The 144,179-nt window shown below is 38.7% G+C and overlaps 1 protein-coding gene and 1 pseudogene across 1 annotated transcript; both read right to left on the bottom strand.

The window, feature by feature from the left end:
- Positions 1–54,811: 54,811 nt before the first annotated feature.
- Positions 54,812–108,546, bottom strand: LOC149254666 (triacylglycerol lipase OBL1-like; annotated as a pseudogene).
- An 18,391-nt stretch (positions 108,547–126,937) lies between these two features.
- LOC149254665 (triacylglycerol lipase OBL1-like) lies at positions 126,938–129,264 on the bottom strand. The gene is made up of 5 exons (XM_089457058.1): positions 128,961–129,264; positions 128,631–128,869; positions 128,478–128,511; positions 127,678–128,360; positions 126,938–127,589 (listed from the first exon to the last, which is right to left on the bottom strand). The coding sequence occupies exons 1-5, from the start codon at positions 129,232–129,234 to the stop codon at positions 127,239–127,241; spliced, it is 1,581 nt and encodes a 526-aa protein (XP_089313184.1). The 5' UTR covers positions 129,235–129,264; the 3' UTR covers positions 126,938–127,238.
- Between the last annotated feature and the right edge of the window lie 14,915 nt (positions 129,265–144,179).

The following is a 144,179-nucleotide window of genomic DNA, read 5'->3' as shown; positions in this document are numbered from 1 at the left end:
ACTGTTTTCACACTGATGTTCCTTCAATTAAATCTTCATCTAGATCATGGTTGCTGCTTCATTACTGAGATATTCACCTTATCGTATTCAAAATCATGATTATCATCATTGTCACTGACTGTATCTGCAAGTATGTTGAGAATATATCTCACAACGACTACGTTTATATCCCGAGAATATATTAGCATTTGTATGCCAAGAATATATGACTGTGTTTGTATCTAAGAATATATTTGGGTTTGTATGAATGCGTTTGTATGCCAAGAATATATGACTATGTTTGTATCCGAGAATATATCTGCGTTAAGAAAGGAATGCAAATATAGTGTTGGCATGGAGACGGTAATGCCAAGTCAGTTACTTCAATTTGTATGATGAGAGCATCCATCGAGCACCGAAACAAAGCTTTTCACCGAGATCATATATCAAGGTCCTGTCATTGTTTTGTATCACCGAGATCATGTATTGAGTATGTTACTGTTTGTATTACTGAGATACTATCATTCCTGTATCTTATGAAGTTTCAAAGTGATCCGAAGTTGTATATATTCGTTGATTATTCTAGCTACATATATATAGTTACTTCACCATATATGCAAGCCGACATGAGCCAATAAACTGTTGCATCCTTTTGTTGAGCCTATGTGCCATCTTTATATACTTTGAATCTGACTTATCTTTCTCATCATTTTTTCAAGAATACTTCTTCTTTGGAGGATGGTGCTTGTCTTGGAGGGCTACTTGACACTAGGTTGATCCATGTACATTACATAAATTCTCAAGAAGAGATATTTAACATGATTTTGACTCTTTGACTTTCCTAGACCTATGGAATGAGCAAGAAACCAATTCATATAATTTACAAAAATAGTCTTTCTTTTTCTTGACAAGTACAAAGATCAAAATTACATTGACAAATATCGAACCTAGTTACAATTTTCTTCAATGCATCCTTCTCAGAGATAAGCTACCATCATCTGAGCTAGTTCTATTTCCTTTTTGTTTGTAAGCATATTTCAGTATTTGACCTTAATCAAATGAAGTGTTATTTTTGTTGCATCTCTATATTTATGGTTATATATGTAACTTGTTGTGTTCCTGTTTATGTTCAAATTAGTGGGATCAAAGCGGTCTGATCTTTCTCTACTTTTCATTGCATGCCCCCAACGAGGTCCGGATATAAGGAGTTAGGGCTCGAATTGGTCGAACCTTTGCAAGACTAGCCTCGCAAATCCCAACGACCTCCCATGGAGGAAAAGAACAAAGACGAGGGGGTAGGAGATCCTTTCAAAATCTTGAAGAAGCCCTCGAGCGACAAAATTAATGTGATGATGGACAACCTTTCCTAGATCCTTTAGCAACTACCCAAAGGTGACACATCTCCTTCTAGTAGCTACTCTAGAAGCACCACACCTTTAAGGTACAAGTTAACTTTGGCATCCCCATATTTGAAGGTCAGATAGATGCAGACATTGTAGATAAATGGTCAAATCTGATAGAAGGATATTTTTCTGTTCATGATTTTTCCAGTCGGGAAAAGATTACTTTTTCGCTTCTCAATGACACCCCCCGACATCAAGGATTGGTCGGAAACCTACTGTGAGAAGAAGGATGAAATTACACCCTCACTATTTTCAACCGCACCCACTTGGAATTCATTCCGGGATGCCATCAAGGAGAAATACTACCCTATCAGGAGCTATGAGGATAAATACATAAAGTGGACCATGTTGCAGTAGGAAAGGGACCAAGACGTATTAGATATTACCAATGTTTTTCATACCCTTGACACGAAGTTGGGTATCAAGGATTCTAAGCGACATTTGGTACTCAAGTACCATGATTGCCTACACATGCACATCAAGTATGAGATGGAGTTCATGGACATCTCCTCGCTCAGCTCGATGTACCAATACACTGTCAAGATTGAGTAGAAGTTTAAAAAGAAGAAGTGATACTTTTGATCTACAAATCCAAAGTAAGGAACAGGTGCCCCCAAACCATAAAGCAAAGGATAAATCCAAGGCAGGGCGACCCAGGACAACCTATCGAAGCCACAAGCAAAGAACAACACCACGAAGACAAAGAAGGACACAGGAAAATGATGTGAGTTCCATAAGATCTCCACTCAAAACATGAGTGAGTGTTGAGCCAAGCAGTCACTGGTGACCGAGATGAAGGCTTTCAAATCAAATGCATGTTCTAACTCTGATTCAGAACTCGATAAGGGGAATGAAAAAGGGAATAATATCATTGACGTGGAGCCCAGTGCCACCATGACCACCACTAAGATCCAAAATAATGAGCCTCAAGACCCAGAGGAGGGGGAACACATCTTCCATTCACAGATGTGGCTGAAGGGTTCTCTGTTGCAGTTCATTGTCAACAATAGGAGCCAAAAGATTCTCATTTCAAAAGAGATCGTGAAGTGGATGGGCCTACCAACTACAACACATCCACAACCATACACTATCTGGTGGCTTCACCAAGGATGAGATCTCCGCGTCAACCAACAATGTCGCCTTCCCTACAACATCAAGCCCTTCATGGATGAGGTACTGTGTGATGTTGCCCCTATTTACATTTGTGATGTATTATTAGGAAAACCATACTTGTGTAAGTGACATGATGTATATGAGTATAGAGCTCTCTATGTGAATATTACTTTGGGAAATAAGTTGTATAGGATACCAGAGGTAGCCCTGCTTACTGCCATATCTTTGATCACTACAAATAAATGCAGTAAGATCATTTCACATACTAGGAAATTTGTTTTCCTTATCATTCGCCCTCAGGGCAAGAAGAAGATTATGGCCACAGCTTCTAGACAACACTCCTCCGCATAGAAGTAGCAGATGGAAAAGGTCATGGAGGAGTACAGGGACATTTTCTCCTCACCAATGGGGGTGCCTCTACACTGTCAGGTCAAGAACTCCCTCGATCTGACCCCAGGTGTGCCACTACCTAATGGACTGATCTATCAATGCTATATTCTAGAGAACGATGAGATCAAGAAGCAGATCCAGGAGTTGTTGTCGAAAGGGCAAATTAGGCCAAGCTCATCACCCTGTGGGAGCCCGATTGTATTGGAACAAAAAAAGGATGGGACCTAGAGACTCTATATTGACTATCGAGTGCTAAAAAAGATCATTGTACGGAATAGGTACCTAATCCCATGGATTGATGGCCTTCTGGACCAGCTCAAGGGATCCAAATATTTTAGCAAGATTGATTTTAAGTCCAGTTATCATGAGGTGCCTATTGACCCCTCCAATGTGTGGAAGACTACATTCAAATCCAAGGAGGTCCTTTTCGAATGGTTGGTCATGCCTTTCGGGTTGAAGAATGCCCCCAAAACCTTCATGAGATTGATGGATGACATCTTGCGACCCTTCATCAATGCATTTGTGGTGGTGTATCTAGATGACATATTGATTTTCAGCCACAGTTGGGAAGATCACCTCCACCATATTCGACAGGTCCTCCAAACCTTGCGACATCACAAGTTGTGTGCCAATTTGGAGAAATTCACTTTTTGCATAACCTAGGTTCAATATCTGGGGTACATCATTGATGAGAAGGGTGTGCATGTGGACCCAACCAAGATACAAGCCATTCAGGATTGGCCAACCCCAACCACTCTAACAGAGCTCCATAGCTTTCTGGGTCTTGCCAATTTCTACCGCAGGTTTGTGTTGGGGTTCTCTCATATCACTTGGCCTTTAAGTCAAGTCACCAAGGGTAGAGAGAAAGTAAAGTTATTTTTGTTTGAAACCAAACATAAGGCATTTTCCAAGTTGAAGCATCGCCTCTGCTTTGCACCAGTGCTCACATTACCAGACCTACATCAACCATTTGAGATTGAGATAGATGCCTCCGACTATACTATTGGTGTAGTTCTTACATAATGAGGGAATCTTGTGGCTTACCACAATGAGACAGTTTCAAACACAGTCCAAAATAATATCACCTATGAGAAAGAAATTTATTCCATTATGCATGCTTTCCCTCAATGGAAGCATTACATTATGGGGAAGGAAATGGTCATCCACATAGACCACCGACCCATTCAGTTCATATAGGAACAAGGGAAGTTGCAGAACAATTGCCATCCAAAATGGTCCATATACCTACAACAGTTTCATTTGAACATTAAGTACAAGAAGGGCATCACCAATAATGTTGTAGACTGCCTCAGCCGACCACCAGTGATGGCATTGATCAATGTGCTTGACTCATGTGGGCACGAGACTTTCGGGTGGTTACATCTTTACAAGAGCGATCCAGAATTCAACAACACATACCAGACACTCCTCGAAGGCAAGCAAATTCCAAATTTTCACATATAGGATGCACTATTATGCCACCTGGGACACATCTATGTTCATTCAAGCGAGCGTGCCAAGATGATTTGGGAGACGCACTACAGTCGAGTCGTTGGACATTTTAGAGTAGAGAAAATAGTGGTAATACTACAAAAGTATTTTTATTGGCCGAACCTTCATCAGGATGTTGGGAACTACATTCAATCCTCCACTTCCTGCGTTATTACCAAACCAACCATCAAGAAGCAAGGCCTATATACTCCTTTGCCTACTCGTAGTCAACCTTGGGAATCCATCTCCATGGATTACATGTCAGGACTTCCTTCTCCTAAGCATGGCAACGATTGCATTTTCGTGGTCGTCGAAAGATTCTTTAAGATGGCCATTATGGTGGCCTACAAGAAGAGTATCACAGTAGAAGCCACCACAAATCTCTTCTTTGAGTGAGTGTGGGTACACTTTTGGATCCCACAGTCCATTGTCTCAAATCAGGATAACATATTCCTAAGTGCATTTTGGTAAAGTCTCTAGTCAATGTTGGATACCAGACTTACTAAATCCACGACTTTCCACCCCCAAACTGATGGCCAAACAGAGGTCATCAACATGATGATTTTATGCATTATGTGCATGTACAAATTGAAGCATCCACGCATATGGGATGAATGCCTCCCCTATGTCTAGCACAGATACAACACAGCTCTCCATAGTTCAATAGACCACGGTCCCTTTCAGGTAGGGTTTGGATTTCAGCCATTATGTCCCATTGATGTGGTCATACCATTTGTAGCCACTCAGGAAGATTTATCTCACGTCCAGTCTAAAGCCGACAGGGCTAATAGCTTCATTGAATGCATTAAACACATTTGCCAATAGGTCAATGATATATTGGAAAAAGCCAATTTTAAGTACAGACAATGCCATGGTCAACATGAATGTTGCACAAATTCTAGGTGGGCAACAAAGTTTGGCTACATTTGCAGAAGGAGCACTTTGCTGGACCCCACCGCAAGCTTCATGCGCTCTGATATGGGCCATACACCATCACCAAGGTGGTAGGGAACAACACCTTCGAGCTCAACATTCCACATTTCCTTGGTTTGCACCCAATTTTCATTATAGATCGTCTTCGGCTATACTTTCCACCATTGTTGGACACATCCAACATTGCAGAACAACTCACACCAACAAAGCTAAACCCAGACTGCATGGAACAAGCCACAACTGATCGAATCGTGGACACATATATCGAGAACACCCTCCAGCAGAAGATCTAGCTATAGTAGGTTGTCAAAGCTGGCCAACTCCTGCACCAAGGCAAGTGGCTAACTAGGGACCAAGTTCAACATAAGTTTCCCCTTCTCATGGAGGCACTCAATGCAATGGGGACCATTACTTCCTAGGGGGCGGGTGGTGGGGTGTGGTGGGGGGGGAGGGCTGATCTAGGAATGCTTCCTAAGGGGTGGGGGGGAGACGCACTATATCTTTCAGTTTTTCAGTTTCCTTAATTGTAGCACAATTTACTATTTTTGGAAAAATTTTGGGTCCTAAACTTTCAGAGCCGTTTTGAGGCCCTAAACGGAAATTTTAGGGAAAACTAGGCAAACATGATACATTGGCAAATATTTACATTTGAAAGTTCTAGTCCTCAGATAGATCTTTCTAACAAGGTATTTTGCACATCAAACAAAGCTTGTATGTCAAAGTTACGACCCTGGGAAGTTGATGTACCAATTTTCCCAAATAGGGCCCATAGTTTTGGCGCTTCATCTCCTAGGGTTAGATTTTTTGATGTTTAGGGTTTTCCATTGTTTCTCAATAATAAATAGGCCTTCAAGCCTCAATGTAACACATTTCATATGCATGTAGCCGCTGCATCTCTCCTCAAATATAAGCTACCATCGCCAAGCTAGTTTGATTTCCTTTTTGTTTGTAAGCATATTTCAGTATTTTCCATTAATGAAATGAAGTGCTATTTCTGCTACATCTCTATATTTATGGTTATATCTGTAATTTGTTGCATTCCTGTTTAATTTCAAATCAGAAGGCCTATGAGGATTGTGCATTCCTATTGATGAATTTCCCTAATTAATAAGGGGCTAATTCCTAAGGAAATGACACAAGAAAATAGGGACTTGGGCAAGCAGAAATTTGGTTAAGTATTGGCGTTGCCTTGTCTAGGAAGTTGTCAGACATATAGAGATAGTGCATAGGTTTCTCGGGCTTAAGAAAAGCATTGTAATCTTCTCATCTTTTCTAACTAATGTAATATACAGATAACAATGGTTTTTAGTTGTGGCTTTCTAGGAAATCATTGTGTAATGTGTTGGTTGAATTCTTTCTCTTATATGCTTCATGATTTCGTGAACATTTAATTGTTTCCGCTGATGAGTAGAGTAGATTCAAGTTTATTGTTTTAGTAAATTACAATTAGAATGTTGAATCTATAAGGAATTTCTAGATGGTATCATAGCATAAATCACTCTAGAAGAGGAGAATACGGCTTTGTCTTTTGTAGGTGAAATCAAATTTGTAGTATCATTCTTTAGAGTCAACAAGATGGTGTTCTACAGATTGAGACTCGAATATGCCCTTGAGGGTAGTTCGAACTATATTTCTTGGAATGACAGGATAAAGGCAGTGTTGAAATACAACAGGCTGAAGGAATTCATAAACATTGATATTCATAAACCTCCAACAAAAAATGCTCAAGATCTGGTAGAGTGGAAGAAATGTGTTGCAAAGGCGAGAAGGATCATACTAGAAGGAGTTAGAGATCATATTGTCTTGAGCCTCCATGGGAAGGAGACTCCATATGTAATGTGGAAGGCCTTGAAAAACCTATTTTAGAACAACAGAGACCATAGGAAGTTAGCACTGAAGGAAAAGCTCAGGAAAATCAAGATGGAGAAGGCGACATAATACCAAAGAACTTGACCAAGTTCACCCAATGTTGGGATGAGCTTGGAAGTGTTGGTGTTATAGTTGTTGAAGATGATATGGTCAACCTAGCACTTCTAGGCCTTCTAAAGAGTTGGCACAACTACCAAGATTCGTTAAATGGGAGGGAGAAGCTACCAGAGTGGGAGCGCTTTTTGTCTGACTTGGTGTAAGAAGAGATTCAACAGAACACCATAGATGGATCCTCATCCAAGCATGATGATGAGGATAATTATGCCTTAGCTGGAAAGGTGAAGAAATGGAAAGGGAAGTCATCCCATTCCAAATTTGACTCTAATTAGGGTGGCAAGAAGAAGGACTTGTCGAAGATTAAATGTTTTCACTGTCATGAGCTAGGAAACTATGCCATGAAGTGTCCACACAAGAAGGCCAGCAAGAAGCCCTCAGGAGGAGCGATAGGTGAAGCTCTTACTTCACAATTTGAGTTGGATTTCACCCTCATTTCTTGCATGGTGGCATTGGTGATGAGTAGTGTGTGGTATCTGGATAGTGGAGCCTCATTCCATATGACCGACAACAAAAAATTCTTCAGTGACTTGGAGGGGAAGGTGTTGGCTTATTGGGGCCTGACCTAGGTTTAGAGTTGATTTAGCCAAACAAATCCCGGTACTACTAGCCCTTTCGGCAATAGTCCGCGAAGCGTGGATTGAGGTCTCACCCGAAGTAGTATGGGAGGGTGATAGAACCAGGTTTTCGCACCCTGCAGATGTCTGATGAGTTCAAGTGGTCTGCGGTTCGACCCTGTACGCAAGTTGCTTTGCGCACTTTTCCGTACCTCGCAGCCTGAGATACTGCCTTCGCGTAGACCTACTCAGAGGCCGAATGCTACACTTCTGCATTATTACCCAAGACCTCAATGGTATTCCAATGTTAGTTAATTAAATTTTCCTACTTGAGTGCTTTAAGTATACTTAACAATATAAACCATTCCTACAGGTGCGCGCAGTAAATAAATAGTATATTTTCAAGTCATATCAAACATGCATTAACAAAAGAATAGATACACAGAATTATGATAAAACTTCTCTTTATTAATTTCTTCCTTGGTTATAGACTCGACTTCGCCCTGTGCACTCAGCTGTAGGGGTCCGCACACTCAGCTGTGGACTACTAGGCCTCTGCGCACTCAGCTGCAGAGCCTTCTCCTACTCTACAACCTAAAGACACACTTTACACTTACGACTCAATCACTTAGACTCATTATTCTTCTCTACCATTGTCTCCCCTTTAACTACTTAGACCCTTTTTCTATTTATACAATCCATGGTCTGCGGACCATGGGTAGGTCTATCCAGCCAAAATTACATTACAAAACTAGGGCAAACAACCCTGTGACTCTATTATACTTTCGCGCCCCACACCCACAATTCGCGGAGCTTTACAACAAAATTGGGTCAAAACTTGGGTTTTGAGCCCCAAAACATGTCTTGGGGGGATTCCATGCCCAATAGGCCCCCAACACAAACATCATGACTCGCCCTTGAGTCCTTCCAATTGTTCCCAAATTGTGCGGAGGTCAGTAGCGCACTGAGCTGCTGCTTGTTGGATCTATTGCATACTTTGTTCTGAGACCTCTGTGTCTAGGGTGCTTCTCTACATCAATGTGTGCATCCCTTGTATGTTTGCAAGCTTGCCTTCAATGTCTATTGTGATGGTGAAGGCCTCGTCGATCCAAGGCTAGGTGCGCTCTTTGAGAACTGCCTCCTTATGTCATTCCGCGTCCACCTGCTCCTTTAGTGCTTTATCTTGCTGCATCCTCGCAAGCCGCTGGGTGAGGACCACTATCTGCGTAGTTCCTCGAACATTGTCATACTATTGTTGGAGTTCTTCGCACCTCTGTCTCTAAGCGTTGGATGTTGGGGTCCTCCTGTAGAGTTGTGAGGACCTCAAGTGATTCTTCCAACATGTTGGTGTAGTCTCGCACTGCACCTCCGATTTCCTCCAATCCCACTGTGATAACGCTAGCGCGCTATTCTTTGACTTTCAGGGGAGTGGATGGTTGCACCTTTAATCACAGCTTGGCGATCTGAAGATTCAGCTCCAACTGAACGTTTATCGTTTCTTCCCTGGCCTCATGGACTTCTGTTGCTAACTTGTAGATCTACACCTCTGCTGGTAGATCTACTGGGATGGCCAACTCTGGGACACTTCGGCAAGTGTCGCCTATCACATGCACCAGCTGTTGATTTTGCAACACCAATTTGTCATGCTGCAAGTTGAGTTGTTCCATGTTTATCTTCTGCTCACTGAGAACTTGGAGCGCGCGGCTCTCCCTAGCGCGTAGCTCTACCGTTATCCCATCCTATAATAAATATAATGTCTCGCACGAAAGGGCAGCTAGATTAACCCTGAGACCTTTAATCGTGCTAACCGAAAGCCTATCATCCTCATTTGATGTCACTAGAGCCCCTTCTGATAGCACGATTGTGTTCGTCATCCACACGTGCAACATCTGCTCTGCTTCCATGGATTTGACTACGAGGTTGGTTGAAAGGGTACCAACCCGAGGGGGCCGTGCCTATAAGTCCTATAACTGCGCTCTGAGGACCCCCAACACAGTCTGGTGCTCCTGCATGAAATGCTGAAGAGTCTCACTTGTGACCTCGCGCACTGTCTCACCAATGTCATGCAGATCGCCCTCAGTTAGGGTGATCGGGTCAATGGACAATTTCGAGGCCTTGACCTTCTTCCTCGATCCTGCTCACTCTGCTGGGTGTTGGCGCTTCAACTGTGTGGACACGGTTCGTGGGTCCACACCTCCTTCTTCTGTTTCTGCTTCCTTTGCCTCCTATTCCTACAAAGGCGTTGTTTGGCCCTCGCCCACCTTCGCGGTTGTTGCCTGTGCTGTTGCTGCTACTGTGGCCTTTTCCTGCTCAGCTGCTTTCTGTGCCGCTTCTCGTGCTACCTGCACTTCTATTGCTGTTGTTTCCTTCTGTCATTTTTCGACCAACTGTGCGATGCGCAGCTTGGCATCATCTTTCTTGTTTTGCGCTACCGACCTCTCGAGTTCAGCAATGTCTGGGGCATGCCATTCTGGAGGCCTTGCCTCCAAGACAGTGAAAATGGCATCGTCAGTGGCTACAAAGGGTAGCTTTGTCCCCTACTTTGTCAGATCCTTGCGCGCCCTGATGTATATGTTGTGCATGTCCACCTTAAATTCTGCAAAACTCTGCAAACTGTTGTACAACATGAGCAACAAGCACAGTTTACGGTTGATCCACATTCGGATGTTCATCTCCATGAGCACCCAGAATATATTTCTGTCATGTATCCTTGTAGCATCCTTCGTGGCCCAGAGAAAAGCGTACTTCGCAGCCTCCGGTAATTCTCTGTCAATTATGGGGAATTGATTGGCCTCCGACAATTCCCCTGCTACGAGCACTATGGACAACAACAACCATGCATAGTGGAAGGTTTTACCCTACTCCTAGGCTTCGCAACAATTCTCTAAGAATTCCATGCAGAGGAATTTGAACCAGTTAAACTGGACCCCCTCGTCGCACTACTCGGCCAGTGCGACCACCAGCGCAGGTACCTCGTCAGTACGACACTTGTGCATAACTTTGCCTACGAGGATTTGGGTTGCTACGCGGACTGCTTTGTCCTTGATGCTAGAGATGGCGTAGCCTCTCTTCTTTTCCAGCCTGTACTTCGTCTTCATGGCTTCCAAGAGGGCCAAATCACTTCCCTTTCCTTTTGATATGGTCGCAAGGTCCTTTCCTTTGTATGGAAGCTGGGAAATGCAATGAATCATTTCTATTGTGATGGGTATGGGCTCCTCCAGTGATAAGTACCCATCATGCACCAGGCAGAGCAGGTGCCTGATGATGAAAATGGTTATTCGGGGGTGGTGGAAATGCAGCACCCAAAGTAGGTTCAGCAACCCGGCCTTTTCTACACTGTTCAACCACTTCCACGGCTCTAATGTTGGCACCTCCCCGTGGTGTTCTGCTTCATGAGGTTGCCAGTCTCCAGGTGAGGGAACTTCTCGCAGTCATCGAGTCCCCAATATTCAAATTTCATGGTAGGCACGTGGCCCAAGTGCGTGCCTTCAAACATAATGCCATTTGGGAGGAGCGGGGTCTGGAGCGAACTCTTGGTCTCGTCTAGGTCCTTGGGCACTTTGGCCTTCTCTTTTCACAGGGGGACATAGCCGAGTAGTTTTGTCGCAGATGGCAAAGGTTGAGTATCCACCTCCATGACTTTGTCTTCTTCCTCTGCGATAATAAGGGCCTGCAGATCTTCATCTTCTTCATTTGTTTCTATAGTGACAGTTTCCCTTTCTCCTCCATTGACAATTTGTTGCGTAGCAGGTTCCGCAGGGACACGCGTATGGGATCTCTGCCACAATCCTGGCACCTTCTGGAACATCCTCCACAGCTAGGGCCTGCGTGGCCTCGCCAGTGGTTACCTATTCTATCCCCATACCATCCTTAGTTGTTATCATTATAGTTGTGCAGCAATCTATCACTCACGAATTCAGGGGCTTAATCAACACTCGGCTCACAATACTCAAGGCTCTGCTCAATCACTCAATTTGCAAAGGACCAAGTGTTCTTTGTTGCGCAACCCTTTGTATTTTATAGTGCTTTTTGAATTTGAATTCAACCATTCCCCCCAATTCCGGTTCATTAATGCTTTCTTGGTGGTAGATTTTACCAAATCTTGCCCATAAATCGCGTCTTAAATGCCTACCGCCCGCTCCATTCGGCCTCAAGTCGAGCATCCCATCTCTAATACCGCGTAGCTCCTAGGTAGAATAGTTTATAGTCCCACACTCCCTTCCAACTACCGGGAGCGCTAAGATTGTCCTTCCCCTAGCTATTCAGGGGGTCGCACCACCCGTGTGGAGTTCCATCCTGTCCTCCATCATGGTCATGGAGAATACCCACCTTTTTGTAGGTTTTAACCCTGTACAAAAATTACCTGCATACGAATTCTAAAACATAGAAAATAAACAATGCGAGAGCATAACACATAAAACACATATACACAGAGATTTTCCCCTGGATCCCAAAACCGGGACTACCAGCTTGATTTTTCATTATATTCCTTTCATTGTTACAATACATATTTATACATGCTAGAGCATCCAATACCATGGACCGAAAACCATCGCGTCCAAAACCATGGATCAAAAAACCATAGGTAGGTTCGCCCAACCTAATATAGGGTCCAAAAAAAATTTCTCCGAGGCGCTGCCCCGGACCCCGTAGAGGGGCGCTACCTGCCTCCCTCAAACCCCGTGGACAAGGCGGGCTGCCACCACCCTGCTGTGCAATCAGCGCAACGAAGGGGGGGCCCCGATTCACTACGTAGGTTAGTCATGGAAAGAATATAACGCAACCCAACATTCTCCCACATGTTGTTTTCTTTCCACAGGGGGCCACAGGAGAGTTTAGTCATTTTTCCAGCCCTGAAACGCCCATTGTTTCTCTACACTAGGAGAACTTCACAGAGCTCACAAATTTTGTCAATGCATCTGTAGTATTCTTCAAAGTGTCCACCTTTACCAGCAACACCTTTTTTTCTTCTATCATATCCCTCACAAAGTGATACTAAACATCAATGTGCTTTGTCTTTGAATGGTAAGCAGGGTGCTTTACCAAGAAAATTGCACTTTGGCTGTCACAGTCTATCCTTATAGCTCCCTGTACTAACCCCATATTTGAACACAATCTCTGCAACCAAACTACTTCCTTGCTTGCATGAGTGGTTGCCATGTATTCTGCCTCTATAGTTGATAGTGCCACTACAGATTGTTTCTTACTCATCCAACGGACTACACTTCCAAAGAGGTTAAACACATACCCACTTGTAGATATTCTCTGATCCATATCTCCAACCCAGTCTGCATTAACAAAGCCATGGATATCCAAAACTTTGTCCAATCCTGGTCTTCCCTGGTAGCACAAACCATAATCACTAGTGCCACGCAAATACCTGAAAGCTTGCTTCACTGCTGTCTAATGCTCCTTCCCTAGTTTTGACATAAACCTGCTCAATACTCCCACTACATGTGCAATTTTTGGTCTAGTACAAACCATTGCATACATCAGGCTACTGACTACACTTGCATAAGGAACACGGGACATATCCTCTTCCTCTTCTTGTGTCTTGGGACACTGTTCATTAGATAACTTTACACCTACAAGAATAGGAATCTTCACCAGTTTACTATCCTGCATATTAAACCTCTGCAGTATTGTCTTGACATACTTCCTCTAGTTTAACCAGAGCTTCCTCTTTGCCCGATCTCTTTTAATTTCCATTCCCAAAATATAGTTTACAGCACCAAGATCTTTCATGTCAAATTTGGAGGACAATTGGGTCTTCAAATCCTAGATAATTTCTTTGTCATTTCCAACCAGCAACATATCATCCACATACAAGACCAGATAAATAACACGGTCACCAATTAATTTAAAATACACACAGTGATCTGCTTTGCTTCTGGTGAAGCCAAGTCCCCGTATAAATGTATCAAATTTCTGATACCACATCCTTGGTGACTGTTTTAACCCATACAGAGACTTCTTTAACTTGCATACCAGTTTTTTCTTACCCTTCACCGCAAAGCCTTCAGGTTGCTTCATGTAGATCTCCTCTTCCAGATCCCCATGAAGAAATGTTGTCTTCACATCCATCTGTTCTACCTCAAAATCAAAAGCAGCAGCAACAAATAAAAGTAATGTAATAGAAGTTACCTTGGCAACAGCAGAAAAAGTATCACCAAAATCAATTCCTGGCACCTGGGAATAACCTTTTGCTACCAACTGAGCTTTGTATTTCTCCACCTTTCCTTCTGCATTTGTCTTCTTCTTGAACACCCATTTGCTGCCAATGGGTTTCCTTCCAGCCAGCAACTCCACCAGATCCCAAGCCTCATTTTTGTGCAAAGATGCCATTTCATCAACCATGGCCTCTTTCCAGAGTTTTCCATCCTTTGAATCTACTGCTTCCTTTACAGTTCTGGGATCATCATCAGTAATAGATAAAGAAAAATTTGAACAGAAAGCAGATGGACTATACCTTTCTGGCTGCCTTCTTTCTCGAACTGATCTTCTTACACCTGGAGATTGTGGCTCTTCATCTTCTGATTCCTCTTCTGCTATAGAGTCTGATTCTTCCTCCTTTAGCTCAAACTCTATCTTCTCAAGTTCCTTTGGTTGGACTTCATGTTTAATAACATCTTTCACCTCTCTGAACACCACATCTCGGTTGTACACAACCTTCCTTGTTGCTGGGTTCCAAAGCTTATAACCCTTTAAACCATCCTTATACCCAATAAAGATGCACTTTTCAGATTTACTATCCAACTTGGTTCATTTCTCCTTTGGAACATGTACATATGCATCACATCTAAATACCCTCAGATGTGAAAGAGATGGTTTCTTACCAGTCCATACCTCTTATGAAGTTTTATCCTCCAATGCTGATGAAGGTGATCTGTTGACCAGGTAACATGTTGTCTCCACCGCCTCTGCCCAGAATTCATGTCCTAACCAGCACCACTGAGCATGCTTCTTGCCCTTTCCATCAACTTCTTGTTCATTCTTTCTGCAACTCCATTTTGTTGAGGTGTATATGGAGTAGTCTTATGCCGTGCTATACCACACTTCTTAGAGAATTCTTCAAATTCCTTACTGCAAAACTCTCCATCGTTATCTGTCCTCAACACCTTTATCTTCTTCTCTGTCTAGTTTTCCACCAGAGCCTTAAATTCTTTAAACTTGTCAAAGACTTCAGAATTCTTCTTAAGGAAATATACCCATGTATTCCTTGAGAAGTCATCTATAAATGATACATAGTACACAGACTTACCTAGTGATGGAACCTTCACAGGTCCAAACACATCACTGTGCACAAGCTCTAATATCTGTTTCACCCTCTTACCACCAGAGGGGAAACTGACCCTATTCTACTTCCCGTATACACAATTTTCACAGAAATCAAAATCCAGAGAGCTATTACTCATACCTTCTACTATACCTTTACCATGAAGTATTCAAAGGCCCTTCTCTCCAATATATCCAAGCCTTTGATGCCACAACATGGTCTTCTCTCTAGAGACCACTAGATTTTCAGCACCACTTTCAGGAACCACAAAAACTGTTGCACCCATCAACAATAGTGCTACCTTGCAGCTTGTACAAAGTTCCAATCCGAACTCCCCGCATTAATGCCAGTGCTCCCCGAACCATCTTGCAGGTATCCTTCTCGAACACTGTTCTAACACCTGCATCATCTAGCTTGCTTATAGAAATTAGATTTCTCGCTAATGCAGGAATATGCAGAACACCCGGAAGTGTTCTAACCCTTCCACCTTGCAACTTCAACTTTACTTTTTCGTGACCAACAATTCTAGCCTTCCTATCATCCCCTAAGAAGACATCACCACCATCGTATTTCTCATACTCGCAAAACCACTCTCTATGGGGAGTGAAGTGAAAGGATGCACCTGAGTCAATCAACCATGCCTCATGATCTACATGTGTACTTGAAGCAGCCAAGTACACATCTCCACCTTCATCTGAGGTGGTTTTCGCCTCTGCAGAAGGAGCATCATCAGATCCCTTTCCTTTGTCAGGAGCTTTAGATTTACAGTCCCTTTTGAAGTGGCCTTTCTTTCCACATTTCTAGCACACCACCTTTATAGGTTTTCTTCGAGATTTAGATCTCCCTCTAGATTTAGATCTCCCACTCGATGACTTATTTTTGTTTCTGTTCTGGGACTATCCTCGTACAGACAAGGCATCACCATTCTGGCTCTCCATATTTTTCGGTCTCATCTCCGTCAGCAAGGATGAGACTATTTCATCAAACTGCAAGGTAGTTGCATTGCTACCTATTGCAATAACCAGACTATCCCATGAATTTGGTAGAGAACACAACAAACTGATGCACTTATCTTCATCTGAAATTTTAATATCAACAGATGCTAACTGAATTACCATAGTATTAAATGCGTTCAAATGCTTTATCACTGAGTCTCCATCTTTCATCCTCAGGTTATACAGCTTTTTCCGCAGGAACAGTTTATTCACCAGAGACTTAGATTGGTACAAAGTCCCTAACTTGTCCCACAAAGCCTTCGCCGTAGCTTCCCCTGATACATTCAGAAATACTGAATCTGAGACACACAATCGTATTGTGCTCTTTGCCTTCTGATCCAACTTCTTCCATTCTTCATCGGACACTCCTGTTGGTTTAGTACCCGGATCTACCATGATCCACTGATCTTTATCCACCAACAGATCCTCCATCTTGAGTTTCCACAACTCAAAACTCTGACCATTAAATTTCTCGATCTCTATCTTTCCACTGCTCACCATCTTCTTTCACCACCAGAATCGATCTCACAGATCTCCACTGAACAGGGTCTACCACAAGGCCGAGCGAAACCCCTCAGCAACAAAGGCATCCCCTTGAAGCCAAAAACTGCTCTGATACCAAATGTAGCTTTTAACCCTGTACAAAAATTACCTACATACGAATTCTAAAACACAGAAAATAAACAATGCGAGAGCATAACACATATACACAGAGATTTTCCCCTAGATCCCAAAACCGGGACTACCAGCTTGATTTTTCATTATATTCCTTTCAATGTTACAATACATATTTATACATGCCGAAGCATCCAATACCATGGACCGAAAACCATCGCGTCCAAAACCATGGACCGAAAAACCATAGGTAGGTTCACCCAACTTAATATAGGGTCCAAAAAAAAATTTCCTGGGGCGCTACCCCAGACCTCGTAGGGGGGGGGCTACCCCCCTGCTGTGCAATTGCCACAACGAAGAGGGGGCTCCACCCCCCTCTAACCCCCCGGTTCACTACGTAGGTTATTCATGGAAAGAATATAACACAACCCAACACTTTTATTGTTAGGGTCGGCATCACGTGCTTCATCATTTGCAACGTGATACCCTGGTCACTATGTTTAGCAATACGCTATCCAAGCCAAGGCATCAAACTAATCAATTCACATAGATAGTTCTCAAACTTGTCAGCATGATCGTACACACCTTGCCTTACCATCCTAGTCTTTTTGGCGAGAAAATCTTCCTTGATCTCATCCTCCAACTTCTTGACTTTCACGTCCATCAAAGCACTTTTCTTCCTTAACCATACCCTTTCTTCTTCAAGTTCGTGGAGTCTACGATTTCCCTGTTGGATTTCTTCCTCAAGTCCCATGTGTTTTATTTCTTGCAGCTATGTGATCCCTCCCTTCCGAGCTTTGCGAACCATCGTATCTATGGGTGCTACTGTGCATAGACTAGGCTTCGCATGCTCCATAGGGATTACAGCATCTGCTTCATATTTTCAACTTCAGAAGTGCCTGTGCGGTCAGGGTTTCTCACATGGTCCTATAAGCCCATAGAACTACTAGTATGCGCAGGTCCCAGTCAGTTCGCTTCACATGGTGGACAACATTTAGTGCTTCATATACTTTTTCAAAGGCTTCTATGTGGATAAACTTCTACACGCTCAGTCTTATCATACTTCCTGCTCGTCATTCGTGCCCTCGTCGTGCCCATTCATGCTTATCGGTCGTGTTTCCTATTGCGAGGATGGTGTGCGCTCGTGCAGGTTGCGCACCATACGTTTGTACCCATCTGGAAAGGTGGGCACGTAGGTTGTTTTGTCTGTCATGCTCGGTCTTTATCCGCATCTGAGGCTTCCCAAATCGTATGCGCATCATCCTTCTGCATTCACGCCAGTCCTCAATATTCTTCTGGTGCATACCCCACCACCTTGTGGGCGTATCACATAGTACCCATTTCAGAGCATCAAACCGCTATTGTTCTGGCACTTCTCTTTCAAATTTGTTCAGGAAATCATCCACCTCTATCAACCCGTCATACATAGGCAGATCTCTTATTTCCATTGGTACGCAGCACAACGACCTTATCATCATGTTGTAGTTGAGCGTGGTTACCTCGTGTAACCAGTTCTGCCTTCGTTCTATTTCCTTGTCTGAATTCGAGGTGTAGGAGCTTTCACACTCCCACGAAATCCTACCATCCGCTATTGGATTCACCCATTCCTGTTCCTGTGCGGTTATCTTGTAGATAAAATGTAGATCCTTGTCGCTCTCGTAGTCACGCACTGGCTCTTTGTAGCATGATCCTTCCGCAGGGTCTAAAGGTACCACTACGCACAGTGACTTTTTCTCAAAAATCATCTTGTGCTTCTTTAGATTCATCGCTCCATTCATGTCAGTGGCTCAATCTATTCCTAGTAACGTAGGATAGGGATTTTTATTATCAAAAATATCTATCACTTTGAAATCTGCAAGCGCACTCGCACCTTTGATATCTACCATTACTCCCTGCAATATTCCCATAGGTAGGATCTTTTGCTTATTCGCCATTCGCAATTGAATAGGGGACCATTGCAACGCAGGCCTGCCCATGCGCTCCCATGTCTGCTTTGGCAGGACGTTTGTGGTGAGCCCCAGTATTGCAGCAATAATGCTGCAACTCCTGAGACTCCCTTCTTTAATTTTATCAACCCCGTATTTCGTAACAAACTTGGAAGCGACGGTGCTGTATGCACAAGTACTAGCTCTTGCCGCAGTTGTCACTTGATCAGCTGGCACAAGTCCACTAGGAGCTTAAGCCAACTTCTATGAGCTCTTAGAAGAAGCTTTTTAACTGATGGACGAAAGCTAACTCAAAGGAGGCTAATCTACTTACAGAAAGAAACTGAAAAGCTGCAAGGAAAAGTAAACCCTAGCAAACCCAATTTTACCAGCTAACCCTACTGGTGCAAGAAAAATGATGAAAGCTACAGAAAGGAATGCCATTGACTCTTAGAAAGGTAAAATGCATGGGACTAAGCTATTTCGGAAGTGAAATCTGAAAAGAAATATCTTTTTGTATTTTTGAGTAAGTTGGCAGAATTATTGTGCATGTGCTTTAACTGTTTTTTACTGTGCAGAGGTGGATTGGCGAGAGGAAATGCTTGGAGGAGGTCGGGAAGGTTCAGAGAGGGCCTAAGGGGTCCCTAGCACCCTTCCAGAGAGTTTCATAGAGTTTCGCTATCAAGAAACCTCATTCGTGAGCTTCTACAGGAAGTCTGCAGGGGTTCTACAGGATGTTCTGGAATTTCTACAGGATGTTCTGTAATTTTCTACAGGATGTTCTGAAAAGTGGATTTTGGAGGGTTGATGGAGGAAAAATGGTGGGAAAGCGGAAATGGAGGTTGGATAATGATGTTAAGGGGTTTAGGACCTGGCGCATGAGGCTAAGGAGCGATTGGATTTGGTTCAAGGATGGAGGAAGCGATGATGCACAAGAATGTAGAAATTAGGGCAAGGTGGGAAAAGTATGGAAAATGAAGGGTAGGAATCATGGATTAAGGGTCGGAGCAGATTATCTAATGGAGGAAAGGTAGATAGAGAGGTAATACAGGTGATCTTCACACAATTTTCTAAAACTGACCAAACAAAGACTATGCAAACCTAAGATCTAGCTATCTTGACCTAATTTGACCTAAATAAAAGCAAGGAAAATGAACAGCAGTTTATTTGCAACAAAATAATGTGAAATGCTATGCAAACTAAGCAATCAAGACTCTGAACATGTAACCAACTTCTGCAAATAAAAATTGAACACTAATGATTGCATGGCGAAGCAAAGACTGTGTTTTTGTTGGCAGCAAGGCCACCTTGATCCCAGCTCATGATCCCACTGAGGGAGAGGTGAAATCAGAGGTGCTTGATGGCCTTTTTCTGAAGCTCTTCCCTGTTAATAACCTATCAACTCAATCTGAACATAAAAATCCTTTTTAATCATCAAAAGCAATCTAAATAACAAAGCAAGATTTAAATCTAAATAGCAGATTTTATTCTAAGAATGCAGCAAAAACACATGAAAGTAAACAAAGGAGGTATTGGGCACTTGATATGGGCCCAACCCCAAGAGCTACAGCCTCCTAAGAGAGATTTAGAGCTGGTGCAAAGCTGGATTCATCTTTATTGATCAAAAGAATAGTTACATTCCAAAAACTGTCCACAAGGAAAACTTGAAAATGTGCTGAAATGCAGAGCTAACCTACTGCCTAAAAAATGACTAAAATCGAACTACAAACTAGCTAACTTCTGCCTACAAAGTGACTAACTGAAATGAGTCCCTAAGCCCTCTTATTCATACAAATTGAGGACCCCAACAGCCCTCCTAAACTTTAGGAACTCGACTGCCAAAACTTGTAGTTAACAGCACTTTTACTAGCACTTGCTCGGCTGTCCTTGTGATAATTGATTTGGTGGCCCTTGAACTCCGAGCTGATGGTGGAGAATTCGAGGTAAGGGCCCATAAATGAAGGGGACACCTTCCTACAAATCCTCTCCCTTGTTCTTCCACGAATTTGGCTGCCAAGTGCTCATTAAAACCTTTGATTTCGTCTCAAAATTGACTAAAAATCTGCACAAAGCACCCATTAGACTTGTTGGCATAATGACTAACCCAATTCACTCTATTAGCATAAATATAATCAAAAGCATGCAATAAACTAATGAGAATGGTGGATTAAGTCGAATTAGAAGGTTGAATGAGCCCATATAATTGTTAGGATATTCCGACACATAGGATATAGTTAAGTTCAACTTGGTCTAGTATAGAGTTAGGTATAGAGTTAGGTAAAGTGTCTTTCTTTACCGTTGTACATTTTGTAACTTACAATCCGACGGTCACGATATGTAGTGATCCGACGGTTCACTCTCACCTCGGTATTACCAACACTTGATCCGTGGCTTGACACCCGATTGGTCCATGAGTTCTATTTAAAGCGCATGGAGGGTCATTGTTCGGGTAATCCGTGCATGAGAGAAGCTTATGTAAATTTTCATTCTTTGATTAATAAATTGCCTGTAGTACCCACGTTGGGACAGGCCGTGGACTGTTTCCCTCCTTGCACTTTGAGGGTTTTAACCACGTCAAAAATACTGGTGTATTGATTTGAGATCTGGTTGTGAGCGGTGTCCTTTTGGTGTTCTTTCTGAGGAACTTACCCTGTAAATTCCTACATGGTATCGGAGCTATTTGAGGGCCGCGTCCGTTGGTGATCCAAATCTGAAGCCGGTAGAACTGCATGCGGCTGTCGTTTCCTAGATCTGCTGTTTCTGACTGCTTTCGGGCCGAGAGGACTGCTCTGTTGCGTTTGGAGCATCTGTTCCAGTGAGGAACCCCTTTCGTTTCACGCGAAAAGGTTTCCGGTAGCCCTAGCTGCGTCATTTTTCAGATCGGGAGGTATACAGTGTTTTTTGCAGTTTACTGTTATTTTCTCTCTGCTTATTTCAGTTTCGGTTTATTTAGCCTTTTTTTTTTTAACCGGATCTATACCTTTCATTTCTGCGTATGCTCTTTGCCCTGCGACTCTGTGCGATCTGGGCAAATCAGAAACAGAAAGGAAGGATTTTTCTCATGCATATGCTCTTTTCCCTGCACCTTAGTGTGATCTCGGAAAATCAGAAACATTGAGAAAAATATTTAGTTTTTCGGCTAAAGCTAACTTTGAGATTTTTTTTTTTAAATTTCTAGTTTTTTGGCTAAAGCTAACTTCGAGCCGCAAGGTTCGTTTTTCTTTGCATATTCGTGTTGGGTTTTGTGTTTTGTGTTTTGTAGGGAAAAAGAGCTTTCTCAAGGCAAGCACGCAAACCAAGGCCCCCCCCCCTCCCTCTCTCTCTCTCTCTCTCTCTCTCTCTCTCATTTTTTGTATAGATCAATTGGTTCAAAGCTATTTTTAGAGAGTAGAGGTCTTGGGTTCAAGTCTCCATTTTGTGGGGGCGGATTTTTTCATTCCCGCACATTCGCACACTTTGTCGGCAACATCAACAATTTTTTTTCAAAAAGCCATAACTTCTTCATCCGGAAGCCTTTTTCAAAGCCGTTTTTTTTAAAACCGCCTATTTTTTCGAGATCTATCCATTGGAACACTTACTTTCAGCATCTTCAGCTTCAGTTTTTTTTTAAAAATGGAAAGTCCATGCCAAGTCATTCTTGACAGCACTAACTACTTCCAATGGGTAGCCTACATGGAAGATTTACTTAGAAGTAAAGGTCTCTTCAGAATAGCCACAGACCAAGAGAAGAAACCAAAAGATGAAGACAAGGCTACAAAATGGGAAAATAGACAAGATCAAGCACGTGGTTTGATAGGGATGTCTATTTCTCCTGATCTTAGATTCCACATTGCAGAACTTGAGACTCCTCATGAAGCATTAGAAAAACTCGCTAAAGTTTTTGGGATTAAAAATGAAATTAGAGCCCATCAACTTGAAAATGAGTTGCTTACTTTGGATCCTAATAATTTTTCTTGCATTGAAGATTTCTTGTCCAAATTCAAGACCCTTAGATATCTCTTGGAAGGTGTTAAAGTTAAGAAAGAAGATGGTAACCTTATTTATTCCATCCTTACTAAGTTGGGACCAGCCTACTCTGTATTTGTTTCCACTTTCCATTCTACAAGGGAAGCTTTCATTTGTCAAGGAAAAGACTACAAGGCCCCTTCCTTTGACTCCTTTTGTGATTCCTTAATAAGAGAACAAGAAAAACTCTTACACCTTGGTCTTCTTAATCTTGGAAACTCTTCCACGAAAGCGTTAGCCGCCCAGCAGCAACCAAATTCAAAGAATCCTAAGAAGTCATATCCTCAAAAGAATGGTCCTAAACCAACTCAGCCTCAAAATGAAAGATCATTTCAGCAAAATGATAAGACCAATAAAAACAAATGGAAGAAGACTGATAGACATTGTAACTTTTGTAATCGAGATGGCCACTTAGAATCTAAATGCTTTAAGAAGATGGAAGCCTTGGAAGCCGCAATGAAGAAACATAACATCCATGTGGAGCCTACTTCAACTTCAACTTCCGGAATGGCACTGTCTGCATGTCGTTGTCAATCATCTCAGTCTGGTTATGCATTAAATGTATCTTCTTCTTCTTCTCATTCTCATGAGTGGCTCATTGATTCTGGAGCCTCTTATCACATGGCCAAAAACCAAGCCATGTTTTCTTCTTTAAATGATTGTAACACCAAAAATATATATGTTGGTGATGATAGATCTCTTAATGTTGTAGGGACTGGAACTGTTCATCTAGACAATGGTCAGTTTAATGATGTATTATGTGTTCCAACCTTATCCTGCAACCTTCTATCTGTCTATCAGATAACTCATTCAGGTGAAGGTAAAATTGTTGAATTTTCACCTCATGATGTTGTAATCAAGGATCTAAAAGATCCTAAACAGATTCTAGCTACTGGTCTTGCTGATGATTCCACAAGGTTGTATAAGTTTCACAACTTTGGGTCATCAAATCTTCCCTCAGTATTTGTTGCTCATAATGATGAAGTGAGCAAACTTTGGCATGAGCGATTTGGTCACTTAAACTATCGCTCCCTTCAGCATCTATGTAAAGAAAATATGGTGACAGGTCTTCCTATGGTATCTTGCAGAGATGGTGTTTGTTCCGGATGTGTACTCGGAAAACATCATCGGGACAGTTTTGACAAACGTGCCTCTTGGCACGCCTCAGCCCCTTTACAGCTTGTGCACAGTGATTTATGTGGTCCTCTTCCTGTTGCTTCATTCTCTGGCTGCAAGTACTTCTTAACTTTCATTGATGATTTCTCCAGACACACTTGGGTATACTTCTTAAAACTCAAGAGCGAAGTATTTAACACATTTTTGGCCTTCAAAGCCTTTGTTGAAAAACAATCTGGACATCAAATTCTTAAGCTAAGAACTGATAATGGTGGAGAATATGTTAAAAACACATTCATCAACTTTTGCACCGAAAATGGAATTCAAATGCAACATACTGTTCCATACACTCCACAACAAAATGGTGTAGCTGAAAGGAAAAATCGCACCTTAAAGGAAATGGCTAATTGTATGCTGCAATCTAAAGGACTCAGTCTTAGTTTTTGGGCCGAAGCAATTAATTGTGCAAATTATATAATCAATCGCACTCCTACTAAGGTTCTAGAGAATATCACTCCAGAAGAAGCTTGGAGTTCCATTAAACCAGATGTAAGTCACTTTCGTGTGTTTGGAAGTGAAGCATGGGCCCATATTCCAGATGAAAAGCATAAAGCTTTAGAACCTAAGAGTGAGAAATGTACTTTTGTTGGATATTCTGAAGATGTAAAAGGTTATAGACTTATTCCATTTAAGTCCAAAAATGTTATCATTAGAAGAGATGTAAAATTTGATGAAAATAAATCGGCCTGCGAGCCTAGTCCGGCGGATGTGCCACCTCTTCCTATCTCTTCTACTTTTGACAACATTTCTTCTTCAGATGATGAAAGTGAGGATGATAATCCTCCCCCACCTTCTCAGGATCCTCAACTTCCAAGATGGGTCCGTGCTACTCGGGATGCAGCAGGTGATCTTGCCGGTGATCCTACAGATCAGCGACGTACACGTTCTCAGTTTGAAAGAGCCTCTTCTTTACTGGCTCAAGCTCCAGTAAATCATGATCCTGACACTTTTGCAGAAGCTTCAGGCCATCCACATTGGGAAGCAGCTATGAATGAAGAATATCATTCATTGTTGACAAATGATACATGGGATCTTGTTCCTCTACCAAAGGGACGCAAACTTGTAAGATGTAAATGGGTTTACAGAACCAAGTATGGACCAGATGGGAAAATTGATAAACATAAAGCTCGTCTTGTTGCTAAGGGCTTTTCACAGGTTGAAGGCATTGACTACACTGAAACCTTCTCCCCTGTTGCCAAAATGAACTCTATCCGCCTTGTTCTTTCCCTTGCTGCCTCTTTAAAATGGGAAGTCCATCAGATGGATGTTAAATCTGCCTTCTTGCATGGGGACTTGCAGGAAGAAATCTATATGGAACAACCCATTGGCTTCATACAAACAGACTCCAGCCTTGTTTGTCGACTCAAGAAATCCCTTTATGGTCTCAAGCAAGCTCCTCGGGCTTGGTATGCCAAAATGGATAGCTTTCTTTTAGAATCTGGCTTTTCTAGGTGTCATTCTGACAATACTGTCTACACCAAGAAAGTGGGCAACTCTCTTATCATCCTTGTTCTTTATGTTGATGATCTTATCCTTACTGGTAGTGATCCCAACCTTATAAACCATGTGAAGTCCAGCCTTAAAAAGAAATTTGAAATGACAGACTTAGGACACTTACACTATTTTCTCGGTCTTCAAGTCTTGCAATCCAAGGAGGGTATTTCCCTTTCCCAGTCCAAGTATGCTTGTGATATTCTTCGTCATTTTCACATGGAAGACTGTAAGCCAGCCCCTTCTCCCTTTCAGTCTGGCGTCAAACTTTCAGTCTCTTGTACTTCTCCTGAAGTTGATGCTACCTTATACCGTCAACTTGTAGGAAAACTCTTGTACTTAACCCATACTCGTCCTGATCTTTCCTTTGCTGTTGGCCTTGTTGCTCGTTTTATGCAAAACCCCCGTGAAAGTCATTGGAAAGCAGCTAAAAGAATACTTCGTTATGTTCGAGGTACAGTACAGTTTGGGATTCATTACAGTGCCAAAGCAGCTCCTCTATTAGTTGGTTTCACTGATTCTGATTGGGCTGGTGACCCTGATGATCGGAAGTCTACTGCCGGTTATGTCTTCACTCTTGGTTCAGGACCTATTACATGGGCTTGTAAGAAACAGGCTGCCATTTCTCTTTCGTCAGCAGAAGCAGAGTATCGTGGTGCCGTGGAAGCTAGTAAGGAAGCCTTGTGGCTTCGTCAGATCCTATCAGAGTTTGGCTTTGAGCAGCAGCATCCTACCACACTTTGGTGTGATAATCAAAGTGCCATTCAGCTATGCAAAGATCCAGTCCAGCATCAGCGCAGCAAACACATTGAACTACACATGCACTTCATCAGAAAGCTCATTCATGACCATGTTCTTGAAATGCAATATTGTTCAACAGATGATCAGGTTGCAGACATCTTCACAAAGGCTCTCACAGAGGCGAAGTTCACTAAACTTCGATATATGCTTGGAGTTCAGGAAGTTGTCACTAAGGGGGGATAGGCTCTAGTGCCTCCTTCCTTCTCCTATTGTGTCATATTTGTAAATCCTTCAATCCTATCCCAAGTTGTTCTTAAGGGGGGATGTTAGGATATTCCGACACATAGGATATAGTTAAGTTCAACTTGGTCTAGTATAGAGTTAGGTATAGAGTTAGGTAAAGTGTCTTTCTTTACCGTTGTACATTTTGTAACTTACAATCCGACAGTCACGATATGTAGTGATCCGACGGTTCACTCTCACCTCGGTATTACCGACACTTGATCCGTGGCTTGACACCCGATTGGTCCATGAGTTCTATTTAAAGCGCATGGAGGGTCATTGTTCGGGTAATCCGTGCATGAGAGAAGCTTATGTAAATTTTCATTCTTTGATTAATAAATTGCCTGTAGTACCCACGTTGGGACAGGCCGTGGACTGTTGCCCTCCTTGCACTTTGAGGGTTTTAACCACGTCAAAAATACGGGTGTATTGATTTGAGATCTGGTTGTGAGCGGTGTCCTTTTGGTGTTCTTTCTGAGGAACTTACCCTGTAAATTCCTACAATAATTATCCATTTTTGGGGCTCATCATCACCCCCCTACTGAAAGTGTTGCTCATCCTCTGAGCAACTAATCTATCTCCTCATCTTTGATGGCCCTGGTGGCTTCCCTGTCATGCCAAGCTTCTGAAGTGATGTCCTCTTCTCGGTCATGAAACCATGCTTTTCTCTCTGCTTCTTCCCACTGCCTGTGCTCCTTTTTCTACAGAATTCTCAGCTTCCTGGAGAACTGTCTCAGCATCCTATAGAGAGGTCTTTGTGTCCAACATTTTCATTATTTCTCTCCAGGTGGATGTCTTCGGGCTTCCCCGTTCCTAGGTGATGGATGCCTTTGAGGGAGACCTCTCATTTTTGTGTAGCTGGGGTGTCTACCATTGTAATTGGCTCTTTTGACTTAGGCTGGGGTCTGCCAGTCTTAATCCTCACACTCCTTCTTGCCTTAAAATATAGGGGAGGCTCCCTCTGTCACTTTTTCTTCTACTTGGGAGATGTGCTTAGGGTGGCCAGCACAGCTGCTGCCTCCCTAGCTAAAATTTTCGGTGATTTTTCCCTCTGTTGCTCTGTCTTCAGACTTCCTGTAGAAAGTCCTGTGCTGACTGTTTTCTGTCTTCCTGTAGAAGCAGTTTTCAGGCTTCTTGTAGAAACAGTTTTCACTGTTTTGGCTTGCTTGGCTGGGGGTGTCTTCTTCTTCAATTTTACTGTGGTTTCCTTGGATGTGCCCTCACTTGCTTAGACCTTTTTAGTCCTTTCTGCCCTGATTTGCAATATGGAGGGCATCTTCTACTAGAAGCTTGATAAGCCCATGATGGGCCAGCTGGTTTGGTGTCCCTTCCTTCAGTTTTGTGCCACACTCAATCAATGACTGTAGGAGGAAGTAGGGGATGCTTAGCTTTTGTTCTGTGGGTAAATCCATCTTATGCCTGAGTTTAGTGAGCAACCGGAAGTGATAACCATATACAATACTGAATCGCCCCTCACAGGTAATGTATTTCATAATCTGAAGGCTGACCTCACTCCAAAATGGATGTAGGCTAGCTCTCCGGACCCCATTTTTATCCTCTGAAAACTGTTCTTCTGGTAGGAAGAATTCCTTTTTGGCCTTCTGGCCCAATTTCCTTTCCTCTTTATCCCAGGGTATCCCCAATGGCAAGTCAGTGACCCGACTAATGAGTTGTGGGGTGAGTTTTAAGGTCAATTTTCGAAAATTTACAGTGGCCAGTGTCTTTGATTTAGGCTGCAGGGACCTTAGGAACTCCTCTGTTATCTCATCATCGCGACCTTGAATTCTGTCACAGAAGGTCATCCAATTTGCATGGGTAAATAGGTCTACCACCTCAAGAGTTTCTCGCAACTTCTTGGAATCTGAGGGTTCCTTTCTGATAAACCCTCCTGGCATGGTGAAAAATACTCTGTTTTGGCTTGTGTATTGATCAGAAGGGGAATTTTGTGTATGGTTTCCTCCTTTGATTCTCAGGACAGGGTTTCTCAGATGTTTGTATCTCCCTTTTCACCAATTCCCTGGTTATAATGCTACTGCTACCCCAAAACTTAATTGTCAAAATGAAATTAGGCTCTCACAGACAGAGTGCAGAGCTTAATTTTCACACCAACCATGTAACAGTCATAACAAATTTTATATGTGCACAGGTGAGCCTTTCAGCGATTTTATTGTTATAATGGGGAGAGTTTGTTAATAGGAACCATGGAGGTGAATATGACGCAGCACCATTTAAAAGAAATTATGTGTATTCTATAAGCAAACCACCATTCTTGACCCATAGGCAGATAGGTTTTAATTCTCCCCACTTCAAACAAGCTCGTTCACCACCTTTTGAAATTTCCTTCACGGGTATGGCGTTTTTTGAGCCTACCTCTCTTGGGACTCCCAATTTGTTGAAGAAAAATCCAGGCTTTTCTGCTCTGGAAGGCTTTGCTCTACTTTCCTTTAGAACGTCTTCCTATGGAACGCTAGCCGGCTTCTGTAGGATGTCTTTGCACCTCTGAACGGTCTTAGTATGCGGGATAATTTTGAACAGGCCGAAAAACTTGGCGAAGGATGTCGGTTTAACAGAATTCAGAGGCAGAGGACGCGTACTTCGGCCGAAGAGGTTTGCAAGTGTAAATGAACAACAGTTAACGTGAATCTTCAACCGAGCATTTTGAATTACGACACAATTTGTGGCGAGGGGATGAGGTGGAAAAATGTGTGTTCTTTTTATTCGAACTACAGTGATGTTATGAACTGTATTTTCTCTTCTATCTGTTAATCATTTGATGTCCTGTGCGCTGGAGTTCAACACGTCTACCACTACCCGTGTTTTTCAAATTTCATGTGAATGACTATACACGTATGCTGCGTGGTTCCTGGATGAGTGCAATAAAAACTGGCTAGCTTTCTGGCTGAATCCCACCATCTCATTCGTTCATGCAACATTCAAATTACATTCGTGTAATCAGAGGAATGAGTTTTAGTCACATACCTGGAAGTCGAATGTGGCTGCTGTGAGGTGCTTTTTTATGCTGCATGCATTTGTTTCGATGGTTGCATGATGGCTTGGCTGCTAATTCATGGCTATTTTTTCTTGTGCAGGTATCCTCTGGCCGGATCCATGCTGTAGGAGCTAGCTTCACGTTCAGATCAGCACCCTCAAGCTGCTGATGTCGAATTTTCACAGGACCTAAACTTGTTTTCGCCATTTCTCCCAAACGATAGATCGAATCGATCTGAAACTTGCTGAGCATGTTCCTATCATCATTATCCACCTCCCATAGCAAAATTGCGATCAACGGATGCACAAATTTCAAGAAAAACGGAAAATGGCTGAATATTACAGAGACCAATTTCTCGGAAACTGTGCATCGGAATCGGCTGAAACTGCTTGGGTAGGCTACTATCACCCATGTGCATCTCCCCATGAAACAGGTTTTGAAATGGATGCATGGATATGGAGAAAATGCAAAAATGGCTAAAGGTGATGGAGGCTGATTTCTTGGAAACTGTGCATCGAAATTGGCTGAAACTGCTCAGGCATGTTGCCATCATACCTATACAACTCCCTGTGAAATGGTTTTGCAAATGGATGCACGGTTTTAAAGCTAGGGGAAAAACAAATTTCAGCACTAGGTATTTTTGCTTCAAGGCATTCTACAGTTTTGTTTCATGGTAAGAAAAATGAGCTCGGGCTATAATGCAGACTTGGAATTCATTGATGCAGAGTCTAGATGGAGCTTGGACAGGTAGAGCGTGCGAGACTTCGTTGCTTTACTTGTCACTTAATAATTCTTGTTGTCAATCTGAGGCAAACAGGGTTTCTTGTATGACTGTGTAGGAACACATAACCAGGTGGGTGCAATGGAGGTGGAAAGAGATGGAACAGGGTGCCACATGGTGTTGGATTGCATAAAGGTGTGGCTGTATGCCTAACAAACTGATCCCAACCATCAGATTCCCTTTCAAAATTGAATTTGGCTCGTCCGAAGGTTCTACAGGATGTTTCCTGTAGAAATCCAAAACTTCCTGTAGAAACGCCTGGAACTTCCTGTAGAAAGCCCAGAGCTTCCTGTAGAAAGCCTAATCTTGACCTGAATGTGACCAAATCCTAGGAGAGGTAAGTGGCCATGGACGGAGTGTCTGAAGGGATGTCCTGGAGCCTAGTACGGACTTCCTTCCTCGTTTCAAACGCCCCTCTTTTCCTGCAAAGTATTCACTGCAACCTGCAATTTTCCACAGAGATTAGTCCTGCTTTCTTTTTTCTCTTTTTTTTTTTTTTTTTTTTTTGAAAACAACTAGGGTGCCTCATGGAAGTTTTCACCCTAATTGCCTGCCCTGGGCGCCTCCAAGGGAGGTTTTCACCCAGGGATCTTATTCTCTTTTTATTTCCTCTTCTTTCCAACCCATTGACTGCCTCATGGAGGTTTTCGATCAGTAAGCCAATTTGAGGTGCCTCCGAGGAGGTTTTCACCTAAGATTTTTATTTTTCTCTTATTTTGATTTTTTCTTTTTTCCTTTTTTTCTTTTTTCTCTTTTTTCTACCCTACCCTACTTGAAAAACAAAATCATTTTCAAGTGTAAGAATACTTCCAATGGAGCCATGTGCACATCGAGATTAGAGACAAAATGATGTGGAGGCTTGAAATGCATGCTTTGACAGCTATCTGGATTTCAGAGACCAAATGATCTAACTTTGAAGGGATCAAACATAGCTGAGGAAGAGAGTACCGCTGCAACTTAGTGACCGTCTGAAACCATATCTCAATATAGCTCTGATATCCTTGGTCCTTTTGCTGATCTGGATCATGTTTCATGTCACCTTCTACCATGACTTTCTCATCTTCCTCTTTTTGCTGATCTTTCTTTTGAATACATGGAAGATTTGATGGTAACCATGAGAGAGCTTTCAAGATCTCTGATTTTGATCTCTTCTCTTCATCAAGTGTAGCCCATGGTTCTTTGATCTTTTCTTTTGAATCTTCTTTTGCCTTTGGTCCTTCAATGTTGTCAGTATAATCTCGGTTTTTCTATACTCTTCCTGAGCTATGGTGAAGATCATCGAGCTCAAGAGGAGTCATTTGGACATGTTGTGCCTCAACATTGTAATTGGATTGAGCTACTCCATTGTATGGTTTTGGGAATGGTGGTACGGGTAGCTGAGTGGGGATGTATATTTGAGATGGATGTGGATGGGGTTGTGGTTGGGCAGGTGGTGGAGGGAAATGAGCGGGAGGAGAGTTGTACTGGGGCCTCCACCCCTGATGAGGTGCATTCCACTGAGGTTGTGGCTGAGCATAAGAGTGAAACGAATGAGAAACTGGAGAAGCATGGTATTGAGGAGGATACGACCAAGGAGGGGGTGTGGACTAGGAAGGATGAGCAAGGGGACCCCAAGAGGGCATGGAAGTGGCTTGATAGGGGTCGTAATAGGTCTGGGATGTCCCTTGCATTCCCTGCTGGTAAGGTATGGGTCCATGTGGCCTCCTTTGGTTCATATAATAGAGTGATTCAGTGGTTCCCTTGGCTCTCTGATATGCAGCTTTAAGTCCAGGCAAGGAAAGGCACTGATTCATTGGATGGCCTTCTTCACAGACAAAACACACTTCTATGGAGTGCAATGGACATTCGTTCCTAGGATGCTTTCTAGTGCACCTAGGACAAAATATGGCCAAAGCCCTCTTGGCTTCCTCTTGCTTCCTTTGGATTTGCAAGGTATCCAGTTGCATGGCAAGAAACTGCCTCATATCGCTCTTGAAATCTTCCATCTGATTTGCAAATTCATTTTTGGATAAGGTACTACTCCCAACATTTCTATTTGTAGCCATTTGCTCCAAAGGAATGTTTTCTTCTTCTTCTTCCCTTGAGGTTCTTCAAATATGTCTTGATGTCCACCTAAGGGTTCTTTAATCACAACCATCGAAGAAGAGAGAAGGTTGGTTGTGTGAAGCAGTGGGGGTGTTGTGCAATCATTTTTCCTAATTATCTCTACTCCTACAAGGCATGAAAGGAAATCTTTTTGGTTGATTTTTGCTTTTTTCTGCTTGTACCTACAAAACTAAAATAGATTGAACTGTAACTAACTATCTTGCTGAAATGAAAATGTGGAATTGAAATGAAAGCAGGAAATGACTAATCTATTTTGCTCAAATGAAATTGCAGGAATGAAATGCTAATCTGTGCTTGTAGAATTGAAATTGCGGAATTGAAATGCTAATCTACGCTTGCAGAATTGAAATGCTAGTCTACGCTTGTAGAATTGAAATTGCGGAATTGAAATGCTAATCTATGAAAGTAGGAAATGTCTACTCTACTTTTGCGGAAATGAAATTACAGAATGGAAATGAAATAAACTACTTAGCAGAAGGTTGTAGTAGAAAATAGAAGAATAGCAGCAATCACCAATACTCTGACGCTTCCCCGGCAACGGCGCCAAAAAGAGTGGTGAGCCCCAGTATTGCAGCAATAATGCTGCAACTCCTGAGACTCCCTTCTTTAATTTTATGAACCCGGTAGTTCGTAACAAACTTGGAAGCGACGGTGCTGTATGCACAAGTACTAGCTCTTGCCGCAGCTGTCACTTGATTAGCTAGCACAAGTCCGCTAGGAGCTTAATCCAACTTCTATGAGCTCTTAGAAGAATCTTTTTAACTGATGGACGAAATCTAACTCGAAGGAGGCTAATCTACTTGCAGAAATAAACTGAAAAGCTGCAAGGAAAAGTAAACCCTAGCAAACCCTAATTTTACCAGCTAACCCTACTGGTGCAAGAAAAATGATGAAAGTTACAGAAAGGAATGCCATTGACTCTTAGAAAGGTAAAATGCATGGGACTAAGCTACTTCGGAAGTGAAATCTGAAAAGAAACATCTTTTTGTCTTTTTGAGTAAGTTGGCAGAATTATTGTGCATGTGCTTTAACTGTTTTTGACTGTGCAGAGGTGGATTGGCAAGAGGAAATGCTTGGAGGAGGTCGGGAAGGTTCAGAGAGGGCCTAAGGGGTCCCTAGCACCCTTCCAGAGAGCTTCACAGAGTTTGGCTATCAAGAAACCTCATTCGTGAGCTTCTACAGGAAGTCTGCAGGGGTTCTACAGGATGTTCTGGAATTTCTACAGGATATTCTGTAATTTTCTACAGGATGTTCCAAAAAGTGGATTTTGGAGGGTTGATGGAGGAAAAATGGTGGGAAAGTGGAAATGGAGGTTGGATAATGATGTTAAGGGGTTTAGGACCTGGCGCATGAGGCTAAGGAGCGATTGGATTTGGTTTAAGGATGGAAGAAGCGATGATGCACAAGAATGTAGAAATTAGGGCAAGGTGGGAAAAGTATGGCAAATGAAGGGTAGGAATCATGGATTAAGGGTTGGAGCAGATTATTTGATGGAGGAAAGGTAGATAGAGAGGTAATACAGGTGATCTGCACACAATTTTCTAAAACTGACCAAACAAAGACTATGCAAACCCAAGATCTAGCTATCTTGACCTAATTTGACCTAAATAACAGCAAGGAAAATGAACATCAGTTTATTTGCAACGAAATAATGCGAAATGCTATGCAAACTAAGTAACCAGGACTCTGAACATGTAACCAACTTCTGCAAATAAAAATCGAACACTAATGATTGCATGGCGAAGTAAAGACTGTGTTTTTGTTGGCAGCAAGGCCACCTTGACCCCAGCTCCTGATCCCACTGAGGGAGAGGTGAAATCAGAGGTGCTTGATGGCCTTTTTCTGAAGCTCTTCCCTGTTAATAACCTATCAACCCAATCTGAACATAAAAATCCTTTTTAATCATCAAAAGCAATCTAAATAACAAAGCAAGATTTAAATCTAAATAGCAGATTTTATTCTAAGAATGCAGCAAAAACAGATGAAAGTAAACAAAGGAGGTATTGGGCACTTGAGATGGGCCCAACCCCAAGAGCTACAGCCTCCTAAGTGAGATTTAGAGCTGGTGCAAAGCTGGATTCATCTTTATTGATCAAAAGAATAGTTACATTCCAAAAACTGTCCACAAGGAAAACTTGAAAATGTGCTGAAATGCAGAGCTAACCTACTGCCTAAAAAATGACTAAAATTGAACTACAAACTAGCTAACTTCTGCCTACAAAGTGACTAACTGAAATGAGGCCCTAAGCCCTCTTATTTATACAAATTGAGGACCCCAACAGCCCTCCTAAACTTTAGGAACTCGGCTGCCAAAACTTGTAGTTAGCAACACTTTTACTAGCACTTGCTCGACTGCCCTTGTGATAATTGATTTGGTGGCCCTTGAACTCTGAGCTGATGGTGGAGAATTTGAGGTAAGGGCCCATAAATGAAGGGGACACCTTCCTACAAATCCTCTCCCTTATTCTTCCACGAATTTGGCTGCCAAGTGCTCATTAAAACCTTTGATTTTGTCTCAAAATTGACTAAAAATCTGCACAAAGCACCAATTAGACTTGTTGGCATAATGACTAACCCAATTCACTCTATTAGCATAAATATAATCAAAAACATGTAATAAACTAATGAGAATGGTGGATTAAGTCAAATTAGGAGGTTGAATAAGCCCATATAATTATCCATTTTTGGGGCTCATCAGTTTGCGTCCGATCCTAGATCCAAAATCACTTGATCCATTTCATATTCCCCTATCTACATGGTCAATCTCATCTCTCTTCTTGTTCGCGTTGTGTGCTTCCTGAGCTTCTGGACTATGTGCGGTTCTCATGGCATGGTCCGAACACATCTAGTTATGAGTTCTTGCAGCCCCTTCACAGCCTTGTTGTCGTGTAGCAGCTTCATTCATGTCTCCAAAAAGGTAGTGAGCATTGATGGGTCCATTTCCGGTTCCAGCTTGTCTTTACTACCTGAAGTGGAGGCCTTCGCGAAGCTCTTCTTTACTTCCATGAATCTCTCCTTAGCGCGCTCTAAATCAAATTTTGGTTCCTTTGTTGGAGCCTTGTGAACCCAGACACTCTCTTCAGGGTGCTTGCCTTTGTCATCTCCTATCGTGATACCACTTCAGAGCATGATATTTACATTCGGGTCTTCCTCGCGCGGCTCAGACCTCATCATTTGCAGGTTCTAAGTTGGGGGAGGTTGGAGTGTTCCTTTATCGTGTAACCTTGCTATTAGCGTGGGACAGTCCTCTATCTCATGATCAAAATGGGTACAATATAAGCATGATGTTGTCGTCAGATTTGTACAATCGTGGGCATAATGCCCCGGTCGTCCGCAATTTTAACATATCAGTTATCCGCGACCTCTCCTTGATCCCATTCCACCTCGACCTCATCCGTGCCCCTGAAATCCAGTGCGTGACATCCCTGCATTTTGATTGAGGGCCCGTGTTTCGGTCTGAACTCTGTAGGTAGGAGTCTGATCCATCATCAATTCATAACTTCTACAGGTGCGCTCATCGTGGCCTAATGACCTGTAGAAATTACAGAACAACTGTTGGGAACTCTGCGTATACTTCTGCAATAGATGGCAGTTATTTGTAGCATGCTTCCCTCCTATTTGACAAATCGCACACCATAATGTAGGTGTCGTGCTTGGTCCTGCTTGTGCCTCTAGTCTCAATGGCATTGGTCCTCCTCCCGCTAGGTAGTTCGCGAAGACTGGACAATGGTCCTTGTCATGTCCTTGGCCCTTACACTTTATGTACCATACCTCCTCACGCACTTCTGGGCAAGCTATCATGTCTTGTTTCAAACTCTACATCTCAAGACACAAGTTTTTCAACTACGCATGGATCTGTGAAACTCCCAGGTTAGGATCTTGTATTGGGGTCTCGTGCAGTCTCATTAAGATCTCCAAGGCCTCGGCCTGAGTGGATAGCTTTTGTTGTGACAACACGTTCCTTAGATGTGGCGTTAGTGATTCTAGAAACCATGTGCAATGTTGCCCATCTGTCAAGGTCATGTTGGATTCACGAATCATACCCTTTAGTCTCTGATCTAGCTCCCAGGGGGTCTCTCTTGGAAGTATCGCGATTTCCTTAAATCCAATAATCGACTGTGTCTCTAATTTTAGCCTACTAAATTCCCTATTTAGCGCAGCTTGGATATCCATGATCCTTCTGTTTGGGTTGTCATTGGAATGCTTAATGTACCACGTTAGTGCGCAATCTTACAAAGCATTGACCAGTGTTGCTTTCATTATATTGTCATCCGTGACTCCTTGCGCTTCCCATACAGCCTTTACCACAAACCAAAATTGCTTTGGGTCTTCATTCCCTACTCCTTTGAACACCGATAACTTTATCACGCTTGCCATATTGAACTGTGGTGGTGGCAGAGGTGGTGTCGGCAAAGGTGGGGGTAAAGATGGTGAAGCTGATGGTGGTGTAGGTGGAAGTGGTATGCATGGAATTCGCTGCCTTATCAAACTGATCGCACTCCTTGGTGAGACCTTCGCGAACTCTTCCTCGCTTTCCCACGGAGGTGAAATCAACGGGTTAGTTTCTAGTTCTGCGCTACCTTCGTTTCTGTAGATCCTCCCACTTCACGTAGCCCCAAACATCAATTTATTCGTATAACCCTCTTTTCACACAGTAGCATCTTAATCCAAGTGTTCAAAGATTTAACGTACTTACCTCGTGGTCCTTTGAGGAAGTGTCATTCTACCTCGCTATAGCTGACCGAAGTATCTACCGCGAACTTGGTGATAAATCCTCCTATGATTTGATCGAGCCAATGATCCACAACACGCACTATCTTATCTTCTGATTCTTCCAGTTTGTGCACCAACTCTGGAGTCCACACCATAGGTTTTTTGAGCTTACACCTTCCTTGACTGTCTGCTAGCTTCGTGATCCACTTGTACAACTCAAAGGGGAAGGATGCAAAGAAAATTTCGTGGATTTTCATATATAAGTAACAATCTAACCACTCTTCCTTCGATAATTGTGAAATCATGTTTTCCTGCGCCACGAACTCGTGAGTCTTCCTATCCAACTGCTCTTCAATTCCTTTCTTTTTCAGATTCCAGTGATACGACATCAAACATCTCTTATGCAGAACCTGGTCCCGACAATGGAACCATTTGTTGGCTTATTGGGTCCTGACGCAGGTTTAGAGTTGATTTAACCAAACAAATCTCGGTACTACTGGCCCTTTCGGCAATAGTCTGCAAAGCACTGACTGAGGTCTCACTCGAAGTAGTATGGGAGGGTGCTAGAACCAGGTTTCCGCACCCTAGAGATGTCTGATGAGTTCAAGTGGTCTGCGGTTCGACCCTGTGCGCAAGTTGCTTCACGCACTTTCCCGTACCTCGCAACCTGAGAGACTGCCTTCACGTAGACCTACTCAGGGGCTGAACGTTGCACTTCCATGTTATTACCCAAGACCTCAATGGTATTCCAACGTTAATTAATTGACTTTTCCTATTTGAGTGCTTTAAGTATACTTAACAACATAAACCATTCATACAGGTGCACGCAGTAAATAAACAATATATTTGCAAATCATATCAAACATGCATTAACCCAAGAACAGATACACAGAATTATCATAAAACTTCTCTTTATTAATTTCTTCCTTAGATACAGACTTGACTCCGCCTTGCGCACTCAGCTACAAGGATCTGTGCACTCAGCTGCGGACTACTAGGCCTCTACGCACTCAGCTACAGAGCCTTCTCCTACTCTATGACCCAAAGACACACTTTGCACTTATGACTCAATCACTTAGATTCATTATTCTTCTCTACCATTGTCTCTCCTTATCTACTTAGAGCCTCGCTCTATTTATACAATCCCATGGTCCACGGACCATGGGTAGGTATATTCATCCGACATTACATTACAAAACTAGGGCGGACAACCATGTGACTCTATTATACTTTCATGCCCCGTGCCCGCAATTCGCGGAGCTTTACAACAAAACTGGGTCAAAACTTGGGTTTTGAGCCCAAAAACATGCCTTGGGGGGATTCCATGCACAATAGAAGGACCTCCAGATGCAAATCGAAATGGGAGATGATGGAAGATATAGCGCAACTAACATCGGTACTATTACTTTTAAGAGGGAATCTGGTTCTCCTATCACATTAAAATATGTCATGTATGTTACGGGTTTGAAGAAGAATTTGGTTTTTGCTATGTTGGAGGACCCTATCTATGATGTGATATTTAGCAAAGGAAAGGAATTCCTTCATCACATAGGCTCAGGACAAGTAAAGCAGATCGGGGTTTGGGTGAAGAACCTCTACAAATTGGATGTAGAAGATTGTGTTTCCTTGACCACAACAGTAGAGAAGGTGCAAAGCTGAGACATCGGTGAGTTGTGCCATAGAAGATTGGGTCACTTGCACCACGAAGCCTTGAAGATCATGCAACATATTTCTACAGGACTTCCCAAGGGTACACTAGAGCATAGAGATACTTGGAAAGGGTGTACATTAGGGAATTACACCAAATCCACCTTTCATGAGAAAGATAGTCGAGCGCAAGAGATCCTTGAAAGAGTTCACTCAGATGTGTGTGGACCATTCTCAGCAGCATCCATGGCCAAGCACATGTATTATGTAATATTTGTAGATGATTTCTCTCGTAAGTGATGGATTTTATTCATGTAGAAGAAAGATTACACATTCTCTAAATTTTGTGAATTTAAAGCACTTGTTGAGAAAGACACTAGCAGGAAATTGAAGCCTCTTAGGAGAGATAATGGTGGAGAATATATGTCGAATGAATTCAATAGCTTATTTTTATCAAAAGGCATTCGATGGGAGTTAATAGCACCCACAACAGAATGGGGTGGCTGAAAGGAAGAATAAAACTATTTTGGGAGCTTCATGAACGATGTTACATGATCAGGGCCTACCATTGCACTTGTGGGTTGAAGCATGCAACACAGTTGTATATGTGCAAAACAGAAGTCCTCATCGGATTCTTGGGATGAGTACACTAGAAGAAGATTTTTTAGGTAAGAAACTAGATGTGGCACACTTCAAGATCTTTGGTTCATCAGTTTATTGTCATGTTACCAAGGATGCAAGGAAAAAGCTAGAGCCAACAACTGAGTTGGGCATATTTTTGGGGTACACTGATACACCTCACAACTATCGGGTGTACCTACCATCTCACAGGATGACAATGGTTCGTAGAGATGTGAAGTTCGATGAAGAGAAGGCCATGAGATGTTCCCTTGAGAGGGATCTTTAATTTCATGCAGACGAGGAGCTTTTAGCTCCAAAGGAAGAACCCCATGATGATGTGGAGTAGCCACATGTAGAGTAGAGAGTGGAAGCATCCACTCATACATATATTTACAGAGATGGAAGGAAGCGCACCAGAGAGGATGACAGATTGATACATGATGCTAGAGAGAATGTGGGAACACCCACATCACAGTGCATGCGGAGGAGGTCACTAGATCAGTATACTAGCTACATGGCTAGGATGAGCGAGAGTGTAGAGATTGAGCCATTCTCATTCAAGGAAGCAATGCAACAACCAGTATGGATTGATGCCATGGTAGAGGAGTATGACTCCATTATCAGAAATAGTGTTTGGGAGGTGGTCCCAAGACCAGTATATAAGTCCTTGGTGAGTTCCAAATGGCTTTACAAGGTAAAGCAAGCAGCAGATGGGAGTTTGGAGAAACACAAGTCAATATTTGTGGCTAGAGGGTTCTCTTAGGTGGAGGGAATTGCTTAAGAGGAGAAATTTTATTTAGTATCAAGGTACTCTTCAATTAGATCTATTCTAGCACTTTCAGTAAAGATGGGATGGAGGATACATCAGATGGATGTGAAGACAACATTCCTCAACGAAGTGATTGAGGAAGAGGTGTACATTGAGCAGTCATAAGGATTTGAGACCTTTAATAGAGAGTCGCATGTGTGCAGTCTCAAGCAAGCGTTGTATGGATTGAAACAAGAACCTCATGCTTGGTACACGAGGATTAACAACTATTTCACTAGGTTAGGCCTCACTAAAAGTGAAGCAGATGCGAACCTTTACCATATTGTGGTTCAAGGTAAATTGTTGATTATGTAGGTTTTAACCCCGTACAAAAATTACCTGCATACGAATTCTAAAACACAGAAAATAAATAATGCGAGAGCAGAACACATAAAACACATATACACAGAGATTTTTCCCTGGATCCCAAAACCGGGACTACCAGCTTAATTTTTCATTATGTTCCTTTCAATGTTATAATACATATTTATACATGCTGAAGCATCCAATACCATGGATCGAAAACCATCGCGTCCAATACCATGGACCGAAAACGATTACGTCCAATACCATGGAACGAAAAACATCGCGTCAAAAAAGCATGTGCAAAAATCATGCACAAAACCATAGGTGGGTCCGCCCAACCTAACATAGGGTCCAAAACCAAAATTTTCTGGGGTGCTGCCCCGGACTCCATAAAGTGGGGTTATGGGTGCCCCTCAAACCCCCTGTTAACTACGTGGAAAGAATATAACACAACCTAACATTCTCCCACTTGTTTTTTTCTTTCCACAGGTGGCCACAAGAGAGTTGAGTCTTTTTTCCAGCCCTGAAATGCCCATTGAATCTCTACACCAAGAGAACTTCTCAAAGCGCACAAATTTTTTCAATGCATCTGCAGTATTCTTCAAAGTGTCCAACTTTACCAGCAACACCTTTTTTTCTTCTATCATATCCCTCACAAAGTGATACTGAACATCAATGTGCTTTGTCTTTGAATTATATGAGGGGTTCTTTGCTAAGAAAATTGCACTTTGGCTGTCACAGTCTATCCTTATAGCTTCCTGTGCTAACCCCATACTTGAACACAATCTCTGCAACCAAACTACTTCCTTGCTTGCATGAGTGGTTGCCATGTATTCTGCCTCTGTAGTTGATAGTGCCACTACAGATTGTTTCTTACTCATCCAACTGACTGCACCTCCAAGTAGGTTAAACACATACCCACTTGTAGATCTTCTCTGATTCAGATCTTCAGCCCAGTCTGCATCAACAAAGCCATGAATATCCAACACTCTGTCCAATCCTGGTCTTCCTTGGTAGCACAAACCATAATCACTAGTGCCATGCAAATACCTGAAAACCCGCTTCACTGCTGTCCAGTGCTCCTTCCCTGGTTTTGACATAAACCTGCTCAATACTCCCACTACATGTGCAATTTCTGGTCTAGTACAAACCATTGCATACATCAAGCTACCGACTACACTTGCATATGGAACACGGGACATGTCCTCTTCCTCTTCTTGTGTCTTGGGACACTGTTCAACAAATAACCTCACACCTACAGGAATATGAACCTTCACTGGTTTACTATTCTGCATATTAAACCTCTACAATATTGTCTCGACATACTTCCTCTGGTTTAACCAGAGCTTCCTCTTTGCCCGATCTCTTTTAATTTCCATGCCCAAAATATAGTTTGCAGCACCAAGATCTTTCATGTCAAATTTGGAGGACAATTGGGTCTTCAAATCCTGGATAAATTCTTTGTCATTTCCAACCAACAACATATCATCCACATATAAGACCAGATAAATAACATGGTCACCAATTAATTTAAAATACACACAGTGATCTGCTTTGCTTTTGGTGAAGCCAAGTCCCCGTATAAATGTATCAAATTTCTGATACCACATCCTTGGTGACTGTTTTAACCCATATAGAGACTTCTTTAACTTACATACCAATTCTTTCTTACCCTTCACCGCAAAGCCTTCAGGTTGCTTCATGTAGATCTCCTCTTCCAGATCCTCATGAAGAAATGTTGTCTTCACATCCATCTGTTCTACCTCAAAATCAAAAGCAGCAACAATAGATAAAAGTAATCTAATAGAAGTTACCTTGGCAATAGGAGAAAAAATATCACCAAAGTCAATTCTCGGCACCTGGGAGTAACCTTTTTCTACCAACCAAGCTTTGCATTTCTCCACTTTTCCTTCTGCATTTATCTTCTTTTTGAACACCCATTTGCTGCCAATGGGTTTCCTTCCAGCTGGCAACTCCACCAGATCCCAAGCCTCATTTTTGTACAAAGATGCCATTTCATTAACCATGGCCTCTTTCTAGAGTTTTCCATCCTTTGAATTTATTGCTTCATTCACAGTTTTGGGATCATCATCAGTAACAAACGAAGCAAAATTTGAACAGAAAGCAGATGGACTATACCTTTCTAGCTGCCTTCTTTCTCAAACTGATCTTCTCACAACCAGAGTTTGTAGCTCTTCATCTTCTGATTCCTCCTCTATTGTAGAGTCTGCTTCTTCTTCCTTTAGCTCAAACTCTATCTTCTCAGGTTCCTTTGGTTGGACTTCATGTTTAATAACATCTTTCACCTCTCTGAACACCACATCTCGGTTGTACACAACCTTCCTTGTTACTGGGTTCCAAAGCTTATAACCCTTTAAACCATCCTTATACCCAATAAGATGCACTTTTCAGATTTACTACCCAACTTTGTTCTTTTCTCCTTTGGAACATATACATATGCATCACATCCAAATACCCTCAGATGTGAAAGAGAGGGTTTCTTACCAATCCATACCTCTTGTGGAGTCTTATCCTCCAATGCTAATGAAGGTGACCTGTTGACCAGGTAACATGCAGTATCCATCGCCTCTGCCCAGAATTCCTGTCCTAACCCGGCACCACTGAGCATGCTTCTTGCCCTTTCCATGAATGTCTTATTCATTCTTTCTGCAACTCCATTTTGTTGAGGTGTATATGGAGTATCCTTCTGTTGTGCTATACCACACTTCTTGCAGAATTCTTCAAATTCCTTACTGCAAAACTCTCCACCATTATCTGTCCTCAGCACCTTTATCTTCTTCTCTGTCTGGTTTTCCACTAGAGCCTTAAATTCTTCAAATCTATCAAAGACTTCAGATTTCTTCTTAAGGAAATATATCCATGTATTCCTTGAGAAGTCATCTATAAATGATACATAGTACACAGACTTACCTAGTGATGGAACCTTCACAGGTCCAAACACATCACTGTGCACAAGCTCTAATATATGTTTCGCCCTCTTACCACCAGAGGGGAAACTCATCCGATTCTGCTTCCCGTATACACAATTTTCACAGAAATCAAAATCCAGAGAGCTATTACTCATACCTTCTACTATACCTTTACCATGAAGTATTCAAAGGCCCTTCTCTCCAATATGTCCAAGCCTTTGATGCCACATCATGGTCTTTTCTCCAGAGACCACTAGATTTTCTGCTCCACTTTCAAGAACCATGGAACTGTTGCACCCATCAACAATAGTGCTACCTTGCAGCTTGTACAGAGTTTCAATCCGAACTCCCCGTATCAATACCAGTGCTCCCTGAACCATCTTGCAGGTATCCTTCTTGAACACTGTTTTTACACATGCATCATCCAGCTTACTAATAGAAATCAGATTTCTGGCTAATGCAAGAATATGTAGAACACCCGGAAGTGTTCTAACCGTTCCACCTTGCAGCTTCAACTTTACTTTTCCACGACCAATGATTCTAGCCTTCTTGTCATCCCCCAAGAAAACATCACCACCATCATATTTCTCATACTCATAGAACCACTCTCTATGGGGACTGAAGTGAAAGGATCCACCTGAGTCAATCAACCATGCCTCATGATCTACATGTGTACTTGAAGAAGCCAAGTACACATCCCCACCTTCATCTGAGGTGGTTTTCGCCTCTACAGAAGGAGCCTCATCAGATCCCTTTCCTTTTTCAGGAGCTTTAGATTTACAGTCCCTTTTGAAGTGGCCTTCCTTTCCGCATTTCTAGCACACCACCTTTACAGGTTTTCCTGGAGATTTAGATCTCCCTCTAGATTTAGATCTCCCACTCGATGACTTATTTTTGTTTCTGTTCTGGGACCGTCCTCGTACAGACAAGGCATCACCATTTTGGCTCTCCATATTTTTCCGTCTCATCTCTTCCATCAGCAAGGCTGAGACTATTTCATCAAACTGTAAGGCAGTTGCATTGCTACCTATTGCAATAACCAGACTATCCCACGAATTTGGTAGACAACACAACAAACTGATTCACTTATCTTCATCTGAAATTTTAATATCAATAGATGCTAACTAACTTACCACAATATTAAATGCGTTCAGATGCTCTATCATCTTTCATCCTCAGGTTATACAGCTTTTTTCGCAGGAACAGTTTATTCACCAGAGACTTAGATTGGTACAAAGTCCCTAAATTGTCCCACAAAGCCTTTGCTATAGCTTCCCCTGATACATTTAGCAATACTGAATCTGAGACACACAATCGTATTGTGCTCTTTGCCTTCCGATCCAACTTCTTCCATTCTTCATCAGACACTCCCATTGGTTTAGTACCCAGATCTACCACGATCCACTAATCTTTATCCACCAACAAATCCTCCATCTTGAGTTTCCACAACTCAAAACTCTGACCATTAAATTTATCGATCTCTATCTTTCCACTGCTCGCCATCTTCTTTCATCACTAGAATCGATCTCGTAGATCTCCCACTGAACAGGGTCTACCACAGGCCCGAGCGAAACCCCTCAGCAACAAAGGCATCCCCTTGAAGCCAAATATGCTCTGATACCAAATGTAGGTTTTAACCCTGTACAGAAATTACCTGCATACGAATTATAAAACACAGAAAATAAATAATGTGAGAGCAGAACACATAAAACACATATACACAGAGATTTTCCCCTGGATCCCAAAACCGGGACTACCAGCTTGATTTTTCATTATGTTCCTTTCAATGTTATAATACATATTTATACATGCCGAAGCATCCAATAACATGGACCGAAAACCATCGCATCCAATACCATGGACCAAAAACCATTGCGTCCAATACCATGGATCGAAAACCATCGCATCCAAAAAACATGTGCGAAAATCATGCACAAAACCATAGGTGGGTCCGCCCAACCTAACATAGGGTCCAAAACCAAAATTTTCTGGGGCGCTACCCCAGACCCTATAAAGTGGGGTTACAAGTGCCCCTCAAATCCCCTGTTAACTACGTGGAAAGAATATAACACAACCCAACAGATTATAGTAATATATGTTGATGATTTAATTCTAACAAGTAATGAGAAGTTGTTAAAATATTGCAAAGAGGATATTGTAAGAGAATTTGAGATGAATGACCTGGGGCTCATGCATTGTTTCCTTGGTATGGAAGTATGGCAAGGAGTTGAGGTATTGTTTGTCTCTCAAGGCAAGTATGCCACCATGACACTGAAGAAGTTCCACATGGATGGCAGGAAACCCGGGGAGACTCCTCTAGCAAGAAATTGGAGGAAGGAAGATGTTACTTTAGGTGAAGTAGTGGAGGCTACTATTTACAGGAAACTTGTGGGTTCACTTATATATTTGGTGAAAACATGACTGGACATATGTTTTGTAGTTAACCAACTTAGTCAAGCAATGGTTAATCCAACCAAACTTTATTGGAAGGAAGCTAAACATGTGTTGAGATACCTTAGAGGCACCACCCAGTTTGGTCTTTGGTACAAATAGACAGAGGGAGTGAAGCTGCAAGGCTTCACAAATGCATATTGGGTAGGGAGTCCATCCGACAAGAAGAGCACATAAGGGGGAATCTTCAGTATTTGATCAACAAAAATTTCATGGTACAACATGAAGCATAGATCGGTTGCACTCAGTACTGAAGAAGCAGAGTACATGGTTGCTAGTCAAGCATCTTGTGAGGCTGTCTCAATGAGGAAAATCCTTATTGGTTTATTTAGTCAGTAGATGGATCCTACAGTAATATACTGTGACAATCAGAGTTGTATCAAACTCTCTGAGAATCTAGTTTTTCATGATGGGTCCAAGCATATCGACATATTGTATCACCATATACGAGATTGTATGCAGAAGAGAACCATGTTGCAAGAGTACATTCCTACAGAGGAACAAGATGTAGACATCTTGACTTAGGCACTGTCAAGAGGAAAATTTGAGTTCCATAGAGGCATGATTGGGGTATCTGATAATCCCTTTCTTGTTGAGAGGAAGTGTTGGAAATGAAACAAGAAAATCCTAATTTAATTTTGTCCTTGAATTAAATTAGGAATAAAATTGTACTTCCATATCAAAAGACAACTTGTACGAGTTAAATAAGTTAATTTGACTTATTTGGATCAGTAAATTCAAGTTGAGGGTCTAACTTGATTCATGTATAGTGTCTCCTACTTTATAGGAGCCCTGGTTGAGTTTATTTTGAGTTGTAATTAATTAATTCGGTTTAACTAAGTTAGTTAAACTAGTTCTAACTAATGGAGGAACTATTAGGAGGCCAGACAGTGGGGTGTTGCTTCATGTTTTTAACTAGTTAACTGATAATTTAGCCATAAATAACTCATGCATGTCAGACCTGAGAGTTAGCCAATTGAGATTGGATTTTAGGGACCATGTACTATCAGTTGTATAATCATCTGAACTGTACAAGTGGTGCATGTAGTTAGAGGAAGGCCTATAAGTATTGCACTATTCCAATTGAGGAATTTCCTAATTAATAGGGGGTTAATTCCCAAGGAAACATTGCAAGGAATTAGGGACTTGAGAAAGCATAAATTTGGTTAAGTATTGGCATGGGATAGTCTAGGAAGCTGTGAGACAGATAGAAATAGTGTAGAGGTTGCTCGGGACTGAGAAAAGAATTGTAATATTCTCATATTTTTTTACTAACGCAATATATAGGTAGCAAGGGTTTTTAGCTCTCACTTTCCCAGGAAATCATTGTGTAATGTGTTGATTGAATTCTTTGTCTTGTATGCTTGGTGGTTTCACAATCATTTAATTATTTCTTCTCATGAGTAGAGTAGTGTTGAAATATGGCAACAAGAATATTCCAATTTAATTTGTCCTTGAATTAAATTGTGAATTAAAATCGAATTTAGCCTTAACAGCTACTTGGAAATAATTAATTAATTTATTTTAAATTAATTAGTTGGAGAAATTCAAGTTAGAAGTCTTTATGAAATCATGCAATAGTTATCCTTTAAATTAAGGAGATAAGATTGAGCTATATTTGAGTTGTAATTAGTTAACTCAGTTTACTGAGTTAAGTCCAGTTCAATTAGTTCCAAATTGTTTGAGGAACTAATAGTGAATTAACAGTCAGTTGACAGATTAATGCACTCAACTAGTGATACTCCAGTTAACTGAAGATTCCCTCATCAGAAACTCATGCATGTCTATTATGAGGAAGACCCAGTTGAGATAATTGTTCAAGGACAGTGTACTATCAGTTTCATGTGTTTTCTCATCAAGAAAACTCATGCATGCAGTCAAGGATTCATCCTTGAGGATTGTGAAATTTTGAAGGCTTGGTTTTCCACTTGGTAATATGCTAATCATCCACAAGGAACAACACAAGGAAATAGGAGCTTGGAGGGTAGAGAAGAAGGTTGGAGAGAAGCCAAGATTGCCTGTGAGTATCTGTGAGGATTGTGCTGAGAGCTGGCTAGCTGTGAGAGCTAAGGCTTTGTATAATTCCTATGTATTTCCACCATGTATGATAATACAGTAGTGTGGGGTTGTTAGCTGAGGCTTTCCCCAAAGTATTTTCATGTGTCTTGTGCCATTGATTCTTCTTCTTTTGGTTATATTGTTCAGCTCGATCTTTAAGCTTCTGCAAATTGATAGTAAAAGTAGGTTATAGTATTCTGCTTTGATTTATATTGCATTATCAGGTTAACCTATCACAGATTTTCTACATGGTATCGGAGCTATGAACAATATACTGAGAAGAGAATTCGAAGTTTGAAGTTTAGGGTTGCAGGTGCAAATCAAATTCATATCATATTCAAGGTTGGCCAATGGCGTTCTATGGCTTGAGACTCGAGTATGCCTTGGAAGGTAGCTCAAATTACATAGCATGGAAAGGTAGAATAGAGGTTGTATTAGAAGACAATGGCTTGAAGGAATTCATTGATGAAGAAATCCCAAAGCCAGCTTCAACTAATGCACAAGAGTTCACTGAGTGGAAGAAGTGTGTGGCAAAGGTAAGACAGATCATCCTTGAGGGAGTTCAAGACCATATTGTCTCAAATGTCCATGGGAAGGATACTCCATTTTCAATGTGGAAGACATTGAAGGACCTCTACGAGAATAGTAGCGACCAGAGGAAATTGGCACTCAAGGATAAGCTTCGAAGAATCAAGATGGAGAAGGGCGATACTATTTCCACATATCTGAACAAGCTCATGACCTACAAGGATGAGCTTGGCAATGTGGGAATAACTACTACCGATGATGATATGGTGAGCCTCACTCTCCTTGGCCTTCCAAAGAGTTGTAATAGCTACCAGGACTCTGTGAATGGAAGGGAGAAACTATCAGATTGGGAACGACTATGGTCGGATATTATGCATGAGGAGATTAGGAGGAGCACACGAGATGGTTCTTCATCCAAGAATGATGATGAAGAAAATCTAGCCTTAGCAAGTAAGGCAAGGAAAGGGAAGGGGAATGCTTTCCATTTCAAATCGAATTCTTCTCATGGAAGGAAGAAGAGTGACATGTCTAAAGTAAGATGCTTTAATTGTCACAAGATGGGACATTATGCAACTAATTTCCATTGAAGAAGTCTAAGAAGGGATCCTCAGAAGGATCGGAAGTTGAGGCATTAGCATCTCAGTTCGAAATGGACTTTACCCTCATTGCATGCATGGTGTCATCAATGATGGGTTGTGTCTGGTATCTTGACAGTGGAGCCTCATTCCACATGACCGGTGATAATAAAAAAAATTAGTGCCTTGGAGGAGAAAGACCTCAAGATGTGCATAGAGATGGGTGAAGACAGAAGGTATAGTGTTTCAAGAGTCGGCACGGTTGCTTTTCAGAGGGAGCATGGAGCTCTTCTCACCTTGACAGATGTGATGTATGTGCCTGGACTGAAGAAGAACTTGGTATCGGTCGCAATGTTGGAGGACAAAGGCTACAATGTTGTCTTTAGTAAAGGAAAGGCGTTCCTAAAACACAAAGCCACGGGTCATACCAAGAGGATAGAGATTCGAGTGAAGAATCTCTATAAACTAGAGGTAGATGGTTGTGCAACATTGAGTACGAAAGAAGAATTGGTGCAAAGCCAAGACATTGGCAAGTTGTGACACAGGTAGTTGGGCCATTTGCATCACGAGGCTTTGAAGATAATGCAGCAGATATCTACATGACTTCCCAAAGGTAAACTTGAGCAAGTTGACACATGCAAAGGTTGTACCTTGGGAAAGTACACCAAGTCTTCCTTTCATGATCAAGACAGTCAAGTAGAGGCTATCTTAGAGCAAGTTCATACTGATTTGTGTGGACCATTCTCGACGACATCCACAATGAAGCAAAGGTATTATTTGATTTTCATTGATGACTGTTCTCGTAAATGTTGGATTTATTTCATGCAAAAGAAGGACCAAACCTTCACAAAGTTTTGTGAGTTCAAATCTTGGTTGAGCAAGCGTTAGGGAAGAAGATCAAGGCCTTGAGAAGTGACAACGGTGGAGAATATGTCTCTCAAGAGTTTAATGACTACTATGCAGCGAAAGGAATTAAACGAGAGTTGACAGCACCTCATAACCCATGGAAAAATGGGGTGGCCGAGAAGAAGAACAGAACTATTGTAGGGGTAGCATGGGCAATGCTGCATGACCAAGGCCTACCACTTCACTTGTGGGCAGAGGCATGCAACACAATGGTCTATTTGCAAAATAGAAGCCCGCATCGCATACTTGGGATGAAGACACCAGAGGAAGCTTTCTCCGGTAAGAGACCAAATGTGGGTCACTTCAAGATCTTTGGCTCATTGGTATATTGCCATGTGACAAAGGATGCACAAAATAAGCTTGAGCCAACAGCAAAGTTGGGTATATTTGTGGGGTACACTGATACACCTCACAACTATCAGGTGTACTTTCCTACCAGTCGGAGGACAGTGATTCACAGATATCTTAAGTTTGATGAGCAGAAGGCCATGCAAATTTCCCTTGAGAGGGAGCTCCAACTATAGGCTATGGAGGAACTGTTGGTTCCTAAGGAGGAGGAGCCTCAAACTGATGTAGAGCAGCCACATGCAGAGGTTCCAGGAGTGGAGATATCCACTCAAGCAGAGTCTTCCAGAGATGGACAAAAGCGCACAAGAGAAGCTGACAGACTGTTGAAGGATGCGAGAGAGAATGTGGGAGCACCATCTTCTCAACGCAGACAGAGGAGGTCACCTGAGAGTTACACTGGATACATGGCCCTTGCTGGGGAATGTGTTGAGACCAAGCCATCTTCCTTTGAGGAAGCAGTGCAGCAACCGATTTGGGTTGATGCTATGGTGGAGGAGTATGACTCCATAGTTCATAACAGTGTTTGGGATGTAGTTTAGAGACCGGAGAACAAGTCAGTTGTGAGTTCCCATTGGCTTTACAAGGTAAAGCAAGCTACTGATAGTAGTGTGGAGAAGCATAAGGCAAGATTTGTTGCCCGTGGCTTTTCACAGGTCGAGAGGATCATGTTGTTGCAGTATATTTCGACAGAGGAGCAAGATGCTGAAATTTTGACAAAGGCATTGTCAAAGTGTAAATTCGAGTTCAATAGAGACAGGATCGGGGTGGCAGATAATCCATTTCTTATTAAGAGGGAGTGTTGAGATATGGCAACAAGAATATTCCAATTTAATTTGTCCTTGAATTAAATTGTGAATTAAAATTGAATTTAGTCTTAACAACTACTTGGAAATAATTAATTTATTTATTTTAAATTAATTAGTTGGAGAAATTCACGTTAAAAGTCTTTCTTAAGTCATGCAAGAGTTATCCCTTAAATTAAGGAGATAAGATTTAGTTATATTTGAGTTGTAATTAGTTAACTCGGTTTACTAAGTTAAGTCCAGTTAAATTAGTTCCAAACTGTTTGAGGAAGTAATAGTGAGTTAACATTCAGTTGAAGCATTAATGCACTCAACTAGTGCTACTCTAATTAACAGAGGATTCCCTCATCAAAAACTCATGCATGTCTATTCTGAGAAAGACCCAGTTGAGATAAATGTTCAAGGACAGTGTACTATCAGTTGCATGTGTTTTCTCATGGAGAAAACTCATGCATGCAGTCAAGGATTCATCCTTGAGGATTGCACAGTTTTGAAGGCTTGGTTTTCCACTTGGTAATAGGCTAATCATCCACAAGGAACAATGCAAGGAAATAGGAGCTTGGAGGGTAGAGAGGAAGGCTAGAGAGAATCCAAGATTTCCTGTGAGCATCTTTGGGGATTGTACTGAGAGCTAGCTAGCTGTGAGAGCTAAGGCATTGTATAATTCCTATGTATTTCCACCATGTATGATAATACAATAGTGTGGGGTTTTTAGCTGAGGCTTTCCCAAAGTATTTTCATGTGTATTGTGCCATTGACTCTTCTTCTTTTGGTTATATTGTTTAACTCGATCTTTAAGCTTCCACAAATTGATAGTAGAAGTAGGTTATAATATTCGGCTTTGATTTATATTGCATTATCGGGTTAACCTATCACAAATTTTTCTACAAGTAGATTCAAGTCTATTGTTTTAGTAAATTACAATTAGCAGTTTGAATCTACAGGGAATTTCTACAGGCCTCACATAAAGAATTTAACTTGGGATGGGTTAAGTAGAAAAAGGTCTTGAGTGCCCTTCTATATGTTTCTTATGTAAATATAATCAAGAAGATTTTAAGCACCTCTTCAATTCCTACAATTCTCCAAACTCATTATGGGAGCAAGCTTCATCTATTTTTAATTAATCAGAAAAATATCTGAACAAGATTATGCTCACAATTTATTCTTGGAAGAATATAAATTTTAAGAACCTAGTTTTAAATAGAGCCTATTGTCTACTATTAAGTTTTCTCTTTTGGCAGACATGGAAGGAATGCAACACGTTTATCTTCAAAAACCTATCCTCTTCTCCAGACTAGGTATGGGATAAATTAATACAAGGTAGTAGATAAATAGTTCTCATCTAATCCTAGTCCTTAGATGATTGGAAAGAAACTATAGAGGAAACTTCTATACTCTGTCTCCTATAACTCTCTCCTAACTCTTTGACCTCCTTGGCTCTTCTTCTTTACGAATTTTTTCACCACTTAGTTTCAGGTCTCCCCTGAGTCAAGGATTCCTAAAATTGAATTCTCATGGAGCCTCTAAAGGAAGGAAGCATTTTTTTTCATATACAATAATGCAATAAAAATTGTATGCTCTTGAGTAAGGCCTTCTATTTACTAGGAAAAACAACTTCTCTAAGCTCTTCATTCAAAGGTATCCATAGTCGGTAATTTCATCCTTCAAAAGATCATTATGGGTTAGCTCTAGAAAAAATGACATGTAGTTGGAGGCTCAAAATTCTTCTTTCTAGAATAACTAATATAATTCCCTCCATCGCAGTTCTCCTTTCCCCACATGTTTGTCGAGAGGGAAATAAGCTTGCTATAAATTTGGACAATCAAGGATTCCTAACTCCATATTTACATATGCGTCACCATTGGACTTATGTGCCTTCCTTTGAATCTTAAAAATGATTGTCTTTCTTTGGAATCTCGATCCATTACACCTAGATCAAATGAGGTGGGAGGCTATAAGGCAACTATCACCCCACACAATAGATGAGGGTGACATGTTGTTTTCCCTCACATCACTCTACAACATGGAATCAAACATGGTTTCAATGAATTCGGTGGAGAGTGCAGGATATGAGTTTAGACAGTTAGGAGATTATGTAGCTGGCATGGTGAAAAATCTTACAAGTGGTGGATTTGGGGTATGTGTCATCATCATGGAAAATTTTAGGGGCTAATATTCGTAAGTGGGCTGATTTTCCATGATTTTTCCAAAAAAAAGATTTGCCAATTTCCAATTTTTGTAAAAATGATTCGCCCAAATTTTACAATATAAAATTATTTTACCTTAAAAATCGCCAACATTATATAGAGAGTATATATAAAATCATTATTATTTTGAATAATTTTACAAACACATCAATAAATTTTTTATAGTTTACATATTAGGGACTAGTGAGATTTGCTAATGTTTTTAAACTTCAAGATGATTTTCCATCCTTAAAAATCTTCCCTGGTCATCATTTTCGATGCTAGTTCTGCTTAGGGTATTCATTGTGCACAACCTTGCTTGGAATTCAAAACCTTTGTGGCATTCCACAATGTGGATTGAATGGTTCTTTCCTCCAATGTTGTTGTTTCTCTATAATCCCCCTCTGTTATCGCCATCTATGAGCGAGCAATATCAACCTTGTCATCTGCATTGCATGTGTTGAACGATTTTTAGCACTCTAATCTTCATCATATTTACAGGTTTTTGGAACATAACTTAGTTTGGTTCATTGGTTTTGAATAAGGTTGGAACAATGGTTACAAAGTGCACAATGGTTCAATGTGATGGTGGTAGTCACAGTGAGATGGGAGGTGCTCAAGATTGATCCAAGGAAAATTTCTCTACACAATTATTCGGAGAATAGGTGCATGTAGAGGTTTGAGAGGAACTTAGAGAATTTGATGCCAATGTTCTTGTGGATAGGGGTAATCTTTCAAATTCTAAAGTTCTAATGGACATCGTAGAGTGGGCGACTAACCCTAGACACACTAGGAGTAGGAAAAATCAGCGCTTTCTCATAATTGACAGGTATTGGATGATCAAAATGTTGCTTGGAAGGGCTATTATGGAGAGAAATGAAGAAAAAGGAAGATATCTTGCTAATGCTATAAAATGTGGTGTTTCACCAACAAGATATGAGGCTCATCTCAGGTGCATTGAAACTCAAATCACTCCTGCTCTAAGCCAGGGAGGTTGTAGTCAGGGGCACACCAACCCCATTAAGGTGGATGTCTCAACATCTTCTTAATTTTCTAATGAATATTGGTCTATGGTTTCTCTGATTAGTTGGACTTGTTAAGATATGTTTGACTAGTCTTTTTAGTTGTGTTTACATGTCCTCTAAAACTTTGTCTATACAACCTTCATGAAACACTTTGAACTCTTTCAATTTTTTATTTGTTAGATCTATCTCACAATATATTTTTAAACTAATAACCTATTGTTTTACCAGTTATCTGATTTACCTATTGTATAATAAGTAGCATATCTTTCTGAATTAGTAAAATTTTAGATTAAAAAATAATAACAATAAGTTAATAACAACAAAATAAACATTTCCTCACATATAGCTTAAATATAATTTATTTAAGATGTGTCAATAACGACAAATAAAGGCATGCCACAGAGAGAACGCCACATAAACACATTCAACGTAGGGAGAATGCCAGGAAGAAGAATCTTATAGAGAGTGTACACATAAAAAGCAAAGGAATAAAGAAGTCACAAATCTTTGAATTGGAAGGAATCACGTGCAACAAGTTTTTCCACGATCAAGTTGTGTTTTGTTGCATCCTTTGGCTTTTACAGTACATATTTTCCAAGAAATCAATCATCTCCTTAATCCCACCCAATTAATAGGTGATTTACAGTTTCTCATCCTCCATGTGACCACCTATGTCTAAATTTCGCCTATAATAGTTAAATCTCTGAGAATCAAAGTTGGACCCAGTCTTATTGCATTCACATAGTTTAGTGGATTGTGTGTAGAGATGTCCGGAAAGAAAATTCCCATAAATTTGAATAACAATGCAAACCAACCTTCTCTGAAATCTTTTCCTTTCATGTATCACATGATCAGATTGTGCACAACCTCCCATATTGTAGTTATCATACTCAGTATGTAGTATAAGATGAAGAAATTCTTGTTTGGTACTTCCTCCACTATCTGCAATGCAATTGGGCCATAGAAAAAGTAAAACATTACTTCTTTTCAAAGGGAAGAAAAAAAAAAGATGTTATGAAATTAATGCCTTTTCTTTGCAACTATTGTAGTAGAGGCACACTCCACAATGCTTGAACAAAAGCACTTCATCATCATATGGAATCTTGGGAATCATGTTGTTGCAATACATTGTTCTAAAAAAGGGTGTATGGGGTTGCTTGACAAGAAAGAAGCATGGTTCCTAGTGGAGGTGAACCTTGGAGGTGGATTATCAGTGGAAATTGACATCTATCCTCCAATAAGTTTATTACATAGGAATACCCTTTAGATGTTTGGAATTCCATCAAATTGGTCACTTCTTGGCAAATTGCCCAATCAGATTTAGAGGTAAGAGGGGAATAACCAAGAAACTCAATACTAAACAGAGGCTTCCTACAGGACGTCACAACATCAAGATACAAGAAAGTATACCTCAAATATCTACAAATATTGCTTCTAATGGTTCCCCAATTGCAGAAATAAATCTGGAGAACGAGACAGGGGTGGCACATAGGGTATATTTAGAGCCAAATGTTGACAAAGGAATAAATCAAGTGAAAAATCCAAGCATATCGCCACTCGAACTCCAACAAAGAGGAAAGGCATTTCTAGTGACAAATCGGCCAAGAAATCCAGCATGCACTCATTACTATCTCTAATATGCAACAGAATGGAGCTAGAAAATTCCTCATCACCAATATTGACTGATATGGAATTATTATCCCTCGCAGAAGATCCAAGACTTGAGTTGGAACCTATAATAGTAAGGAAAAATATGTTCCATAACATGGAGATGGTAGATGACAGGGGAAGGGACAGAGCTGAACCTAGCAATACAAGGAAAAGGATAACAAAACACTGGAAGATTACACCAAGAAGAGAGTTGGAGCCAGAATTAAATTCTTGATTCTGGGAAGTGTTGGAACAGGTACTACAGTCGACCATTGATATTGGCCCTTCAAATGCATCTTATGACTCCCATGTATTCACTACCCTCCAGGACCTTTGAGCACCATTTCTCATGAAAAACTCTTCCCAATGAGAATTATGTCACTGAACATTAGAGGGTTGGGATCTGCCCAAACAATAAGAACCCTAAAACACAACATCAAGTAAAAAAACCCATCTATTGTTCTTCTTCAAGAAACAATGATATCGAAAGAGAAAGCTTTAGATATTCTCCTCAGAATTTTCCCTTCATGGTGTGCATGTGCCATAGGTGAGAATGGAAACTCAGGGGGACTAACATCTTTATGGGATCCCTCTATAGTTTCTTTCCAAGCCTATCAGTCATGTGCTTGGATTTTATTGTCAAGATATGGTATGGGTATCACCCACAGATTCTGTATATTGAATATATATGCACCATAAAATAATCGTAAGGCCTTTTGGGAGCGGGTAGATTCAACTAGCATACTAGATATTCATCCAATTATTATTACCAGGGATTTAAACTTCACTATTGGTGAGAAGAAAGTCTAGGGACAGAAAGCAATCATGGATCCTTTGGCCAATTATTTCAAGGAGATCTTTGACCATAAAGCTCTTATCGACATTGTCCCCTTTCCTCTTTGCCCGAATTAGCACAATCAACACATTGGAGAGGAAGCCATATAAAAAAGAATTGATATATTTTTTGTGGATTCATTATGGTGCCAGAGGATGAAGAAATTACAATCATGGAACTTCTTCTCAGAGGTATCGAACCATGAAGAAATAACACTAGAATGGAAAGATGATCAGGAACCAACCAAGTATCCATTTAAATTTAACCATGTTTGGTTAAATGAACCTGATTTCCAACAATTGGTCAACATAAACTAGTCCCAACCGATGCTATTACTTATTCCTGATCCTATGCAGCGGATTCATTTCATGCTTAAGAGAATGAAAACAGTGGTACGAGAATGGTTGAGGAAACACAAAAGGCAGTATAATCTGGAACTATTGGATATTGATAAGGAAATTGATAGCTTAATGGACCCAATAGCGCTTGGCTATTTCTCCGAATATCAACAAAAATCTATTTTAAACCTGGTAATGAGAAAATAGAAAATTCTCAAACTACAAAAGGAGGAATGGCGTCAAAGAAGTAGGCTGGTATGGATAAAAATTGGAGACATGAATACCAAATTTCTCCATTGGGTGGCATATAAAAGGAAACAAAAGAATACTATATGTACAATAAAAAATGGTGAAGGGATCATTCTCTCCATAGTTGAAGGAATAAAAAAAGAAGCATTGAAACATTTCAACAATCATTTCAAGGAAGCAAAAGGTGATCACATGGAAGAAAAAATGGAGTTGGTCAATTTATTCCCATAGATGGTAAGTGAGGAGAATGCAACTATGATGGATGATCCAATATTGAGTGTGGAAACTGAATTATCGTGTAGTTCTCGTCATCCTGAATCTGACGCAACTCGTTTTTCACAAAATGGACACCGTATGCTCCGAGAAACGCAATCTGTTTGTTTTCCCAAACAGACAAATTTGGTGCAAGAGCTGACAGGGATGCTGACTAGGCATCTATACAACCCAGTTAGCAAAAAGAATATTCCTTGGAATATTCCATGGAATATTCTCACAATATTCCATGGAATATTCTCACAATATTCCTTGGAATATCCTCAGAATATTCCTTGCAAGTGGCATCACCATACAGTGACAAGTGTCAGAATTTCATTGGTTTAATGGTTTATAAGTGGACCAATAGGGAGGAGACATGTGGCTAAGCCTGGGGCTGCCACATGTCCTCCCCAGGGTCAATCCAAATTTTGGTTGGGAAAAGGTTGGGCTCGAACCCGCAACCTTGCTCGAAATAGCACAACGGTTTACCAACATGCCCAAACGGTGGTTCTTAACAAACAACAGAGGTATGTTTGTTTTGCTATGTACTAACCACCGAGATTGGGGGGAGACTACCAGTGTAAACGATGATGACCCTCCCATGTGAACACACAAAACCGCCACTGTAGTAGTTCAATAACTGCCTCCGACGACCATGACCGCCGAACCAAGTAGTCCCATGTGACCACTTTACCTCCTGGCTGCAACATTTGTTGTGACATCCACCTCCTAACCACCGCATGTGACCAAGTCACTTGGAATTTTTTATGACTGTGCGAGCGTTATGGGTGGAATTAACCGTCCTACAATTTCGCCTGACGATGCGTGAAATTGCAAGATCAGTGCTGAGTTTTGAGCAATTTGTGGAGCAAATAGTGGCCTAACTAGGAGAGGTCATAACTTCTCCAGTTTTCGACCAAATTGGATGCAAAAAAAGGCTAGATAGATATTTTTTCATATTCTGGACTCATTGGAGTAGGTTTTAGAATCAAAGGAGCACTTCTGGATAGGATTTTTGCAAATTTAAGCCTATGGGTGCCATGGTCAACCAAATTGTTGATTCAGTTTATGGAGGAGTATGAAGATGGAGATGACCTTGCAGGGGTCTTATAGCCTCCATGTTCTTTCTGTAACAACCATTACATCAATGTTGTAGCTTTATTTCCTCTTTTCTCTATATGTGTTTTGAGAAGAGACTTGTTTATGTACTTCAAGTGGATTGTGGTATTGTTTATGTTCTTTGAAGATGGGGTATGGGGTCTTGGTGTAAGATGTCTATGTTTGCTAAAGGTTTACATGTTTGACTGTAGGTTAACATGTGTATGGAGTGAGAACTCTTGCAGAAGTTGTTTCTTTGAAGGAGAAACTAACCATTCCATTTCAGCAGTTTATGTACTCTTCTTTTTCTAGACATTGAGGATAATGAGAAGGGTTCATTCCTTTAGAGTTGATCCAAGGAGATGTAGCCCAAGAGAGGTCAACTCCTTTAAAAATGGCTGGTGTATTACTGATTGATGCATGCTTCCATTCAGTGTTTTGATTTCATGTTTAAAGTTTTTCATGAAATTAACTTAAGAAAACACACATAAAAACTCATGTTTTTACTTGCTATTTTGGAGTACAAACCTCAAGCACATTTTTATATTCTGATGAGGATCTTAGCATAGAAATCTAATATTCTAAATTCAGATCACCAAGGCCTAATGGATGGCTTATGGACATATTGCTGCACTTTTTCAAGTTGATGGGTCTTGAGCTGGTCAAAATGGCAAAAGTTGTTAGAATTTCTGGGCAAATTCCAGGTGCATTCAATTCTACTTTTTTAACATTAATCCCCCAAAAATCTAAATCTCTTTCATTTGATGAATTCAGACCCATTTCATTATGTAACTCTGTATATAAGATGATATCCAAACTGCTAGCCAATAGAATAAAAAAAATCTTGTCCCCTCATATCTCTTTGGAGAAATTTGGCTTTTTGTCTAACAAAAGAATCCAGGACGTTGTCGCTATTGCTCAGGAGTGCATGCACTCGATAAAATCCAGAAAATTAAAAGCATGTCTATTGAAAATTGACCTCATTTGGGCATATGATTGCGTGGATTGGGAATTTCTGATCATGATATTATATAAAATCGGCTTTGCACATAGGCATGTTCAATGGATTAAGGCATGCTTCTCCACTGCTTCAATGGTTGTCCTTATCAACGGTGAACCCACTTCATTCTTCAAGATACATAGGGGGCTTCTTCAAGGTTGTGCGTTGTCTCCCTTACTCTTCATACTTGTAATGGATGCATTCAGTAGAGGTATAAAAGCCAAGATGGAGTCTGGTCTTATTGTGGGTTGTAAGGCTGCCAACAATTGCACAATGTCCCATATATTATTCGTGGATGATGTCCTCTGTGCGGGGATGGAAAACATAGAGGAATGGACATCATTCCACAAAGTATTTGATCAATTTGGAAAAGCCTTTGGTCTTCACATAAACAACAACAAATCAAAGATAATTACAGATGAGGTTGACTCAGAACAGATCCAAAATATTGCAGCATTATTTGGAGTGAGAATCTGCCCCCTATACATTGGCTTTAAGTATTTGGGATGCTATTTAAAAGAAGATAAGCACAAAAATCAGGATTGGGATTGGTTGCTTTCAAAATTTGAAAAGAAACTTCACTGCTGGGAACATAAGTGGCTTTCCCTTGGAGGTCGGGTCATAATGATTAAGGTTGTTCTACAAGGCATTCTTGTATATTGGATGCACCTCTTTCACATCCCACAGGCAATCATACACAAGATCGACGCCCTCATCTCAAAATTTCTTTGGTCTGGTTCTAGGAACTCTAGCAAGATACATCTTATGAGGCTATCTGAGATATCTAAGCTGACACATTTGGGTGGATGGGGCATATTGGATACCAGAAGGTTCAATCTGGCTCTTTTGGAAACAAACTTATGGAGGGTTTTCAAGGAAGATGGTCTATGGCAGAAAATTTGTTTTGGTAAATACATCTCTCAGAATAGCATGGAGGAATGGGTTAGAGTAGGGGCTCCCTCGAAAGCCCGTTCCTCTATCATATGGCAGAGTCTCAAGAAGGCAATCCCATGGTTAAGTTGTAACCTTCGTTGGCTAGTGGGGAATGGACAAAATATTTTTATTGGAAGGGATGCCATTAAGGGTGTATCTAGATGCCATATTCTCTCAGCTCCATTGATTCTCTTCCTAAAATAGCAGGGGATTGATACTCTGGCCAGCATGTGGATGGGGGACTATACCCCACTGTCCGCCCCGGTATGGTCCCATGCATGGCATCTTGGTATTCCCCATCTCTTTGAAGAGGAGTGGGAATGCTACTGGAACCTACTCTGCCAAGCAGGCATCACTCTGTCACAACGTAGGGATCAGCTTGTTTGGAATGGTCACATAGTGAAGGGGAGGATTTGTGCCAAGGAATTATATACACTCATCTCTTCATTCATCACGCCCCTTCCATATGCTGACTGGATTGAACATATGTGGTGTTGGCAAGTCCCTTTAAAATTAAAATGCTTTGTCTGGTTAACCATCCACAACCGCATTTTGACTTGGGATAGGTTGATCAAATTGGGATTTATCGGTCCTGGAAGATGCATTCTTTGCAAATCGAATGGGGAAGACTGCTACCATATTTTTGTGAAATGTCCTTTTGTCGGTGTTGTTTGGGAGGAGGTTTCCCATCTCCTAGGAGTAAATGTCACTTGTGAAGTATTTTCTATTACAGATTGTCTCATATCATGGGCCCAACATGCCAGGCCTTACAGGGCTGTCCCATTTTATACATTTTGGGGGATTTGGCGAGCTCGGAACAACCTCATTTTCGAGGGTAAAGTCCCAGATAGCAAGATGGTGGCCCTCAAGATTGTTGCATTCTTCAATGAAATTGGTCCATGGCATCCCAAGGCTCCTTCTCGATCAGTCACATTGGTTGATTTGGATGGTATATTCCCCATATGTTTCTTTGACGGTGCATCTGCAGGGGGAAGATGTGGTTGTGGTGTATATCTTCATATTGAGCCCTCTTCTCTATATCGTGGGTTTGGAGACAATTGCAGGGCAGAGATGATTGCTTTATGGGGTGCTCTTCAATGTGTCTCTTGGATAGGCATTGAGAAGGTTGTGATCATTGGCGACTCCCTCTCTATAATTCAGTGGATACAGGGCAGGTGTGATCTGGATGTTGTAGAAATTCCCACTGTAGATCAATAGATTATGCAATAGACTAAAGCAAAATACAAGATCTACTTCTACAAAAAACTTTGCGGAAGCTTAATTGAATTGAGCAAGATCAATGAGAACACATATAACTGAGAATGAGAAATCAATCACACATAACCCAGAAAAAATAACCCTAGGAAAACCTTAGCCTAAAACCCCAATCTTTGTATTATCATACAAGTGGAAATCTTGTTCAAGTTACAAAAAGAATTAGCTCTCAAGCTATCCTGATCTCTCTGCAATCAAATAATACATCTCACAGATTGAATAGACACAGTATATGTCCTCCTCAAGCCCTCCAAGCCTCCTATTTCCTTGCGCAGTTTTTCTTGGGGTCCAGTGATGCCATATATGTGAATTGGCCTCATCACACTCATAAAAAATGAAGAAGTAACTGCCCAATCCTTAAGGAAAGCTTTCCTTCTGCATGCAATGGATATTTACAATGGAATATTCTAACAACTGATAGTACATTGCCCCTCCATCTGATCTCAACTAGGTCTCTGTCTAAACTGACATGCATGAGTTATTTATGAGATAATATTCAGTTATCTGAAGTGTAGCAGTTACATACATGCACGCATTAACTAACTGAACTCACAATTAATTCAACAAACTGTTTGAATTAATCTAACTGGACTTGACTCAGTTAACTGAGCCAATTAATTATAACTCAATATTACAACTCATCCTTATCTCTTTAACTGATGGATAAATTCCTCAATTAATGGAGAAACTGTTACATGTCCCCACATAGACTTCATGTTTGATTTTCTACAACTAATTAACTTCATGGTGAATTAATTAATTATTTTACAAACAGCTGCTAAGATAAAAGTCAAATTTTTACTTCTCTATTTTAGTTTAGGGACTAACTAAAATAGGAAGGTATCCCGAAATGCTATTTATATTAACTAAATTTAGCACTTCTATATTTAGCATTTCTTGTTCCTATTTTCAACACTCCCTCTCAACAAGAAAGGGATTATCAGTAACCCCAATCCTGTCTCTGTGGAACTCGAACTTGCATTTTGACAATGCCTTCGTCAAAATATCTGCATCCTATTCCTCGGTCGAAACATACAGCAACAACATGATCCTCTTGACCACACAGTCTTGAAGATGGTGATACCGGATATCTATGTGCTTGGACCTGTCATGAAAAACTAGATTCTCAGAGAGTTTGATACAACTCTGATTATTGCAGTAGATCATGGTTGGATCCATTCTCTTACCAAACAATCCCAATAGAATCTTCCGCACCCAAAAGGCCTCACATGCAGCCTGATTAGCAGCCATGTATTCAGCATCTGCTGAGCTAAGTGCAACTGATCTCTATTTCCTGTTGTACCAAGAAACTGTAGTTGAACCAAGGTTGAAGATTCCTCCACAAGTGCTCTTACGGTCTAATGGACTCCCTCCCCAATCCGCATATGTGAAACCCTGAAGCTTCACTCCCTTTGTCCATCTTTACCACAATCTGTACTGAGATGTGTCTCTGAGGTATCTCAGCACATGCTTCGTTGCCTTCCAAAATAGCTTGGTAGGCTGAACCATAGCTTGACTCAGCTGGTTCACCGCAAAGCATAAGTTGGGTCGTGTGTTCACCAGATACATAACTGAACCCACCAGCTGTCGATAGACAGTAGCAGCTACTACCTCACCTGAAGTAGCATCCTCCTTCCTCCAGTTCCCAACTAGAGGAGTCTACATGGGCTTGCACTTCTCCATGTGAAAGCATTTGAGTATCTCATTGACATACTTGCCTTGAGACACAAATACTTCACCATCTTTCTGCCACACCTCCATGCCTAGAAAGTAGTGCATAAGACCCATGTCTTTCATTTTGAACTCTCTTGCAAGGTCCTCCTTGCAAGACTATATCAGCTGATCATCACCTATCAAAATCAGATCGTCGACATAAAGAGCAATGATCAATGGTTTACCTTCTACCATGATGTGGTAAAGGTTCACATCTGCTTCACTCTTGGTGAAGCCCAACCTGGTGCAATAGTTGTCGACCTAGTGTACCAAGCACGGGGTGCTAGCTTCAACCCATATAAAGCCCTCTTGAGTCAGCACACATGCGACTCACAATCAAAGGTATCAAAACCCTCTAGCTGCTCAATGTACACCTCCTCCTCAATCTTCCCATTAAGGAATTCTGTCTTCACATCCATCTAGTGGATCTTCCACCCCATCTGAGCTGATAGTGCCAACATCGATCTAATCGATGAGTACCTTGCTACGAGAGCAAAAGTCTCATCGTAGTTGATCCCCTCGACCTGTGAGAAACCCCGAGCAACAAACCTTGCCTTATGTTTCTCAAAACTACCATCAGTTGCCTACTTTACCTTGTAAAGCCATCTAGAACTCACCACTGACTTGCCCTGAGGTCTTGGGACAACATCACACACACTGTTCTGAATTATAGAGTCGTACTCCTCTACCATTGCATCAAACCAGACTAGTTGCTACATTGCCTCCTTGAATGAAGAAGGTTTGGTATCTACACACTCCTCAACCAGGGCCATGTACCCAGTGTACCGCTCAAGCGACCTCCTTTGTCTGCAATGAGAAGATGGTTGTCCCACATTCTCCTGTGCATCTAGCATCAACCTGTCAACTTCCCTTGAGCATTTCCGCCCATCTTTGGAAGTATCAGCATGAGTGTATGTCTTCACTCTCGGATCCTATGCATGTGGCTGCTTCACATCAATCTGAGGCTCCTCCTCCTTAGGAACTAAAAGTTCCTCCTTTGCATGCAACTTGAGCTCCCTCTCAAGTGGTAATCGCATGGCTTTCTTCTCGTTGAACTTCAAATCCCTGCGTACCACAGTCCTTTGAGTGGAAGGAAAGTAAACCCGCTAGTTGTTGGGTGTATCTGTGTACCCCACAAGTATTCCCAACTCAGTTGTTGGGTATCTTCTTCCTGACATCTTTGGTCACATGACAGTAAACTGATGATCCAAATATTCATAAGTGACTTACATCAGGTCGCTTCTCGAAAAAGGCCTCCATAGGTGTCTTCATCCCCAGTATACGGTGCGGGCTTCTGTTCTACAAGTATATTGTTGTATTGCATGCCTCAGCCCACAAATGCAGTGGCAGGCTTTGGTCATGCAACATCACTCGGGCTACTCCCACAATCGATCTGTTCTACCTTTTGGCCACCCCATTCTGCTGTTGGTTATGGGGTGTCGTCAATTCCCGTTTAATTCCTTTTGCAGCACAAAAATATTTAAACTATTGGGAAACATACTCTCCACCATTGTCGCTACGCAAGGCTTTTATTTTCTTTCCAGATTATTTCTCTGCCAAGGCTTTAAACTCACAAAACCTCAAGAAGGTCTAATCCTTCTTTTGCATAAAGTAGATCCAGCATCTATGAGAAATATCATCAATAAAAATAACATAGTACCTTTGTTTAGCAGTGGAGGCTGTAGAGAAAGGCCCACAAACATCTGAGTGAACTCGCTCCAGGATTTATCCAGCTCTACTGTCTCGATCTGGAAAGGAAGATTTCGCATACTTACCTAAGGTACAACCTTTGCATGTAGTCATCTGCTCAATTTTTCCCTTGGGTCATTCAGTAGAAATCTACTGCATGATCTTAAGGGCTCCATGGTGCAAGTGTCCCAGTCTTTTATGCCATAGCTTGCCAACATCTTGGCTCTGCACCATCTCAGCTTTGGAACTCAAAGCAGCACGGTTGTCTACCTCTAGCTTGTGGATATTCTTAACTCGAATCCCTATTCGCTTTGTCTGTCCAGTACTGATATGCCTCAGGAATACTTTTCCTTTACTAAAGACTACATCATAGCCTTTATCTTCTAGCATAGTGACAGACACAAGATTCTTCTTCAGACCTGGTACATACTTTACATCAGTCAGGGTGAGGGGAGCTCCATGCTTCCTTTGAAACACAACCGTACCTTCACCTGAAACATGGTACTTTCCATCATTTCCCATCTCGATCCGCATCTGGAGATCCTTCTCCTCCAAGGTACTGAAAATATTCTTATCCCCTAACATGTGGAATGAAGCTCCACTGTCTAGGTACCACACACATCCCACCATGGATGAAACCATGCATGTGATAAGTGACAAATCCAGCTCAAACTATGAGGCCAGTGCCTCACCATAAGATCCCTTCGAGGAACCCTTCTTGGATTTCTTTTGTGGACAATTTTTAGCATAATGGCCTACTTCATGACAATGAAAGCATTGCACTTTCGATTTGTCAATCTTCTTCCCACCATGGGAAGAAACGAATTTGGGATGGGACGCCTTCCCTTTCCCTTTCCTCACCTTACTCGCTAAGGCTATATTTTCCTCATCATCTTGCTTCGATGAGGATCCATCTCTCGTGATTCTTCTTATTCCTCCTGCATCAAATCCGACCAAAGTCGTTCCCAATCTGGCAGTTTTCCTCTTCCATTAACGAGTCTTGGTAGCTATGCCAGCTCTTAGGAAGACCGAGTGCAAGACTCACCATGTCATCATCAGTGGTCATGATCCCTACACTTCCAAGCTCATACCTCCAGGTGGTGAGCCTGTTTAGATATGTAGAGATCGTGTTGCCCTTTTCACACTTGATCTTACGAAGCTTGTCTTTCAGCGCCAACATCCTCTGATCACTGCTATTCTGATATAGATCTTTCAATGTTTGCCACATCGAAAACAATATCTCCTTCCAATGGAGGCTCGAGACATATGGTCTCGAACTCCCTCCAGGAGGATTCTCCTTGCTCTAGCCACACATTTCTTCCATTCTTCCAGTTGAGTAGCATCAGTCGGCTTGGGGACTTCTTGATCAATGAAGTCCTTTAGATCATTATCCTCTAATATTGCTTCCATGCGATCCTTACAGGTTGTATAATTCGAGCTGCCATCAAGGGTGTACTCGAGTCTTAAACCACTGAACGCCATTGGTGAAATTGAGATGTGATAAGAACTCGATTTCTATATTTAGGAACCACAAACTTCAAACCTCTCCTTCTTGTATATTGTTCTTCGCCTTGATCACCTTGGCTCCGATACCATGTAGAAATTCTCACTATAGATCAACAGATTATGCAATAGACTAAAGAAAAATACAAGATCTACTTCTACAACAAACTTTGCGGAAGCTTAATCGAATTGAGCAAGATCAATGAGAACACATATAACTGAGAATGAGAAATCAATCACACATAACACAGAAGAAATAACCTGGGGAAAGCCTCAGCCTAGAACCCCAAGCTCTATATTATCATACAAGTGGAAATCTTGTTCAAGTTACAAAAAGAATCAGCTCTCAAGCTATCTTTCTCTCTCTGCAATCAAACAATACAGCTCACAGATTGAATAGACACAATATATGTCCTTCTCAAGTCCTCCAAGCCTCCTATTTCTTTGCATAGTTTTTCCTGGGGTCCAGTGATGCCACATGTGTGAATTGGCCTCATCACACTCACAAAAACTGAAGAAGTAAATGTGCAATCCTCAAGGAAAAAATTCCTTCTGCATGCAAGGGATACTCACAATGGAATATTCTAACTACTGATAGTACACTACCCCTCCATCTGATTTCAACTGGGTCTCTGTCTGAATTGACATGCATGAGTTATTTATGAGAGAATATTCAGTTATCTGAAGTGCAGCAGTTACATGCATGCATGTATTAACTAATTGAACTCACAATTAATTCAACAAACTGTTTGAATTAATCTAACTGGGCTTGACTCAGTTAATTGAGCCAAATAATTACAACTCATCCTTATCTCTTTAACTGATGGATAAATTCCTCAAATAATGGAGAAATTGTTGCATGTCCCCACATAGACTTCATGTTTGATTTTCTACAACTAATTAACTCATGGTGAATTAATTAATTATTTTACAAACAACAGGCTAAGATCAAATTCGAATTTTTACTTCTCTATTTTAGTTCAGGGACAAACTAAAATAGGAAGGTATCCCAAAATGCTATTTATAGCAGTACTAAATTTAGCACTTCTATATTTAACATTTCTTGTTGCTATTTTCAACAAATGCAACAAATCTGAGACCTGAAGTCTACCATACCTGATGTGTCATTTCAGCATGTATACTGGGAACAAAACCTGGAGGCGGACACTCTTTCCAAGCGCGGTGTGGCTCTCTCAGATGGGCATATGGTTTATGAATATGTGGTCGATGGTATCATTTGTGGCCAAGGTTATTTTGAGATCTGATGGAGAGACGTTTCATTCTCTTACCCAGAAATTTTGTACTCTCTTTATCTATCCCTGTTTTGTTATGGTTTTTGCTCTCAGTATGAGTATTTATTTGATAGTCTTATTGTAATGTTCTAATGACATATCAGTGGTCAATTTTTTGGTTATATGTATGGAGTTTACAATCTAGCTTGGGCAAGGCCTGTAATAGACGTATGCTGATGTAAAACAATCTTCAATTCTAATGAAGACATGTTTCTGTTTTTTTCTTCAAAAAAAAATTGCATTCAGATTCATATTCATGAAATCTTTGAATTCTTTGTCTCCAACTCTGGGCTGTCCAAATGTATAAACCACTAGCAATTTCTCCATGAACTCTATCTTTTTATGTAGGAGAAGTATTGCAGGAAACAAAATGGCCAGAGCACCACCCAAACTGTGCCCTGTCAAAATGAACTTGACATCCTTGTGCTCTTCTAGCAATGTGCTCAGCCTTCTGCGTATGGCATAGTAAGATAGTGGCTTTCCCTCATCTTCATGATCATGATATACATCTTCCCTTTTGAGCTCCAAATGGGTTTTAAAGATTTGTTGATCGCAACGATCGGCCAAACCCATTGCTTCAAGGAACCCCACATGAATTTTTCTGATAGAACCCATTTTGCACTAGGAGAAATCGAAGTCTGTGATCTAGTCCTCTGCATCAAATGGCTTCGTTCCTCTGAAAGCAACTACCACCAACTTAGCATCTACTAGTTTATCACAGAATATGAATGCTTGGGTACTTTTTCTGCGCAACAAATCTATGCATACGTAGGAAAACATAAATTAAGACATTTATAAAATCAGAAAGTGACAACTTCCAACTTGAAATTTTCATGGAAATTAACACATTTGGGGTGATTAACAGCTTACAACTCTAGCAATTGAAGAACTCCACAAAATGCATCTACAAGAAAGAAAATAGTTACCAACAAAATATGTGCAATGACCTATATATTGGTCTAGCTAGTGAAATTCCAGTGATGTGTGATTACTGAAAACCAAATTACCCTTAACATTCATTAACTTCCAACGTTTAGTGACCACATTCCTAATAAATAGTTCATTTTCATAGGCCAGTTTGGAAGCCATTATGCAAACATCTGCACAATATTTGCTTCCTACTTGAATTAAACTTGTCCCACTATTACAAGCTCCACTGAGTACATTTACTTCTGTTTTGTCCAAATCCAGGTGAGGATCCAAATGCCCAATGGCGCTTCTAAACGTTTCACTATCCCTATGGTATGATTATGTGTCCTCCTGATCAGAACAAGGATCCAGTCAACAATAATTAACTAAGCCTCAAAAGGTTTTGATTATTAGTTGAAATGATAAACAAATAGGCTGATACAATATTTGTACTTGTCAGAACTTTGAAGATTATTCGAAGGAGCCCTCCATTATGTAAGAGCAGATTTAAGAAGAATTCGATACAAAATCCAACCCGAGACATGGGTTTTGATATCAAGTGGAAAAATTTTATGAGGAGGATCGCAACCGTGATGATCCAGTGGCTATATAATGTCTCAGCTACGTGGGTGGCATGCATAGAGTATTCAATGAAGCGATGTGCTCCACCGTGGGGAAGGACATCAAAAAATCTAAATCTCATGGTGGAGTATAAGATAATCATTAACCATCTCTCTGTGATATTAATTCGCTCTGCAATTGCAATTTCTGTTGCTCTTCCTGCATTGCAATACACAAAATATATGATTAGGGTGTAGTGTTGTTAATCAACTTTATGTGTTGATGACCTATTTTTTTAACGCCATTTCACATTTTCATCACATCAAGGATTAAGGAAAGTCTCTTTCTTTAAAATTGTAAAAAGGATATAATTTAATTTCAATGATATAGAATTTATTAATTAAATTAAAATCGTAAAAAGATATGATTTAAATGAAATGATATAAAATATATTTACATTAATTTATTATTTATTTTATATAATTAAATTGTTTAATGAGGTATAATAGATTGTGATGAGGTGTACTATTAATTCATTCTGTGATGTGAAGGTTAGTTCAAAAATTTTTGGGCAAAATTTTTGTCAAGTTAAGCACTAGTGTGGCCCACACCGAGTGCGAAGGACGTAGATGGTTTAGGTGCCTCTGGGCTGGTTTCAGAGGTCATAAGTCAACCATGATGTCATCTTTCATGAACTACCACTTTACAAACAAAAAAAAAATATACAACTAAATTAAAATAAATAAAAAATAAAGTACATTAATGTTTTCACTAATTAATGTCGATATTGTTCATAAAAGTTAATTTAATAAGTGATGATTAGAATTATTAGTTTAATACAAGTTTGTTATGTAAAAAGTAATTGATAACTACTTTAAATGAATTTAAATATTTATAGAGTTAAAAACCTTTAAAACCATGTATATATAAAATATGTTACATAATGCATAAACCCCAAATTAAGATAGCCTTACATATAATATCATATTTATATCTCTTAAAATTAAATTATTGTTATTATTATGTAAAGAATTGTATTAAAGATTAAAATATATAAATTTTGAAATGCAATATCAATATTTTTCATACAAAGAAAAAAAATTAATTAATTTAAAATTGTCTAAATATATTAATTATAAATAAATTATATTTAAAAACTAATCTAAATAATTCATGCAAATAAATTAATTTACATGAATATTGTAATGAAAATAATATGTTGTTATTTATTTTATATTGATTTTATTATCCAATTATTAATTAAAAAAATAAACGTTGTCCAATTAAAACTAACATAATATAATATATGAATGACTATATTTATTGTCTTGTATATTTTTATTAGTAAAATTATATAGTAAAAATAAATATTAAAATAGATTTGATAGATGTACTTTTTATTAAATGTTATGACACTTCGTTTGGTATTTTATATGATGATAATTCATTTTCATGAATATTTTGATTTGATAATTCATTTTCATAAATATTTAGATTTGATAAGACTACTCTTTATTTATTAAATGTTATTATTCTTGATTGCAAATATTTTTTTTTTTTTTTTTTTTTTTTAATATTTTAATTTTTATTTATAAACACCAGTTCAAATAAATAAACCAATAAAATTCCAAATTTCAAAAATTTCAAAATTTATTTTTACACATGCAGAAATTTAACTAAAACCAATATAACGCAGTAGATGTAATAAAATTCTGTACCGAAGTATCACGCTGTCAGATGCGCACTCAATCCATGAACGTCTTTCTATTTATACCATATTCTCTTTTGCCAATAACATAAACATTTATCTACTTGCTATCTTCCTAAACTTTTTATTTGTGGAAATGTAGAAGGCATTTTTTTTTTTACTTAATAATATGGAGTATGGAGGAGTGCGGTGAAGTATAGATTCATTTTAACTATGATCATAATAAGCATCAAGAGGGAAAATGTCAAATAAAATTATTTGTATGTGAATAAATTTGAATTTATATAATTTGTGGTTATATATATATATATAAATTGTTCAAGACGATTTCTTTGTCTTAATAATTTAAGGTGATGTATTTACGATCTATCTGCGGTAATAATTTACGATCAGGGTGATGTATATACGATCTCTTTGCGGTAATAATTTATGATCTTTCCAATTTTCGCGATCTCTCTACAGTAAGAGAAAAACAATCTGGGGCATGTGCGTCTGAGGTCTGACTTGCTGAGGTGCACACATTCTTTATATTTTTCTAATACATATCTTCTCATATATTTTCAAGTATGAATAATTCACCACAATTACCAAACATTACCAAAGGTAGACCTAGCACAGTTACTCTATAGAACCTCTATGAGTATATATAGTCTTTAGAGAAACATAGAGAAGAAAGAGAATCCAAGCTACAAACAAAGTTAGCAGCCATGCTGGAAAATAAATTCACATCTCTTGAAGACAAGATCCAAAAACAAATAGAAAATAAAATAGAACTATTGGAGAATAAGATGGAGGCAATGGAGACTAGGTTGCAGGTTATAGAAAAACAAAACCAAGATATGGACCAAACATCCCAGCAAGTAGATGTTGATACTTTAGAGAGTCTTAAAATGAAGGACATGATTAAAGAGCAAGAAGAAAAAAATAATAGCCACCTCACCCTAAATAGTGTGGCAGGTAAATTAGATATCAAACCAATCAAAGATGAAATGAAAAAATTGATAGAATTAGACCATGAGCGTAACAAAAGGGCCTTGAACCTTATAATATTCAGTTTGAAAGAGGAGGTAGATGAGGATACTTTAGCCATAGCCCAGACAGAATTACATAACAGATTACAAATTGAAACAACGTGTCTCACAAAAGCAACAAGGTTGGGGAAACTAACTGAGAATAAAGGAAGGTTGATCTGAATAGAGGTGAGCTCTACTGACCATAAGTATGACATACTTAGTAAAACCTCAAGTCTAAAAGGAAAAAGAATATTTACAAATGAAGATATCATTCCATAAGATCAAGCAAAATTGAAAAATGAGGTTCAAAAGGTCAAGGAAGCTAGGAAGGAAGGAAAATGGGCAATAATTAGAAATAGAAAAGCCATTATTCAAGACAGAAACCAAAAAGATAATAATAAATAGCAATTCAACATGCTCTGGATTCTTTCTTGGAACTGTTGGGGCTTTCCATGGAACAGAGGCTCAAGCTAAGTTGGATCTCGAATGATGTTGATATTATTTTTCTTGTTGAAACTTGGGAGCACGAAGAATCTAAGGTCCCTAACATAGATGGCTTTACATTATGGTCTACCTGGAATAAGCGATCCTCCCGTAGAGGCATTGGGGGTATAGCTTGTTACATTAAGAAGAACATCTCTCCCCATGCTAGGATTTATAAAAACAACCCTTACAACCAATATAGTTGGATAGAAATTATTGACATTTATGATAAAAAGACCTACATAGCAATCTGTTATTTCCCCCCCATCAATTCTAACTTCTATAAGAAAAAGAGTATAGATAAAAATAGTCCTTACAATGGTTTAGAGAATGATATTTCTAGCCTAAGGAATGAAAGCAATATCCTTTTAATGGGTGACTTTAATGCTCGAACTTCAAGCAACCAAGCTATTCTTCTAAGCAATCATTCCAACCCTAATCCTATTTGGTTAGACGAATACCTTCCTCTGGCTAGCCGGTACAAAAGGAGCTTTGAAGACCTTAGGGAGAATTTGTTTGGGTCGGAGCTAGTCAAGCTCTGTAGTGTTCAGGATCTCATAATTTGCAACAGTCTAAAGAAGTGGCCCAATTCTAGCCAGATGACCTGCATCCATGGGCTTGGTAGCAGTGTGGTAGACTATGTTATCTCCGATCTCCCTCTATACAACGAAATAACAAATTTTGACATCTTAAATGGCCACGAGCCTAACTCTGATCATAGGCCTTTACTTATAACTCTCAATTTTGTCATGCATAGAGATCCCATAGAAGATAATCCTTATAGAAAAAATAATTTAATCTTTGATAGAAATAAAAAAGATCTCTTTCTAAATGAATTAAAAACTAATTTTCTTCCTTTATCTAGTATAGACAATATAGAAGATCTCTATCATAATTTTACTACAACCCTCTCATATTCTATTAACATGTTCTCAATTGAAGTTTCAAGTAGAAATAGCAAAACCAACCCATGGTATGACAAGATTGTAAAAGTGCGAGGAGCGAAATTAAGGAAGTTGTTGATAAATCTCTTAAAATTGGCAAGATAAAAATATACAAAGCCCTAACTAAAAGGAAAAAAATGCAGTATATTCGTAAAAGACAAGAGAATCTCTTACACCTCTCTAAGGTAGCTCCTAAGAAATTCTGGAGGCAAATTCTAACTAGGAAAACTAAAGATAATAATAAAATTGCTTTACACCACTGGAATTCCTATCTTAAAAAGCTTTATGAATCTCCAAATGTCACTGATAACTTTGAAACCCTACTCACAATGAAAGAATTTTTCTCATTAGAAGACATTGATTTTGGGGTTAATCGCTTGGCTAATGGGAAAGCTAAGGACATTGAAGGTTACCGGGCAGAATTCTTAAAAATTGGAGGTCCTATCCTCATCCCCCACATTCACAAGCTTTTCAATCAAGTGGTCAAGCAAGGGTTCCCTAAACCATGGAATCAAAGCCTCATTATCCCTATTTTTAAAGGTGGGTATACAAATAACCCCTCTAATTATCAGATAATTATGATCAGCCCTCTCCTAGCCAAGTTATATGGTATTATTTTGGAAAGGAAGGTGAGCATATGGCTTGAAAGTGAAGGTAAGCGGGCTAAAGGCCAAGTGGGTTTTAGAAATTAGCACTCAACAATAGACCACCTCGTTACGCTTAAGATCATTGTGGAGGAATGCCACAATTATAAATCCAATCTCTTTTGTTGCTTTGTGGACTTTAGAAAGACTTTCGATATGATTCCTAGAAACAACCTTTGGAAAATATTGGAAGAGCTAAAGGTTAATTTTGAGGTGAGAGTTGCCGCTATAAGGTTATACGAGAATGTAATTGCCAAATTAAAGAGAAATGAGGGGTGGTCAAAAGATATTAAGTGTAATATCGGAGTTAAACAAGGTTGCCCCCTCTCCCCTACCCTATTTGGAATTTACATCAACAAGCTAGAAGGTTGTTTAGAGGAAGAAGGATGTGCTGGCATGATCTTTAGCTGGGATAGTAATCATCCTTCTTCTCTACGCTGATGATATTGTTCTTCTCGCAAGGTGCCCATCTGATCTTGATAAGCAACTTATACTTCTTAAGGATTTATGCTCTAACATGGGTATGATTGTTAACATTGACAAAACAAAAGTTATGATTATCAAATCCAAGAAGGACACTTACACTAATTTTATGTACGACAATAATAACTTGGAAGAATTGTCTTCCTACAAGTACCTAGGAATTGATATTCATCACAAGCTCAACTGGAACTATAGCATTGAGAAAAGGATTAATGGGGGATGGAAAGCTTATTTTGGTCTTGAAAATAATTGTAAAACGACAAACCTCGTAATGTGGGATAGAAAGAAGTTCCTCTTTGAAACTTTAGTCACTCTGGTTATCTTATATGGATGTGAGGTTTGGGGTCATAACATCTCTAGAGAATCCTGGAGAAAGATTGAGCAAATCCAGAAGCATTTTATAACGTATAACCTCAAAATTAAAAGCAACACACCCTATCCTATTCTCCTTATAGAAGTGGGTCTTTCCCCTATCGAGAGCCTAGCTATGACTAGGCTTCTGTTGTACAAGCACAAACTCAATAACATAGGAGACCATAGACTTCCTAAGCTAGCTTTAAATTCCAGCCAAAACCACCTAAGGCTCAAACGAGGTTGATATAAAGACACCAGGACCTGGTTAAACCATTGGGAGATCGACGAGAATGTTGCATTGCAAAACATTAATAACATTAAAAATATTGTTACTTCTAAGTTCAAAGAAAAAATGTGGTGTGAGAAATATTTAGCAGCTAGAAGAAAATTAATATAGCCCAGATTACAACGAACTCTCATGAGCTCCATAGTGAAACGGGTCATTGGGTAGTTCCTAAAACACCATGGATGGAAATTTTTTGCCATCTCTGTGAGAATACAAACATCAAAGATGAAAACCACTTCCTCTTAGAGTGCCCCGCATACAACCACAATTAGATCTCAGTTTCAAAATCTTTGTTGCAATACTGACCTTCCTAGCTTTTTACGTTGTCAAAATTACAGTGAGCTTGGGAGGTTTCTCTCCAAGCTTTTTGAGCATAGGAATAAAATCTTAAATCAAACTAAATAATTCATTTCTTTAAGTCTGATAGACCAAAGTTTGGTCTCAGTGGACATTAACCATCATCATCATCATCATCATCATTTAATTGTATTTTTCAATATATAAATAGATTCAACGTTGTAAATTTGTTTATATTTTTGTACTTTTTAGATATTTTTTTGGACGTTTGGATTTTGTAGATTATTACATTTAAAATTATAATTTCAACAAATATTTTTTAGATTTCTGACAAAATTTTAACTATAAAAAATGTTTTAACTATAAAAAATTATTTTTTCAATTACTTTATATAATACTTACATTGTTTTTTTAACCATATATATATAATATGTTTAGTTCACATTCAATTATTTTATTTGAGATAAATATTGAAATATTTTATATATAAATTATATTATTTTTTATTATTATCAATAATATTTTTTATAGGTCAGATATTAATTTTATATTGAAAATCAAATTAATGACACATCCCTTTATTACTCTTATTATGAAATAATTAAATTTTATACTTTTAATTATTTATTTTCTTTAAACATTAAAATATATGATTAATATTAAAATTATTTTTTTAAGATTTTTCTCTTTATATATACATAGTTAATACTAGTTGATATTGAAATAATTAGTCGACATGATAATCAAATAGTTTATTTAAATTATGTAGTGAAACACTTTAAAAAATAAGACTTATACATTTTCAAGTAAAGTTATATGATCTCTTATTTTTAATTATTCTATCTTTGTATAGATTGAGATATTTTATTTATGCTTGAGAGCGAAAGTGAGATATTTTTCCCAGATCCCGTGCATCCTAAATTGTAATACCAATCAAAAATAAGATTATTAGTGCATCAAGAAGTGTCTTAAGAGAGCATCTGATCACCATCTTTCCAAGACCCTATATTTTGTAAATTTGGTGGGACTACATTTTTATCATGTCCAATATATCACCGTGATCACACAGAGATCACCATCTATCCAAGACCCTATGAACAATGCTTATAATATTTTTAATTAAAACTAACCAAAAATTATATATTGATTTTGTTTTTAATTATAATTAACATTGTTATTTTTATTTTTTTATTATAGCTTATATTGTTTTTTTTGTTTTCTTTTTTAAATAAATATCTCATATAAACACAAAATAATTATACATCTTTTTATATAAATTACACATTTTTTAATATTAAGTTATAAAATGTACATCTTAACATAAAATAAATTCTTTTCAAAAATCTAAATTACCTTTAAAATTTTAAATAAATTAATTTGAAATTTTAATTAATCTTTATTCATGTTAAATTTAGTTTAAAATTTTAATTAATTTTTATTCATATTAAATATATATTAAAAAGTTATAAAACTATACTCTCTTTAGAAATAAATTAAAAATACATTAATTTATTAATTAATAATGATTAGTTTTGATATGATTATATTATTATTTTATTAAAGGAAGTTTTACAATTTTCAAAGTCCTTTGGGCATTTACAAAATTATAGACTCCCCATAAATCAATGCTATACAAATTCATCTTTAGTCTTTGCTTTATGGATATATTTTAGGATGTTTATATATCACTGGTATATTTTATGAGGTTTACGAAGAATAAATTAATATTTTGAAAATTATATATATATATATATATATATATATAATTTTTACTAAAAAAAAATTAATATATAAAATTAAATCGAAATTAAATATGCCAAATCGAATGATAACAAAAATGATGAGGGATTCTTGGAGCTCTGCAACCCTAATGACCTCGCGGCCATGAGGTAGGCAGCGTGGAAAACCTCGAAAACAAGCAGACAGGCACGGAAAACAAAGCGGACAGGAGACACAGAAATGACAGAGGAGACCAGGAGGGGAGAGATCCCCTCCTACAGAGATGCAACAACGGGCGAGGGAACAAGCAATAGCAAACTGGAGGACGAGAAAAGGACACTGGGACCAGTCCTTGGAGCAAGATGGCAGGCAGGGAGCAAAGGTAAATGCCTACCATGCACAACAGAAAGACTGAGATTTGTTATCCCTATGAACAAACTCGAGCGTTACCGAAGTTACATGAAAGACCATGCATTGATATGCAAGTTTATTGGTGTCTGGCCGTCTGAGAAAGACCTGACAAGATGGATCTAGCAGAAATGGCAGCCACACGGCCACATTGAGTTGAAGCTAGGCACACGCGGTTTCTTTACGGTAATCTTCTCTAACCTGCAAGACAAAGAAAAAGTATTTGAAAATGGTCCATATTTCCATAACAATGTAGGTTTATTTATGAGGTATTGGGAGGAATGCTACAACCCAGATAAAGAGAAATTCCTAGCAGCGCCCATATGGGTCAGACTGTTTGGATTACCCATGGATTTTTGGGACCCAGAAATCTTGGAAGGAATAGGGAACACCATAGGCAGCTTTGTTAAAATAGCGGAATCAACTAAGAAAGGAAGATATACCTCCTATGCAAGAATCTGCGTATACATGAACATTGTGAACCCCATACCAGGAGCAGTAGAACTAGAATACCACGAAGAGGTATGGCAGTAGGCTCTGGATTACGAACACATACCTTTTAGATGCAGAAAATGCCACGAATATGGGCACCTCTATAAGGAATGCCCCTTAAATGCTGAGGAGGAAGAAAGAAAGACTAAGCAATAGAGGAAAAACACAAAAGATAATGAAGGGTTTCAAGAGATCAAAACCAGGAAAAGACCTGCAAAGGAAACCCCTAAGGAAGGAAGAAAAGAACAGCCAGCTAGAGAAAATGAGGTGAACAGGTTTGAAATCCTGTAGGTAGAAGAAGAAGACGAAGAAACCTGAGTCATGGACTACCAAGAGGAAAAAGAACAGGAAGGCAAAATAAATCAAGACACAAACAACACCAAACAAAAAGCCCAAAGAGAAACAGGGGAAAAGGGGAGAAAAGAAAAGGAGGATAAACAGGAAAATGAAGTAATGGAAATAGATATGAGTAAAGGGGAAGACCCAACAACAGAAGAAGAAATTCTGAGGAAACTACTGGACAAGTGGAGGAATCTGGATGAGAGGTTTATCCCAAAAGAGGATAAAAAATTATACAATGAGATCTTCCAAAAATATAAAGGAAAAGAGGAGCAAGGAACCAAATGCATGAATGAGCAGTTAGGGATACAACCTGACAACAACCAAGAACAACAAAGTAAAGGAAGAGGAGGGAAAAAACGAGGAAGAAAGAATCTCCAGGAGTCAATACAGGTAATTGGAGAAATGTTAGTTAATACCGGAAGAGTACTACCACTCTCAGTGGTCTTCCACCAAACCACCCTACCTTCTCAATGATAATTACATCATGGAATATCAGGGGGCTTAACAACAAGGGTAAGCAAAGGTACCTGGCAGAAAGGATTAAAAAAGAAAAACCCCAAATCATGATGCTCCAAGAAACAAAAATAACGAGGGAAAAAATGGAGGAGATTCTTAAAAAAATCAAGCCCACCTATGAATGCATGACGCTAGATGCAAAAAGGAGTGCAGGGGGTATTGCAATGTTGTGGAACCCTGCAGAATTCATTGTAGACCATTGGATAGGAATGAAGAGGATCCTCTCAGGGAGATTCAGAATGATAGGACAAAGAGAGTGGTTCTTAGTATCGGCGGTTTATGGGCCTCATATACTGGTGGAAAGAGAGGCCTTCCTAACACAGTTGCAACGGTTGGGAAACCTGCACATAGAAAAACTGTGGGTGATAGCGGGAGATTTTAATATGATCACCTCTACCGAGGAAAACAAGGGCGGATTTCAACGGGAGGATGCAGACATGGAAAGATTCAGGGAAACCCAGGCAACCCTAAAAATGATTGATATAAACACCATTAATGGAAAATATACCTGGAATAACAGAAGAGGAGGCAACAGGAAGATAGACTCTAGACTAGATAGGTTCCTAGCAATGGAACACTTTCTTGGGAAAGACATATTCTATGAAGCAACTATCCTACCATGCCAAGGATCAGACCACTGGCCGATAAAACTTGAAATTGCCATGAATAATCAAAACCAACACAAACCGTTCAGGTTTGAAGCCTTTTGGCTGCGAGACCCAACCCTCATAAAAAAAATGGAAAACTGGTGGCAGAACAGTGAAGAGGAAATAAAAGGAAAAAACAAGATGCACACACTCCAATTAAGATTAAAGGAGTTAAAAGGAAAAATCAAGTACTAGAACAGAGAAGAATTTGGCAACATTCAACAGGACCAAGAAAAGCTCCAAACATAAATGAAAAGGATACAGTAGAAAATAATAGAAGAAGGGAGAACAAAGGAGCTAGCGCAGGAAGAAGGAGGGGTGCTAACCAGATTGGAGGAAAGAAGAAAACAGGAGGAAATTCTATGGAGGCAAAAGTCAAGAGTACAATGGCTGAAAGAGGGGGAAAGGAATACAAAATTCTTCCACAGAGCCATGCAGCAACACAGGCAGCAAAATGGAATTTTCTCCCTAAAAAATACCCAAGGCAACATGGTAACTCAGAAAGAGGAAATGGAAAATTTATTGATACAGCACTTCAAAGGCATATTGACGAAGACGCAAAGCAATAGAGAATAGGAGATAGCAAAAATAAGCCAATACATTCCTAAAAAGGTAAACAGGGAGCAAAACATGGCCCTCCTAAGGGTAATCACTAAGAAAGAGGTAGAGGATATAGTGAAGACAATGGCCAAGAACAAAGCCCCAAGCCCGGATGGATTTACAGCAGAGTTCTTCCAAGCAACATGGAGCTTTATGAAACAAGACATTGTAAACACAGTGGAAGAATCACGATGTAATAAAATAATGCATCCAACATGGAATGAAACTTTTCTACATTAATACCAAAGGTAGAAAAGGCTGATGAACCTCATGGCTTTAGACCAACAACCCTATGCAATGTAATCTATAAAATTATAGCCACCATAATGGTAAAAATATTACAACCAATACCTCCAGAACTGATAGCAAAAGAACAAACCAGGTTTGTGAAAGGAAGATAGATAGTGGATGGGATCATAGTCGCTCAAGAGGTGATACATTCATTAAAGAAGTTGAGAAATAAAGGAATGATGATCAAACTTGACTTAGAAAAAGCCTACGACAAACTCAGTTGGGAATACCTCCAAAGAATCCTAAAAGCATATGGGTTTTATTACAGATGGACAACATGGATAATGTCAATGATATCCACTCCAAGCATGTCCATACTGCTGAATGGCACACCAATAAAAACCTTCAAGCCATCCCGCGGACTCAAACAGGGAGACCCACTGTCATCGTTCCTGTTTATAATAGTAGTAGATGGTTTAGGAAGATTAATAAAAGCAAGAGTAAGTAGTGGGGAACTTAAAGGTCTCAGATTATGGGGGGAAGAATTAACCATTACACATCAACAATTTGTAGATGATGTAATGATGTATAGTCAAGCAAATCTTAAGGAAGCAAAGAAACTAGTGGAAATCCTTGCAGAATTCACAAACGCATCAGGAACAGAGGTAAATAAGGATAAAACAGAAATATTTTTCTTTAACACCCCAATGGTGGCTCAAGCATTCTTAGCCAGAACAATGGGGTTCAGAATTGGAAAGCTCCCAACTAAATACCTGGGAGTACAGCTGAGTGACAAGCAGAACATAATAGTGAATTGGAAAGGCTTGATAGGGAAAATTCAAAAAATAATGGACAATTGGACGTTTAGAATGCTAAATATATCGAGTCGACTCATCCTCCTAAAGTCAGTACTCCAAGCTATGCCAATTTATCAAATGGCTAGTCAAGCGATTCCTAAAACCATATGTCAGAAAATGGTGGAAATTTTCAAAAAAAAATTATGGCAAGGTACAAGAAAAACAAAAAATTGGGCTTTGCTCTCATGGACATGGCTAAGAAAATTTGTCACAGAAGGGGGCTTAGGCCTGAGAGATCCCTACATATTAAACCAAGTCATGGGTGCAAAATTATGGTGGAGGTGGATTCAAGGAGGGGAAGATCTATGGAAATCATTATGGGAAAAGAAATACGAGATGGCAAGGTCACCTGAAGGCAAACTCCGAAACCAATTAGAAAAGAAAGGTTCAACCATCTGGAACCTTGCAAGTCTTAACAGGGACATGATAAGAGAACACAGTTTTTGGGAAATTAGAGAGGGGGACAAAGCAAACTTTTGGCAGGAGGTGTGGCAGCAGCGAGGAACCCTTAATCAGGAACCTCAGCTCCAAGACATCCAACAGTACACCACCCAAATGGCAGAAGATGCAGTTAGAAATTATTGGTTACCGGAATAGGACAGTTACTGGAGAAAATGGAAAATGAAGAGCGACTGGCCCGAAGCACCAGAAACAGAACAATGGATAAATTACCAAAATGAAATGGAAACCAGGAAAATTACAATCAAATAAGGACAAGATATAATAAGATGGGGTAAAATCATAAAAGGCATGTTTACTATCTCAGAAGGATATCATATAAAGGCAGGAAGAATCAGAAACCCAGACATTAAAAAATGGGATAGAATATGGCAGTTAAAAACTTGGCCAAAAGTGGTGTTTTTTACCTGGACAGTACTACATGGGCGCGCCTTAACCTGGGACTAGCTGAGAAGGAAGGGGATGTATGGACCTTTGCGCTGTGCCCTATGCCAAAACCAAGAAGAAACCATGGAGCACGTTGTAAATTACTATAGCGTCAGCAACAACCTGTGGCAAAATCACCATCAGCTCTTTGAGATCACTGACAAGAACATAGGTAGCATAATAACAACAATAGCGAAATGGAGCAGCAAGCCGTACTGCAACACAATATTGAACTGCACTTGGAATCTCTCCATCAGTTTCCTCCTATGGAACCTATGGAAGCCAAGAAACCGGGTGATATTCAGAGAAGATGGAAAAGCCAAAGAGGAAATATGGAGCCAAACCATGAAAAACATAAGAGAAACAGTAATCCTCAAAAATTGGAACGAGGAAGACTAGAAGACGGAGGCAACAGAGACCCGCATTATGAACCGCCTACAAATCAAAGTAAAAAACACAAACAGGACAGGGAAGGAACATAAGGCAGGTAATGCAAGAGCCAAAGAAAGCTATAGGAACCTGCCATAGGGTTTCACTAAGCTAAACTTTGATGGCACAGCAAAAGGCAACCCAGGGGAGGCTGGAATAGGAGGGATATTCAGAGACGACGAAGGGGAGATTAGAAGGGCCTATGCAATGAACTGTGGAATCGCCACCAACAATGAGGCAGAATTCCACGCGCTAAACAGGGGATTAGCAATAGCGGTTAGGGAAGGATACCAAAGCCTGCAGATCGAAGGCGACTCGATGCTAGTGGTAGAAACAATTAAACAACTCCAGCAGGGTGCACCAGCTGAAAAACTGAGTAAAAGTTGGTGGACGGCATGGGTAATAACCGAAATAAGCCAACAATTAAGGAAGGTCACATACACCATACCGTCCCATGTGAAGTGGAAAGGAAACGCTCCGGCAGACCTCCTTGCGAACTGGGGATGCCAGAACAGAGAGCAGCAGCTGGACGTGAGTGCGGAAGAGCTTCATCAGAAAGAGGAAATGAGACAACTGATTCAGGCAGCAGAAGAAGACAGGTGCCAAAGTGAGCATCTAGAGAATTTGCTCGGAGTTGACGGGAGGGACAAAGGACAAGGGCAGATGCAAGTGGGACAGAACAGGTCAGACATGGAACAACAAAGGACAGACACAAGGATGGAGCTGAGTCGAATGACGGAGGGGGGCAGAGGAAGGACAGGCCCGGAGAGATCAGGGGCAGAGATGGAAAGGAATGGAAAAACAGAGGGTAGGACAGCAAGTCCAAGGATGGGTAGCAAACCAACACCAAGTGATAGAGCAAAGTCAGCAAACGGACGGCAAGAGCAGGCGGGAGAGGAAAGTAATAAATGAAGGACGGTGGACAGGACAGGTGGGTAGCATTCCAAGGCAGGTGGGAAGGGAGGTGTGCCAAAGAAGGAGGGAAGGGAGGACAACTGGCGGTAAAATTACGAAGGAAAAATGACAAAGGAATAAAGCCTAAGGAAAAGGAAAAACATGCACTTTGCATGCGGTCGAGCAAGGAGAAAGGTGGTGAGATCGAAAGAACAAACAGCAAGTGAGAGCCGAATGAGACAGCGAAGCAAAGGAAGGTAAAAGGGTATGTGAAACTTCCTCCCCCGTCCTATGAAGAAATAACCAGTCTGAAATATAGAGTAGGTATGAAAAATGTTATGCAGCTTTGGGTTGAGAATAGAAATTACGGTAGAAATTGTAGAGATGAGAAAGAATTTCACAGTGAAGAATCCTTGGGGGCCAAGGCCAGAAAGAAGGATAAAAGTAAGGGTAAGGCGAGGGAGAGAGAGGGCTTGTATGGTCCAAATTTGCAGGACCCCCACAGTAGAATTGACGTCTTGGTAAATAATAGTCCAGGAAGTTTGCATGTCGTGTTCAACAACGACAGAGGGGATGGGAAAACCCAAAAACCAGGGAGGAATGAGTGGCACCTCATGGTGAGGGGCGAAACTGTAATCAACCATGATATGGCTAACAGTACTGAGAAAGCCAAAACTGGGAAAGGGGCATGCAACCCAGGTAGAGTGAGGCGCGATCACTTGGGAAAGACTGAGCACTTGACTCAGGAAAAGAATTTTAGCGTGCATAGCACAAGTCAGGGTAAACAAGGGTACCCCAGAACCAAAAGAACCAGAGAGGCCATAGTATTGCCTAATTGGGAAGGAAACCAGAGAGCAGAAATTCAGAGGGAAGGAAATTGTAGGAGCGAAACCAAGAAGGGGGGGGGGAATACCTTGGGTAAAAATGAAAACATAATTGATAACACTGACATCTGTGCTCATTCTGTGATAGGTCTAGCCTAAGAAAGGGCGCAACTGCAAACCAGAATGAACAGCTACAGGCAAAGAGAGCTAAGGAGTAGACGAAAAGAAGAATGGCTCCCAGGTGTAGCAAGAGGATAGTTAAAAAAGAAGAAGGCACCAACAACGCAGGGAAGAAAAGGGGCAGGCAGTTGGACGGAGAGAAAATGAAGAAAATCATCGACTCCTACATGGAGGGCAACCCGAAGGAGGTTAGAGAACAAATCTGGAGCTGGGAGAGAGATTTGAGAAATAACCTCAGGTGCAGAGACTTACCCATGGATGAATGGGAAGGAATGTTGCAGGATCCGGGAACTTCAAATGGCAGGCAATCGCTTTTCAAAAAGACTCTGCAACAATATTGGATCATGAAACACGTCGTAGCTCGAGCCATGACTCTTCATCAGGAACACATGGAAGGGGAAGTTCTAGATAAGCAGGAAAGGAGTAAGGAGCCAGACCCTGTCTGGGCGGAAATTCTAAAAGACCTTGTGACAATACAGATCCAAACCTACAGGAATAATCTTGCATTGGGTCAGATTGAGCAGACTCTGTCAGAGATAAAGTGGAAACTGTCACAGGGATGTGAGCTTCCAAGCCCTGGGGTGAAGGCGCCAAGTTTCGGTGCGAAGGCTTTAGTACAGATAGCATCCTCTGATGAGGATTAGTCTATTTTGTCTTTTTTGTCTTTGAATGTTTTTAAAATGCAGAAAATAAGCAATCTTGTTATGTTTTGTAAAGACAATAGGGATAAGCTCTCGAGAAGCAGGTGGTTTTTTATGAACTTATTCAAATTTTGGAGTGGGTATAATGCTGACCGGTGGTCACCTGGTTTCCTTCGGGTAGGTGACTAGTTGGGGGACATGTTTGTAAAATTTTCCCAAAAAGTAAATACAGAGAGCTCTACAATGTTTAAAAAAAAAAATCAAAGTTAAATATAAAAATAATTGGCAATCAATTTTATAATTATATAATTTCAATTATTCTAATTTTAATGAATTGTTATTATTATTGATTAAAGTGAAAATATATTTAAAGAAAAAGCTTAAGGAAGATATATATATATATATATATATATAAGAGTAGTAGTATAAAAATCATGTTAAATATAATTTTATAATTTTTTTTTATAAATGTTTATAGTAATCAAATTATTTTTTAAAGTGAAAATTTTAAAGGAAATTTTAGTTAATTTATAATTATATAATTTCAATTATAATATTCATATCTTTTTATTAAAAAAAAAAAGTATATTTATTATTTCATCAAAATAATATATATGGGTAAGTTTTTGAGTTCCAAAATGAGTTCACTACTTAATTATATCACTATTCAAATAATTTCTTACAAGAAAGAAAACAAGAGACCCTTAGATTGCTATGATAAGAAATAGGTCGTTACAAAAGTCAGAATTAATTGTTAAGTGTTAAGGTTTCTTTGATGATACATCAACCTTAACATTGTGTTCTTTGTAAAAGTGTTTTGAGATGACAGATTGGAATTTAGATTTAGCTTCAAAAAACTTATTAAAGCAAAGGAGTCAATAATGATTAATAATGATTAATAATGATTTGTAATGATTAATAATGATTTGTAATGATACAATAATTATTGCATCAATTTATGAAAAGTTTTGAGTCACCAAAGATTTGTAAATCAATGATACATTTATCTAAATAAAACTTCAAAGACTTGTAAATCAATGATACCTTTATCTAAATAAAACTTCAAGAGAATCCATAGAGAAACAACTATTTGTCTAAATAGAACTTCAAAGATTTGTCATGAGGTAGTTATAAAACAAGATATTCTATTGTAAAGGGATTAGAGGTGTCGCACGGAAAGTGTCGATCTTGCGGACAAGATAGACCTTCCTAGAATCTAAAGAAGACCTAACGACAAGCAAACCAACCAGACTCTATCTTTCTCTAAATATGCTTTAATAAACAATAGCAAACAAGTGTTTTTAAGGCCTACCTTTGGTCCAACACAAGCTTGTGGATGCCCTAGCTCCTTTGATCCAAATGAGCTCCTTTTCGCGAATATGCAAACACAAACAAGGCAAACAAATTAAATAGCACCTGAAAAGCCAATTGCATAAAACATATTTAACATGAAAGTCAAGGAGTCCATGAAACAAATAACATAAGATACTTGTTGAGAAAAATGAGTTTGATGGTATTAATTCAAAAGAAGAAGAACCTTACAACCTTTGCCTTGACACTGTACAAGCTCCTCCCAGGGTCCAACAAGATGTCTTCTCTACTTTGACAAGTTTCACTCACTCTCCAATGGAACCAAGAGGTATGTGATCTCTCCTCTCAAGCTCAACCAAAGAGTCTCAATTTCACCAGCATTTACCCTCAAAATGTTCAGCTTCTAACCTCCCTAGTCCTCACCCCAATGCCTGTATTTATAGTGCAATGGAGGGAAGTTACTAGGTCCTCCTTCAAAGGGATAAATCCCTCCTTCAAAGGGATAGCTCCTTTAGTCAAGGGATTAGCTCCTTCTCTTTTGGGATGCATGAACCACCTCAGAGCGAACAATCCACGTCAAAATTCCTTCTAGAAAACTCTAGAATTAACCCAAAGTGAGTTTTTTAAGATAAAACTTGCGCCTTTTGACTTTCACAGGGGTCCGCACCTACACCGTTAGGAACAGAGCGGGTAGGTACGCAGCTTTTGTACACAGAAGGTGCGGGACCGCAGGTGACCATGAGAGAAAGTGCGAAACCAGAGTTACATTGATATTTAATGTCTTTCTTCCACTTCTAAAGCTTGATTTGAAGAGCTGAGGTCTTAGACTTGCTTAGGAGGACAGTACAAGTGATGATAGACCCATACTGACTGCAAATAATCATGGTGACGATATTTTTGTGTAACAGATTGCCCCCTAAAGTGCGAAGTCTGTAGTAGATGAGGATTTCATTTATCATATAGGAAGAGTGAAGTACTTTATCATTTCGAGGATCATCTTGTGGAGAGCCCAGTCGGAACCTGTAAAAACATTCAATGCAAGATATATATATGAGATCATATCATCGCTGAGGTAGGCATTCCCATACTCAGATCAAAACTAACTAGAAAACTATCTACTGCTCTGATATAGGAATGATCTTGTAACATCATAAGTATAGACTCGTGTGAACACAGTATGGACGCAGCCATCTGTTTATGAATAGTCCACAACATAATGAATACAAAATTCCTCGCAGCCTGGATAGTGGAAACTAGATCCAGGGTCTTCATTTCTACTTCCCGAAAAAGTACCATTCTATCCATGCGAATAAATGTGTTGATGTCGAACATGGTAGAAACCACTTGATTACCAGTCAATGATGTAAATTGTTAACAAGTGTGAGAGAAACCACCAGTGATGTCAATGGCTCTCAAAGTACCCAGTACAATCCATGAGATGTGAGTAAATGTGTTGATGTCGAACATATCACGGAATCCTTCGATCGAAAGTCAATGATGTAAACTGTCGTCAAAGGCGAGAAACCTGCCATTGAGGCATGCAGATCTCAAGGTACTGACAATTTCTAGATCATCTTTCTAGATAATGAGCTGATATCGATAGAAAGCGATCCGTCGTAGGCAAGCCCACAACACGAAATCATAGATCAAGTTGAAGAAATTTAGTTGCGAGAACTGACTCAGGGATGGTCAAGATGGATGACAGATATTTTGCAGATGAATGGCTTATTGGCAGTGACCTCTTGAACACATAACGACACGACAAATGGCTTGGTGACAATTGACCCAAAGTTAATACCCAGAAACTGGCTGAAGACTTTCAATGTGGTTTGATCAACTGTTAGGCAAAGGATTTCCCAACCCAGGTGAATAAAAGTGTCGTGTTCAAGAGTGGTTACAAGGTATGACAAACAGACTCATTTTCCTCTCTTTTCCCCCACCATTTCTGGCAAGTACCTCTTTATTTTTGACAAGCTTGAGGAGGATAACATTTGCTTGATTATAAGCTCATCCTTCGGATGAGTCCAACTTAGTTTAGATTCGAACCCTAAGAAGGAGTGGTTCGTTCCTGTTTGTAATTGAACAGGTCCTTTACTGTGAAATTTTAACAAGTCCAGTATAGGAGAAACTCGGCGTTTTTCAATTTTAGAGAGTCTGAAAAAACTTAAGAAGACTCCAGGGTTGACCTTTTTCGTAAATTTGTGTCTCCCAAGTCCGAAAAAGTATAAAATAATACTTGAGAGAACCGCTTGATCTTTTACGACCAAGGAGTACTTTTCGTTATTAGTGTCACTGATCCGAAAAAGTAAAAAAGCGATCAACGACACGTTGTTTTATAACCAATATCGAATTCGAAACGACAAAAATCCGGCAATCTTTTCGTATTTTTACGGTCGGAAAAGAGCTATAAGTAGACAGTCTTTTAATTCCGTTTTAACGAGTGTAAAAGAAACGCTCGGCAATCTTTTCATATTTTAGGAGTCAGAAAAGGGCTTAAAGATGACTCTACTTGTTTTTTCGTTGAAAATGATAGATTTCGCCTGAATAATCCTTTATTCTGCACAGAAACACAAACATTACTCATCCCTGTTTGAAATGGATAAAAGCGTTGCAAAATATCTTTTCAAAGTGAAACATAAAAAGGGCCTTTGTCAATTCATTTTTACCGTTCGAGTTTGGGTGAGAAAATAGTGCTTTTGCTTAGAAAACTTCCTGTGAAGATTGTGGAAAATCCAACCGTCGGAATCGGGCGCCGTCTTCTCCAGGTAACCCACATCATCCTACTCTTCATTTTCAACCATTTAGTTTTTTGATTTAGTCCTTCATTTCATTTTTTGGGAGGGTTTTTAGGCGCAAAACCCGCGCGCGGGGGTCCGCAAGTTTACCATTGCGGACCCGCGGACCCTGACTTTTTCTCCATTGGGAAAAAGCTCGGGGTCCGCACCTTCCGTGTAGACAAAGTGCGTACCCACGCACTGTGTCTAACTCGGAGGGTGCGTACCCCGCCGCAAGGGTTTTGAACCCAAAATTTCTCAAAAATGGACCAATCAAAATGTTTTCTAGCAATTTAATTAATCTTTATACTTGATGCAGAGAGTATATCATGCTAGATTGGCGTGAACAAGAGCATGAGGACGTGGATACTGCCGCATGGAATCATCAGCCTTCACTTGATGCTTTGAGGGCATGCGGACTGTACAAATTCTGGACCATTCCTGGCATGAGGGCTCAGGTGGATTTCTTACAGTGGCTGGTTGATAGATGGAGCATACAGGACCAGTGTTTCTTCATTGGCGGGCACCGGCTCGAAATCGAGCCGGAGGACATTTATTTCTTGACTGGTTTGCCTAAGAGAGGCGAAGACTTGACTCTATTCGGGACTAGGCCAGGTGGCCAGTCTGTCGATAGCCTCCGACTAGAGTATTGCAACAGCCAGGCTAAAGACAAAGGGATAGACATAAAGACCATATCCCGTCCTGAGCTCATGGTGATTGCATTTACTGTCACCAGACTTTGCGGAGCTGCCGCATTACATGTTGCCACCGGATCCCAGATGCGTATGGCAGTTGATTGCTTTCGAGGCACCATCTTCAACTGGTGCAATGCTGTGCTGGCCAATGTGAAAGGCCAACTGACCAGGGCCAAGAGCGGACGACTAAATACCTTTGGTTATGGGGCTTTGGTCGTGAGATTTGGCCTGGAGAGGGTTCCTATGCTGATCCCACAGCATCTTACTGTTGGAGCTGGGCTTCCTCGAGAGCCCAAACTGATGCGATGGGTCGCATTCATGGCCCGTCACCCGGACGAGAGGACAGAAGTTGCTCGGTTCAAACCTGAGTATTTCCAATGGTTGGAAAACCAGGTCTTTTCCATTCAGGATTTCCCTTATGCTGGGATAGATTTCCGTGGTGACCCAGACATGGCTCTTCCACCAGGAGAGCAGTGGGACGAGTCAGGTAAAATCCTTTTCAACTTTTCCTATTTTAATTTTTTTTTATATTTTTCATCGTCTCAAAACTGATAGTAAAAATTTCAAATGCAGATGTGGGTCCACAGCAACCAGCCGCTCTCCGGCCTTTCGAGAGGAGGCAACCAGTTGCACCCGCGCCAGCCCCACAGGACGAATCAGCAGAGGTTTTGGCCGAGTTGGAGGGTCATCTTGAGCGCTTGACAGGGGATATTCCTGAGACCACTATAGACGACATTCCTCGTCGACTTCAGCGCTATGTGATTGGAGTCCCGGGACCTTTTAGGAGGTTCCTTTGCAAGGTGGCCCGGGCAGTGGTTTCTTATAGAGATCATCACCAGTGATAGGATGATCGCCTTTCGTGGGCACATGTGACATTTTTGTTTTTTGTACTTATCATTTTTGCCGATCATAAGGTGTTTTTCAACCTATGATCGAAGACGATGTATTTTTTGACACACTCCTATATATATATATCACTATTACCGGCTTATCTTGTAAATCATATTATGGAATGGTTTTAAATTTACATGTATGATTATTGCAAATGTCTTTTTAACATTCGAGAAGCAATTGCATCTGCTAATGTATTTAAAAACCTTGGAATATGCTGATATTCAATGTAATCAAACTCACGTTCCAAGAGACGCACTCTCAAAAATAATCTTAATAACACTGGATTTCTAATGGCATACACTCTATTAAGCTGTAATACAACGAGTTCAGAATCCAACCTCACTATCAAACTCCGAATCCCAAATGAAATAGATTCAGATAATAACTCAATCACTGCACTATACTCTGCAATGTTGTTTGTTGTTTGACCGAGGCTTACCCCATGCATAGAAACTAACTCGTCAGAGGGCGAATAGATAACCCAAGCTGCGGAAGAGATGTTCCGTGTATTACGACAAGCACCATCAGCAAATCCAATGTATGTTTGGAGAGGCATCGACATATGCAATATCAAGAGTAAAACCAAGATAAGCAGGAATAATGACGGAAAAACACTCTCTAAACTAAGCACACTTTGTAAACTAAAACACACCAGCTAGAAAGAAAAACTATCCTAACTAAAAATCTCCATACCCCATTCTTTTAAGCATAGTACCTCTTCAAGTAAAGGCCATTTAGTAAAGGCCATTTCTGGGTTTACCCAAAGAGTCCCCATCAAATTCTACCAATTCATAGGCCCCTTTTGCTAGCTTTCGCTTAACAATATAGGGACCATGCCACATAGGAACGAATTTCCCAGCGCCTAATTTATCATTAGCTTGATCATACAATAACACTAGGTCTCCTTCCGAAAAATTTCGAGGGGTCACATTCCGATCATACTGAGCTTTCATACGTTTTGCGTGAGTCTCGATCGCCAATGCAGCATCACGTCGATTCTCATCTAATTGAGCTAAGTATAACAAACGCTTTTCCTCTTCGGAAGTAGCTGGAAGTAACTCGATGGCCATTTGCAGTGACGGGATTTCGCACTCAATGGGTAACACAGCTTCCAAACCATAGACTAGTTGGAAAGGAGTGAACCCTGTTGATGTTTTTACTGAAGTTCGGTACGCCCAAAGCGCTGAAAATAGCATGTTGTGCCAATTCGACCGATGAATCCCAATGATTCGTCGGATCATGATAACTAAAACTTTGTTGATGGACTCAACCAGACCATTCGCTTGTGGATAATAAGGAGTTGAACTATCGTGACGTAAACCAAGCTGGCCTGTAAGTTCGGTCATCATAACGTTTCGAAAATGACGCCCATGATCAGTGATTATTGCTTGTGGGACACCAAACCTAGCAATTATATGATTGAACACGAAAATTGCAGCTGTCTTGCCGTCTGCCTCGAATGTAGGCATCGCCTCGGCCCACTTAGTAAAATAATCTACCGCAAGGATGATATACGCATGCCCCCCGACCGAGTGAGGGTTAAATGTAATAAAATCGATACCCCATTTGGCAAAAGGACCGACGGCAATTATAGGGTGGAGAGGAGCAGGTGGAGCGCGCATCTTACGGTCAAAAATCTGGCAGTTGTGGCATTTTCAGACTGCCGTAATACAATCTTTAAACAAGGACGGCCAGAAATAGCCAGCGCGCAATATCTTTTGGGCTGTGGCATACCCAGACATATGACCGCCACATGCTCCAGAGTGACAGTCATTTAGAACCCTTTCAGCTTCTTCGTGAGTTAAGCAACGTCGAAAAATAGAGTCCGCCCCACGGCGATAAAGAGTATCTCCAATAATTTTGAATTGTTGGGACTGGAAGCGAATTTTCCGACGTTCCGACCTTGAAATTTCTGGCCGAAAGGATTGGGTCTGGAGATAGACGATGATATCCCCATACCATGGATCTAAAGTGCTGATTAGAAACAAAGATTCGTCCGCAATGGGCTCCTCTGCCACAGTTTCTGTGTCAGCACGCGGGAAGTCACACATTAACTCTGCAAAAACTAAAGATTTCTTAGACTTAGATTTCTCAAACTCCAAGTCGAACTCCTGCAGGATAACGATCCATTTAGAGTACTTGCCCCCTAGCAATTGTTTGGTCAAAATGTAGATCATAGGGTTGCAATCCGAAATTACCGTAGTTTTACGTAGTAAAATGTAGTGACGAAAACGTTGGACAGCTTGAACGGCTGCCAATGCCAATTTCTCCACACGTGAGTATTTTAGCTCAGTTGGATTTAACGTGCGACTAAGGTAATATATCACATGTTCCGTTCCGAATTCATCTTCCTGAACTAAGACCATTCCAATAGTGGAATGGGAGGCGGCGAGATACAAAAAGTAATCCTGGTTGTAGTTGGGAGGATGCAACAACGGTGCATGGGTCAACGCGTGTTTGAGTGCATCAAAAGATTTCTGAGCTATCTCATCCCAAGAGAATTGAGTTTTCTGTTTCAACAACCATGTAAAACCCTTTGTAACCTCGGCGTAGTTAGGAATGAATCGTCGTAAAAAGTTTGCTTTCCCCTGCAAACTTTGGAGTTGGCGAAGACTCGAAGGAGGAGGCAAATTGATGATAGCTTCGACCTTCGAGGGATCAACGCGAATGCCGGCTTTCGAAACTACAAATCCCAGCAAACGACCCGTTTCTATACAGAAGACACATTTGTGTAGGTTCAACCGAATACGATAATGCCTACACCTCATAAAGATTGCTCGTAAATGGACGAGGTGATCAGCTCGATGTAATGAATGAGCAGGCAAGTCATCGAGATAGGGTTGCACAATGTGCTTGATGTCATGAAACGCATAAGACATCGCCCTCTGAAAAGTTGCTCCAGCATTCTTAAGCCCAAAAGGTAATTTGCAATAAGCAAACGTCCCCCATGGACAAATGAAAGCCGTTTTTGGTTAATCGGCAGGTAGAATGTTGATTTGATTGTATCCGGAAAAATCGTCCATAAAGGAAAATATTTCGCTGCCGACACAATCATCAATGATTTGATCGATATAGGGAGTTGGATAATTGTCCTTTGGACAGGCTCGATTAATGTCCCTATAATCGATGCATATTCTTATTGTCCCCTGTTTTTTGTTAACCGGAACAATATTCGATACCCAATCCGTTAGCGGGATCGGATAAATGAAACCTGCTTTCAACAGTTTTTCAACTTCTGCTTTAATTGCAGCAGCTTTTCGTGGGTGAATCTGACGCAAACGTTGCCAGACGGGTTTAGCGTCCGGGTAAGTCTTGATCTCATGAACAACAATCGCGGGATCAATTCCTGGCATTTCCTCATAGGACTAGGCAAACACGTCGCGGAACTCTTGAAATAGGGCCTTATATAATTGAATTTCGTCATCTGTACACGAGGCACCTATATGAATGTTCTCAACAATTCCAGGTTTAACCGAAATGTCAATGGGAATAGTTCGAGAGATGTTTCCCAAATTTAACTCTGAATCGAGATGTTTCATTGGATTTTGAGGTTCCTTGACATATTCAGTCGTAAAAATTGATGAGAAATCATTTTCAAAACGATCATCCTCAGGTAAAAACGAAGATCTGTGATGGAGATCTTCCCATGGTAAATCATCTACACATAGGATTTCACGAATTTGCTCATCAGAGTGAACAAATTCAGAAAACGTAGTTAAATCCGAGGTTGATGTGAAAAGTGATTCCTCACTGACCACATTCATTAAGTCATTTTCGGTTGAACACGGGTCGGCAAAAGACTGCACGGCTTAATAGGCAATTTCATATGGACTCAAAGGCATGGAATTACCAAATGAGTCTATTTCATATTCAGAAGGAACGATCCAAGGATCGTCATAAAAAAATAGTGTCTGATGTAATCATATGAATGGTTGCAAATGAAGATGATGCATTGATTGGAGGAAAAGGAAAAGTTCCCAGTAAACCGGCATCTTTAACTAATCCTACTCCAACATCCTTATATGGGATAGTCGTTTTACCGACATGCTGAATACTCTCCGAAGAGGCTGGGTCGGATGAAAAGTAAGCCAGCTGGTCTATTGTTACGATCTTTCCATTATGTGGAAACTTTATGACTCTAAAGACCGATGAAACGACCGCTGTCATAGCGTAAGACCAACTTCGACCCAAGAGAAGGTTGTAGTCTAGAGGGGCATCAACCACCTCCACATCTAGACTAACGGTTTTTCCTTCAACCCCTATAGGCAAATCCTGTAGAATGCCAAAAGGATGAAACCCACGGCCATCAAAGGCCTTAAGAATTGTTGGGGATTGATTTAGTGAAGGAGAACCAAGCGATCTCCAACACTGTATCGACATAATACACGTTGAGGCTCCCTCATCAATTACAGTCCGATGAATAGGCCTGTTTTTTACTATCACTGGGATCTGGAAAGCCATTTGATGAGGCAAACGCGGTGTACTATTTTCTAGATCAAAGATTATTAGGTTCGGGTCCTGAACATCAACAGCTCCTATAGCCGACAAAATTAATTTACGCTGTGCTGGGCATGATTGCAGCACTTCCAAAGCCGACATTGCTGAGGGTGAAACAGCTAAATCCTCAACAATGTTATAATTCTGAGCCGCTCTCGCATGTGGATTGAAAGCTGACTTTCGAAGTATACCCTTGGTGGGCGGTTTGATTACTAAGTCTGGATTAGGTTTCTCGATCTGTAGTGGATCAGAACCAGGAGCTGAGGTTGATGGATTAGAATGAGAAGATTCTGCTTCTTTGCCATCAACAGGACTTTTACTACCATAATCTTGCGATCGAGTCGCAATCCTTACATGGGACATCATCAATATGGGTTCTTCATTGGCACTCGAGGAAGAACCTATCATCTTACTGTCTTGACTTGGAAATGGATCCTTCAAGACAACAGGAGTTTGGGAACCTTTGACGATCTTCGCAACCTCTGCTCGATGAGGGCAGTCTCTTGTAAAATGTTCTTCGTCACAAATGAGACATGGATAACGAGGTTTGCGCTTTTCATCATTGGATTCCGCCTTTTCAGGTTTCTCCTTTGAACTTTTGTCCGTTTTATTCTTCTTCTTTCCTTTCTTCTTCCCACCGGATTTTGATTTAGTCGTAGATGATTCTACAACGTGAATATCGGCGGAAACCTCTGCAGAAGAATCTCCTGTCGGGGAATCAGGCAAGGTTATGATAGGAGAAGAATTCTTGGAAGACTTCTTCTTACTTTTAGTGTTAACCGTACCAATCATACCGTCAGCGGCATGAGATCCCGAAGGAGCTGCAGTGATTTGATTTGACTTGGGAAGATCGGGGATCTTTTCGTGTAACGTACCTGACTGAGTATAGACCAAGTCAAGGTACTGTGCTTGAGCAATCACTTGCTCCTCAGTAACAACTCCGGCTTTAGCAACATCTTCAGTGATCCTTGGCAACAAAGATTTTACAAACCACTCAGCCAAGATTTGATTCGGAATAAATACCTTCACTAAACGTCGTCGACGTCTCCACTCATGAATATGATCTGAAATATACGTGGATGTCGATTGTTTTAGCGAAGTTAACAATTCCGTGCCATTGTCATATCGGACTGGCAACTGGAAATGAGTTAAAAACGAGGTAGCTAACTGACTAAAATTATAAAAAGTGCCTCGCAGTAACTCAATGTACCACTTGGCCGCGAGACCAATTAGAGTGCGCTGGAAAAGTCTAAGACGGATCAAATCATCTGTGATGGAGTTAGACGCACACCAGAGGTGGTAAGTCATCACATGGTTCGACGGGTCCTCTCCAAATTTACCTTCGAACTTGGGAATGTCACTGGGCAACTTATTCGGCATTGGCGGCCAAAACGGAAGATAATTAATCGGATCGTTTGTTAGGCGCGACAAGTCTGGTAAGTCCAAAGTTGCGATAAACGGTAACTGCCGATTAGGATCCCTAAAACTCTGGGTCATGAGACCAGCCCCAGGAGGAGGATATCCAGGATAACTAGGAATAGGAATCGCGTTCGGGATATTGTATCCTCCCGGAAAACCAGGATTAACCGGACCGTACTGGGGTTGTTGAGGTTGTTGATAAGTGTACCCAGGATACGGTTGATACTGATAAACTGGCTGCTGGACAGCAGGACCGAATTGGTACTGTCCCTGGTACGGTTGATAGGTGAATTATGGTTGACTTGTGACAACCGTACTTAAACCAGGTTGTCCTACAGGCATATGAACCGTAGTTTGAATCGTGGATCCAGACGGTGGTAAAGATGTCTGAGGAGTAGATACAGGAACAGTAGAAACCGGAGCTGTCGATACTCCAGAAGTAGGTGGGGTAGATTGAACAGATGTTGCAGCAGTTGCAGCAGTCGTTTGAGATGGAGTACGAGGCGCAGTAGGCCCAGACTGAGAAACTACCGAAGGTACAGAAGTTTGAATATTAGACTGGACTGGTTGCTGGGGTGAACCAGAAACTAAGGGTTGTCCAGTTTGAGATGACAACTGTACATTTGGCTGCAACACCTGTTGAGTTTGCGATGGTTCCCACACTATGTTCATTCCGGGGTACTGACCCATAACAGGTTGAGAATATTGAGGACCATAACCAGGTTGAGGGTAGGATTGATAATTGAAAGGTACATTTCCTGTTCCTTGAACATAAGATTGACCTTGGGGTGGTTGGAAACCTTGGTTCGAGTACTGACCTTGGGGTAGATACCCCTGAGGCACGTACTGATACTGGGGTTGACCTTGAGGTATAAATTGATACTGGGGTTGACCTTGGGGTACATATTGAGTCTGGGGTTGACCTTGAGGAACGTATTGTACCGTAGGTACGTACTGTCCTTGAGGTTGCCCCCCAGATGCAAATTGTGTACCTTGAGGTTGCCCCCCAGGCGTTAATTGAGGCTGCCCCCGAGGCGGTAACTGGCCACCTTGAGGTTGAGAATTGGGAATAGAACCTGACATCATAAGAATGTCTTCTACGCTCAACGGCTTTGCACCATTGTTTCCAGTGAATAACCCTTGTTCAATGGGTTGAGGAGATGCTCCCGAAAAAGTACCAGAAAATGACTGATACCCAGAGGGAACAGAAGGACCGCCGTACAAAAAAGATTCAGGCGATTTAGTAAACATGGACGACTGACCTGACATATTTACGGGAGTATAAAAACCTCTAGGATGATAAGGAGCACGAGGTGGTGAAAAACTTAACGCTGGGTTTTCCAAATAATTAGTCAAAGAAAGATACCAAGTAGTACTTCTAGGTGGACTGTAAAAAATTGATTCACGCTCCCTTAGATCAATAACAGGTTGATTTTCAGGGATAGGGATGCCTACTTCTTCTTCCGGAGCAAGTTTTTCAATAGCTATCAAACCAGAAGGAAGATTTTCGGTGATTACTCTTTCTACCCTAGGTGAATTAGGAGCACTAGAAGTTGGAGAGACAAACCCCGATGTTGGAGTAACAGGTTCAGATATCTCAGGTTCTTCACCTATATCACTAGTAGATGAAAAGCTACCAGCAAGTTCGGAAACCGAAATAGATTCAGGATTATAACCTGTTACTAGAGTTTGGTAATCAGGATGTACAACCAATGAAGACTCTCCTTCCTCAGGTGACCCAACTTTACTACCACTAGGAGTTACAAGGACTTTCAAGCCTTCAAGCTGGCTCGGGACTTCTTCAGGAGGTTGGCCCCGAAGTCTACGGGACTTCCTCAGTAAATCAGCCACGGTTACAACCTCAGGAGACTGGCCCCGAAGTCTACGGGACTGTCTTGGTAATTCAGCCACAGTTAAGAACTTTTAACTACTTCACACGCAAACAAAGTAAAATCTCAATGAAAACCACCTAAAGCCTCTAAAGAACCAAACAAATTTGAATCACACGCCTAAAGAATCTAGAGATCAAACACACACAAACAGTAACTTTCCGGACCGAAAACACTAGTTGGTGATGAAATCCAACATCGCAGAATTCAGTACAGAAATGGCGGTTGGAACAGTTACCCCGGCAACCTGCTTAATGAATAGACTGGACCAAGTTCCTCCACTTAACCGTCTCGAGTGAAGTGAACCCCCCAGAAAATCCAAGTGAGTCTAGCCGACGTCTGCTCCAGGTACAGTGGGATCTTCCCACCACTGTCACCTTAGGAAGAATCCTAAAGAATATGGTCACTAAGGCTACCAACTGAGACAAATACACCTGGGGGAACAGTCTACGATCCGATACGCACGCAAGGGCAGAGTAGCAAGCTCAATCCCCTTGAAGGCTCCTTGACATAATCCAAGGTTTACCAACAAGTGACCCCAGGCTCCTCGACAATGGTTAATCCGAGGTTTACCATTTTTAATACGTGAATATCTGGCGTCGTTCCCAATGAGGAAGGATTGATTCCCACACTGGTTCGGACACGATCTCGTGCTTCTCCTTTAAGAGGAGCTTTCCCAGAGCATAAATGCAACAATTGGATTTCTTCCTACCACAAGATACAGCTACTTGTTTGTTTTTACTGTCTTGGAGAGTTAATTACTCTCCTACTCCAAGACACTAGCCTAAACTAAGTTGGTGTATCAGAGCCCTAGAAATAAAATGTTACTAGGTGAATTTTACTTTAAGCATTAATTTTAGTGGTTGTTGTTTAAGTCAAGAGGTGGCGGAGATGAAACTCGTGGTGTAAAGACTTGACTCGAAATCACTAAAAAGATGCACCTAAGATGATTTAAACAATCTTTTCTCTTCGATGAACTTCTAAACTAAGAAAGAGTTTGAGAATGCAAATACTTCGTAAACACAAATCTTTCTCAATTAAACAAATTGAAAGAAGAGCTTTTCCTTTCCAAAGCACTCGAAACGAGACAACTAGTTATTTCACAAAAATTTCCTTTGTCTTTTCAAAGCACTCAATCACTACAAAAAAAACAAACTTTTCCAAAAGAGATTTTTTTATTTATTTTGTAAATAAAACACTCAAAACTAATGAAAATGACTAACTTTGAGAGCTACAAACTATATAAAAAGCTACTTGAAATCAAAACCTACTAAAAGTCTTTTTGAGGATGTTTTACTTAGCTAAATGTGAGCTAAGGACTAATTTATGCAGAATCACAATTAGTCAAAAAACAACCAATCTTTCGTTTTCTTTTTTTAAAAATGAAAATTCCAAACTTTCAACTACAAGCTTTTCGAAATTTTGAAATGAGAAAACTCAAAGCGGATTCCTCAACAAGGGGAGATTTCATAAATGGTCAGACTCATAAGAAGACTGGTAGACACCAAGGTAATCTGAGGTCCCTACGGCTTCTAAGCTCAGAGCCACTACACAACCAAAAACGAAAAACAAACCCAACAAGCAAAATTCCTAGGAATTCCACCTAAAACCCTAATGCTAATGAAATTAAACCAAGGAAAGTTTTTGACAGGGAACAAGCAGGTCTGGGCAATGGCTAAAACCTATAAACAAATTCTAAACTGATAAAAAAGAGAAAAAATTTAAAATTTTTCAAATTTTTGACAGGGTACGCAAGCAACCTGTTTACACAGGTGCGTCCACGCTCTGTGCACAAAGCAAAAGTGCGTACAGGTACGCACTGTGCTTAACTCAGAGGGTGCGTACCTCTCCCAAAACTATGAAAAATGAAAACTAACTCAACATTAACTAAATTCACCCAATCCCACAATCATCAAGTCAAAAACAGAAACAGAAAATACAGTTTCTCAAGTCAAAGTATAGACAAAGAAAACAATCAAGTCCCCAGTATGGTCGCCATTTTGTCGCACGGAAAGTGTCGATCTTGCGGACAAGATAGACCTTCCTAGAATCTAAAGAAGACCTAACGACAAGCAAACCAACCAGACACTATCTTTCTCTAAATATGCTTTAATAAACAATAGCAAACAAGTGTTTTTAAGGCCTACCTTTGGTCCAACGCAAGCTTGTGGATGCCCTCGCTCCTTTGATCCAAATGAGCTCCTTTTCGCGAATCTGCAAACACAAACAAGGCAAACAAATTAAATAGCACCTGAAAAACCAATTGCATAAAACATATTTAACATGAAAGTCAAGGAGTCCATGAAACAAATAACATAAGATACTTGTTGAGAAAAATGAGTTTGATGGTATTAATTCAAAAGAAGAAGAACCTTACAACCTTTGCCTTGACGTTGTACAAGCTCCTCCCAGGGTCCAACAAGATGTCTTCTCTACTTTGACAAGTTTCACTCACTCTCCAATGGAACCAAGAGGTATGTGATCTCTCCTCTCAAGCTCAACCAAAGAGTCTCAATTTCACCAGCATTTACCCTCAAAATGTTCAGCTTCTAACCTCCCTAGTCCTCACCCCAATGCCTGTATTTATAGTGCAATGGAGGGAAGTTACTAGGTCCTCCTTCAAAGGGATAAAGCCCTCCTTCAAAGGGATAGCTCCTTTAGTCAAGGGATTAGCTCCTTCTCTTTTGGGATGCATGAACCACCTCAGAGCGAACAATCCACGTCAAAATTCCTTCTAGAAAACTCTAGAATTAACCCAAAGTGAGTTTTTTAAGATAAAACTTGCGCCTTTTGACTTTCACAGGGGTCCGCACCTACACCGTTAGGAACAGAGCGGGTAGGTACGCAGCTTCTGTACACAGAAGGTGCGGGACCGCAGGTGACCATGAGAGAAAGTGCGGAACCAGAGTTACATTGATATCTAATGTCTTTCTCCCACTTCTAAAGCTTGATTTGAAGAGCTGAGGTCTTAGACTTGCTTAGGAGGACAGTACAAGTGATGATAGACCCATACTGACTGCAAATAATCATGGTGACGATATTTTTGTGTAACAAGAGGCATCACGAGCTACATTAAAAAAAAACATTTTTCTTTATATATATATTTTTTTTTTCAAAAGGTGGAAAAACCTATCAAACTCAGTTTGTCAAACCAACAGTGAGGACAGCCATCTCTGGCTGCTATCTGCAAATGTCAGTTGACACATCACTGTTATCAAGGAAAACCACGCCACCTGAAATAACCTGCTGGTGGTCCGTAAGGGAGCAGGCTTTCACTCCTGCCAGATGCCTCTGGGTCTTGGGCCGTTAACCTGTTTCCTTACGTCCGAGGAAGACGAGCTCTTAGCCAAGCAGAAGCAGTTTTAGGGCATACTCCAGCCCCAATTCTTTATATTAAACTTCACAAAGAAACATTTTCAAATAGTACACGTGAATAAAATTTTAAACTCTAATACTAATAATATTTTTATATCAATATGTTATTTCACACTTAATACATTATTAATAAAAATGGTCATTACAGTCATTTTAAATAAAATATTTATGTTGTGAAAATTGAAGTTGTATTCTTTTATTAGGAAATTTTTATACTAAAACAACATCTAATTAAATGATTTGTAAATTGTTATAAATATTCTATTAAAATTTTTGTTATAATAGATATAATAAAATTCTACTAAAACTTTAAAATCTATATTATAAAGGTTATTTTCATGAGACTTCTAAATCTTGGTTATTAGTTTCATACATATCATTAAAAATAATAATAATAATAATAATAACTCCAATCACTCAAAATCATAATAACACGAGAATATTGCAATAACATCGTCGTCACTCTATTTGTGACTGTTCGTAGCAGAGCTGGCCATGGTGGCATGCGTTAGTCGAGGTGCGTTAATAAACCAACAACCACGCACGTGGTCTATATAAGAGGTTTTAAAAAGTCAACCAAATTCACGTTGATTTAAGTTTATGAGAGTACCTTTTAATATATCAAAAGACCCACTTAAAAAAAGTCTTTTTTTTTTTATTCGTGAACGGCGATTTATAAAGGTTTTGTCTTTTATATATAAAGATTTTTTATATATATAAAAAATATTTAAGAGATTTTCAAAAGGGTGTTTTTGCCCCTAGGTTTTTTTTAAGTTTTTCTATAAAATAAAAATAAAAAATTAAGGGTTTTTATTAAAAGGGTATATTTTGAAAAAGAGTTTTATAAAAGAGAAATTTAGTGTTTTTTCAAAAAGATATTTTTGAAGAAAGATGGTTTTTTCCAATTTCCAGTCCCAGTTTCCATCGTTTACAAGGAAGGATTATGATGTATGGGCCATTAAGATAGCGATCACGTTGCAGGCATATGATATGTGGGATTATGTCCAGTTTAGGTTTTCAGAACCTAAGAATGAAGCAGCATAACGAGCTCTCAATAATACATAGAGGGATCAATGGAAAATAAACAAGAAGAAGAATGCACAAGCGTTGCAGCTTATCCAATAGGGAGTGGACCGAGCAGTGTTCTAGAAGATTATGATCATGTCTTCAGCAAAAGTAACATGGGATACTTTGGCGACAAACTATACATGTATGGCCAAAGTCAATATTGTTAAGTTGCAGAATACTAGGAGAGATTTTGAAAGTCTGCAGATGAAGGAGACAGAGGACATTGATTCTTTCATGAATCGGGTCATAACTGTCGTAAATCAGTTAAAGATTTATGGTGAAGAAATTAAATATCAAACAGTGGTTGAGAAGATCCTCAGATCTTTATCTACCAAATTTGATGTTGTGGTAGTAGCCATAGAAGAAGCCAAGGATTTGGCATCATTGACAGTTGATGAGTTGATGGGATCACTTCTATTGCATGAGGCAAGGATAGATAGAAATAAGGATTCCACTTTAGAGACCGCTTTCAAAAGTCAGGTTTCTATTTCAAGAGACAGAGGTCGAGGCAGAAGTAGATCGAGAGGCAGAGGACGAAGTGGAAGATATGGTGGTCAGAGAGATGGCCGAGAAGAGCATGAACATGAAAGTGGAAGAAACTACAGAAGCTTCAACAATAATCAAAGAGTTGACAAATCAAAGGTGAGATGTTATTATTGCAATAAATTTGGTCATTATGCTTGTGATTGCAGGAAGAAGATATCTGATCAAGAGAACCAAAGAGCTAATGTCACTACAGAGAGTACTAACTCCATGTTCCTAGCTTGCCATACCATGCATGAACCTTCTGCTAGTGTGTGGTTGTTAGACAATGGTTGCAGTAACCACATGACAGGCAACAAGGATTTTGTTGCAAATTTCGATCACTCTGTGAAGAAAAAGGTAAAGTTGGGGACTAACAAGGCTGTGGAAGTAGATGGCAAAGGAGTGGTCAACATTCTAACCAAGCAGGGGGAGACGAAGACAATCTCACAGGTATATTATGTTCCTAGTCTCAAACATAATTTTTAAGTGTTAGTCAATTGACACGGAAAGGATACATAGTTATCTTTCAAGGTCAAGAATGTGTTATATATGACAAGCCCCCAAGCAAGCCACTGATAGAAAAGGTGCAGATGACAAGGAACAAACTATTTCCTCTAATTACGAATTACAGTGGTCAGGTGAGTTATTTTACAGTAGCATGTTCTGATGAATATTGGTTATGGCATTTTCGATTTGGACACTTGCACTTTTTTGGTTTAAGATTGTTGTAGCAGAAACAGATGGTCAGAGGATTACCTCCCATCAAAGGACCTGTTAGTACTTGTGATTGTTGCATCTTGGGAAAGCAACGCCGTGAAAGTTTTCCAAAGGGAGTTGCATACATAACAAAGCAATCTCTTGAGCTAGTGCATACAGACTTGTGTGGACCTATGAGGACACAGTCGATTGGTGGAAGTTGTTACTTCTTCACTTTCATTGATGATTATAGTAGAAAGACTTGGGTTTACTTCTTGAAGAAAAACTCTGAAATGTTTGCAAATTTCAAAGAATTCAAAGCCTTAGTAGAGAACCAAAGTGATTGACAGATCAAAGTAATGAGGTCAGATCGTGGTGGAGAATATGACTCAAAGGCATTCCATTATTACTGCAAACAACATGGAATCAGAAGATAGTTTACAATCAAGTACACACCACAGCAGAATGGTGTAGCAGAGAGAAAGAACAAGACAATTATGAACATGGTAAGAAGCATGTTGAGTATTGGGCAGAAGAAATTGCATGTGCTATTTATGTGATCAACAGATCTCCTACAAAGAGTGCGATGAACAGAGTACCAGAACAAGCATAATCAGGCATGTATTGCAGTGTATCTCATCTCAGAGTATTTGGATGTGTAGCTTATGCACACATACCTAAGGAGTGAAGAGGCAAATTGGATGATAAAAGTGAAAAATGCCAAATTGTATAACCCTGTCACAAAGAAGACCATAATTAGCAAAGATGTTGTGTTCAAATAACAAGAGTCATGGAATGGAACTGTAGACAAAACAATTGATGCACAAGTACCACTGATGGAAGAAGATGATGTAGCAGAAAAGGAGCAACAAGAATCATAGATGAAGACACCAAACAGAGACACACCAACAAGGACTCTAAGGTTTTTAGAGCAACGTGGATCTTCAAGCAGACCAACAGATCAAGATTCTCCCAACAATCAATTAGGGGATGAATCAATCAATAGTAAGAGAAAAATGAGAAGTTTGAAAGGTAGTTATGATGATTTGGATGTTAGTTCAAATTTTGCATTGTTGTCATTCCAACATTCTTCATTTGAAGAAGCAATCAGAGATGAAAATTGGGTGCAAGCCATGGATGAAGAAATTGAAACTATTGAAAATAATGATACATGGGATTTGGTTGATTTACCAAAGGACAAAAATCTCATTGGTGTGAAGTGGGTGTACAAAACAAAGTTGAATGAGAAAGGTGAAATTGACAGATTTAAAGCACGACTTATAGAAAAAGGATTCTCGCAGCAACCATGAATAGATTTTGGAGAAACGTTTCCTCTGGTAGCCAGATTGTATACTGTAAGAGCAGTTCTAGCTACAACAGCTCAGAACAAGTGGAAAGTATATCAGATGGATGTGAAATCAGCCTTCTTGAATGGAATTCTAGAAGAAGAAATTTATGTGCAACAACCTCCAGAATATGAAGTTGAGAGTAATGAAGAGAAAGTTTACAGGTTGAAGAAAGCGCTTTATGGACTGAAGCAAGTGCCTAGAGCTTGGTATAGTAGAATCGACAGCTACATGATTAAGAATGGATTTTACAGAAGCAACAATGAGCCTACCTTGCACAGAAAGGTAAATGAGCATGAACAAAATTTGATTGTTTGCTTATATGTTGATGACATGACTTTTACAAGTGATTTTGAGATAGATGAATTTAAATCAACCATGATGAAAGAATTTGAGATGACAGATCTTGGTCTCATGAAATATTTTCTTGGAATAGAAGTTGAGCAATCTGAAAAGGGAATTTTTATTTGTCAAAATAAATATGCCAAAGATTTGTTGAAAAGATTCAGGATGGAAAATTATAAACCCATCCCTACACCAGTTGCAACAAGTACAAAGTTAAGCAAGGATGATATAAGATCATATGTCAATCCAACTTTATTCAAAGATTGGTTGGTGGCCTCATGTATCTCATAGCTACAAGACCGGATATCATGCAAGGAGTGAGTTTGATTTCGAAATTTATGGAGACTCCAAAAGACACACATTGGAGTGCAGGGAAAAGAATTCTGAGATACATAGCAGGAACTAGAGATTATGGCATAATGTATGCAAGCACAAAAAAGAAAGATTTGATTGGATACACAGATAGTGATTTGCAGGCAGTTTGGATGTTAGGAAGAGCACTTCTGGTTATGATTTCCACCTTGGTTCAGGTATGATTTCATGGGCATCTAAGAAGTAGCCCATTGTGACACTTTCGTCAGCGAAAGTAGAATATGTAGCAACAACATGTCAAGCAATGTGGTTAAGAAGAGTATTTGATGGACTCAAGCAGAAACAAAAAGGATCAACAACAATATATTGTGGCAACACCTCAACGATTTCACTATCAAAGAATAGTGTGTTTCATTAGAAGAGCAAGCATATTGATACTAGATATCACTTTATTAGAGAACTTGTGAGAAATGGAGAAGCTCACTTGAAGCCTTGTAAATCTAGTGATCAATTGGCTGATATATTTACTAAGTCATTAGCACAAGATGTGTTTGAGTTTCATAGAAGAAACTTGGGTGTTGTAAGCCTAGCTGAGACATAGACCAACAAGCATGTTTTAGTTGTCATGAGTCATGTTTTAGTTTAGAAGACGTAATTAAGGGGGAGTGTTAAAATAAGATAATTACTCTTGCATGAGGAGTTGGCTACACTTAGAGATTCATTTAACTGAGTGATTGAGTATTTAAGTGTTGAGTCAAGTCGAGTTAAATGATAGACGAATTTTAGTGTGTGGTTGCATGTGGTTGCATCTCAAGGTGAGTAGCTAGTTGGAAAATGATAAATACCCTTCACCGGGTTCATTGTAATCATCATGTTTTGTGTGATCAATAGAAGAGAAACAACTCATGTTTTATGTGTGAATTCATGCTTTGTCTCCTCAGCCTTTCCAACAGTATAAGATGGATAAATTCCTGTTTGGTACTTCCTTCATTATCTGCAATGCAATTGAGCCACAGAAAAATAAAACATTACTTCTTTTCAAACAAAAGAATAACATAAATATGTTATGAAAGTAATACCTTTTGTTTGTAGAAGCTATTGTAGTAGAGACACACTCCACAATGCTTGAAAAAAAGTGCTTCATCATCATATGGAATCCTGGGAATCATGTCGTTGTAGTACACCATTCTCAAGTACCTAGTCACAAGTTCATTTATATTCATATTCATAAAATCTTGGAATTTTCAATCTCCAACTCGAGGTTGTCCAAATGTATGAACTACTAACATCTTATTCATGAACTTTGACTTTTTGTGTACGAGAAGTATTGCAGGAAACAAAATGGCCAGAGCACCACCCAAACTCTGTCTTGTCACAATGAACTTGGCATCCTTGTGCTCTTCTACAATGTGCTCAGCTTTCTGCGTAGGGAATAGTAAGCCAGAGGTTTTTTCTCGTCTTTTGTGACACATTCATTTGGAAATTCAGCTTTTTCATGATCATGAATTATATCTTTTCTCTTATGCTTTGAGGGGTTTTTTAATATTTTTTTATTGGAGCAATTAGCCAAGCCCATTGCTTCAAGGAATCCCACATGAACTTTTCCAAGAGAGCCCATTTTGTGCCATGAGAAGTCCAAGTCTGTGATCCAGTCATCTGCATCAAATGGACCCGTTCCTCTGAAAGAAACCATCACCAGCTTAGCATCTACTAGGTTATCACAGAATATGAAGGCTTGGGTACTATTTTTTCCAAGATAATATGTGCATATATAGGATAGCATACATTAATACATGCAGAAAATCAGATACTACTAACTTCCCTACGAAAAAATAATGCATGGAAATCAACACATCTGAGGCAATTAACTGCTTATTGTTCCAACAACTCCACCAAATTCATTTGCAAAAAGGCAAATAGTCACCAAGCATATATGCAGAATGACCAATATACTGATGTGGCTAGTAAAATTCCAGTAGCGTGTGACTACTAAAACTCAAATTATATTTAACAATAATTACCTTCCAATGTTTAGTGACCACATTCCTGATAAATAATTCATTTTCGTAGGCCAGTTTGGAAGCCATAATGAAAACTTCTACACAATATCGGCTCCCTGCTTGAATTATTGCTTTCCCACTATTACAATCTCTGTTGAGTACAGTTATTTCTCTTTTGTCGAAATCCAGGCGAGGATCCAAATCCCAATGGTGCTTCTGAACGTTTCACTATCCCTTTGGGGGATGATTATGCCTCTTCCTGAACAAAACAAGGGTTTAGTCAATAATAAATCAAAAGGATATTTTTATTAGTTGAAATGATAACAAAGAATGTGATAGAATATTTGGACCTGTCAGGACTCTGAAGATTATTCGGAGAAGACCCCCATTGTGTGAGCGCAGATTTAAAATCTGCTCGATACAGATACCAAGGTGCTACATGGGTTTCTCAACCAAGTGGAGAAATCGAGTGAGGAGGAACGAAACCAAGATGATCTAGAATCTATATAATATAACGAGTAGATGGGTGACATGGTCAAGATATTCAATGAAACTCTGCCCTCTACTGAGGGCAAGGGCATCCATAAACCCTCTATTTTTATGGTGGAGTATAAGATAATCGTTAGCCATCTCTCTGTGATATCAATGTGCTCTGCAATTTCTGATGCTCGATATATGATTATAAGAAATGAAATGCCCTGTGCGGTTTCTATCCTTTACCCACTGAAGTCTTACTTTTCTGAATTGGGCGTTCACATTTTTTCCAGGTTGCGTCAAGACAATAGGCCTCCCATTAAAAGTGTCAATGCACAAGATTCCATTATTTCTCCACTAAACAGAATTGTTTTATTATTATTATCATTAAGAGAGGATTAACCATTATAAATTTATCTTTCTATCTATGTTGTACGAGGATCCATACCGCAAAAAGTTGTTATATAAGATTTCAAAGATATTTTTATTTTCTTAGATTTTAATAAAATGTTGAGATATGTTTTCAGTTTTAATAATCATTAATATTAGCACAATCACATTTACTGATGTGGTTGATATACATGGATAGCATGAAGTACATGTAAAATAACAATTAATGATATGGTTGATATACATCGATAGGCTTATATCGACCATATCAATAATTATTAAGTATATAATCTAAATGATTTTTCTAATCATTAATAATTTTATAAATAATAACCTATATATGGTTATTATATTATATTCCAAAAAGAAAATATAATATAATATTTATTTAGCTTAAGAATATTTTAATGATTAATAAATATTTATAAATATATTAATATAACTATCAAAATCTATATACATACATTATTAATAATAATAACCAAATATAAAAAATTATAGTATATTAATAATATGAACCAAATATTAAAAAAATATGGTATATTAATAACATTAACTATATCGGGGAGACTCAAGAGGGTGGGTAATAATCAACCTCGAAGAAAATACAGAAGTAAAATACACATGGGGACTTGGTGTTACAACCAACAATCACGTCGAGGCTCTTGCACTTTGGCAAGGAATGAAAATATGCTTGGATAAAGGTTTCAAAACTTTGAATATAGTGGGTGATTCCAAGCTAATCATCCCAAAATGTATTAAGCTTCTCGAAAATGCCACTCACCTAGAAAAATAAACGTCCTCAATCATGGTAAGGATCACATATATGTTAAAATGTTTGAGAAAGTTCACTTGTTCCACGTGCTGCACGCCAACAACCATCTGGAGGACAATCAAGCTAACACGAGAGTTATATTAGGAATCGGTTGAATTTGCATAAACCATCATATTACATCATGTCCCATCCCCTGATCGAAGGCTTTTGGACGACGTTGTATACTGGGGGTATGGGTCGTTAGAGCATTAAGGAAGCAATTAAGGAGGCCAACTCTCCAAGGCGTCTCAATGCGGTGGTAGTTAAGAAGGATAGTCCCCCCAGGTACCTTTGTTGTATCTTGGATATAAGGTCAATAGGTAGTGATTTAATTCATAGTTGTGGTGCAGTCGGACGTCAATTCATGTATGTGGACATGTGGGTGATGAAGCATCGTTTTCTAGCTGGAATTTGTAATATAAATGATTTCCTTGGGGATGAAGGAACCATCACTGCTCGATTCTGGTTTCAGGCGATGGAAAACATGAAAGGAATAGGAATTGACAAGACTTTGCATTGTTTCTCATTTATGAAAGACAGGCTCGAGAGGAATGTCAAGATGGATCAGGTCATTATATACCTCAGCTGGCTCCGGTCAGTTAACCACAAGATCTTCATCATGCAGAAGCATCTTGCTGCAAAAATGTCATCTACGAGAAATGACAGTGGGGGAGGATTTGGTCTTGGAAGCTCAGGGTCTGGCCATGGCGCGGGGCATGTAAGAGTTGAGAGCCTGGTGGAGGGCTATTGCAAGCAAGTGGTTAAGGAAATTGTCAAAGAATTGAATGAAAACATGGCGATCATTTATGCCCAATTATCTGGGCTGGGTAAAGACTGGGAACTAATGCAGAAAACCATGGAAGGCCTACGCATGGATGTTCTAAGTGTCCAGCAGAAGGTTGATAATATTGAAATCAAGGTGGAGACAACCACGGTTGGAGTTTTAAAGGAAGTGTTCGAGGTTGGAAATTCATCAGCCATTAATGTTGATAATGTCGAGGAGGTTGCTACGAGGGCTCTGGAAGAAAACGAAGATGCTACTGCTACTGTTGCGAGGGTTCAGGAAGAAGAAGAGATTGAAACAGAGGAACTGAACAAGTATGTGGGCGAGCATGCGGTGATGATGCCGAGACTGACAGTAGTTGATCGTGTTTGTTTTAATCTCCGTTTATGGAATATCGTTGTATAGAATATGCAGGATTTTTTAAAAGAATATATAGCTATAGTTTTCCCAATAGAATATATGCAAATAATAGGGGTAGCAAGAAGGTCCATACTCAATGTAAGGAGAGGGAAGATGCAGATGGAACAAGTCTGAATTTTGTAAGGGACCTAGCCCATTTCTAGTCATTATAATGAAATGTTATCCGTTCCTTTAAATAAACAAAAAATAATAATATTAACTATATAATAATAATAACAACAATATAATAATATATTATATTATTACTAATATATATATATATATATATATATATATATATATATATATATATATATATATATATTACATTGAAATATAATATAATTGTGAGTTATTCTTCTGTATTAATCACAATATTGTTTTAGGAGTCAACTTTTCGAACTTTCAAATGTGGTTTATCATCACAACATGGATGGAGATCTAATCTAATGTATAATAAATATTGTAGAGATACTCCAGAGAATAATGAATAATAATTAAAAAATATAATATAATTACAAAATATATATATATGACTATGGTTGATTATGGTATGACTATCATAATCAACCATAGTTGAATATATTTCATTTCATATGTTATTTTTCAATTGAGAATATTTATATTTTTTATTTTTAATATTGCATATTTGTTATTTTATATTTCATGTTTAATTTAATTTAAATATTTGTTTTTTAATATTAATATTGGTAATATTATATATATATATATATTTAAATATTTGATTTTTAATATTAATATTAATATCAATAATAATAATAATAAATATGTAAATATAATAGTAATTACATTATAAAATATTATTATCATTATATTATAAATATCATAATAATTATAACAATTATAATGGCAATTTATAATTATTATCAGAGCCTTTTCGAATCTCATGGTGGACCATGATAACCCATGATCCAACGCCGCATTGTGACAAAGATTGTATCAATATGAAAATAAACCATGATAAACCATGGTCAACCATCATTATTTTACGGTTTATAACATTTATCTTAGGGTTTATATACCTTGGGTTTAAAATATTAATCTTCTGGGTTTAATATTATTCCCTTGGTTTTATAATCCCTTGGGTTTTTAGTATTAATCCCCTACATTAATAATCTAAGGGCTTATAACTCTAAGATAAATACTATAAACCCTAAAATAAACATGGTTGACCATGGTCAAACATGAATATAAACCCAAGGGATTTATATTAATCCCTAGGATTAATATTATAAGGATTATGAATAATATTATAACTTAGGAATATGAGCCCTTGGATTAATAAATGGAAGGAATTGATATGAAAATCAACCCTAGGGAATAATATTGAACCCAAGGGATTAATACCCATTGCGAGACAATCTTTCTCACAATGCGATGTTGGACCTTGGTTGACCAAGGTTGATTTTCATATGGAAGTTTTCTATCACAATGTGACGTTGGACCATACTAAAACCCCAAGGGGTTAATACTAAAACCTCAAGGGATTACAAAACCAAGGTAATAATATTAAATCCAAGGGATTAACTTTATAAAGCCAATGTATATAAACCTTGAGATAAATATTATAAGCCCTAAAATAAACATGATTGACCATGGTTTACCATAGTTGATATTCATGTTGAGGCAATCTTTATGACAATGCTACGTTGGACCATGGTATTTCATGGTTTATTTTCATATTGAGACAATCATTGTCACAATGTGACATTGGACCATGGTTGACCATGGTCGACCATGATTGTAAACCCAAGGGATTTATATTAATATACCTAGGGTTTATATACCTATGGTTTATAGTATTAATCTGTTGGGTTTAATATTATTCCTTTGGGTTTATATTCCCTAGGGATTATAATATTAGTCTCTTAGGTTTATTATTCCCTTGGGTATATAATATCAATGGGTTTAATACGAATAAACCCAATGGATTGATATTAAAAACCCAAAGGAATAACAAACCCAAGGGATTAATACTAAAAACCTAGGGAGTATAAACCCAAGGGAATAATATTTAACCCAAAGTATTAATATACATTGTGAGACAATCTTTCTCACAATGCAACGTTGGAACTTGGTTGACCATGGTTGACCAAGATTGGTTATCATATTGAAATAATATTTGTCACAATATGACGTTGGACCATGGTCGACCATGCTTGACGATGGTTGACAATGGTTGTCCATGGTATATTTTCATATCAAGACAATCTTTGTCATAATGCGATGTTGGACCCTGGTTGACCATGATTATAAACCCAAGGGATTTATATTAAACCAAATGATTAATATTACAAACCCCCTCAATAATATTATACCCTAGGAATATGAACCCTTAGATTGATAAACCCAAGGGATCAATATTATAAACTGAAGGGAATAATAAACCTAAGAGATTAATACTAAAAACCCAAGAGATTATAAACCCAAGGGAATAATATTAAATTGAAGGGATTAATATTATCAACCCAAGTTATATAAACCCTAAAATAAACATGGTCAGCCCTCGTTTACCATGGTTGATTTTCATACTGACACAATCTTTGTAACAATTCAACGTTGGACCATGGTCGACCATTGTTATCACAATGTGACATTGGACCATGAGACAATCTATGACATAATGCGACCATGGTTATTGAGCATGGTTTCCCATGATTATAAATCCAAAGAATTTATATTCAACCCAAGGATTAATATTATAAACCCTATGAATAATATTATACCCTAGGAATATGAACTATTCGATTAATAAACCCAAGGGATTGATATTATAAACCCAAGGGATTATAATAAACCCAAGGGGTTAATAATAAAACCCCAAGGGATTAATATTAACCCCAAGGGTATAATATTAAACCCGAGGTATTAATATTATAAGCCCAAGGTATATAAACCCTAAGATAAATATTATAAACTCTAAAATAAACATGGTTGTCCATGGTTTACCATGGTTGGTTTTCATGTTGAGACAATCTTTGTCACAATGCGACGTTAGACCATGGTTGACCAGGTTGATTTTCATATTGAGACAATATTTGTCACAATGTCACATTAGACCATGATTGAGCATGACTCACCATGGTTGACAATGGTTAATAATACTTGACCATGGTTCATTTTCATAGCGAGACTATCTTTGTCGCAGTGCAACAATGGACCATGGTCTACCATGATTGATTTTTCATATCGAGACAATATTTGTCACAATGTGATGTTAGATCATGACTGGTTTTCATATTGGGAAAATCTATGTCATAATATGATGTTGCACCATGGTTGACCATGATTATAAACCCAAGAGATTTATATTGAACTCGTGGGTTAATATTATAAACCCTGTAAATAATATTATACCCTAGGAATATTAACCCTTATATTAATAAACCGAAGGGAATAATAAACTCAAGGGATTAATACTAATATAACCCTAAGATAAATACTATAAACCCTAAAATAAGCATGATTGACCATGGTCAACCAGAAGTATAAGCCTAAGGGATTTATATTAAAACCTAGGATTAATATTATAAACATTATGAATAATATTATAACTTAGTAATATGAGCCCTTAGATTAATAAACCAAAAGGATTGATATGAAAATCAACCGAAGGGAATAATACTAAACCCAAGAGATTAATATTATAAAGTAAATGTATATAAACCCTAAAATAAACTTGGTTGACCATGGTTGATTTTCATGTTGAGGCAATCTTTGTCACAATGCTACATTGGACCATGGTTGACCATGGTTGATTTTCATATTAAGACAATATTTTCCACAATGTGACATTAGACCATGGTTGACTATCGTCAACCATGAGTGTAAACCCATGGGATTTATAATAATATACCTAGGGTTTATAGTATTAATCCCTTGGGTATATAATATCAATGGGTTTAATATTAATAAACCTAATGGATTGATATTATAAACCCAAGGGATTAATACTAAAAACCCTAGGGAGTATAAACCCAAGGGAATAATATCTAATCCACAAATTTATCTTTGTATCTATGTTGTATGAGTATCTGTATCGCAAAAGGTTGTTATACAAGATCCCAAAGATGTTTTTTTTTTGCTTAGATTTTAATAAAACTTGGAGATACGCTTTTAGTTTTGATAATCATTAATATTAATGATGAAGTAATAAGGTCATTTTTCTTATTGTATTAAATTTCTTGTACTAGTTGTAATTCAAAATGGATTTTGTCTCATGGTTTTAATTTAGGTTTTTGGTAATTTAAATATTTGTATTTTCGAATGCAATGTTTCCATGTCAATAAAACAAGAAATACAATATTCTAAAAGGCTAATTCTTGTAGTTATTTCTTTTGTTAGTTTTATTTTTCAAGTGAGTTCAACATTTACATATCGTATATGAGTTTATAGGAGTCATTCAAGTTTAGTGCTTCTACCATCCCAACCTCAATCATCGTGAAAACAATTAATCATTAAACAATGTAAACTTTGAAACGGGAACTGATATTGTTACCTGTTTCGTAGAGATAGCAAAATAGTGACTCGATTTTGAAAAGGGGGATGCAGAATACACATATTTTTTTTAGAGCATAGTTTTCGGCACTTTAAATTTTTTTCAGGTACATTACGTTTTAGAGTGTTAGTAATATGCATGCTGATTTAAAAAAGTGGTGATTCCGCATCAGGCCCTTTTTTAAAAGACCTATTTTTTGACTTTAAATTTTCTAATGTATGAAATGTAAATAATTATTTTCTAAATTGTGTGTGTGTGTAAACCATAAAAAATGTTGGAAAAAAAAAACAAAAAATAAAAATAAAAAACTATAAAATTAAGTAACTAAAAATAGAAAAATTTTAAAAAGCATTAACAAAAAACTACAAAAAGATAAAATAAAAAATAAAAAACAAACTAGATTAAAAAAAAAAACCAATAAAAATCTAAAAAACTATTAAAATAAAGATTAAAAACATTAAAAAAAAACATTTAAAACTTTAAAAAACATATATTTATGATTAAAACTTTAAAAAATATATCTGCACGCAGCTTCGCCACCCAGGGCCACACCCCTATGGGCGGTCGGACGGTGGCTATCTGATCTTCGATTCCGAGAATCGGATAGCCACCCCCATGGGCGGTCAGACGGTGGATATCCGATTCTCGGAATCGGATAACTACTACTCGACTGCCCGTGGGGGTGGCTATCCGATTCGCCACCCCCACGGGCGGCCGAGCGGTGGCCGTCTGATTCTAAGAATCAGATAGCCACCCCCACAGGTGGCTGGGCAGTGGCTATTCGATTCCGAGGATCGGATAGCCACCCCCATGGGCAACCGAGCGATGGCTATTCGATTCCGAGAATTGGATAGCCACCCCCATGGGCGGTCGGGCAATGGCTATTCGATTCCGAGAATCGGATAGCCACCCCCATGGGCGGTCGGGCGATGGCTATTCGATTCCAAGAATCGGATAACCACCCCCACCAGTGGTCAGGCGGTGGCTATCCGATTCTCGGAATCGGATAACCACCCCCTGACCGCCCTTGAAGTGGATATTCGATTCTCAGAATCGGATAGCCATCGCTCAGCCGCCCCCACGGGCGGAACGATGGCTATCCGATTCTGAGAATCAGATAACCACCACCCGGCCACCCCCACAGGCGGCTAAGCCACCACTCAATCACCCGTGTGGGTGGTTGGGAAGTGGCTATTCGATTCTCAGAATCAAATAGTCACCGCTCGTGGGGGCGATGGCCGATAAAATTGTTTTTTTTAAATAAAAAATAAATTTTGTTTTTTTTTAAATACAATAAACATATTTAACAAAATTTATTTTTAATTAAAAAAACAATTTTATCGGCCATCGCCCCCATGAGCAGCTAGGCGGTGGCTATTTGATTTTGAGAATCGAATAGCCACTTCCTGGCCACCCCCACGGGCGGGTGGTCGGGTGGTGGTTATCTGATTCTCAGAATCGGATAGCCACTGCTCGGCCACCCGAATCAGATAACCACCACCCGGCCACCCCCACAGGCGGGTAAGTGGTGGCTATCCGATTCCGAGAATCAGATAGCCACCGCCAAACCATCCGTAGGGGTGGCCGGGAAGTGGCTATTCGATTCTCGGAATCAAATAGCCACTGCCTGACCGCTCATGGGGGCGGTGGCCGATAAAATTGTTTTTTTTAATAAAATATAATTTTTGTTTTTTTTTAAATACAATAAAAATATTTAACAAAAGTTATTTTTTATTTAGAAAAAACAATTTTATCGACCACCGCTCCCACGGGCGGCCGAGTGGTGGCTATCTGATTCTGAGAATCAGATAACCACCACCCAGCCACCCCCACAGGGGGCTGAGTGGTGGTTATCCGATTCCGAAAATCGGATAGCCATCGTCCAACCGCCCGTGGGGATGGCCGGGAAGTGACTATTCGATTCTCGGAATCAAATAGCCACCGCACGGCCGCTCGTGGGGGCGGTGGCCGAAAAATTGTTTTTTTTAAATAAAAAATAAATTTTGTTTTATATATATATATATATATATTAAATGTTTTTTTTTTTTTTATTTTATATATATTTGTAAAACATATATATTTTAAATATTATTTTAAAAAATATAAAAAATATATTTAGCTTTTTTGAATTTTAATGCGTTTTTTTGTTTTTTAATCCAAATTTTAAATCATTGTCAAATCCAAATTTTAAATTTTAAATTTTAAATTTTTTAATATAAAATTTGAAATGTTTTTTTTTCTTTTTTCTTTTTTCTTTTTTAAAACCAAAAAATTTGGTTTTTTTTTTAATGTTTTTTTATTTTATTTTTTAATTTTAATTGTTTTTCGGGTTTTTATTTTATTTTTAATTTCAGCATATTTTTGTTTTTTAGGGTTTTTTGAAAATGTTTTTAATCTTAATTTTTGTAGTTTTTTAATTTTTCTTTTGTTATTTTTCTATTTTTTTTAATCTAGTTTGTTTTTAATTTAATTTAATTTTTTTAGTTTTTCTTAATGCTTTTTAAAAATTTCCTATTTTCACTTAATTTTATAGTATTTTTATTTTTTTTTTCCAAATTTTTTTATGGTTTACCACATTAAAAAAAATGTTATTTTTTTGAAAATATGTTTTTCTTGTTATTTATTTCTTTAAATTTTTTTAAATTTTTTAATTCTTATATTTTATAGGTTAATTTTGGTTTTTTTTTTTTTTTTTTTTTTTACATTTTTATGATTGATTTCTTTTTTTAATTTTATTTTTAATATATATTTTTATTTACGTTTTGGTTTTTTTTTTGTGTTTTTTTCATTGTTTTTATTTTTAATTTTATGTTTTCATTATTTTTTTTGAAATTTTAATGTTTTTTAGAGTCATAACAAAATCTTTTACACCATTATTTCAAAATGTTGAAAATTTACCAAAAAAAAAAGTAGTGTTATTCCAGCATCAACACTTTTCGTTTTGAGGGTGTTTTTTGCACATAAAAATTCGGTTTTATTGGCATTTTTTTAAAATGTTGGAAATTGACCCTAAAAAAAATCCATCGTTCCATTATTAGCACTTTTCATTTTCAGGTTATTTTTTGCACAATTTTTGCACAAAAAATTTGTTCTCACTGCCATTTTTAAAACATGTTCAAAATTGACCCTAAAAAAAACCATCATTCTAGTATACACACTTTTCGTTTTTAGCACTCTTTTTCATGTCTTTTTGGAGTTTTTTGGGAAAAGTTCTTGTTTTGAGTTTATAGTTCCTGTTTCAAAGTTTACATTGTTATTATGAAAACAATAAGATAGTACTAAATGTTTAAATAAATTTCTATTCTTAATTTGAAATATGAATTTGATTTCTTTACAAAACCAAAATATATTATAGTGGTTTTAGTTGCAAAACACAATAAAACCTATTGAGAATGGAATTCTTTTTATGTTTAACATGATCATCATTACTAAGATGTATAATGAAGAAAAAATGTTATAGAGACACTTCTCTGCAACATAGACATTTCAATGACCTAGAAAATTGTTACACTTAATTTTTTTAAAACTAAATTATGTTTTAATCATGTTTAATAATCAATAATAAAAATTATCATAGAATTTTTTTAAATAATAAATATTTTTAAAATTGTCAAATGTAAAAATATGTATCATATTATATAAAAATTAATTAATGTTATGATACTCCAACACATAGTCCTAAATAATTAAGTATAACTTGGTCTAGTGTATGGTTAGATAAATTATGTTTATTTAGTGTGTACCTTTTGTAACTTACAATCTGACGATCACGATATATTTTAGACATGAAGTGATCTGACAGTTCATTCTCTCCTCGGTATTACCAATACTTGATATGTGGCTTAACACCCGATTGGTCCATGATCTCTATTTAATGAGCATGGAGGGTCATTTGTTAGGTGACTGTTCGGGAGAGAAGTTTATGTAAATTTTCTTTCTTTTACATTAATAAATTACGTGAAGTGGTCGTGTTGGCTCAAGTCGTGGACTGTTTCCCTCTTTGAGGGTTTTAACCACGTCAAGAATACTGGTGTACTAATATGTGATCTATTTGTGAGCGGGATCCTTTGGTGTTCTATCTAAGGAACTTACCCTATAAATTCCTACATGGTATCAGAGTTATTCGAGGGCCGCATCCGTTGGTGATCCAAATCGAAAGTCGGTACAATTACATCCGACTGTCGTTTCCTAGATCTATTTTTTCTGACCACTTTTAGGCCGAGAGGACTGCTCTATTGTGTTAGGAACGTCTGTTCCAATGAGGAACCCCTTTCGTTTCACGCAACAAGGTTTCTTATAGCCCTAGCTACATCATTTTTAAGATCTAAAGGTATAGAGTCTTTATTTGCAGTGACAGTTATTTATCTCTCTATTTATTTCGGTTTATAGTCCTATATAATTTTTTTATTACCGAATCTATACCTTTCATTTGTGTGTATGATCTTTTCCTTGCAACTCTGTGCAATATAGGCAAACCAAAAATATAAATAAAGGATTCTTCTCATGTGTATGCTCTTTTCTGTTGCGCCTTAGTGTTATCTCGGAAAATCAGAAACATTGAGGAAAATATCTAGTTTCAGGCCAAACCTAACCTTAAGTCGCAAAGCTTGGATACTTTTGCTTGTTTTTTTGGTTTGTGTTGTTTTTTTTTTTTTTGTAGGCGAAAATGAGTTTTTCAAGTAAGCATGCACCCCAAAGCTTCAGTGAGAAAAGAAAAAAAAACCCTTTCCTCCTTTCCAATAATTTCTAGCCTTTTAAACTAGTTCACTTGGTCTAAGGTTACTTTATAAGAATAGAGGTCATGGGTTCAAGTCTTTCATTTTGTTGGGTTATTTTTTCAAAAAACACATGTAACTTATATTTTAAAGTCATTTTATGTAAAAGTATTCTCACCCATTATAAAAAGTGAGTCACTTATAATTCTAAAGTCATTTTATCTTTTATTTAAGTTACAATTTAGTAGATAGTTCATAAAGTACCATTGTAAAAGTGGCTTTCACTTATTTATAGAAGTGGGTCACATAAAATAATCATTTTTAAGGTGAGCTAATTAGATTAAGTTTGGAAATGGAGGGATTTTTTTTAAATATAACATTATCATCAACTTCCAAACATTCATGTGATCCATTGGCATCTTCAACAACTTTTCTTCAAAAAGCCATAACTCCTTCATCCGGAAGCTGTTTTCAGAGCTATTTTTTTTAATTAGCCTAATTTTTCGAAATCTTTCCATTGGAACACTTATACAGCTTCAATTTCTTTTAAAATGGAAAGTTCATGCCTAGTTATTCTTGACAGCACTAACTACATCCAATGGCTATCCTACATGGTGGATTTACTCAGAAGTAAAGGTCTTTATAGAATAGCATCAAGCCAAAAGTCTAAATCTCAAAATGAGGATAACAAAGCCAAATGGGAAAATAAGGAAGATCAAGCACGTGGGTTGATAGGGATGTCTATTTCTCCAGACTTTAGATTTCATATCGCAGAAATTGATACCCGCAATGAAGTAATGAAAAAACTCAGTAATTTTTTTGGAATTAAAAATGAAATTAGAGCCCATCAACTCGAAAATGAGTTGCTTACGTTGGGCCTCAATAATTTTTATTCCATTGAAGATTTTTTGTCCAAGTTCAAGACCCTTAGACTCCTCTTAGAAGGTGTTAAGGTTAAGAAAGAAGATGGTAGCCTCATATATTCCATTTTTACTAAGTTAGGATCAGCCTACTCTATGTTTATTTCCACATTCAATTCTACTAGAGAAGATTTTATTTCTCAAGGACAAGCCTACAAGTCCCCATTTTTTGATGACTTTTGTGATTCTTTAATAAGAGAACAAGAAAAACTCTTACATCTTGGTTTTCTTAATACTGGAAACTCTTTTAAGAAAGCCTTAGCAGCCTAGCAACAACCAAGTTCAAACAATCCTAAGAAGTAACATCCTAAAAATAATGGTCCTAAACCAAACAAGGGTCCTAAGAAATTCAGTTTCAAAATGAAAAATCAACTCAACAAAATGATAAGGCAAATAAAAACAAAGGGAAGAATATTGATAGGCATTGCAACTTTTGTAATTGTGATGGTCACTTAGAATCCAAATTCTTTAAGAAGATGAAAGCCTTGGAAGTAGCAATGAAGAAGCATAACATCCATTTTGAGCACTCTTCAACTTCAACTTCATTTTCATGAATAACACTTTCTGCATGTGGTTGACAAGCATCTTGATCTGTTTATGCACTAAATGTATCTTCTTCTTCTCATTCTCATGAGTGGCTCATTGATTCTGGAGCTTCTTATCACATGGTCAAAAACAAAGCCGTGTTTTCTTCTTTAGATGATTGTAACACCAAAAATATATATGTTGGTGATGATAGATCTCTTAGTGTTGTAGGGATTGGAACTATTCATATAGACAATGGTCAATTTAATGATGTATTATGTGTCCCTACCTTATCCTGTAGCCTTCTATCTATATATCAGATAACTCATTTAGGCGAAGATAAAACCGTAGAATTTTCACCTCATGATGTTGTAATTAAGGACCTAAGAGATGCTAGACAGATTTTAGCTACTGGAATTATTGATGATTCTATAATGTTGTATAAGTTTAACAACTTTGAGTCATCAACTCTTCCCTCAGTATTTGTTGCACATAATGATGAAGTGAGCAAATTTTGTCATGAGCGATTTGACCACTTAAATTATCGCTCCCTTCAAAATATATGTAAAGAAAATATGGTGACAGGTCTTCCTATGGTATCTTGCAGAGATGGTGTTTGTTCCGGATGTGTACTCGGAAAACATCATTGGGATAGTTTTGAAAAATGTGCCTCTTGGCATGCTTCAGCCCCCTTTACATCTTGTGCATAGTGATTTATATGGTCCACTTCCAGTTGTTTCATTCTCTGGCTACAAGTATTTCTTAACTTTCATTGATGATTTCTCTAGACGCACTTGGGTATACTTCTTAAAACTCAAAAGTGAAGTCTTTAACATGTTCTTGGCCTTTAAGGTCTTTATTGAGAAACAATATGGAAATCAAATTCTTCAGCTAAGATCTGATAATGGCGGAGAATATGTTAACAACAAATTCATTAACTTTTGCATTGAGCATGGTATTCAATTGAAACATATTGGTCCATATACTCCATAGCAAAATGGTGTAGCTAAAAGGAAGAATCGCACCTTAAAGGAAATGGCTAATTGTATGCTTCAACCTAAAGGACTTTGTCTTAATTTTTGGGTAGAAGCAATTAACTGTGAAAATTACATAGTAAATCACACTCCTACTAAGGTTTTAAACAATATCACTCCTAAAGAAGCATGGAGCTCAATTAAACCAGATGTAAGTCACTTTCGTGTTTTTGGAAGTTAAGCATGGGCCCATATTCCAGATGAGAAACATAAAGTCTTAGAACCTAAGAGTGTAAAATGTATTTTTGTTGGATATTTTAAAGATGTCAATGGATATAGACTTCTTCAACCTAAATAAAAAAATGTTATCATTAGAAGAGATGTCAAGTTTGTTGAAAATATATCGGCCTATGAGCCTAGCTCGGCGGATGTGCCACCTCTCTCTATCCCTTCTACTTCTGAAAATATTCCTTCTTTAGATGATGAAAACAAGGATGACAATCATTCCCCACCTTCTCAGGATCCTCCTTCAGCTCCTCAGCTTCCAAAATGGGTTCGTGCTACTTGAGATGCAACAGGTGATCCTACAAATCAGCGTCGTTCATGTTCTTAGTTCGATAGAGCCTCTTCTTTATTGGCTCAATTTTCAGCAAATTATGATCCTAACACCTTTATAGACACTTCAAGCCATCCAGATTGGGATGCAACTATGAATGAAGAATATCATTCATTATTAGCAAATGATACATGGGACCCTGTTCCTCTTCCAAAGGGACAAAAACTTGTTAGATGCAAATGGGTTTACAGAACCAAGTTTGGACCAGACAGAAAAGTTGATAAACATAAAGCTCATCTTGTTGCTAAGGGTTTTTCACAAGTTGAAAGCATTGACTATACTAAAACCTTCTCCCCTGTTACAAAAATGAACTCTATCTGCCTTGTTTTTTCCCTTGCTGCCTCTTTCAAATGGGAAGTCTATTAGATGGATCTTAAATCTTCCTTCTTGCATGGGGACTTGCATGAAGAAATCTATATGGAACAACCTCTTGGCTTTATAAAAATAGACTCCAACCTTGTATGTCGGCTTAAAAAATCCCTTTATGGCCTCAAGAAAGCCCCTCGGGCTTGGTATGCCAAAATGGATAACTTTCTTTTAGATACTGGCTTTTCTAGGTGTCATTCTGACAATATTGTCTACACCAAGAAACTGGGTAAGTCTCTTATCATTCTTGTTCTTTATGTTGATGATCTTATCCTTATTGGTACTGATCCCAATCTTATAAACCATGTGAAGTCCATCCTTAAAAAAAAGTTTGAAATGATAGACTTAGGACATTTGCATTATTTTCTCGGTCTTGAAATATTGCAATCCAAAGAAGGTATTTCCCTTTCTCAATCCAAGTATGCATGTGATATTCTAAGCCACTTTCACATGGAAGACTGTAAGCCAGCCCCTTCTCCCTTTCAGTCTGGAGCCAAACTTTCAGTCACTTCTACTTCCCCTGAAGTTGATGCTACCTTATGCCGTCAGCTTGTTGGAAAAATTTTGTATCTGACCCATACCCATCCTGACCTTTCCTTTGTTGTTGGCCTTGTTGCTTGGTTTATGCAAAACCCACATGAAATTCATTGGAAAGCAACTAAAATAATACTTCATTATGTTCGAGGTACAATTCAGTTTGGGATTCATTACAGTGTAGAAGCATCTCCTCTATTAGTTGGTTTCACTGATTCTGATTGGGCTAGTGACCCTGATGATCAGAAGTCTACTGCAGTTTATGTCTTCACTCTTGATTCTAGACCTGTTACATGGGCTTTGAAGAAACAAAGTGTCATTTATCTTTCTTCAGCGGAAGCAGAGTATCGTGGCACCGTTGAAGCTAGTAAGGAAGCCCTATGGCTTCGTTAGATCCTGTCAGAGTTTGGTTTTCAGCAACAACACCCGACTACACTTTGGTGTGATAATCAAAGTTCCATTCAACTATGCAAAGATCTAGTCCAACATCAGTGCAACGAACACATTGAAGTACACATTCACTTCATCAAAAAGCTCATTCATGACCATGTTCCTGAAGTGAAATATTGTTCAACTAATGATCATGTTGAAGACATCTTTACAAAGGCTCTCACAGAGGCAAAGTTTACTAAACTTCGATTTATGGTTGGAGTTCAAGAGGTTATCACTAAGGGGGGATAGGCTCTAATGCCTCCATCCTTCTCCTATTGTGTCATCTGTGTACATCCTTCAATCCTATCCCAAGTTGTTTTTAAGGGGGGATGTTAGGATACTCCGACACATAGGAAATAATTAAGTATAACTTGGTCTAGTGTATAGTTAGGTAAAGTGTGTTTCTTTAGTATGTACTTTTTGTAACTTACAATCTGATGGTCATGATATGTTCTAGACATGAAGTGATCTGATGGTTCATTCTCTCCTCAGTATTACCAACACTTCTGTGGCTTAACACCCAATTGGTCCATGATCTCTATTTAAAGAGCATGGTGGGTCATTTGTTAGGTGATCATTCATCAGAGAAGCTTATGTAAATTTTCTTTCTTTTATTTAATAAATTGTCTGAAGTGGCTTCGTTAACTCAAACCGTGGACTGTTTCCGTCTTTGAAGATTTTAACCACATCAAAAATACTAGTGTACTGATTTGTGAGCAATATCCTTTGATATTCTATCTAAAAAACTTACCATGTAAATTCCTATAATTAATATAAAAATATACATAATATTATATATATATATATATATATATATATATATATATATCTTAAAATGTTTATTTTTCTCATCGCATTATCATAAAAGTTAAAATTAATAACTTTATAAATGATAATTATAATAAAAAAAATCAAACTTTTAATGAGTAGACCCAAAGAAACACAATTATTAAAGTCATCCTAGTCCTATTCTTTTGTGAAAAGTATAAAACTAGACAAGATAAAAATCACACTACTTTATCTTTTATCCACATATCTTCTTACTTGTGTCAAAGTCCTTTATACCAACCAGCACACGTTTAACATATTCGAAGATTTAGGAAGGGATTGGTGTACACAAAAACCCATTCGGATATTTTGAAAGAATTTAAGTTGTTTTTCGAATTTTAAATTATGTAATAAAAATTTAAAATATTATCATTTCTTATTATATATAAAAAGTATTTTAGTATAAATTAATTGAGTTGTTTTTTGAAAAATTTTTGGAGATTTTTTTCGATGGGTTTTTCTAGTTTAATTTTTCTAAAATATGGCAAGAATTTATTGAAATCACAAGCTTGATAGGTAACCCCTGTACAATCGAAATACCCTAGGGATTTTCCAGTGTGTTGAATCCATATATATAGTCAAAACACTAGTTTAAATAACACAAATCAATATTTCACCTCAAAATGTTCAACTATATATACAGCCAAAAAACTAGTTTAAATAACACAAATGAAAATTTCATCTCAAAATTTTCGACCACACCAAAAAGTCCAAAAAATTATACTAAAAACAACTCCTAAATTAAAGATCAAAGTACATTATAATTTTTTAAATCTTTTTTACTACAAAATTCATTATTCAAAAAAACTAGACAAACCACCCCATATATATATATATATACCAGCGAAAATAAACCATATAATAGAAATTACAAACTGCAAAAATATATCTAGTCTAATTAACTTGGAAAGCCATGTGCATCCGAAAACAAAACTTGGTTTACCAAAAAAAAATCTAAAACATACCATATCGAATTTACAGAAAGTTGAGACATCAGTGAGAGCTAAAGGGTTTCCCCGAAAGGCTTTACCAAGTTATTTTCCTTTATTAAAACTTCAAAATCTATATTATCAAAGTTATTTTCCTTTGTTAAATTACTATATTTTTATGCATGTAACATAAGGAATCCAGCTAATAGAAAACAGAAAAAATTCAATCACCCATAATCCTAATAACACAGAATATTCACTCTATTAGTGGCTATTATAATAGTTGACAATAATGTCATGACAGAACAATGTTTTTGCTGTGGAGCGAACAATGTTCATTCTCTAAGAGGGGAAGGTACAGTAAATTATCACTAATATATAAGTCTATATAAGTCTCGTCAATAGTAAATTATCACTAATAGATAAGTCTCGTGAATGGAGAATAAACGCATCCCTCACAATCTTGTCATGGCTGCGCACATTTAAAGGCAAAGGAATAAAGAAGCTACCACTCTTCCACCAAACAACAGAAGTGGCGTTCAACCAATTAATTCCACGCCTTATTTACTTTTTCCTATCCCATCTTCCCAGCAATCCATCATTTCCGTTGTCCCTTCCTCCCCATTAATTAATGGAGTTTCAATTCCATCGATGTCTGAATCTTCGTCTGTAACAGTTGAGTCTGTGTGACCCAATCTAATTGCATTCACATAGTTCACGGGACTGTGTGCAGACATACCCGGTAACAAAATTCCCATAAATCTGAAACACAGTGCGAACCAACCTTCACTGAAATCTTTCCCCATCGCGTATCGGATGATCAGACTGTACACCAGCTCCCACGTGGCAGTTATCATATTCGGTATGAAGTATAAGATGGAGAAATTCCCGTTTGGTACTTCCTTCACTATCTGCAATGCAATTGAGGCACAGAAAAAGTAAAACATTACTTCTTTTTTCAAACAAAAGAATAACATAAAGATGTTATGAAAGTAATACCTTTTGTTTGTAGAAGCTATTGTAGTAGAGACACAATCCACAATGCTTGAAAGAAAGTGCTTCATCATCATATGGAATCCTGGGAATCATGTCGTTGCAGTACACCGTTCTGAAGTACCTGGTCACAGGTTCATTCAGATTCATATTCATAAAATCTCGGAATTTTCGATCCCCAACTCTGGGTTGTCCAAATGTATGAACTGCTAACAGCTTGTTCATAAGCTGTGTTTTTTTATGTAGGAGGAGTATTGCAGGAAACAAAATGGCCAGAGCACCACCCAAACTGTGTCCTGTCACAATAAACTTGGCATCCTTGTGCTCTTCTAGCAATGTGCTCAGCTTTTTGCGTATGGCATAGTAAGCCAGAGGCTTTTTCTCGTCTTCTGTGACAAATTCATCTGGCAATTCAGCGTTGTCATGATCATGAATTATATCTTTTCTCTTACGCTCCGATGGGGTTTTTAAGATTTTTTTATTGGAGCGATTAGCCAAGCCCATTGCTTCAAGGAATCCCACATGAACTTTTCCAAGAGAGCCCATTTTGTGCCATGAGAAGTCGAAGTCTGTGATCCAGTTATCTGCATCAAATAGCCCCGTTCCCCTGAAAGCAACCACCACCAGCCTAGCATCTACTGGTTTATCACAGAATATGAAGGCTTGGGTACTGTTTTTTCCCAGATAATCTGTGCATATATAGGATAGCATACATTAATACATGCAGAAAATCAGAAACTGCTAACTTCCCTACAAAAAAAAATAATGCATGGAAATCAACACATCTGAGGCAATTAACTCCTTACTGTTCCAACAATCGAAGAACTCCACAAAATGCATCTGCAAAAAGGCAAATAGTCATGAAGCATATATGCAAAATGACCAATATATTGATGTGGCAAGTAAAATTCCAGTAACGTGTGACTACTGAAACTCAACCTATACTTAACATTAATTACCTTCCAACGTTTAGTGACCACATTCCTGATAAATAATTCATTTTCATAGGCCAGTTTGGAAGCCATTATGCAAACTTCTGCACAATATCGGCTCCCTGCTTGAATTATTGTTGTCCCCCTATTACAATCTCCATTGAGTACAGTTATTTCTCTTTTGTCCAAATCCAGACGAGGATCCAAATACCCAATGGCGCTTCTGAACGTTTCACTATCCCTCTGGGGGATGATTATGCCTCTTCCTGAACAAAACAAGGATCCAGTCAATAATAAATTAAAAGGGCTATTTTATTAGTTGAAATGATAACAATGCATGTGATAGAATATCTGGACCTGTCAGAACTCTGAAGATTATTCCGAGAAGCCCTCCGTTGTGTGAGGGCAGATTTAAAATCTGCTCGATACAGTTACCGAGGTGGCACATGGGTTTCTCAACCCAGTGGAGAAATTGAGTGAGGAGGAACGAAACCAAGATGATACAGAATCTATATAATATAACGGGTAGATGGGTGACATGGTGATCGGGATATTCGATGAAGCGCTGTGCAATTAGGGCATCCATAAACCCTCCATTTTTATGGTGGAGTATAAGGTAATCGTTAGCCATCTCTGTGTGATCTTAATGTGCTCTGCAACTTCTGATGCTCGCTATATGATGAGAAGAAATGAAATGCGCTGTGCGGTTGCCATGCTTTTCCCAATGAAGTCTTCACATTTTTTCCAGGTTGCGTCAAGACGGTGGGCCTCCCATTAATTTATCTAAATTTATTGTACAGGTATAATTCAAAACAATTTTCTATTCTTAATTTGAAATATGAATTTGATCTCTTTACAGAACCAGAACCAAAATATACTATAGTTGTTTTAATTATAAAACACAATAAAACTTATTAAAAATCAAATATTTTTTAGGTTTATTATAGTTCTCTGCCACTTAAACATTTCAATAACCTTATTCTCAATGGAAAATAGTTACACTTCATTTTTTTTTAAACTAAACTATATTTTATTGATATTTAATAATCAAGTTTTATTGATATTTAATAATCAATAATACAAATTATGGCTCATTTTTTTAAAATAATAAATATTTTTAAAATTGATCATGTAAAAAAGTATATAGTACTGAATAAAAAAAATATAATACTATATATATATATTAAATTAAAAAATATAATTTAATTTAAATCTTAAAAGGTTTATCTTCTTATGTCATTATCATAAAATTTAAAATGAATAACTTTATAAATAATAATTATATAAAAAATATAAAAAAATTCAACCTTTTAATGAGTAGACCCAATTAAAGCCATCCCAGTCATATTCTTTTATGAAAAGTATAAAAACTAGACAAATCATTAGGAGCATAAAAATCACACAACTTTATCATCTTCTTACTTATGTCAAAGTCCTTTATACCGACAAGCACGTTTAACATATTCGAAGAATTAGGAAGGGATTAGTGTACGGAAAAACCCATTCCGATATTTTAAAAGAATTTAAGTTGTTTTTTGAATTTAAAATTATGTAATAAAAAATTAAAATATTATCGTTTTTATAAATAAATATTTTATTATAAATTAAAGGTCAAAGTATATTATATTGTTGAGTATATGTTGGGTATGTGTTATATTATTTCTGTGACTAGCTCTACATGTTGTACATTACCTCACAATGCGGAGGTCATAGGGGGGTGGAGGCCTCCCTTGTTAGGGGGTTTATAGGAGTCCAATAGTCCCCTTGCACGAACGCACGATAATTTTTTTAATGCGGAACGAAGAATAGTTGGGTGGACCTAAGGATAGGGGGCAGACCCAAAGATGGTGGGAAGACCTACCCATGGTTTTGTATATGGGTTTTGCACATGGTTTTGGGCATGATGATTTTTTCCCATGATATTTTATAGATACGGTCAAGGGAACTACAGTGATGTTCTAATCCATGGTTAATGGATTGGTGTTTATGAATGCTTTGACATGTATATATATGTAACATTGAAAAGAATATAATGAAAAATCAATTTGGTTTTTCCAATTTGGGTTCCACGAGAAAATCTTTGTGTATATGTTTTTATGTTCTAGCCATTATATATTTATTATGTTTTAAGAATTTTTTTGCAAGTGATTTTTGTACAAAGTTAAGACCTACAATATATTACCTAGCATTTCAAAACTCTGTCCAAACTTCAGTTGATCATATTTTCTTTTTAAGATCATTTCTCAAGGATACAATGCCAACTTCTAGTTTCTCACATTGTCCTTCCTTTTTAGTCAACTGGTTAGTCACCACTTCATTCATTCTTATTGATTCTTCTAGCTGATTTTTAAGCATGACAATAATTTTCTCTATTTCACAAGATTATGATCCTTATCATCATACGTCTACAATAACTCCTTTTGTGTTTTGCTTTTTTATTTTGAGTCTCTTAATATGTTTTAAAGTAGAGATAAGTTCCCTTCTAGAATGTACCTTCTCTATAATATCTTATTCTAAATCAAATCCCTCTAGCTCAACATATTAAGCCCCCATGGTCATGAGAAGATATTACTTAACATTCTTATCATATGCATAGATGCCACTATCTTTGGATGAAGAACATGTTTCCTTTCCATGCTTATAAGGTTTTCTCTCCTCTTCATGTTCTTCTCTATCACTGCTATTTTATGTACTTGCATATGAACATCAAGAAGGAATATGACACATTATTCTACAATTACAACAATAGTAGCTTACCTATTAATTGCACCTCTTTTGCATCTCCTTGACCTTTAGCTTTGTCCTTTGAATATGATTTTTTCTTTTGATGATCAACAACTTGAGATTTCATGACTAGGGGATCTTCATCATCATTTGGTTCATTAATTGAGAAGTCATGGTCCTAAATGTGTACTTCTTCCTTTTGATATGACTTTTGCATCTTTCCCTCATAAATTATTTTGAGCTTATATAGCATTTATTTTGCAATCACATAATGAATTACCTTATCGTAATATGAATTTGACTATGCACTCAAGATTACCTTCATAGATTTTGTATTATGATTATTTTTCTTCTTTCCATCCAATATAGATATCCATACATATAAACTAAGAGCCATTAGATGAAATTTCATTCTTACCTTCTAGATTTTATAATTTGGTCATTTCAATTATGGTACTCCATAAGTTGAAAAATCATCATCCTGGTCAACCATGGTCCCTTGTAATCTACCTTCTAGTGGTTAAGTTATTCCTAAGGGAACCTTCTCTGATACCAATTGCTGGAAACCAAAAATAACATTGAGAGAGAGGTAATTCAATATTATACAATTTTTAGCAGTTTTTAATATCTTCAAATTACTAACAATGGCCACACAACAATACCATAAATAAAAAAACTTGTTAAAGCAAAGGAGTCAATAATGATTTGTAATGATACAATAATTATTGCATCAATTTATGAAAAGTTTTGAGTCACCAAAGATTTGTAAATCAAAGATACATTTATCTAAATAAAATTTCAAAGACTTGTAAATCAATGATGCTTTTATCTAAATAAAACTTCAAGAGAATCCATAGAGAAACAACTATTTGTCTACATAAAACTTCAACGATTTGTCATGAGGTAGTTATAAAGCAAGATATTCAATTGTAAAGGGATTAGAGACATCAAGAGCTACATTAAAAAAACATTTCTCTTCACATTAAACTTCACAAGGAAAACATTTTCAAATTGTACACGTGAATAAAATTTTAAACTCTAATACTAATAATACTTTTATAGCAATATGTTATTTCACACTTAATACATTATTAATAAAAATTGTCATTACAATGATTTTAAATAAAATATTTATGTTGTGAAAAATGAAATGGTATTCTTTTATTAGGAAATTTTAATACTAAAACAACATCTAATTAAATGATTTGTAAACTGTTATAAATATTCTATTAAAATTTTTGTTATAATAGATATAATAAAATTCTACCCGAACTTTAAAATCTATATTATAAAGGTTATTTTCCTGAGACTTCTAAATCTTGATTATTATTTGCATACATGTCATATAAAAATTACAAATTTATTAAAAAAAAATACCAACTCCAATCCCTCAAAATCATAATAACGCGAGAATATTTCAATAACATCACAACAGGTTGCACAGAAGTGGGTACCATTTCAGTCAAAAAATGGGAAGGCCTCTGCAACTGATAAAGTTGTAGCTGACAATAAAGTCATGACAGAATAACTTGTACTAGTCGACAATAAAGTCATGACAGAACAATGTTTTTGCTTTTTGGCTGATAATCTACTCGAACGAACAATGAAGATTCGATATTTTCATATTCAGAGAGTGGAAGGTACAGTAAATTATCACTAGTAGATAAGTGGAATAAAGAATAAAAGCATCTGTTACAATATATCATCGTTACGCACATTTAAAGACAAAGGAATAAAGAAGCTACCAGTCTATGTCTGAATCTTCGTCTGTAACAGTTAAGTCTGTGTGAATTAGAGCTGGAGCCAGTCTAATTACATTCACATAGTTCAGGGGACTGTGTGCAGACATACCCGGTAACAAAAATCCAATAAATCTGAAACACAGTGCGAACCAACTTTCACTGAAAATTTTCCCCTTCGTGTATCGCATGATCAGACTGTACACCAGTTCCCACGTTGCAGTTATCTTATTCAGTATGAAGTATATCTTAAAATAAGATAATTATTCAGGCATTAGTTAAATTCAGAGAGTTAGTTAATTCAGTGATTGAGCGATTGAGTATTTGAGTGTTGAGTCAAGTTGAGTTAAGTGAGATGATTTTTAGTGTGTGATTGCATGTTAAGGCGAGTAGTTAGTTGGAAAAAGATAAATACATTTCACTGGGTTCATTGTAATCATCACGTTTTGTATGATCATTAGAAAAAGAGTCACTCCTGTTTTATGTGTAAATTCATGCTTTGTCTGCTCCACTTTCCAACAAAATAATATCAAAGCGACATTACACAAATTTGAAGTAGTCGGTATCAGAAGAAAAATCTATATTTTTCTCGTGGTTTGAGCATTAACCCATCTTACAGTTCTATACAAAGAGCTATAACGCACCAAGGCTCAGCAGAGAGCCCATTAAAAGTCAAAAACTCGGTAGCGATTTGAATGCACGCGGGTCCCTTCGGTTGTTGTAGCTTTAGCGGGCTAAAGCAGAAGACAGGCATCTTGAGAGCCGTTAGTCGAAGAGCTCGCCATCGTGGCATGCGTCAGTCGAGGTGCGTTGATAAACCAACAACCACGCACGTGTTTTATATAAGAGATTTTAAAAAGTCAGCCGAAGTCACGTTGATTTAAGTTTATGAGAGTGCCTGGTTAAAAGGCCTTTTAATATATCAAAGGACCCACGTAAAAAAGTTTTAATTCGTGAACGGCGAGGTTTCGTGTCTTTTTTTAAACGAATTATTTTATATATAAAAAATATTTAAGAGATTTTCAAAGATGGTGTTTTTGCCCTAATTTTTTTTTTCAAGTTTTTTATAAAATAAAAAAATTTAGGGTTTTTATTAAAAGGGTATATTTTGAAAAAGAGTTTTATAAAAGAGAAATTTAGTGTTTTTTCAAAAAGATATTTTTGAAGAAAGGTGGTTTTTTCAAATTTCCAGTCCTAGTTTCCATCGTTTACAGAGAAGGATTATGATGTATGGGCCATTAAGATGGCGATCACGTTGCAGGCACATGATATGTGGGATTATGCCCAGTTTAGGTTTTCAGAACCTAAGGATGAAGCAGCATAACGAGCTCTCAATAATACATAGAGGGATCAATGGAAAAGAGACAAGAAGAAGAATACATAAGCGTTGCAGCTTATCTAGCAGGGAGTGGACCGAGCAGTGTTCCAAAAGATTATGATCGCGTCTTCAGCAAAAATAGCATGGGATACTTTGGCGACAAACTACACATGTATGGTCAAAGTCAATATTGTTAAGTTGTAAAATACTAGGAGAGATTTTGAAAGTCTGCAGATGAAGGAGACAGAAGACATCGATTCTTTCATGAATCGGGTCATAACTGTTGTAAACCAGTTAAAGATTTATGGTGAAGAAATTAAATATCAAACAGTGGTTGAGAAGATCCTCACTACCAAATTTGATGTAGTGGTAATAGCCATAGAAGAAGCCAAGGATTTGGCATCATTGACAGTTGATGAGTTGATGAGTTGATGGGATCACTTCTATCGCATGAGGCAAGGATGGACAGAAATAAGGACTCCACTTGAGAGATCGCTTTCAAAAGTCAGGTTTCTATTTCAAGAGACAGAGGTCGAGGCAGAAGTAGATCGAGATGCAGAGGACGAAGTGGAAGATATGGTGGTCAGAGAGATGGCCGAGAAGAGCATGAACATGAAAGTGGAAGAAACTACAGAAGCTTCAACAATAATCAAATAGTTGACAAATCAAAGGAGAGATGTTATTATTGCAATAAATTTGGTCATTATTCTTGTGATTGCAGGAAGAAGATATCTGATCAAGGGAACCAAAGAGCTAATGTCACTACAGAGAGTACTAACTCCATGTTCCTAGCTTGCCATACCATGCATGAACCTTCTGCTAGTGTGTGGCTGTTAGACAGTGGTTGCAGTAACCACATGACAGGCAACAAGGATTTTGTTGCAAATTTCGATCAATATGTGAAAACAGAGGTAAAGTTGGGGACTAACAAGGCTATGGAAGTAGATGGCAAAGGAGTGGTCAACATTTTGACCAAGCAGGGGGAGACGAAGACAATCTCACAGGTATATGATGTTCCTAGTCTCAAACATAATTTGTTAAGTGTTGGTCAATTGACACGGAAAGGATACATAGTTATCTTTCAAGGTCAAGAATGTGTTATGTATGACAATCCCCCAAGCAAGCCACTGATAGCAAAGGTGCAGATGACAAGGAACAAACTCTTTCCTCTAATTATGAATTACAGTGGTCGGGTGAGTTATTTCACAGTAGCATGTTCTGATGAATATTGGTTATGGCACTTTCAATTTGGACACTTGCACTTTTTTGGTTTAAGATTGTTGCAGCCGAAACAGATGGTCAGAGGATTGCCTCCCATCAAAGAACCTGCCAGTACTTGTGAGTGTTGCATCTTGGGAAAGCAACACCGTGAAAGTTTTCCAAAGGGAGTTGCATACATAACAAAGCAACCTCTTGAGCTAGTGCATACAGACTTGTGTGGACCTATGAGGACACAGTCGATTGGTGGAAGTTGTTACTTCCTCACTTTCATTGATGATTATAGTAGAAAGACTTGGGTTTACTTCTTGAAGAAAAACTCTGAAACATTTGCAAATTTCAAAGAATTCAAAGCCTTAGCAGAGAACCAAAGTGATCGACAGATCAAAGTATTGAGGTCAGATAGTGGTGGAGAATATGACTCAAAGGCATACCATGATTATTGCAAACAACATGGAATCAGAAGGCAGTTTACAATCAAGTACACACCACAGCAGAATGGTGTAGCAGAGAGAAAGAACAGGACAATTATGAACATGGTAAGAAGCATGTTGAAAGGAAGAAACTTGTCTAATGAGTATTGGGTAGAAGAAATTGCATGTGCTATTTATGTGATCAACAGATCTCCTACAAAGAGTGTGATGAACAGAGTACCAGAACAAGCATGGTCAGGTATGTATTGCAGTGTATCTCATCTCAGAGTATTTGGATGTGTAGCTTATGCACACGTGCCTAAGGAGTGAAGAGGCAAATTGGATGATAAAAGTGAAAAATGCATATTCACTGGTTATAGTGAGCAATCAAAAGCTTACAAATTGTATAACCCTGTCACAAAGAAGACCATAATTAGCAAAGATGTTGTGTTCAAATAACAAGAGTCATGGAATGGAACTGTAGACAAAACAGTTGATGCACAAGTGCCACTGATGGAAGAAGATGATGTAGCAGAAAAGGAGCAACAAGAATCACAGATGAAGACACCAAACGGAGACACACCAACAAGGACTCCAAGGTTTTTAGAGCAGCGTGGATCTTCAAGCAGATCAATAGATCAAGATTCTCCCAACAATCAATTAGGGGATGAATCAATCAATAGTAAGAGAAATATGAGAAGTTTGAAAGATATCTATGATGATTTGGATGTTAGTTCAAATTTTGCATTGTTGTCATTCCAACCTTCTTCGTTTGAAGAAGCAATCAGAGATGAAAATTGGGTGCAAACCATGGATGAAGAAATTGAAGCTATTGAAAATAATGATACATGGGATTTGGTTGATTTACCAAAGGACAAAAATCTCATTGGTGTGAAGTGGGTGTAAAAAACAAAGTTGAATGAGAAAGATGAAATTGACAGATTTAAAGCACGACTTGTAGAAAAAGGATTCTCACAGCAACCAGGAATAGATTTTGGAGAAACGTTTGCTCTAGTAGCTAGATTGGATACTGTAAGAGCAGTTCTAGCTACAGCAACTTAGAACAAGTGGAAAGTATATCAGATGGATGTGAAATCAGCCTTCTTGAATGGAATTCTAGAAGAAGAAATTTATGTGCAACAACCTCCAGGATATGAAGTTGAGAGTAATGAAGAGAAAGTTTACAGGTTGAAGAAAGCGCTTTATGGACTGAAGCAAGTGCCTAGAGCTTGGTATAGCAGAATCGACAGCTACATGATTAAGAATGGATTTTGCAGAAGCAACATTGAGCCTACCTTGTACACAAAGGTAAATGAGCATGAACATATTTTGATTGTTTGCTTATATGTTGATGACATGACTTTTACAAGTGATTTTGAGATAGATGAATTTAAAGTAGCCATGATGAAAGAATTTGAGATGACAGATCTTGGTCTCATGAAATATTTTCTTGGCATAGAAGTTGAGCAATCTGAAAAGGGAATTTTTATTTGTCAAAATAAATATGCCAAAGATTTTTTGAAAAGATTCAGGATGGAAAATTGTAAACCTGTCCCTACACCAGTTGCAACAGGTACAAAGTTAAGCAAGGATGATGTAAGATCATATGTCAATCCAACTTTATTCAAAATATTGGTTGGTAGCCTCATGTATCTCACAGCGACAAGACCAGATATCATGCAAGGAGTGAGTTTGATTTCCATATTTATGGAGACTCCAAAAGACACACATTGGAGTGCAGGAAAAAGAATTCTGAGATACATAGCAGGAACTAGAGATTATGGCATAATGTATGCAAGCACAAAAAAGAAAGATTTGATTGGATACACAGATAGTGATTTTGTAGGCAGTTTGGATGATAGGAAGAGCACTTCTGGTTATGTTTTCCACCTTGGTTCAGGTGTGATTTCATGGGCATCTAAGAAGTAGCCCATTGTGACACTTTCATCAGCGGAAGTAGAATATGTAGCAGCAACATCAGCAGCATGTCAAGCAGTGTGGTTAAGAAGAGTATTTGATGGACTCAAGTAGAAACAACAAGGATCAACAACAATATATTGTGACAACACCTCAACGATTTCACTATCCAAGAATAGTGTGTCTCATCATAAGAGCAAGCATATTGATACTAGATATCACTTTATTAGAGAACTTGTGAGAAATGGAGAAGCTCACTTGAAGCCTTGTAAATCTAGTGATCAATTGGCTGATATATTTACTAAGTCATTACCACAAGATGTGTTTGAGTTTCATAGAAGAAACTTGGGTGTTGTAAGCCTAGCTAAGACATTAACCAACAGGCATGTTTTAGTTGTCATGAGTCATGTTTTAGTTTAGAAGACGTAATTAAGGGGGAGTTTTAAAATAAGGCAATTACTCTTGCATGAGGAGTTGGCTAAACTTAGAGAGTCAGTTAACTGAGTGATTGAGTATTTGAGTGTTGAGTCAAGTCGAGTTAAATGATATATGACTTTTAGTGTGTGGTTGCATCTCAAGGCGAGTGGCTAGTTGAAAAAGGATAAATACCCTTCACCGGGTTCATTGTAATCATCATGTTTTGTGTGATCAATAGAAGAGAAACAACTCATGTTTTATGTGTGAACTCATGCTTTGCCTCCTCCGCCTTTCCAACAGTATAAGATGGCTAAATTCCTGTTTGGTACTTCCTCCATTCTCTGCAATGCAATTGAGCCACAGAAAAATAAAACATTACTTCTTTTCAAGAAAAAGAATAACATAAAGATGTTATGAAAGTAATACCTTTTGTTTGTAGCAGCTATTGTAGTAGAGACACACTCCACAATGCTTGAAAGAAAGTGCTTCATCATCATATGGAATCCTGGGAATCATGTCGTTGTAGTACACCATTCTCAAGTACCTAGTCACAAGTTCATTTAGATTCATATTCATAAAATCTCGAAATTTTCGATCTCCAACTCGGGGTTGTCCAAATGTATGAACTACTAACATCTTGTTCATGAACTTTGTCTTTTTGTGTAGGAGAAGTATTGCAGGAAACAAAATGGCCAGAGCACCACCCAAACTGTGTCCTGTCATAATGAACTTGGCATCCTTGTGCTCTTCTACAATGTGCTCAACTTTCTACGTAGGGCATAGGAAGCCAGAGGTTTTTTTCTTGTCTTTTGTGACACATTCATCTGGCAATTCAGCTTTGTCATGATCATGAATTATATCTTTTCTCTTATGCTCTGAGGGGTTTTTTAATATTTTTTTATTGGAGCGATTAGCCAAGCTCATTGCTTCAAGGAATCCCACATGAACCTTTCCAGGAGAGCCCATTTTGTGCCATGAGAAGTCAAATTCTGTGATCCAGTCATCTGCATCAAATGGCCCCGTTCCTCTGAAAGAAACCATTACCAGCTTAGCATCTACCGGGTTATCACAGAATATGAAGGCTTGGGTACTATTTTTTCCAAGATAATATGTAGATATATAGGATAGCATACATTAATACATGCAGAAAATCAGATACTGCTAACTTCCCTATGAAAAAATAATGCATGGAAATCAACACATCTGAGGCAATTAACTGCTTATTGTTCCAACAACTCCAAAAAATTCATTTGCAAAAAGGCAAATAGTCACCAAGCGTATATGCAGAATGACCAATATATTGATGTGGCTAGTAAAATTCCAGTAGCGTGTGACTACTAAAACTCAAACTATATTTAACAATAATTACCTTCCAACGTTTAGTGACCACATTCTTGATAAATAATTCATTTTCGTAGGCTAGTTTGGAAGCCATAATGCAAACTTCTACACAGTATTGGCTCCCTGCTTGAATTATTGCTTTTCGACTATTACAATCTCCGTTGAGTACAGTTATTTCTCTTTTGTCGAAATCCAGGCGAGGATCCAAATGCCAATGGTGCTTCTGAACGTTTCACTATCCCTCTGGGGGATGATTATGCCTCTTCCTGAACAAAACAAGGGTCTAGTCAATAATAAATCAAAAGGGTATTTTTATTAGTTGAAATGATAACAAAGCATGTGATAGAATATTTGGACCTGTCAGGACTCTGAAGATTATTCGGAGAATACCTCCATTGTGTGAGAGTAGATTTAAAATCTACTCGATACAGATACCAAGGTGCTACATGGGTTTCTCAACCAAGTGGAGAAATCGAGTGAGGAGGAATGAAACCAAGATGATCTAGAATCTATATAATATAACGAGTAGATGGGTGACATGGTCAGGATATTCAATGAAACTCTTCCCTCTACCGAGGGCAAGGGCATCCATAAACCTTCTATTTTTATGGTGGAGTATAAGATAATAATTAGCCATCTCTCTGTGATCTCAATGTGCTCTGCAATTTTTGATGCTTGATATATGATTATAAGAAATGAAATGCCCTGTGCAGTTTCTATCCTTTACCCACTGAAGTCTTACTTTTCTGAATTTGGCGTTCACATTTTTTCCAGGTTGCGTCAAGACAGTAGGCCTCCCATTAAAACTGTCAATGCACAAGATTCCATTATTTCTCCACTAAATAGAATTGTTTTATTATTATTATCATTAAGAGAGGATTAACCATTATAAATTTATCTTTCTATCTATGTTGTACGAGGATCCATACCGCAAAAAGTTGTTATATAAGATTTTATTTATTTATTTATTTATTTTTATTTTTTTTTCTCTGTGTAAGGCTAATTCTATTAGAAAAACAAAAAATAAAATTACAAAGAGGCCTCAGCCTCAACCGTTGTCAACGAAGTTCAACATGAGTATATAAACTGCCTCATATTTGGGGAAACCTGTTTGACAAAGCAAAAACCATACATATGTCCTGGACTCAACACCGAAGGAAAACCATACATATGACCTGGACCCAACACTAAAGCAAAAACCATAAGAAGTTTTGACACAACACCACCTGATGCAGTTGGAAATATGACATACCCGCCTATCGTTTAGACAAAAATAAAAAACAACAAGTGACTGGACCAAACCCGTCAGCGGCAGAAATCTGAGTTGGCGCGTGGGTGGCAGCGGATGCCACGTGGCTTCACTTGAGTTCATCCTGGTCAGGTGTCTCCTCGATGGGACAAGCGTACTGATCGCAATCTTTGTCCTCCTTCGCCATGCTGCCTTCCGCTACGCCGACTGGTGGCTCCCTCGCAGGAAGGGTGCCGCTCGAACTGCTGGCTATAGCCATCGAAATAGAAGCTCCGACTGAACTGCCACCTAGTTGCCGAATGTCGCCAGCATGTTCTCCTTCTGCATGCAGTCCGCCACGCCGAATTCCCCTACCTTCTTCCTTCGGGAGCTGCTCAGAACCACGACCAACTCCATGACTGCGCTCCTCCTGAAGTTGCGCTTCAGAGTTTCTCACCTGAGCGCTGTGCTGCTCACTTTCTTCAGAGAATACAATGGTAACATTGGCAGTTATGATGGGCCTGTTCAGGCTGCTCTGGAACCTGAATTGAGTCGAGTGAGGGACCGAACTGGGATGCAAAGGAAAAGTGGTTGTATGAAGCCAGAAATCTCTGTGCTCGGCCATTGAAGCCTGCACACGACCCCGACCACTGCGCATTTGAGGATAATGTCTGTGAGGCGAGCTGGGAGGGGGAGAATTTTCATGGGGAGGAGGTGGTGAGGCAGGTACAGAGCTCTGCGCTGCTTGTGGGCGAGCGCTGCCACCGTGGGTACCACCTCTGCGGCTCCTCATTCGGTGACGGACCATATCAATGTGGTTGGAGTGGAATTCAGCAGGATAGAAAGCCAGGAAGGAGAGCAGAGTATGAACAGAGGGCGACTGGGCAGGATTCAAAGGGCAATGCCTGGAATGGGAGTAATGATGCCCATTTCCAAGGTCAATACAGCACAGAAGCCAGCAACGGCTCCCGGTAACAGTTCTGCTGCAGGGATTTCCAGCTTGGGGTGGGCAGATGCTGAGGGAAGGAGGGTAGACAGAGGGGTTGAAAGGCTCCATGTTATGGCAAACTACATCCGGATCTCAGCCTGAGTGGCCATTAAATGCTGCATGCAGGCGAGCCTGCGTTCACTTCAAGTGAACTTGGGATGGTGCGCTGTCCACCGTCTGGCTGGTCCGAACGCCGTCAGTCCGTCGGGTCACCATTAAATGTCTCGGTGTTCACCCGCATCCGGGTAGATTTTAATAAAATGTTGAGATATGTTTCCAGTTTTAATAATCATTAATATTAGCACAATCACATTTACTGATGTGGTTGATATACATGGATAGTATGAAGTACATGTACAACAACATTTAATAATATGGTTGATATACACCGATAGGCTTATATCGACCACATCAATAATTATTAAGTATATAATCTAAATGCTTTTTCTAAAAAATGATCATTAATAATTTTATAAATAATAACCTATATATGGTTATTATATTAAAATTATATTATATTCCAAAAAGAAAATATAATATAATATTATATATTAATATGATATTATGTTATTATATAATATTATATTAATACATTAACAATTATATTTGAAACTATAATATAATATTTATTTAGCTTAAGAATATTTTAATGATTAATAAATATTTATAAATATATTAATATAACTATCAAAATATATATACATACATATAACATATTAATAATAATAACCAAATATAAAAAAATTATAGTATATTAATAATATGAACCAAATATAAAAAAACTATGGTATATTAATAATATTAACTATATCAGGGAGACTGGAGCAGGTGGGGTAATAATCAACCTTGAAGAAAATACAGAAGTAAAATACGCATGGGGACTTGGTGTTACAACCAACAATCAGGTTGAGGCTCTTGCACTTTGGCAAGGAATGAAAATATGCTTGGATAAAGGTTTCAAAACTTTGAATATAATGGGTGATTCCAAGCTAATCATCGAAAAATGTATTAAGCTTCTCGAAAATGCCACTCACCTAGAAAAAGAAACTTCCTCAATCATGGTAAGGATCACATATATGTTAAAATTTTTGAGAAAGTTCACTTGTTCCATGTGTTGCACGCCAACAACCATCTGAAGGACAATCAAGCTAACACGAGATTTATATTAGGAATCGGTTGAATTTGCATAAACCATCATATTACATCATGTCCCATCCCCTAATCGAAGGCTTTTGGACGATGTTGTATACTGGGGGTATGGGTCGTCAGTGATTTAAGGAAGCAGTTAAGGAGGCCAACTCTCCAAGCCGTCTCAGTGAAGTGGTAGTTAAGAAGGATAGTCCCCCTAGGTACCTTCGTTGTATCTTGGATATAAGGTCAGTAGGTGGTGAGTTAATTCACAGTTGTGGTGCAGTCGGACGACAATTCATGTATGTGGACAGGTGGGTGATGAGGCATCGTTTTCTAGCCGGAATTTGTAATATAAATGATTTCCATGGGGATGAAGGAACCATCGCTGCTCGATTATGGTTTTGGATGATGGAAAACATGGAAGGAATAGGAATTGACAAGACTTTGCATTGTTTCGCATTTATGAAAGACAGGCTCGGGAGGAATGTCGGGATGGATCAGGTCGTTATATACCTCAGCTAGCTCCGGTCAGTTAACCACAAGATCTTCATCACGCAAAAGCGTCTTGCTGCAAAAATGTCATCTACGAGAAATGACAGTGGGGGAGGATCTAGTCTTGGAAGCTCGGGGTCTGGCCATGGCACAGGGCATGTAAGAGTTGAGAGCCTGGTGGAGGGCTATTGCAAGCAAGTGGTTAAGGAAATTGTCAAAGAATTGAACGAAAACATGGCGATCATTTATGCCCAATTATCTGGGCTGGGTAAAGACTGGTAACTAATGCAGAAAACCATGGAAGGCCTACGCATGAATGTTCTAAGTGTCCAGCAGAAGGTTGATAATATTGAAATCAAGGTGGAGACAACCACGGTTAGAGTTTTAAAGGAAGTGTTCGGGGTTGGAAATTCATTAGCCATTAATGTTGATAATGTCGAGGAGACTGCTGTGAGGGCTCTGGAAGAAGACAAGGATGATACTGCTACCGTTGCAAGGGTTCATGAAGAAGAAGAGATTGAAACAGAGGAACTGAACAAGTATGTGGGCGAGCATGCAGTGATGACGCTGAGACTGACAGTAGTTGATTGTGTTTGTTTTAATCTCCATTTATGCAATATCGTTGTATAGAATATGCAGGAATTTTTTTA

Source organism: Pinus tabuliformis, chromosome 7, assembly GCF_031772625.1.
Source record: "Pinus tabuliformis cultivar Carrire ecotype Pingquan chromosome 7, CPIR1, whole genome shotgun sequence".
Classification (NCBI taxonomy): Eukaryota; Viridiplantae; Streptophyta; class Pinopsida; order Pinales; family Pinaceae; genus Pinus; species Pinus tabuliformis.
This window is presented reverse-complemented; position numbering and strand designations above follow the sequence as displayed.

What these genes read in the sequence shown, in the direction of transcription:
- LOC149254665 (XM_089457058.1), bottom strand. Translation starts at nt 129,234, where the DNA reads ATGGCTAACGATTACCTTATACTCCACCATAAAAATGGAGGGTTTATG. An exon ending in AATCTTCAGAGTTCTGACAG is followed by an intron (nt 128,870 to 128,960) that starts GTCCAGATATTC and finishes TGTTTTGTTCAG; the next exon opens with GAAGAGGCATAATCATCCCC. An exon ending in ATAGCTTCTACAAACAAAAG is followed by an intron (nt 127,590 to 127,677) that starts GTATTACTTTCA and finishes ATTGCATTGCAG; the next exon opens with ATAGTGAAGGAAGTACCAAA.